This window comes from Balaenoptera musculus, chromosome 2 (assembly GCF_009873245.2).
Source record: "Balaenoptera musculus isolate JJ_BM4_2016_0621 chromosome 2, mBalMus1.pri.v3, whole genome shotgun sequence".
NCBI classification, from domain to species: Eukaryota; Metazoa; Chordata; class Mammalia; order Artiodactyla; family Balaenopteridae; genus Balaenoptera; species Balaenoptera musculus.
In genome coordinates this window covers 59,276,477-59,397,739 of record NC_045786.1, presented here as the reverse complement: position 1 = coordinate 59,397,739, position 121,263 = coordinate 59,276,477, and the positions used below count along the sequence as shown (strand labels likewise).

General features: G+C 54.1%; 1 protein-coding gene across 3 annotated transcripts; it reads left to right on the top strand.

The window, feature by feature from the left end:
- Positions 1-37,130: 37,130 nt before the first annotated feature.
- LINGO1 (leucine rich repeat and Ig domain containing 1) lies at positions 37,131-114,524 on the top strand. Of its 3 annotated transcripts, XM_036839515.1 has the most exons (3): positions 37,131-37,257; positions 50,990-51,084; positions 111,701-114,524. In XM_036839515.1, exon 3 carries the CDS (start codon positions 111,713-111,715, stop codon positions 113,555-113,557), a length of 1,845 nt encoding a protein of 614 aa, XP_036695410.1. In that variant the 5' UTR covers positions 37,131-37,257; positions 50,990-51,084; positions 111,701-111,712; the 3' UTR covers positions 113,558-114,524. The 3 variants fall into 3 exon arrangements, with proteins under 3 accessions (XP_036695410.1, XP_036695391.1, XP_036695401.1); XM_036839496.1 differs by lacking the exons at positions 37,131-37,257; positions 50,990-51,084 and adding an exon at positions 97,716-98,030; XM_036839506.1 differs by lacking the exons at positions 37,131-37,257; positions 50,990-51,084 and adding an exon at positions 106,342-106,445.
- Positions 114,525-121,263: the final 6,739 nt, after the last annotated feature.

The following is a 121,263-nucleotide window of genomic DNA, read 5'->3' as shown; positions in this document are numbered from 1 at the left end:
ATTTGTATATCTTCTTTGGAGAAATGTCTTTTCACTTTTGGATTGGATTATTTGGTTTTTGGTGTTGAGTTGTAGGAATTCTTTATATATTCTGGATATTAACCCCTTATCAGATATATGATTTGCAAATATTTTCTCCCGTTCCCTAGGTTGCCTTTTCACTTTGTTGATTGTTTCCTTTCACACGCAGAAGGTTTTAAGTTTGATGTAGCCCCATTTGTCTATTTTTGCTTTTGTTGCCTGTGCATTTGGTTTTATATCCAAGAAATCATTGCCAGGTCCAATGTCTTGAAGCTTTTCCCTTATGTTTTCCTTTAGGAGTTTTATAGTTTCAGGGCTTACATTTAGATTTTTAATCCATTTTGAGTTAATTTTTGTATATGGTGTACCATAAGGGTCCAACTTCATTTTTTTTTTTGCATGCGGATGTCCAGAAACTGAACATAGGCTGTAGCAACTGCAAGCTTCTTCTTTCTTGTGCAGTATCTATATACCCGGGTCCATCAGGCCCACATCCTTTCCACCTGGGGAATGACTGTTGCCCTGGCCATGAGTCCTTCCTCCTCCCCTCTTTAGGCACTGCTGTACCCAGGCCTGGTTAGGCAGGACAGGGGCCTACGGCCCCACTAGGGTGGTGTGGACCACTACAGGGATGCAGGCTTCTTCCCCGCCCATCTCCAGGGCCGCTGGGGCCTCTGGGTGGATTCAGGGGCTCTGTGACGGGACAGATACCGGTGCCCAGTGACAGTGCACTCAGGAGGACTTGGGCAGGACCAAGGGCCCAAAGAGTCAACACTGGACGTTGGTCTGTGGGAAGAAGGTCCCCAGTGGGGCAACTTAGGGCTCTGGCCTCATTCTGCCCCAATCTTCTGGTGACTTAGATGAAGGCACAGAGTCCCACGTTTGCCAGTGAGAGGTGGTTCTCACCTTGGGTCCTCAGCTGATGGAAGCTCTGGGCTAAAACCCACCAAACCAAATGGAATCTTAGAGGTAGAAAAATGAAGTTCTGCACTTGGGTACAAAAAGTCAGTGGCCAGGGGATGGGTGCAGGAAGGGGACAGGGCCACTTTCACACACACTGCAGCAGTGCTGTGCTGGAGCCAGCTTGCACACCTCCTCCTCGAGGTGTGTCCATTGGCACATGTTCAGGAATCTTGCGAGCCAGTGGTTCAGCACAGGTGTCCCAGGTGTCCTGACTTCCCCAGGCCTGGCAGATGCAGGCTCCACCTCTGACAAGGCTGCCCGTGGAGCCAGGGGGTTAAACAGTCTTCCACTAGCTTTCTGTGTGACGCAGGCAGGCCTTTTCCCCTCCCTGGGCCTCAGTTTCTTCATCTGTAAAATGACCACTGTTTCCTTCCCATAGGGGAATTTTGAGGGTTCAACAAGATGATGGCTGTAAGTCTGTCTGTGGGGAGTCAGCTGTGCTAAGAGTGGGCTGTGAGCCCGAAGGTTCCCGGGGACCACGAGTCCACTCCCTGCGCTGTATGGGTGGGGGAACGGATACCCTCAGGCTCATATGGCTGATCCAGGACTCAGACTCCAGTCCCTGAATCCCCCATCCAGGGCTCTTTGTCCTATTCAGGTCCTGGCACAGGAAATCAGCTAAGCTCAATTAGACCTGCCTCTGGACTGGGTGCACACAAACCAGCTTGTGATACCCAGGCGGGAGCCCCACCACCTGGAGGGAAGTGGTCATGAGGGTAAATCCTTCTACCCTGATCCTCCACCATAGCCTATGTGACCGGTGGGAGGACGGAGAGGAGGCCAGGGCTCCATCTCAGGCTCTCCCAGGGTAGGTAGTAACAGGGTCCACCTGCCATCTGGGAAGCACTTACTGTGGGCTGGGTGTGAGCTTTGTGGAGACCTGCCAGGGTGGGGGTGTTGGGTGGAAATGGACCAGCCCCTGGCCATGAGGCTGGAGCCTGGCCCAGTGGGGGCTCTGGCCATGGGAGGCTGTGGGGTACTTCCGGCCCTTGGGAGCTCGTGGCCCTCTTCCTCATTATGGAATGGTGGCTTCGTGTGCCTCACTCCATTTGCTCCTCACAGTAGCCCACAAAGTGGGTGCCAACCTTATCCCCACTTTACTGATGACGAAACTGAGCTCAGAGAGGTGAGCTCGAAGCTGGAAAGCGGCTCTGCCACTGATGGCTTGTGACCTTCAGCTCTCAGCTGCCGCATCTGAGCAATGAAGACTCAGACAGATGCCTTTGGGGGAATGTGTTTGACTTCAGATATATATTCTGCTAAGGATGCTGAAGTGTCAGAGTATCCACAGCTTTGAAGATTTGACAAGTCCAAGGAAGGGCCCTGATCGCAGTCTGTAGACCAGCGAACCCGAGGCAGACAGAATTAGAGTTAGGTCTTTGGAAGTCACCCCCTTTCCCGCCTCATCCCATCCACCCACCCCAGCCCCGGGTAGGGCTTGCCGGCTACTCCGAGCCCTCTCCAGCGCCCCCTGAGGCTCAGGTCCGAGCCAGCAGTCACTGGAGATGTGGGTCTGGCTGTGTGTGTGTACGTGTGCACACGCCTGTGCTGGGGTGAGGGACGTGCCTGGAGGGAGCCAGGGAAGCCGAGCAGACTCTGTGGCTACTGGGCAAGAGGAGGCCCCCCACCCCTCCCCACTCCTGCTCCAGGGGGCAGTGAGTGGGAGATGCCCTGGGTGAGGGTTTGTGCCCACTATATATAGCTTCTCAGACACACACACCCAGCTATTTCTGTGTTCTTCCTCCTACTGAGGCAGGGGGGAGGGGAGAGAAAGTAGTCCATCTAAAAATATAACCCGGGGAAAATATCACAGCGCCAGAGCCGGAGCCTGAGAGATCTGTCTCATTCTCTCGCCTCCCACCCCCGCGCCCCGACTTACCTCACAGCCGCCTCGGCTCCCTTTGGAACCTTCGAGATGTGGCCTCCTCCCCAACCTGTGCTGCTTTCCCCTCTTGCCCGCTAGGTGGGGCTGGGGTCTCCCTGCTCCCATTTCACAGATGAAGAAACTGAGGCCTGGAGAGGGCTGGCTTCAGTGGGGCCGCAGGCTCCCAGACACAGCATTTTCTGCTGATGGCCCCTTGGGATGCCCAGGTGTCCCCAGCGTCTCCCCACCCTGTTGAGCCTTGGACTTGGGTGGCAGGGTTCAGGCGTGACTCTGCACTCTCTTGCTGCAACATCTCCCCCGGAGCCTCGGTTTCCTCAGCTACAGGGGGGATGATGGTACCGTGTACCTGGTAGGTGGTGGTGAGGATAGAACAAGAGGTGCAGGTGAAGGCTGTGACCCGGTGCCAGTAAGTCAGGCCCCATCATCGTTGTTCCTATTACTACTATCATCCTTGCCTTTTTCCTGGCCCGGAGTCCCTCTTTTCCTGAGGCCTGGAGTCCTCTCAGCCCCATTTCCTGAGGCTTTGCTGGGTACAGAGTAGTTTAAAAAATGACTTTATTCCTGGGAGCTTCCTGAGGGCAGGATGGCTCTTATCAGGTCTGCATCCCTGTGTCCAATGGGAAGCAGGCCTGCCCACCCCAGCCTTCAGTAGCTGAAGATGGTTGTATTTAAATTTGCTGAGGAAGGCGGGGCCAGTAGAAGGGTGATTAAGGGTGATTAAGCACCTGCCTCAGGCTAGGCTCCTGCTACCGGGGCAGGTCAGATGGGTCAAGTGGGGTGAGGTGTTGCCACCCCCATTATAATGATAGGAACCTGGAGCTCAGAGAGGGAAAGCCATAGTCCCTGGGTCACACAGCTGGGACAGCGGACCTGAAACAGAGGCTGCCTGACTCCCCTGGGATCCCAAGTCTCTGGGTTATAGGGGCCCCTCACTTGCCTGTCTCCCCTTCTGTGGACTGCAGGAGCCTCTTGGGGTACCTCTATGAAGGTTTAGCCCCCCACCCCATGCTCCTTCCTGGTGCTTTATGTTGTCTTGCTGCCACCTGTCTCTGAATCTTGCTGTGCAAGGGGTCCAAGGCTTCTGCGGCTGGGAGAGTGCACCCCTGGATTTAATGAACACCTGGTGGATGCCTGTGTGATGGTTCGGTGTGAAAATGTCAACCTATCCGAAAGTGGAGAGACTAGTCTACTGAACTCCACGTTCTCATCAGCGAGCATCAACTCATGACCAGACTGGTTTCCTCTATACCCACCTACTACCCACTGGGTTATTTTGACATCGTATAATTTTATCCATAAATGTTTCAGTGTATATCTTTAAAAGGTAAGGACCCTTTAAGAAACATAACCATAATGCCATTACCACACCTTAAAAATTGAATGTTATCTCGCACTTGGTATTTGTTACCTGATTCACTCTTCAAAAAAGCCCTGAGGTAGGAGTTAGCACTGCCATTTTATAGATGAGGAAACTTGGAGCTCAGAGAGGTTTGGTAACCGGATTTAGGTCACACAGCTGGTAAGTGGCCAAGAAGGGATTTGAACCTGGGCCACCTGACTATAAAGCCAGTGCTCATTCCTCTTTCCTCTACCAGGCAGGGCCCAACTCTGCTCCTAGCCATTCCTAAAGGGTTGCCAAATCTTGTGACCCCAGCAGGGATCTGGGCATATTTTTGTCGGGGAGTGTCTAGTTCCTGGGCTTCCTGGCCATGCCAGAGTCCAGTGCAAGACTCAGCACTGGTGTGTGCTCAGAGCGCAGGCTGCAAGGGAGTCCAGGCCACACCAGGACCAGGAGTGAGCTGTCTCCTCTGGCCAGTGCTGAGCTTCACAGGAGCACTAACAAGCCATTTAAAAAGAGCTGACAATACACTTTGTGGCTCCTATTTAAGATGTACTAAAAAATAAGCACCTTTTCAGGGAGGAAACTGAAGCATGTTGGGGTAAAATACGCCCCTGGTGTCACCTATGCACGTGTCACCCTGTAGGTGTTGTTTCGGGAGCAGCAAGCTCTCAGTTTCACCCTCCCTGTGTGGCCACAGAGGGTGGCACGTACCCGGTGAGCAGGTGCATTTGTCAGCATCGCCAGCTCTGTGGGGGAGAAGGAGGGAGGTCTGAAGCTTTGGGGGTGTTAGATGTCAGGGTGGGGTGGAGTGGGAGTCATGGGTGGAGGGCAGAGGATGTTCCCTGCTCCAGACCACCCATTTCACAGATGGAGAAGCTAAGGCTCAGATGGGCTGAAAAGTCCCAGGTCACACATCCTAAGAGGTGCTCCCAGCAGTTCTCAGACCCTCCAAGCCCAAGGGGGACACTATATCCACAGTGGGTGGTCCTGTATCTCTCTCTTCCCTCCTCATCCCACCTCAAAGCAGACATTCTCAGAGCCTCAGACAGGCGCAGACTCTTGCACTGGTTCACTGTAACCTTGGGCGTATCCTGCTTCTCTACACCTTAGTGTCCATATCTGTAAAATGGGGAGAGCAATGACGCCCAGATGGGACGAGGGGAATGGAGAGTTTCACAGTTTGTTGGGGTGACCCCTTACCTCCTTGAAATGCCCTCAGCTGACACGGGGGCTCCCTCCCCTTCCCTCCTCCCTCTCTTCCTTCTTTCCTTCCGCGAATATTTCTTAAGTACCTACCACAAGCCAAGCACTGTGATGGACACTGGGGACACAACAGTGAACAAACAAAAATACAATCAAAGCAAAATAATAAAGGGTCTGGCTGCTTCATGAAGTTTATAGTTGAACAGAGGAGACTAAAGCTAAATAAAGAATCACAGCACTGTTGGAAAGCCACTGTGTACACGCTAGCAAGGGGCGGATATGCGGTGCTGTGAGAGGATTTAAGAGGGGATGGACCAGGTCCAGGAGGTCAAGGAGGGCTTCCCTGAGGAGGTGACACATGAGCTGAGCACTGCAGCCTGAATGTGTGAGCTGAGAGGGTGGCAGGTGGTGGCTGGAGGGATGAGGGCAGGAGGTAGAGGGAATAGCACGTGAGCTGAGAAGGATGAGGAAAGGCCAGTGTGGCTGGAGTGGAGAAAGCCAGGGAAGGAGTAGTGGGAAATGGGGCTGAAGGGGGCTGGGCCAGGCCTCCATGAGGGCCGAGGAGGGTTATACACTTACATTTGTGGTATGAACAGATTTCTGGCTGTTATGTGGGGAAATGGCCTGAATTTGAGTCAAGAGTGGATTGGAGAGGTAGTTAGGGGGTGAAGGTGAACATCCAGGTGAGAAGGGCTGGTGGCTTGGACCAGGGTGATGGTCTGGGGTGCCCACTGGCTGTCCTCCCCAGTTATTCCTTCTGTGCCTGCTGACCCAGGAAAGTCCCTGCAGGTGTCCGGGAGGGACAGTGCTCTAGGACTTGTCATCCAGCAGGGGGTGAGGTGGGTGCCTTTGGAGATGGGTCTCCTTCCTTCCCTAGGAGGTGGGGAGGCCCTTCTGAGGTCAGGCATGAGAGGGGGTCATGGTGCAGGGCCCACTGGCCCGGGGGGCACACCCTCTCTGAAATGCAGCTCAAGAGGCAGCCGGGGTGTGAGAGCATGAGTGCGTTGAAGGTGTGACATCTGCCTTGTCTCCACTTTGAGATCTAACCTAGGGAGGAGCGGGTGCCCGAGAGGGGAAGGGAGCAGGAGAAGAAAAAAGTGGCTCGCTTTACTTAATTATGACTGATTGTGACAGCTTGCATCTTTAGTCTGAAAAGTATCTATGGGGTAAGGACTGCTTTTCTCAATTGGGATAATTATGTTAATTAAAATGCTTTCTTTATAGCAGTTCTGATTAATAAAAACAGTTTCACTGCTCTCTTTAACACTCTAACCTTCTGTTGCACGGGGAAGGAGGCCCTTTCTCAGCAATTTATGGTTCTTCACGCAGATTCCAAGAGGCGACCTGCTGCTGGGTGGCCTGGTGGCAGGCACTTTGCTCACGTACACATGGGGATGGATGCAGGGAGAGAGCAGACCTGGCAGGCGGCTGGACTGGCCATTGGGGCAGGGATGGGCTGGGCACCGTGATGCTGAGTCTGCTGGAGAATAAAAATACCATTTATTTCTCTAATTGCTGTTTATTTCCTCTGGAAAACACAGGGATAATTAGAGAGCTCCCAGTTAAGAAAAATTACATATGGGGGAAAGAGGTGCCCGGGCCAGGAGTGGTTCTAGAATTGAGGGGTGAGCCTGGGGGATGACCCCATCCTGGCCTTGGTGGGTGGGAGTGGGGAGAGTGGGGGGAGGAGGGTTAGCTGGGGGTTAAGGAGCAGGGAGAGTTCCCTAATAAAGTGGGATGGTAGTTGATGTGCAGGGATGAGAGATGGAGTGAGGGAGGGACAGAGGGAGGGCAGGAAGAGGGGGAGGTGGGGATGACACCTGTTTCCCACTCCCAGTGAAGCTGAGCTGGAAGGGGATGAGAGCGGGGGCCTTGATGGCAGAAATCTGAGTTCTGGGCCTGGGTCTCCAGCGACGTGCTGTGTGACTCTGAGCCTGGCCTCACTGTCTCTCAGCCTCGATTCTTCACCTCTGCCTAGGCCAGGATCACAGATGCCGCTCAGGCAGAATCTGCTCCATAGGCGTGTGCGTGTGTGCTTGTGTGTATGTGTGGATTGAGCTGGGAGCCGGCCCACTCAGGATGCTAGTGAGTATCCTCTTGGGTGCCCATTTCTAGGTGGGCCTTGCACCCCACTGGCAGCTCTCCAGCCCGCTAGCCCTTGTATGGAGAGAGCAGGGGCTGTATAACCTGCCCCGTGACTCCACTGCCCAGATGTACCGAGGGCAGAGCAGGGACCCTCCTCGTCCACTCCCCCTGAGGCCCAGCCGTGGCTGGGGTTGGGCTGGTCCCCACATAGCCCAACCAAAGCCCGGCTGTGCAGTAGGGTCTGAGCACCACTGAGGAGGGCCTGGGACTAGGTGCCTGTCTGCCGGGGCTCCCTTCCCACAGAGCAGCCTGGGCCCTGGCACAGAAGAAGCTGCGCTTGCCCTAGGCTCCCAGGGCTGCCTCTTCCTCTTCCCCCCAGCACGCTGGCTAAGGTGGGGTCAGCTCAGCCCTCCCAGTCTGTCTGCCTCCCCTCCCTTCTCCTCCCATTATCTGACAGGCCCCGGGGCTGTCCCTCTACCAAGAGGGAATGTGTTTTCAAAGATAGGACAATTCCGACCCCTAAGACGCCGGTGTGCTGATGGAGGGGTTTCAGGCACTGTGAGCAATGCCGCTGGTGCGCCCCTTCTGGGCAGGACCGCCCCCTCGCCTCAGCCGACACAGCTGGCTCCTGCATGCGTGTGGCGGCCCCTGCATGCGTGTGGTGGCCCCTCCATGTGTGTGGCGGCCCCCGCATGTGTGTGGCGGCCCCTGCATGCGTGTGGCGGCCCCTGCATGCGTGTGGCGGCCCCACAGGCCTGCTGGGACCTGGGCCTGCCACCCCTACCTCAGCCTGCCTAGGAGGCTGCCCGCCTCTCACCTCCACTGTATTTACGTGTCTATTTTATGATTTCAATTTTTAATGCCTCTGCTCTTTGAAGACGCTTAATGCTTTTGAGTGGAACATTTCCTTCCAGGACCTGAGCGCAGAGTGAGGACAGAGCAATAAATCAACTAATAACTGGAACCTCATTTTCTGCTCCACAGCAGAGAGTTAACCCCCGCCTCGCTGTATTCCTCTCGGAGGCGGGCAGCTTCGGGCGGGCGAGGGGGGCTCGTGATCTGAGCCGGGCTCCCTGCAGCTCACTGCTCAGACTTTCCCGCTGCTCTCCTCCTCTCCTCTCTTCTCCCAAGTCTCTCTCCTTCTTGCCTCTGTTTCCCCTCTTTCTCTTCTTGTCTTCTCTTCATCTCTGTCCTTTATTTCTGTCCTGCTCAAAGCAAGCAGGAATAGAGGAGATGTCTGGAATTGGAGATTGTGGAGGGGACCCTGGGATGGTGTGAGAAAGCATTTGTTGAGAGCTTCCTAGGTCTGGGCACTGGCCCAGTTTTGTCCTGACTTGCTATGTGACCTAACAGGAGCCTCTCTGAGCTTCCAGGCCACCAGCTATATAATAAATGGATCTCACCACACGGGCAGACGAGGATTTGATTTTTAACATCTAGGATAGACTTGACAGCAGAGGTGGGCAGTGCCTGAGATTCCCCCTGTTACTCCCCTGCCCATGGTGGCTTGGGGAGAGGAGAGGTGAGAGCCTCTCGGGCAGAGGTACTGGTGGTGATGGCTCTTCACTCCTTTTCTGTGCGTGAGTCTGCATGTTCACTAATGCCTGTATCTGTATATATGTCTGTGTGTGAGTGTTTATGCATGTGTCTTGGCCTCCAGGGTCATGAAGCACCACCACTGTTCACCTAAGATGAATTCTGACCCTCTGCAGGACTTGTGAAAGAGCTCACACGGGAACCACATCTGCATTGAGAGGCTGAATGGTGCAGGTCGAGGTTAGGAGCACAGACTCTGGAGGTCACACCGCCTGGGTGCAATTCTGGCTTTGCCATTTACTGCTGTGTGACCTTGGATAAATCACTTAACCTCTCTGAGCCTCAGTTACCCCATCTGTAAAATAGAGATAAAATAGTGCTTCCCTCATAATTTTGTTGTACTCATTAATGAGTTAGTTGCCTGTAAAGTGCCTGGTACATAGTAAGTGCAATGTAAATGTTTACTGTCATTATTGTTTAAGACACACACACACAAAGCATGCTCCCCTCCCCCAACACACTGACCATGAGACACCAGAGATGCAGTAGGCACATGTGCCCAGACCCACCAGCCTCCAACACCTGGTATGCAACACAGCTTGCAAGTGAGGAGGAGCTCAGCATCTATCAGAGCAGCCTGGGGAGGCTTCTTGGAGGAGGTGGTGCCAGTACTAGGGTTCAGGTAGATAGGAGGGTGGACCTGCAAGGGCAGGAAGAATATTTGGAGAGTCCCAAGGCCCAGATGGTTGTGCTTACATTGATTCAGAGGGAAGCAGGGAGGGGAAGGACAAACATTTAGTAGGCACCTACTACATGCAGACATCTTGTATATGTTACCTCTCTGTGGAGATGAGGAAACTGCATCTGAGCACTGAGTTGTGACTTGCCCAGGGTCACCCAAGCTGTCTGTAGCAAAGGTGGGATTTGAATGCGTGTCTGTTTGACCCTGAAGCTCTACTCCACTCGTGGCTCAAGTCCCGGTGCTGCAAGGCTGGAGAAGGGCAGCCAGTCCAAACCCTTCCCCTACAATGTCCTGCTCTGCTGGACACCTCTGGTGACAGGAGTTCACTACCTTTCAGGACAGTTCATGTCATTTTCACATGGTTGCACTCTAACCGTGATATTCAGGCTCAGCCAAAATCCAGTTGCTATAGCTCATCCCTCATACACCGTACACCTCCTCAGCCATGCCCTGCCCGATGCGCCCATGCTGAGTGGGCCCCACTGATGTGTGAAAGGAATGGAAAGTGCCCCATATTGAGTGCCTGCAGCGTGCCGGATGTGATGCATGGCACTGCCGCATTCCACCTGTGACCACGGTCACCCTGTAGAATAGGCTGGTGCCCAGTCCTGGGCGTTCAGTGTTCCACACAACCAGGTCCACCATTGGCATCCAGGGCAATCCGGAATAGTGCTCAGCCCCGAGTATTTGGTTTCCAGAGTATTTAAACAGATGATTCTACTAGGTTATAATTTTAGCACATTACAGCTGATGTCTTCTTGGGGCCATAAAACAGCAAACTTTTACTGCTAGAAGCAGCTCCCAGCAAGACGTGGGGAAATTATCATGTCATCGAGTCATCTGGGTAACAGTTACTGTTTTGGGGAGAGTGGAATGTGTGGATATTTATAGACACGTGCACCCTCCCCCATGTGCAGACGAGCCTGCCTCCTCAGGGGAGAGAGGGTGCTGCTGGGGGAGGAGACCAGGGAGCTCTTGTCCATTCACTCAACAAGCACTACTGAGCACCTACTATGCACCAGGCACTGACGTGCAAACTCCCTCTGGCTGGTGGGTAAGGAAGACACAAACAAAATAAAGGCAAACAGGAGATTCGAAATTGCTAATGGTGCAGTGATGGGATGAATGGGGTCACCTGTGAGATGAGGCCCGGCTCCCTCTCAGGTGAGGGAGCACCTGCGGGAGGGCCCTGAGTGGGGAAGGGGAGACTGTGTGGTGGGAGGGAGGTGGCCTCACATGAGGGCATTTGCATGGCACTCTGGGGCTGTGGGGAGGAGCTGAGATGTTTTCCAAGGGGCAACGTCCAGCTAGCTCTTGATGGGTTAAGCCGGGGAGTGACTGATCTGATTTATGATTTAAAAAGAGTTCTCTGGCTGCTGTAGGAGGGATCAAGAGGGGAAACAGGGTAAGGCAGAAGTGATGGAAGCTTGGGCCAAAATGGTAGCCATGGAGATGGAGAGAGGCAGATGATTCCAGACCCATTGTGGAGGCAGAACTGGGAGTTGGGGGAAAGACATGAAGGAAGCAAGGAGGACCCCTTGATTTCTGACTTCAGCCATTGTGGCCATTTTCTGAGATGGAGAGGACCAGATGAGGTTTGAGATTGGGAGTCAGATAGGAGTTTGGTTCTGACCACCTCCTGGAGCAGAAATGTCCACTGATGGTTGGGTTCATAAGGCTGGAGCTCAGGGAGAAGGTTGAGCAGGGGTTGGAGATGTGGGAACCAGAAGCTGTAGGTGGTGTTTATAGACATAGGCACTGTTCACCCAGGAAGAGATGTGGATGGTGGAGACAGAGGACCCAGGCCTGGGCCCTGGGCTCACCAACGTGGAGAGTTGTTGGAAGTGAAAGAGCCGGCACAGGAGCCTGATGGTGCATATCCAGGGAGAGCGAGGAAAGATCCACACCAGGATGGTGTGGCAACTCAGAAGCCAAGAGAGGGTTCCAAACAGAAGGGCAAAGTCAGCCATGGTCGAGGATGCTGCGAGGGTGGGTACGATGGAGACATAGACGCCGCCCTTGCCTTTGACAACAAGGAGGCCATGGCAGGCTTGGATGAGAGAAGTGTTGTGAAGGGATGAACGAATCCAGCTTCAAGTGGGCTGAGGATAATGGGTGGAGAGAGAAGGGAGAAAGGGTGTAGTTGACTCTTCCTATTGTGAAGAGGGGAAGAGAAGTGGATGGAGTTGGGGCTGGAAGGGGGAGGGTCACAGGAAAATCCAAAGAGTATGTAAGTCCCGGACACTCTCTACCTAGCTGCCCTCAGCGGTGATGTTCTGTATAACTGTAATACACATCAAATATCAAACCAGGTCACTGACATTGATACAAGCCACAGACCTTATTCAGATTTCCCAGTTGTGTGTGTGCATGTGTGCATGTGCGTGTGTGTGCGTATGCGTCAGTACTGTGTAATTGTATTGCATGCGTAGCTTTGTAACCACCACCACCAGTCAAGACACAGCCTGTTCCATCACCACGAGGCTCCCTGTGCTACCACATACCCCTCCCCTCCCCCACCGTCCCTCCCCCGCAGCTACCACTACTTTATCCTCCATCTCTGTAGTTTTGTGATTTTGTGAGTATTATATAAATGGAATCATATAGTATAGAATCTTCTGAGATTGAGTTTTTTTTAAACTCAGCATAATTAAGGAAGGAGTTTTTAAAGGACGAGAGATACCAGAACATGATTGCTGCTGCGGGGGGGATGATGGACCCAGTAGAGGGCAAGATGGGTGATGTCAAGAGACAGCACAGTGGTGGGAGCCAAATTCTTGGGACCAGAGGTGATCGGTTCAGAGTCCAAGTGGAGCAACTAACCTTCGACAGGCAGCGTGACCCCTCCTCAGGCAGGAAGAGGGGATATAGGCAGAAGCAGGTGGGCTTCTGGAATCTGTAGTAGGCAGATGAGGGAGTGCACATCTGCCAGCTTCTGCTTCCTCAGGGAGACTGAAGGGAGGGCTCAATTGAGAGTGACGGGTCAGACAGAGATGGGAGGTATGAGGTAAGTGGGGTAGGGGAGACATTGCCATCTTGGAGAGCAGGAAAGCGAGCCAGCCCGTGACACAAGCTGGGACTGCTGGGCAGTGCTGGGACCACGCAAATTCTGAGATTTTGAGCTCACGGAGGGCACAGCCTGCATGGTGGGCTCATTTTTTCCAATCACATTTGACTTTCCAGCTGTACGTGTCAAGAGGGTGCTAATTGGGTTCCTCCAGACATGGGTTTCCTGAAAGTGTTGCCAAGGGAGAGAGGGGGGCAATGTGCTTGAAGGATTTATTATACTGATGGACCGTGGAACCCAAGCTAGGCAAAGAGAGTGAGGATGGAAGAGCAGTGGGGGAGAGAGGGAGGTGTGAAGGTCTCAGTGGTGGCAGAGGGCTAAGGAGAGGCACAGGTGGGCTGGGCTGGGAGGCTTGATCAGAAGCTGTGGTGGAGACAAGAGCCAGGCTACAGCCTGGGATGGAAGCTGGAGGGCATGGAAGCCAAAAGTCACTGGAGGCAGGAGGTCAGGGAACGGAGAGCCCCAGTGTTGGTCTTCCCTAGCGTGGTGAAGTCACCAAGAGGATGACAAGGGCTGAGACTCGGAGGGAGATGGGAGCCTTCGGAGGGTGAGGAGGAGTGGCCAGGAAGTTGGAAGGAAGAGATGGGCGAGGCACAGCCCAATGGGGTAGTCATCCAAAGGGCAGGAAAATTCTAGTGGGAGAGGTTTGGAGCTGAGGTCTGGAAGGGACTCAGAGGAGCAGGGAGCATGTCAGCCTTCCCTGGCCTAGCAGAAACCATCTACAGAGTGTCACTGTGCACCCACCCCTCAGATGGGAAAATAGAGGCCCAGAGAGGTTAAACAAACTTCAGAAATGATAGGCTCTGTGGAAGCTTAGCCAGGGCCCACTTGAAAGTCAGTGGAGTGGTGAGGAAGGTAGGTTCAGGAGCTAGCATGTTGCTGGGTTTGAGTCCTGCTTCCAGCCACCTATAAGCTGTTTTCTAAACCTTTCTGGGCCTTTCTTCATTTGTGAAATGGAGCTAGTATTTGTTTACTTGTACAGTGTCTACTCCAGAGGTGGGCACGAGGATTGAGTGAGTTAATACACACATTCTGTGAGTCCTGGAGCCAACCCTATTTACATATAGGGAAACTGAGGCTCAGAGAGAGGCATTGACTTGTCCAGGCCCCAGTGGTTCCCACCTTCCCTGCCAGAGCCCACCGCCCTGCTCCAGGGGTACCCCACCCACTGCACTGCCCCACTTCCTCCAAACACATGCTTCTGTCAGGGTCATCCTGGATACTCCAGCAGCCCCAGGAAGCAAGCAGGATGAGGGTCTCGTTCCCATTTGGCAGATGGGGAAGCTGAGGGCAGGATGGTGTCTTTTCTCCCTATGTATCCCAGAGTGCCAAGGGAGGGTAGAATATTGTCAGCCAGTCTTTACTGTGGGGGACACAGAGTTGACACAGACACTGTTCCTGTCCCTGTGCCACAGTCTCACAGGGGAGACAGGACAAAATAATGAGGCAAGGTAGTAGCATTAAACAATGGAATACAAGGCAAGGAACAGTTGTGCAAGGTGACAGGGATATGGGGCTGGGAGATCTCAGAGGGGGAAAGAGTCTGGTGACTGTGGTGGCGAAGGAGGAGCAAGGGTGTAGCTGGGTTTTTTGAATGTCGTGTGAGTTTAGAGAGAGGGGCATTTGGGGGTGGGGGGCGAGGAGAGGGGAGCTGTACTAGCAAAGACCCAGAGCGGGGGTGGGGAGGAGGCTTCCACTAGAGCAGAAGAGGTGGGAGGGCGAGGCCTTGCAGGCTGGCTCCTGTGATGTCTCAATCTTCTCCAAGACTGGTGAACCAGATGTCCCTAAGGCTTGTGAACAGATGCCAACAGTGGGAAATTGGCCAGTGGATTCTCTATGGCCCAGCACGCCTGAAGCCTCCAAGAGCTGAAGCAGAGGGGCCTGCAGGCTTGAGGGGGGCTATTGGCCCCAGGGTGCACTGGGCCAGCAAGCTCTGCAAAATGGGGCTACCCCAGCCGCCCCTTGCCTCTCCCAGGTGGGCTGGGTGAGGTGTCACAGCCCTGTGAAATCTTCTTCAGCGAAACAAAAGCTGGCACCGGGAGTGATGGGATGGAGGTGAAGGCTTTTAGACACCCAGCAGAAACCCAAGGCACGTCAGAAAGCAGAGTTTCGGGAGAACCTTTGATTTAGAGAACAAGGTTTTGTCATCAAACTGCTATCAGAGAACAGAGGCAGCCGGCCACGCCATGAAACTGAGCACTGTAAACCTCATTAATCTGATGCCTCCGTGTTCAAAGAGGTACCTAATTAGAAAGAGCCGAGACTCTCCACTGGCTGGGTGGCCCATTGTTCCCGCTGGACAATTCACATCAGATGACTTCAAAGCCCACTCCTCCCGTCCCTCGGCTGTGCGGCGCCAACTAACCAGCATTAGGAGCAGGCTGCCCTGGCTGGTGAGCTTGGCTGCGCTCACACTCCGTTTGGTGCCAGAGCTGGGGGCCTCCACGCTGTTCTCTAGCTCCTGGGGTAGATGGAGCCAAGTGCCAGGTGCAGGTTGGGGTGCGGTGCAGCCCACCGGGGCTCAGAGCGTGGAAGGAGCTGGAGAAGGCCATAGTGTCACCTCCCATCCTTCAACTTCCAGGTCCAGCTCCTCCTCCGGAGGCCCCAGGAGAGGACCTAGGATGTCCAGCCAGAGGTCACACTTGGTCTGGGACACCCTATTGGGGTCTTGCTGGTGTGGTCTGTCTGCATGGACTCTGGGGTCCCCAAGGGAGATTGCAGTAAACGCCTGTCCCTGGTTTCACCCCTACCCCACACTGTGCCAAGGGCTTTGCACAGACAGAGTACGTGCTCAGTAAGGGTCCCAGCACCTCCCTCTCTTAGCTGAATGCTGTGTGAGAGGCTGGTGACTGCACCTGGCTGCAATGGCCAACAGTGCTGCTTAGAAGTTTCTGTTTAGAGTTGGGCAAGGCTTTCAGCAGTGATGTCACTTTCAGTCTGGAACATCTGGGTTCAGGGAGACTGTGGATCTTTCTCTGCCTTTCACGATGTTGAACTACAGTTGAGTCTAGAGACAGGGGAGGCACAGAAGGAAGACTCAGGGTCATGAGCCTGAAAAAGGCCAGGACTGGCATTCAGGATTCCAGGATTTCAGGCCTGTGGTTGGCACTGACTGGCTACCTTGTGCTCTTGAACAGGTTATTTGCCTTCTCTGGGCCTCAGTTTCCAAATCTGTGGGATGGGAATGATAACTCTTTCCTGTCCAGTTCTCTGGACTGCATACAGTAAGGTCAGATGGGGGACTAAGTGTGAACCTGCCCTGGCATCTGTTCAGAGTACGGGGTTGGGAGGAATGGGGACACTCCCAGATTTGCTTGCACACCTCCAGAGGTGAGGTGCTCACCACTTTTGAGGCTGCCTTTTTAATTGCTGGATAGTTGCAGTTGTTAGAATGGTCATTGTATTAATTTCCTAGGGCTGCCATAACAAATTACCACACACCTAGTAGATTAAAACAACAGAAACTTATCTTCTCAGTTCTAGAGGCTAGAAGTCTGAAATCAAGGTGTTGCCAGGGCTATACTCTCTCTGAAGGTTCTGGGATGCAAATTTCTTGCCTCTTCCAGATTTTGGTGGTCTTTTGGCATTGCTTGGCATCATTCAAATCTCTACCTCCCTCTTCACGGGGCATTGTTTCGTTTGTGTGTCTATGTCCAAATTTCCCTCTTCTTATAAAGACACCAGTCATTGGATCAGAACTCACCCTAATCCAGTATGACCTCATCTTAACTAATTACGTCTGCAATTGCTAATTACCCTGCTTCCAAATAAAGTCACATTCTGAGGTTCCAGGTGGACATGAATTTTGGGGACACAATTCAACCAGTACATTCATTTTCCTTCTCCTGACCCCACCTCTGTGACCCCACCCCCAGAAATTATCCCCTGCCCAGCCCCAGCTCTGTCAGCCTCCCATGCCCTTGTCTGCTCTTCTGGGACACCTTTTGGCGTTGCAGCAACATTTCTGGCAGAGTGTCCGTCTTACCTCCCAGGTTTTGGCATCCCTCCTGCTCTTCTCGCCTTTATTTATTTATTTAATTTTTTAACACCTTTATTGCAGTATAATTGCTTTACAATGGTGGGTTAGTTTCTGCTTTATAACAAAGTGAATCAGCTATACATATACATATATCCCCATATCTCCTGCCTCTTGCATCTCCCTCCCACCCTCCCTATCCCACCTCTCTAGGTGGTCACAAAGCACGGAGCTGATCTCCCTATGCTATACAGCTTCTTCCCACTAGCTATCTATTTTACATTTGGTAGTGTATATATGTCCATGCCACTCTCTCACTTCGTCCCAGCTTACCCTTCCCCCGCCCCATGTCCTCAAGTCCATTCTCTACATCTGCATCTTTATTCCTGTCCTGCCCCTAGGTTCTTTTTTTTTTTTTAATTAATTAATTAATTAATTTGTTTTTTGGCTGCATTGGGTCTTCGTTGCTGCGCACGGGCTTTCTCTAGTTGCATTGAGCGGGGGCTACTCTTTGTTGCGGTGCGCTGGCTTCTCATTGCAGTGGCTTCTCTTGTTGTGGAGCATGGGCTCTAGGCGCGCAGGCTTCAGTAGTTGTGGCACGTGGGCTCAGTAGTTATGGCTCGTGGACTCTAGAGCGCAGGCTCAGTAGTTGTGGCACACGGGCTTAGTTGCTCCGCGGCATGTGGGATCTTCCCGGACCAGGGCTCGAACCCATGTCTCCTGCATTGGCAGGCGGATTCTTAACCACTGCGCCACCAGGGAAGTCCCTGCCCCTAGGTTCTTCATCTTCTCGCCTTTAGACATGGAACTCCCATTGCTCCACTCCAGGACTCAGCCCAGGTCCCACCAATTACCAGCTGCCTTGATGTGTAATACTTTAAGCCCCTTCACCTCATTATAGGAAATTTCTTTTGAATGGCCTTTAAAAACCATCTCATTACACAGGAAGAACTGTAATTATCTTGCACAAGAAGGAGGTTCTGGATGAGCTGCTGCCTGCCCAGCACTGTCCAAACCTCCAGACAGGGTTTACCACTTGCTGGTTTGGCCACTAGGGGTGAGCTCCTCCTCTCCCCCGTTTAATCCTCTCCAGTCCCTTTTCTTCTGGGATCTGGGCACCCTTGTCACTGTTGGTGGCCTCAGGAGGTCAGAGCCTCCCGTAGAGAGAGCAGAGCTGCAGATTGGCCAGGGCTGGGGGTGGCGGCCTTGGATGGGGGCCTATGCTCCGACGGTCAGAGCCTCCCACAGCCATTTTCAGGGGCTGCCCAGCTCTTCCCGATCCCACCCTCCAGGAGGTATGTGCAGCTTGCCCGGTGGTCGAAGAAAATCACGGTGGGGCGGGACCCTGGAGGTCAATAGGTCCAGTCCCTGCCCTCAGCCTCTTACCCAGTCCTCCCCAGCAGCCTTCTGAGAAGGGACTCCAGCCTTCCTGGAATCATCTTCCTGGGATCAAGTTTTTTCCAACCTTTCGGAGGATTTCTTTCGTGTCTGGCTAAAACCCCTCACTGCCCCAGTGCTGACATGATTTTAAGCCCCTCTCTTCCTGGCTGTGTGACCATGGGCAAGTCATGTGATCTTTCTGAGCTGAACTTCCTCACCTGCAGAATGGTCAGGATCGTTTCTGCTTCGAGGGTGTAGTGGGATGGGCTATGGCTGCCCATGTGGAACACCTGGTGTTGGTGCATAGTGGGAAGTGAATCCACACTGCTTCCTTTCCCAGAAGAGACTGGCCGTGGGGCCTTCTTTCCCTCTCCTCTCTGCTTAATGCTGGACCGAGTGGCCACTCTGGTGACTTGAAGAATGGCTCCCCAGCGTCCTTCAGTGGTCCTGGGGGGGTGTGGCTCTCCTCCCTCATACACTGTCCCCCCTCCCCAGCCCAGGGGTGTGTGTGTGTGTTTGGGAGTGGTTGCAGGGATGATTACTTCCCTTTTCTTGGTTCCCCTCCCAGTCGTGCCCAGGCCAGAGCTGTGGGCACAGCCCGGGCCACTCCTTAAGCCTCACCCTCCCCTGAGGTCACCAGCATATTGGGGGAGTTGCAGTGGGAGGGAAGAGAGGGCATCAGGGTGCCCCTCACTGGAGATACCCCCACCCCGCCCCGCCATGGAGCCTTTTTGCCATCCCGAACTTTTCAATTCTCGGCTTTCTTACAGGCTCCAGGGACTGCCTTAGTCCCCACTGACTAGTTAGATGGGCCACAGCCAGGAGATGGCGGCATGTGGAAATGCCAGTGACGTCCATGGAGCCTGGCAAAGTGGCTGTCTTGGGAGGGGGGCTGCTGTATCAGTGTTAGGACAGCTACGAGGAGACACCAAGTTCCCTCCCCCCACAGGCCTGGTGGTCAGGAGCTGGGGGTGGAGTCTGGGTGACGAGGCACCTGAGTGGGAGCACCGGGCTCCTGGGGTTTAGTGCCAGGTGCCCGAGACCCTCCCTGCCACCACCCCTCTCCCCTAGCCTCTGTCCCACTCTGCATCTCAGCACAGACACCCTTCCTCCAGGACATCTGTCTCCAGGATCCCTGAGCCCTCCCAGTCTGGTCTAGGTGGCCCTACTGGGAGCCCTCTCAGCACCCTGGAGTGCCACCGCAAAGCTCTCCCTCCACTCACCTGTGCACCGCCCAGGACCTGGGAGGCCCTGAGCAGGCAAGCTTGCAGGAATGTTATCTGTGTGGTCCTCTCTCCCATAGTCACGCAGGGAACCGTGCCGGGCTTATTCACTCTGGTACCCCCAGTGCCCAAGCGGCGCCAGGTGCCTGGTACAGATTTGCTCAATGATTGGATGATAGGAGGGTTGGCCCTCGTGGCTAGGTCTCCTTCATCAGGCCAGCGAATCTTAGGGGCAGGGATCCCGCCTGGCTCTAAGACTGAGGCTCATCTGAGGGTGGAGGGTGTCTCCCCCCAAGCTCCACCCTCCTTTCAGAAGAACACGACTAGCAAAGGAGCAGGAGGTGCTGGACGCTCACCACACACACGGCCTTGGTTTGCTGCCAGCACTCCACCTATACTCACCAGGTCTCCATCCCATCTCCCAGGTGTGCTGACCTCCACCTGCAGAAACAATGGTGGGAACAGAGTACTGCTCCCTGGGAGCTCCCTGGGGCTGGGGAGTCCAAGAATGCTTCCTGCAGGAGGTGGGACTTGATCAGGACGAAATCTGGATAGAGGGATGAGGAAGGGCTTTCCAGGCAGAGGAAGATGCAAAGGTGTGACTGGACGTCCATGGCCTGCTGGCAGGAAGACGGGAATCTGAATTTTTGGGAGGATCAGTGTGGGAGAATGTTGAAGGGATCAGCTTGGGAGATGCCTGGACCCCAGATGCCAGGGGACAGATGCTGTTTGGTTCCCTGCCCTGCCAACACCTCTAGCAGTTCGGTTCCATGATTTGAGTTCCAGGAACCCCGTGTGTGAGACCCAGTCATACCCGGCCACTCCCCTCCCCACCCCACCCCCCCCCGCCTCCACAACCCAGGTCAAGTTGTCCTGAGCCTGGGTGCAGCAGGGGTCAGCCACAAAGGGCTGACCTGGCCGAGGCTGCTGTGGGTAGGGCCAGGCTCAGGGGCTTGCCAGAGCCCAGTACTGAGAAGGCACAATCAGAGGGGCGAGCTTGGATCTTTTTTTTGTCTCTCTCTCTCTCTCTCTTTTCTGGAGCATCAGGAGATGTGGGCACATCTTATTCCTCCCCACATGCCTGCCCACTGCCTGCCTCCTGCTGAGATGGTTTGCTGTGAGAATGCCCAGCCCCTGGCACGGTCTCAGCAGCTGCAGGTCCATGCCCTGCTCTGTCTCTCGCTGCACTGTTCCCTACAGGGGATCTGCATGGTACCTTGGCATAGCTGAGGCCATGGGCACCAGCCAGGGAGGCAGCATCATGCCTTTCTGGGTGTCTGTGCTTGCCAAAGCCTCCTCTGAGACTCCAGATATGGCTTTTGGAACTGGCTGTGGAAGCAGGGAGGGTGGACTCTCTGATCGGCTCCTGAGTGATGAACCTCAGGGGGCATTCCTATTTACTGAGCCTCTACAATGTCCAGGCACTGGGGATCCAGGGCTGAACAGGGCAGCTCTGGCCCCTTCCCTTGTGAAGCTCACAGCTTTTGTTAGGGTGGGGGTGGGGACAGACAATAAACAAGTAAACAAACAAATAGATGTATCATTGCAAATTGTGACAAGTGGTACAAGGGAATAATAGAGAATGTGGAGGTGGGGAAGGCTCCAGGCCCGCTGAGACAGGGCAGTCTGGGAGGGCTTCTTTAGGAGGTGTCTCATCCCATAATCAGATGGATGAGGCGGCGGGAGCTGTGTGCAAGGAGTGGAAGGGAAGAGCATTCCATGCCTGGGGGAACCTTGGTGTGTTGAGGAGCTGGAAGGAAACTTGTGGGGTGAGGGGAACAAAGCCGGTGGGGTGGGTCAGGCAGAGTCTGTGGAGCATGGTGAGGAGGGTGGGTGGGTTTTGCTCTAAGAGAAGGAGGAAGTTGCCGGAGGGTTTTAAGGAGGGAAGGGACCTAATCTAATTCAGGGTTCACTGATACTGCCCTGGCGGCCATGTGAGAAACAGAGTGGAGAGGCATAAGGACAAAGGGTGGCGGTCCAGCAGGCAGTGGTAGGCTTGGCCTGGACGGAGGTGCAGAGAGGGGTCTGGATTGGAGACACTTTTAGGACTGTGCTGGGTGGGATGGGGGAGGGAGTGCGGGAGGAGTCACGAGGAGTTACAAGGGCTCCCACGTTTCTGGCCTGCACAGCTGGGTTGATGGTGGAGACATTCACAGAGGCAGGAGCACAGGAGGAGGAGGAGGCTTGGAGGAAGGTGGGGGATGAGGGGTTTGTGGGACATCCTGGGGGAGAGGGCAAGGATGTCAGGATCTTAGTGGCAACAGTCAGGTGACTGACATATTATTGTTCCCCTAATCCCACAGTTTATGTGGGATCTGAAGCTCAGAAAGGCACACAGCTGGTAGTACTGAGAGCCAGGATATGAACCCAGAGCCGTCACCTCTAGGGGTGACTCCCCACCCTTGCCTAGTCTTGTGTTTGAGAAGGGCAGTGCTTTACCCAAAAGGATGAGTCACCAGTGGTGGGATTTCAGGCCTGGGTGGGCAGGTCATCTCCCTGTGCCACCACCTTGGTCTTCACCCAGGGCCCTGTCTGGATTCAGATGCACACTCTCCCCCTAGTATCACGCTGTAGTGCTGTTGGCCGGGAGGCCTCAGCTGCCCTGGGAAGTGGGGGCGGCGCAGCTCGTCCCTGCGGCCCCATAACGCCAGGGAGGATCTGGAAAATCTCTTCAGTTGTTCAGCCTGAGAAGATGTCCAAAATTAGCCTGGAGTTGGGGCTTTCCGAGGACAGAGGAGCCCAGGACAGGGTGGTTCCCTGAGGCTCTGCCACCTCCTGCTGCCTTCCTGGACGTGGGAGGGGGCTTGGGGTTTGCCTGACTCCCATCTGCAGGGGCCCCTCCTCTGTTGGCTGGGTTGGGGGGGGCACTGAGAGAAAGGAAGCCCTTTGGCAGCCAGAGGGCTGGGTAAAAAAAAAAGTGCTGAACCAGGATGGGAGTCCTGAGGCTGCCATTTACCCCCAGTGGCCTCAGTGTCCCCATCTGGACAGTGAGCCCAGTGAATGGGTGAGGCCGGGGGCCCCTTCCCACAGGCATCCCAGGATCTCCACCTTCTGAGGTCAGAGTGGCAAAACATACCAAGAGCTTGGGTCGTGGGGTTGTGATCAGGGGACAAAACTCGTCAGGGGGCCAGGGTGATGGAAGCAGGGCTGGGGTGTGTGTGGGGGGCATCTTCAGACAAAAGCCAGTGGCATAGGGGAAAGGTGTGGGGAGGGTGTGAACAGAGGGGCAAAAGGCCGGGAGCACACACTGAGCCCACAGGCTCCCGCCTCCTCCCCACCAGGGATGACCAGTTCATTTGATGGGAGATTACTCAGCAGCTTTTCTACAAGAAGATGGGAGCCCGACAGCCCTCCTTAGGGCCGACTATGACATTGGTCTCTGGTGGGGACTGACCGCAGTGGCTGGTGACTTGTTCAAGGCTCAGTGTGACCGGGGTTGGGATCCGGTGTGTGTCCAGGGTCAGGGCTCAGACTGGTTCTCTAGGTAGAACCCCGCTGGGGCACGTTTGGTACCCACCTCATCCACACTTCCTCTGAGCTCTCAGCACTCATCTCCCCCATGGGCCCTGTTATTTATGTGCCCAAGGCTGATGTCACCCACTCTGGGGCTTGATATGAAAAAACCAAAGTCCTGGCCAGGAATCTGGTCATAATGTCTACGGCTCCTCCAGAACTTGCCACTACTGGACACTGTGTGGTGTGATTATTTCCCCCATTTTATAGATTAGGAAACTGGAACTCAAAGAAGAAAAGCAAGTTTCTGAGGTCAGCCAGCTAGTTGAGTGATGGAGCCAGGATAAAACTCTCTGTCCCTTTCCCCCTTTCCCTCAGCATCCCTCCCTGGGGCAGAGAGGGGCCTTCAGCAGAGCTCTTCTTGCCCAGGTCCCCCCATGGAATCTTATTCCCTTTTCCATCTAGATTGGGGGTGTAAGTTCAGTCTTCCTCAGGCTGAAGTTCCCTGGGTGAGTCAGCTGGGCCTGAGGATGGACTAGGAGATATAGTAAGTAAGTCTGCTGGGTCCCGTAAGGACCAGGGGTTTGGCTTTGCCCTATTAGAGGACAAAGGAGCATGGCAATCCCAGTGGAGGCCTTTGGGCATCATGGTTCTGGATTTGAGAGCTTTAGAGGGTCCTTCGCAACACCTCTGACATCACCCTTACAGGCATTTTCCTCCTCTGCTTCTAGGAAGTGGTGCAAAGAGGGCCACTCCACCTCCTGTAGGCCTGGACAGCTCATGTGGCAGGCCAGAGAAGAGAAGACACTTGTACTAAGAAACAGTATGTTAGTAGAGAAGAGGGACCAGAACCCCAGCACCCTACCTGCACCGTCAATATTCCTAGGTGTTCCCTCCTTCAGGCTCAAGATGATTGTGGAAACTGAACACTCATGAGCCCACAAAGGAATCAGTTCTAATAGTGGGACTCCGAGCACTGTACCAGCTATTCTCTTGGGCTTTCCTGACCCCTCTACGAGCCTCAGACATTTCTCAGTGATAAGAATCTGCCCATTTGTGAGTCATTTAGAATATTTCATGGGGAGAAGCGGTCCAGAATTTGAACGAGGTCCCGGGAGGGTACTGAGGTGGGGTCAGCAGGCAGCCCCACTGACATGGGAGGCAGCAGCCCCTGGCATGGCTTATCTGCACTCTGTTGTGTAAAGCCCAGCAGGCTTGTGAGATGGGCAGGATCAGCTTGTTTCCCAGCTGGGGAATCTGAAACTCAGTGAATGAAGTGAAGTGATGGGCCTAGAGTTTTCCAGCCAATTCTCACCCACATCTGATTTAAAGCCAGTGGAGTCCCCTCTGTGTGCCCAGACTGTGGCATAGAGAGGAAGATGGTTCCCTGCCCTCAAGGAGCTGCTGAGAGAATGAGATTTAAGTCAGAGACATAAAAGGGAGCAAGAGCTACTGAGCTAGGTCTCAGTGCTGTGAGCACAGATCCTAGCCATGTCAGGAGCCCAGGAGAGATCAGTGCAGCTAAAGCAGTTAGGGGAAGGTGGGTGAAGTTTGTATAGGAAGGGGGAATTGGGAAAAGCAGGCATAGCTAAGGGTGTGTGTGTGGTGGAGGTGACCAGGTGGTGGTCAGGAAGGCAGCAGCCAAGAACTGTCCGGGGTGCTGAACAAAACAGCACTCACAGGACTTGTCCTCAGCTCTTCCTGTCTTCCTGGAGCCTTGGAGTGTCCTTTCTCATGTCTGAGCCTCAGTTTGCTCACCTTCACAACTGGAGTACCGATACCTACGTCACAGCCTTGTTGAGAGGGTAAAGGAAGGTCACAGAGGATCATGCTGAGCACGTAGCCTGCATACAGTTGATACAGGCATTGGGAGGGGTGGCTTGTCTGGGGCATCTCCACTCCCCTTCCGTGTCCCCCAGCCTTTAGGCCTGGACACCTCATGTTGCAGATGGGGCAACTGGGGACCAGAGTGGGGAAGACACTTGTGCCAAGAAACACAGTGTGAAAGTAGAGGAGGACCAGAACCTCAGGGCCCTACCTCCCACTGCCAGTATTCTTAGATGGTGCCTCTCCCTGGCTCAAAGCTTATGGAAACTAAACACTTCTGGGGACTCAAATAGTGGGAGTCCAGGCAATGGACACCTGTTCTCTTGGGCCTTTCTGACTGCCTCCCCACTGCCCACCTAGCCTCAGCCCCCTTATCCTAGCTCTGGGCTGAATTTCATCTCTCTTTAACCACACCCTCACCCGCCCTGGCCTCATACGAAGGTGCTTCTCAAGCCCTGTTGGCAACTTCAGGCCTCCAGGGTGCCCCATCTCACCAGGGAGACGAATGCTTTGAGCAGGGGTAGAATGAGGCAGAGGGCTGCTGGCAGCCACAGGAGAGATATCCCTCCCCCTCCCCTGCCTGTTACCTCCTCATCTCCTCAAACTGCCTGACCCCCTGAGTCCTGGGCATGGGACAACTTGAAGCCACTGGGCGGGGAGCCAGGAAGACTTCACCCCCAAAGACCTCTCTCAGGCCTACTGATTATGCTTGAGATACCCTCCAACTTCAGCCCCATGAGCCTGTTCAGCCTTTGGCATCTCCTTGTTCATTAGAAACAGTCCTAGGTGTGAGTACCAGCCTGACCATTCCCATCTGTGACCTTGGGCAAGTATAATATAATCCCCCGGAACCTGTTTCCACATCAAGTGGGAAAAATAACATCTACTGCCTAACATTGTTGTGCAGTTTCACCACCGTGCCTCTTTAGAGCCCGAGATCTTCTGGAACCTGGCATGTGGGTGAGGTGGGTCCGGTGGGAGATAGGCGGGGGGAGCTGCAGGTATAGGCCATACTCAGCACCAGCGTTTTAAACACTGGGGTGGCCAAACTGAGCTGCCACCATAGCCACTGTGTAACCTCTGACCTTGCTACCTCTGACCTGACTCTGGAAGGTTCCCTCCCCCAACCCCTATCCCCACCCCACTCACCCAGGCTCAGGAGTGGTCACTTGGAGTTATGCTGAAAACATGGGGCAACTCACAGACCTTGGCCACTGGTGACACCCACCTCACCTACCACCCTGCCTGCAGCTGGCCCAAGGCTCAGACCTCAGTCAACCCTCCACCAGCTGGTCCAGCCGAAGAGCGTCTAGGAGAGGGGCGGGCTTGCCCTCAGCTCCACCTCAGTCTCTCTGGGCACAAAGTGCTCACACAAAGCCTAGCACAGAGTAAGCGCTCCAAATTCTTAAGCTATTATTATTATTATTGTTATTATTATTATTAGTAGTAGTAGTAGTAGTAAGAGGAGGAGGAGGAGGAAGAGGAGTAGTGGGAGGAGGAGTACTTAGTAGTACTTAGTAGTATAGCAGTCCCATTTCACAGAAAAGCAAGGTGAGGCCCAGAGTAGTTGAAAAGTCACCACCTCTGTAAAACCTTCCAGGTTCTGCCCCATCTCCCAGAAGTGGCTCTTCCTTCCTCCTGACTTGTTTCAGTTTCTCTCCAATGTTCTTGGTTGGGTAGGGCCTGGCACACAGTGGGGTAGATTCTGAGGTGGGCAGGGTGAGTTGGGGGAGCAGCTCACAAGGCTATGGGTGCTATGAGGAGGCCTGGGCCCAGGAGGCCTATCTGCCCAGAGACCCTCCACCTGGGTGAACCCCATTCCCCAGCCCTCACTCCCCTCCTCGGGCTCCCCTGCCGGCCTGCTAAATGATTAAGGAGTGCTAATATGTGTGCTGAGAGCGGGGCCTCTGCTGCCCCAGCAACCTTGGCCTCTGCTTCATCCTCATGTCTGCTCCCTGGGGCATCTGCCATGTCCCTCTGTGATGTCCTCCTTCCTCTCAGCCCCTTCCCCACTGGGTCCAGTGGGCAGAATTCTGACCTCCCTACATTGCTACCAGCCGGTTGGCAGTTGAAGTCAGTTCAGTTAAGAGTGAATTGAGCAAAAATGTGTGTGAGACACTGGGGATGCTGTGAGGACTAGAGGAGACTCCACCACCAGGGACGGGAAGGGGACAGCCATCCATGTGCACCTACTGTGTGTGCATTCGGGCACGGGGCAGCGCTTTCCTGGCCTGACCACTGAGAGGTGGGGTCGGCCTCAGTTTACTGATGAGGCGAGTAGGGTCCAGGGGAGTGAGGAGCCCGCCGGCGAATGCTCAGTGTGCTGGGCTGGCCTTGAGGAACCAAAAGGGAACAGCTGCTCCTGAGCTGACCCAGGTGGCTCCCACCAGCGGCAGGGAGAGTCTGGAGGCACTTGGGCTGCTCTGGGCTGTGGCTGGGCCCTCGGGAGCCCACACTCTGAGGAGGTTCTTCGTGCCCCAGGAGCACAGGGCAGCCTGAGGCTACAGTATGGGGCACCCGCTAGGGCAGTCATGGGCCCTGCTCCTCCCTGCTGGGCTTCCCTGCCCTCTGCCTTCCCCTAGCTCAGACAGCTTAGGGGGCTCAGCCCAGCTCTGGGTCCTCCTGATGTGCCCACTCTGACCCCTCTCACCCTCTGGCCCTGCCTGTGTGCCCCTTCGTCTCCTCAGGTGGGGCTGTTGACCTTGTCATTCCTCACGTGTGCCTCTTGCGCCCTTCCAGCCTCTTGCCCACGGAGGAGAACTCCATCGTAAACTTGCCTCCTTCCCCTCACACTTTCTCTCTGGCTTCCCACCCCTGCCTTAGAGGAAGAGGAGCTTTCACTCCAGGCTGAGGCTCCTCCCTGCCCCCCCACCCCGTGATCCCCCCCTCACCCCCATCAGGCTTCCCCTTTCCACAGCTCCTGTCTGGCTTTTGCCCCCGCTCGTTCCCCAACTCTGGAGGATTATCTGGATCCCCCAGCCCGTGGTCAATCCCGATCACTCCTGCAGACTCTTGGGCTGTAGCAGAAGCCCTATAGCACCTGTCACTAATGGAGACTGACAGCAGCCCTGGACTTCTGCCCACCCCATGTGGCCATGGAACTTCCTGGGCAGCACTTGTGGGGCTCAGTTTCCCCTCTGTTGAGTGAGCCAGAACAATGCCTGGAACAGAGTAGGCACTCAAGAAGTTCTTGTTGAATTAATGAACTAAGTAACTAATCCCTGAGGGCTGTGCAGATCAAAGTAACTAATGGATTTAAAAGGGCTTTGCAGAGTTGGACAGTGTTGTTTGCACATGAGCATCCGTGACAGTCAGCGGGATGTTGCTGCTCCCCACCCAGCTAGAGCCATTTGACCTTTGCCTCTCCCCCCACTGCTCAGCCCTGCCCCTCTTGACCCCTGAGACCCTTACTGGCCTGAGCACCTCCAGCGCCTCAGTACTGTGCCAGGAACCCAGCACTGAGTCCCACCTCTATGCTGCTCTAACCTGGCCCCAGCCCTGCCTTGTGCCCTGGCCAGCCTGCAGATGGTCCGCCCGCCACCCTGCTCTTGCAGACTCATGGCCTGGAATTTCTGGCTTCCTGGCCCGGCATCCCTGGTGCTGAATGTGTTACCATGAGTGATGCCCTTCAGTGAACCCAGGCCATGCCTGATTCTGGTTTCCTCCAGCCCTCGCCTACTAGCCTGCAAATCTGAGCAGAGTCCTGAGTGCCAGTCCCGCGTGTGAGAGGGCTTGGGGAGGATGGGAAGGAGGAAATGTTGTCCCGTTCAGAGGGAGCCCCTAAGGCTGAAGGGCCCACATGTAAACAACCACCGGAGACTGGCAGAGCCCAGAAGGTGGGGTTCTGGCTGTAGGAGATACCCAGGGGTGGGGGTCAGGGAGGGTTTCCTGGCAGAGGTGGTGGTGCCCTATGGGGGCCAGTGAGGACGAGGAGGAGGGGATGAGGAGGAGGTCTTCACCCGTGGGCAGAACAGCGTGAGCAAAATTGTCCTGGGTGCCCACTTTGTGCTGGTTCTGTGCCAGCTTCCTACCCCCACCGCACAGCCTTCGGGTGCGTATCGTCAGCTCCGTCTAACAGGCAGGGACACAGAGGTTCAAAGGGGCGCAGGAACTCGCCCTGGGTCACCCGCTATCACTGAGGCGTTGTCAGGCCTCCACTCCACGTCTAGCATCTTTTCAGACTCCTTAGTGGAGGGAGAGTCTGGGGAGGAGGGGGCGGGATGCTGGCACCCGCCGCAAGCCTCACACAGCTGGTGACTGTGACTTTCCAGGGAGGGGGTGTGGGATGGGGGGGTGGCTTTCCTAGTTGGTCCTGTTCTTCCCTCCCCCCACCCCCGTGGAAGAGCCCTCACGATGAGAGGTTCCCACCGTGCCCCCTTTCTGGAGAGGCCGGCAGTTTGTCTTTTCAGAGGATAATTCCCCATTATACAGAGATATTTAGCCTAATAGAAGCTGACAGATCATTCAGGGCAGTAATGCACTCCGGCTTCAAGCATTTAGTTTCCTCAGCCTGAACTCCCAGATTAAAGGCTCCTTGCCTGCGCCTGCCCCATAAGGATGCCTGTGACCTTTGACTTGCAGTGAGGAGGTAGGTATGTTTCTCCCACCCTCCTTCCCTCCCCCTCCTTTGCTGGATTCCTCCTCCCTCCCTTTCTCTCTTTCTTAAAAAAAACAAAAGGTATTTCTCTTCTTAAATATTCAGTTGAGAGGCTGTGCCTTAAACCCTGCATGCTCTGGGGAACAGGCCAATTACGCTCGGCTGCCAGTGGGGCACGGGAACACTGGCGAGCCCGGAAACACTCCCACAGCCACGTGGGGCCAGCGGGTATGCTGTAACCTGGTGGGCGGTCTGGGCAGGCTGGACCCTCCAGCCTGGCCTGGCAGACAGAGGCCGGGCAGATGGCCTTGCCCCAGGGAATTAAAATGGCCCCCTACTTTTCTCCGCCCACCTCCCTGGCCCAGGGATCTGCCTGACACCCTCGCTGACTGGGGCGTCCTAGGACAGGAGGTTCTTCTGCTCCTTGGACCTGGGCATCCCGGGAAGGACCTAGGGAAGACCAGTAGCTAAACTGGAGGAGCAGATGGCCGCAGAGGTGGCACTGGAGGGCCTTTCATTGATCAATAGGGTGGTTTCTGCAATTGCCTCCCTCTGGCCCCTGCAGGGTCCACTTGTCAATTCGTCTGTCCCTGCTGCTCTCTGTCTTGTCTTTGTCTTGCCTTCTGTCTCCGTCTCTCTGCCGCCCCTGCCCCTCTTTCATCTGCTCACCAGGCTGCCTTTTGAGTTTCCTTGCACTTCTGTGGAGGCGGCAGGGAGCATGGAAAGCACAGGGTATTTCGAATCAGCCAGTCCTGGGTTCAAATCCTGGCTCTAGAACTTACCGGCTGTTTCTGTTCGGTTTAATATTTTGAGTTTGGGCACGTTCTTAATCTCTCTGAGCCTTCATTCCATCATCTGTAAAGTGAGATGCTGCTACTTGGCTCACAAGAATATCCTGGGGTTCAGTGTGTGATGTGACATGGAGTGGTGCTAAGGGGTGGGAGCTTTCCTGCCTCGGTGGTCCCAGTCTCCCCACCTCCTGACACTCCCACCTCTCCTGCCCAGATGCCTCTCTCTGACCCTCCGCTAGGGAAAGGGAAGGTGTTCAGGAGGGATACCTGGCAAGGTGGGCCCTGGTTCCCCCTGGACCACAAGCGGGCTGTATAGGGGTGAGGCAAAGAATAAGGCTGAGTGGGAGGGACCCTTCTCCCTGAGTTCGTTTCCTGGGCAAAGCCTAGTGTCTGGTCCTGGGTCTGGTTTGAAGGATCCAACCTAAGGGGCTGTGGCAGTACTACCAGGGGAATGAGAGGAAAGGGTGGGAGAGCAGGGCCTCTGTAACCTGGAGGAGAAGCCTTCTGGGCTGGGACTCACCTCCCAGGTGTTCAGTGGGGCGGTGTGCAAAGAGAGGCTCTAACCTTCAGGGATGGGGAGTTGTGGCAGCTGGACAGGAGCCCAGGGTGGAGGGGAGATTCCTGTTCGCTCCTTCTGAGGCAGTGGTGGCAGGATGACCATTGGAGTGCAGGAGGGGAAGGCCCCTAGGTCTGGGGCTGACATGCTGGTCGGACCTTGGGCTGGTCCCATTCCTTTTCTGGGCCTCAATTTCCACATCTGCTAAATGGGGTTAATCATCCTGCCCTATGTTCCTCATGGGTTGGGCAGAAGATCCAGTTAGAGAATAGATGGAAATGTGTGGTGATCTATAATGTAGTAATAATAATAATAACTATTATTCTGGCCATTATCTTGCCTTCCTTTCACTCTCTGTAAAACCCCCTTTGATCCACACAATCTAGCCCTGATTCATATGTGAATAGAATTAAAGAAACTCATGGCTGAAAGGAACCCCCCAATTTAGTGCAAATCCCTCTACCCAAAATATATGTTCTCTAGACCTCTGCTTGCATGCCCCCAGGGACAGGGAGCTCACTACTCCTCATGCTGAAGAGAGATCTCTCTTCCTGGAATCTTTTCTCACTGGGCCTAGCTCTGCTCTCTAGGCCCATAAATGCCAAGTGTCTTTATCAGGGAATCTGAAGTCCTGACCAGGCCCCGAGGCTTCCCCAGGGAACATGGGGTCCAGGCCCACCTCTTCCTGTCAAGCCCTGTGAACAGACCCCACTGTATCAAAAAATCTCTAGACAGATACCTTGATTGACTTGACAGGGCGAGCTTGGAAGTGACTGACGGCTCACCCAGCCCCCACGTCTCCTGCCACCATGCTCCACAGAGGCCACGTACTCCCTGGCCACTCACGGAGCTACTCACAGAACTCAGCCAGAGCCTAGTAACTCTCTCTTGTCCACTTTGGCCCTTTTCCTAGGGCAAGTGGTGGGCGTTTGAACAGGGGATCCCTGCCTTCCTAATTGACCCTCCCAGGCTGTGACCTACGTTCGAAGCTCCATCCTAGTCCCGCTGCCAAAAAAGGTCGTTCCAGGCAGGGCCAAGGACCAGCTCTGCTGATTGCGCCGGTGAGATGTCTACCCCAGGGACCAGTCCGACCCACCTCTCCCACATTCTTGGACATGGTTACTTAGCTAACCACTGAGAAGCCCAGCCCATATTTTTCTGTCTCATCCATCAGGGATGTCACGGGGCCTCGCTAGTGGCTGGTTGAGTGGCATGTCAATCATTTTGAGCAGCCAAGAGAGGACATGCAGTTATCCCGCAGGACTCTGTGGTAGTGAACTTCTCAAACTTACTATTGTCTTTCCTGGCATTCTGGGCAGCACTTCTAGAATCTCTATTGGAATAGATGTAAGGTTCGCAGTCTAAGCTTAAATTGGCTTTTTTAGCCCCCTTTTTAATAAAAAGGGGAGAGATGCTAATATTTATAAATGCCAGTTCTTGACATGTATCATTTCAGCGAGTCTTCATCACAGCTCTCCGTGAGAGGATTGTGGTTGCCACTTGGAAGATGAGGGATCTGAGCCTTGGGAAGTGAAGTAGCTTACCCAGGGTCCCACAGCGAGCAAGGGGTGGAGCAAAGACTCAAACCCAGGATTGTCTTAGCTTCAAACTCCTGCTTTTCCCAGATTCTGGGCCCTACCGCCCCAGTCCCCACACCCCTTGGTATAACTTTACAGGTTCAGCCAGCATGTTCTTTTTTTTTTTTTAATCTGACAAATAGTGGTTTGTTTATTTATTTATTTATTTATTTATTTATGGCTGTGTTGGGTCCTCGTTTCTGTGCGAGGGCTTTCTCTAGTTGTGGCAAGTGGGGGCCACTCTTCATCGCGGTGCGCGGGCCTCTCACCATCGCGGCCTCTCTTGTTGCGGAGCACAGGCTCCAGTCGCGCAGGCTCAGTAATTGTGGCTCACGGGCCTAGTTGCTCCGCGGCATGTGGGATCTTCCCAGACCAGGGATCGAACCCGTGTCCCCTGCGTTGGCAGGCAGATTCAAAACCACCGCGCCACCAGGGAAGCCCCTCAGCCAGCATGTTCTTTACAAGCATGGGCTGGGGGCCTGCTCTGGGCCAGCCCCTCTGCAACCTCCCTTGTCCTGCCCTGTCCTGTCTTTTTGGACATCTTGTCTCCTGTCAGCCCTGAGGGTGGGCCCAATCTCTGCCCCTCTCCCTGTGTGCCACATATAGGATCAGAAGAACAGAGCAGGGGCTTGGGAAGAAAAGATGCACCGGGGTGTGGAGACTCAAGCGTGTTGTGGGGTGGCAGTCTTCCTGGTGGCTCTTCTGCGTTCTGTTTAGTGTTAATAGTTATTTAAATAAAGTTTTTGTCGGGGGTCTGGTAGTAAAAAAGTACGTACGTGTTGTGGTAGAAGTATGTCTAGTGTCATCTTGATTCCTTTTTTTACCTCAACCTCCTCACAGTCTCCAACTCATCAACCAACTGCCGACGAGTTGGTTTTGCTATAACATATATCTGCATTGTCTGCCTCCCGCCCTAACCCCCAGCCCCGAGCCCATCTTCTTGTCTTGGGTGACGGCGACAGTCAGCCCAACTGGTCCCTGCTCCCTTCAAGTCCAGACCGTCCACTAAGCAGCCCAAAGGAACTTTTCACAATGAATAAAACAGCCCAGCACTTCCCAGGTGACTCTTCATTGCACTAGGGATGAAGTCCAAAAACTTTACCTTGGCCTTCAGCGCTCACCCTCCTTCTGTGGCCTCCTTTCCTGCTGTCGCCCCCACCTCTGCCTCATCTCATTCACACGTGCTGACCTGCTGTTGCTCCTCAAAAACACCAGGCTCCTTCCCAGCTCTGCTTTTTTTTTTTTTTTTTTTAATATTTTATTTTTGGCTGCGTTGGGTCTTCATTGCTGCGCGCGGGCTTTTCTCTAGTTGCGGTGAGTGGGGGCTACTCTTCATTGCGGTGCGCGGGCTTCTCATTGCGGTGGCTTCTCTTGTTGCGGAGCATGGGCTCTAGGTGCGTGGGCTTCAGCAGTTGTGGCGCACGGGCTTAGTTGCTCCGCGGCATGTGGGATCTTCCCGGACCAGGGATCGAACCTGTGTCCCCTGCATTGGCAGGCGGATTCTCAACCACTGCGCCACCAGGGAAACCCCCCACTCTGCTCTTTGCCCTGCTCCTGCTGCTCTAGGAGTGACTGAGTTCTAATTGTCCAGGTATAAATTCAGATGTGACCTCTGCAGAAAGGCCTCCTCTGATCCTCCAGCTAGAGTGACCCCTTAGCCCCATCCCAGGTACTCTCTCTCACATTACCAGGCTCGATTTTCTTAATTGCACTTGTCACTCTCTGGAATTATCCTGTTTCTTTATTTGTTATTTATTTGCTTATCATCTGTACCCCCCATCCCCATGAGGGGTACTCCACTGAATCTCCAGCACCTATAATATACTTAATATATAGTAAGTGCCCAATAAGTATTTGGTGACAGAATGAAAAATAACAGAGAAAAATGTAAAGGAGAAATAGAAATCCAATTGTGGATATGGTAGCAGTTAATAATGTAATAATTGTTGTGTGTGTGTGTGTGTGTGTGTATAAGCTGGGGATCACCTGCCCTTTTAATTATAGGCTTGAGGGTGCCTGGGCCTGAAGCATTGCACATACGGGAGACACACATGTGCACATGTGGGTTGTATGCGTGCACATGCATGTGCACACACTCGTTTCCCTGTTCAGTAGCAGCGTGACCTCTGACGAGGTCTTTTACCTTTTGGGCCTCAGTTGCTTCACTTGTAGAATGGGGCTGCCTGGGGCTGGAGGCAGAGGCCTGGATATCTTGGCCTCTTGAGGTCAGCCCTGGCCAGCGACAGCAGCACTGCAGGCCGCTGGGGCTCTGAGGCCTGTCTGCTGGCCTGCTGCGCTGTGCCAAGGGGTGCCAGGAAGTGTTTATTGAAGTCCACCTCCATACAGGGCTGCTCCCCGCTGCCCTGTGAGGTGAGGATCTCACCCAGGCAGGAGGGAGTAGTCCGAGGTCAGGAAATTGGCAGGAAAGCCTGGAGACATGAGCTTTGCTGCCAGGAGGTGGATGACGTTCACAGTCGAGGTCTCTTGGATGCATCAGTAGCTTCAGTTTGAATGTTTTCATTTTTGTGTATGTGTTTTTGTTTTACATTTTTTTGATACCATATTTTACTTCTGGAATTTTTTTTCTTTCAATTGCTACAGAAAGAATTTCCATGCAATTAAAAAGGGAACACACACACACATCTGTATTTCTACTGTTCCAAGTCAACAGCTGTTCCCTCCCTGCCCCCTTGCCCTTTTCCTGTGAAGACAATACTGGAACCTTGCAGAACATGTGGGAAGTAGACGTGGCCCTTGACCTCTGTGCCTCAGTTTCCTGATCCAAAAAATAAGAGTATAAATTGCTCCTCGTACAGTTGTTGTACAGACCACATGGGCCAACATTTGTAAAGCACTTAGAATGTGTTTTTGTTAAATAGGATGAGTTAATTAATAGAAAAGAAAGGGCACCGTTAATGCCACCATCATGGCACAAAGAGGCAGCAGTGGAAGTCTGTCCTTAGAGTCAGAAATCAAGAGTTTGAGCCCCGACTCTGCCCTCACTCCCCATGTAACCAGGCGTATGTGTGTGGCTTCTCGAAGCCTCAGCTCCTCCATCTGTAGAATGGTTATGAAATCTGGAGGTCGTGATGCTGCAGTGCGGGCTGGGGGTAATAGATATAAGTGGGCTCTGTGAGCGCAGAGACCTGCACACCGCTGCAACCCAGCCCCACCCTCATCCCTTTTCTGTTTTCTTGCTCAATATTGTTAGGTAAACATTGCTCTGTGCTGCTACCAGTCTCTGTGTTTATCATTTTTAATGGCTGTGTAATATTCCATCCAACAGAGGTGTCATGATGCACTTTGTCATCTCTAGTGTGGGATGTTTAGGCAGCTTCCAGCATTTTGGTGTTATTAATAACCCTGCAGTGAACAGCTCTGTGCCCAGAGCACTTTCTCTCTGATGGATGATTTCCCCAGCCAACCTCAGGGATAGTCACTGAGGCTGCTTTGCTGGGGGGCTGGGGGATGGGCCAGCAGCAGTGGCTGGGAGAGTTAGGTCCCTTCAAAAGCGGCCTGATACCCTGCCCCAGGAGCAGCAGCATGGGTAGTGGGGCAGCAAGACACTCCGTGACAGTGCTGAGCAAGATGGGAGAACATAAGGCCACCATGGGAAGGGAGTGGTTGCTGTGGAGTGTCGGGGCTAGGAGTCTGAAGACCTAAGTTCTGGGTTTTGCCTTTGCCACTCTCCATGTGACCTTGGGCAAATCCCTTCTCTCTGGACCTCAGTTTTCTCTGGGTACTGTGGCCAGGGACTGGGCAAGTGTTGGTCCGGGGCTGTACTATTCAATGCGGTAGCCACTAGCCACATGTGGCTATTTTGATTTAAATATAAATGAATATAATAAAAGAAAAAAAATCAGATTCTTAGTGTCACTATCCACATTCCAATATCCGCGTGTGGCTAGTGGCTACCGTATCGGGCAGCACAGGTACTGAACACATTCAACATTGCAGAAAGCGCTATTCGAGACATTTCTAGAGATCCAATCAGCCCAGTGTTCTGTGATTCAAGATCTCTGTCATCATGCCTTTTTCTGGAGCCAGGAAGAAAGCCAGCATCCCTTAGATCAGAGGATTCATTAAGGGCCTAAAGAGGCTTAGTGACTTTCCAAAGCCCAGGACCTCTGGCAGTGTCCTGAGTCTGAAATATCCTCACCCTCTTTCTCTCCCCAAAGGTCCCAGCTTGGTCTCAGAGAGAAGCTGGGGAAGAGTGTGGGCCCCTCGAGGGGTGGCCCCCCAGCCAGGGGCAGTGCCCAAGGGAGGCTGGTGTGAAGCCAGAGTAGTTGGTTTCCTGGTTCCTCAAACAGGAAGGCACTTGGAGGGCCTACACTGCTCTCTGCCTATGCCTGGAACACCACCATTCATGCCCTTGGGTTAAGCATTGTCCTCTCTAGGATTCTTTTAGAAGTCCAGACCAGATATCAAAGGAGGCGGCTACCTCAGTCAGCTTTGTCCTATCCTGGCTGCCTCAGGCCCTAGGCCTAGTTCTGGGCACGCACTGGGAGAGGAACTGTGGGAAATGAGTCCACAGTACTCGGGGGGAAGCTCCCCCGCCCCCTCCCCTCACACCAGGCACACACACTCCGGCAATAGCACATGGATTCCAGCCATGCCTGCCCCCCAGCCCTCCCTTCTCTTCAGAGGGAAGGCCTTCTACAGATGCTCTCCTACAGCCTGGAGGTACTTCAGGGGGAGGGGGCAGTAAATGGGGGAAATGAGATACAAGATGTGAGGAAGTGAAGATAAACTTGGCTGACTTTGGTCTCACCTTTGTCAAGGTGTGGCCACCATCTGCCTTACGCCCTGTGCCCCTCTGTCTCCCATGTGAACTGTACTGCTCACTCTTGCTTCTCCTTTTTCTAGGGACCCCGCAGCCATGTCCTGGCTGCCTTGAGTCTGCCTCCTGCCAGCGTTCCAGGGCTCTGGCCCTGTCCAGCCCCTGCACCCGCTCCCACGCCTATTCCTCACCTCAGCCTGCGCCGAAGGGACTCCTCAAGCTTCAGGACTCAGCAGGCACAATAGCAGTCACGGTAGGTGGCATGCCCACCCTGCCTACTCCCTAGCTCCTGGGGATGCCTGAGCCTTCTTGGTCTCTGGAACAGGAAGGATACATTTCTGAGCACTGTATCTGTCAGGATCCCTTTGGTTGCAAGTAGCAAAAATCTTATTTCAATAAAATGAAATTATCAGCTCATGTAACTGAAGTGTCCAGGGGTAGGTTGGGCTTCAGGCAGGGCTTGATCCAGTGGTTTCAACAATGTGAACAGGATCTGTTTTCTGTCTGTATTTCTCTGCTTCTCTTTTTTTGGTGATGGCTCCACTCCTAGTGGCTTTTCACATGATGTGATCATAAGACATCTGCCAGCAGTTTCTGGGGCAACATGCTACCAGGTTGAAATCTGGGGTCTGGGCTAGAGACAAAATCTGGTTTCCTGATAGAACAAATAAAAGTCCTGGAGTTGATCTCTTGGGCCCTATTGTTAGGATTAAGATCATCCTGCTCCTTTAATTGGGTCCGCAGGGCTTGGAAACATGGATGGGCTGGGGATAAGGGTCTGTCCTTCCCCAACCATGTGACCAGGAATGAGGGGGAGAGTGTTTCCCAAAGGAAGCGCAGAGTCCTGCTGGCAGGAAGAGATGCCTCCAACTGGGGGAGGCAAATAACAAGTGATTATTATAGATGAGTCTGCCCTATCCTTTTTTTTTAAGGCCCAGTTTAGGTCTCTCCTTCTCTAGGAAACCTTTGCTGACTGCTCCAGCCAATGGTTATTTCCTTTAGTTCATCCGCCAGCTCCACCCTTTTTACAGATGGAAAGCCTGAGGCTCAGTGTGCATTTCCTTATGAATACTCTGTTGGTTACTGCATTAGTGCCAAAGTGTGTTGCTCTCTTTGCCTTGGCTGCTAGGAAGCTCATAGCTGGTTTGTGGCCCATTTCTGATAAGTGCTGAGGATGCTGTGGCATGCAGTTGCTCAGTAGTCTTGCCAAAGGCTTCATCTTCTTCTCTCTCATATTTTTCCCTTGTTCTGATTTCTTCTCTTATGTTTCAGTTTGTGCTGTTCTTAGCAGCCTCAAACTCTTTTAGAAGGAGGTGGGGTATAAATAACCAAGAGTGGCCATAAATGAAGCATTCAGCGCTGACTGCAGCCAAATGCTAGGCCTTTTCCTTTCTAGAGGCAGCTGTGGTGGGGGTCTCCCCAGGCCCAAGGCCAAGCCTGTCCTCAGGGAGGCACCAAAGCCTGACCATGGTAGCCCCAGTACAATGCCCACCTTGCCCTCCTTGGGTTAAAAATGGCATTGTTCTGTTTCCCACCCTCTTCCCTTCCCATTCCTCATCTTATCAGAAGCTAATGAAAGAGACTGGGAAACCCAATCCTCTGGTAATTAAATTTACTTAACGGGTATTCAAGTGGAGTAATGAGAAGTTTAATGCAGTGATTAGATTTTTCTTTAATTAATTAAAATTAGAACCATGTGTCTTTCCAGCAAACCAACTTGACCCTCTGCTTGAGAGTAGCAGGCAGAGTAGTAGTGGAGGGTTTGGCTGGGTGAGTGGGGCTGCTGAGGGGTGGGCGCTGCCCAGCTCCGATGCCCACTCAGGCCAGTCTCTGATTCAGCTCCCATTTCTGAGCCCTGTGAGTGCCAGACCTGGGCTAGACCTGAGCCACCCAGGGCTGAGGGATCCAGCAGTCCCCGCACCCAGCTGAAAACTGATTCAGGACGGAGGTTTCAGAGGAGGGTCAGCAAGAGTTACTTAAAGCAAGGAGCACAAAGGAGGGATTTCAGGCACTGTGATAGGAGGAGGTATTTGGGTGGCATATCTCACTGCCATGTACCAGCTAACACCTTCGCCTTCCTGTTCAGCCAGACCTGGGTTTACCTCTGTTGGCACTGGATCATCTGGGCTAATGGAATGGGGACAGTGGGGTGGATAATAGAAAAATCTGAGCTAACTCACAAACCGCTTCTCCTTGGCTTAGGAATGCATTCATGCCAGAAGGCTGACTGTCCTTGCTGTGTTTCTGAAGGCCAGTTAAGGGTGCAAGGAAGCACTTCCTGCCTTGAGCCCCTTCTGTAGGAGTCAGGTGGTGGCTGGGGCATAGTGAGTATGGGAATCCCAGCATAGCTGCCTGGAGTGGAGCAGAGGACAGGCCTTGCTTGAGTAGAGGGCGGGCATAGTGGAGACTCAGAAGACAGGCCCCAGCACCCCAGGGATAGGATATGTTGTTTTCAAAGCAGTGGGTAAGGCTGGGAGAAGTCCTGAGCCCTTCATGGTAAGGGGCAGAAAACTTCCTTCATTGAACCCTGACCCCAGTCCCACACTGATCCTTGATCCTGGACAGACTGAACTTTGATCCCAGCCCCACACTGAGCCCTGATCTTGAACAGACTGAATCTTGATCCTGGTCCCACGCTAAGCTCTGACCCCAGCCCCACACTGAGCCCAGCATTGTCATGGATACTCAGTAGAGCAACAGGTGCCGGGTGGGAGGGGTGAATGGTCGTGTTTGTTCATTCCCACTGCTAGCTCTGCTGCCTGTGGGCAGGACTCCTGTGCCAGACCCCACACTCTGCAATGGATGAGATGAATCAGATGTGGTTCCTGCCCACAGGGCTGGTGGGGGAGGTAACAAGCAAGCAGTCAATGACAGCCCAGTGATCAGAGTCGAAGTGGGCCTCACTTGGAGCGTTCCTCTGGCAGCAGGTGGGAGGGGGAGGTGCTGGAGATGGGCCAGTGGGGAAGCAGCTAAGATAGGGTCCCTGTGAGGGATGAGGAGGATGGCACCCATGGGGGTCTTGGGTCTTGGGGGTGCCTAGGGTGAGTGATTCTCCCCGCCTCCAAGAGCTGGCTGTGACTCCCCCAGGGCATGCTCAGCTCCTGGTGAACCAAAGGACTCACCTCTGGGGCAGGTTGGTGGTGTGCTGGGCACTGGGCTGGTAATATTACTTACAAGGAAAGCATTTTTATCCATTTCACAGAAGAGGAAATGGAGACGTGCAGGGACTTGCCTAATGACACTCAGCCTGAAGTAGCCCAGTGGGGCATGGTCCCAGGTCTTACTTGTCTCCGGGCCTGCACACCACTGTTCCCACGAGTGAACTTGCCCTGGGAGGCAGGGGCTCCTCTTCTTCCAACTTCTCCACCCCGAACTGAGTGAATACGACCGGGCACTGGTGAGGGCTGGTGGGCCTCGGAGTAGGGGGTGTGAGGAGGGCCTTGGCTGGGTAGGGGACTAGCCCCAGGAAGGAGAGTCTTCTTCTTCCTCCATCCCCACTCCTCCCCTCTCTGAATCCCACCCCTCTGGATTTCTGCATCTCCCCCCACCCCCCCCCCACCCGGTTCCCTCCTTCCATGGCTCAACACCTTCTGAATAACCAGGCCTGGAGAAACCACCCAACCAGTCACCCAACACTCGCATGGGGAAACTGAGGCCTTGGGAGGGGCAGGGACTTGCTCAAGATCGTGGGGCTCTGCCTCTCATGTCTCTTTAAGGTGCAGAGTGTGAAATGACATTACCTGGAGTTTATACTTTAAACACAAGGATAGTATTTGAATACTTTTTGCTGGGCTGGGAGGCCTTGTGGGTCATCTGCCCCCACAAGTTCACATCACACGGGCAGATGCCCCGTGAGCCACCTCGGCCTCCTCGGGCACGGTGCCCCCACCAGACGCGGCCATCCCCCCTCCCTGGGTCCCAGGTGCTGCAAATCACTGTCTCATTGAATTCTCTCAGCAGTCTAGGAAGGTGCATGACTTTCTACAGATGAGGGCACCGAGGTGGGGAGCTAGGCCACTCTCCTGCAGCTAACTGCAAAGGTGGATTTGCCCGCCAGGTTCCGATCGTAGGCAATCCACCCGCTCCAGAGTGCCCCCTCCTCGCCTGCGGGCAGCTGCCCCCTCCAAGGGCCCCCGGCACCCCTACCCCCTCATCCACTGCTGCTTCCCTACTTGTCCTGTGCTCCAGCCAAAACCAGTGACTCTTCCCCAATGCTCCGCACACTTGCCTACCCCCAGGCCCTTGTTCCAGCTGTTCCAGCCCCCCTGAGTTCCCTTCCCCAACTCCATCTGCCCAGATCCCCTTCATCTTTTTAGGCTGGGCCCAGATGCCACTTCCTTCATGGAGACCCCCTGTCTGCTTCATCCCAGTCAGAAGCCAGGGCCCCGCTCCTGTGAGCACCATCCGACAGCTCTTGGCCTGTCCCTCTCTTAGGCTCCTGGCCTCCATGTGTCTGACTTTACAGCACGTGGAGGGCGGAGTAGTCTCCTGGCCCTCAGCTTCCCTGGCCTGTTACCCCCAGGGCCTGACACACAGTAGGTGTGCAGGGAGTAGCTTGGGTCCCCACCTCGGGTGGGGCTGCAGCTCCACAAACCGTCCCTTTCCTCAGCAGTCCTGGGTCAGCTGACCCCCAACTGCGCTGGTCCCAGCCCCCATCCTCACCGCCGCCACAGCTCACTGAGGAGACCAGCTGCTTCCTTTAGCCCTGGCTGGGTGGCGTTGGGGGCTGGCTTCTGGGCCCAGCAGACCTCACTGTGCACGCTTGACCTGCCCAGGTTCTGGGGGCAGGATCAAGACAAACCCCAACCTTGAGACTCCCAGGCAAGTCTTGAAGCCTGGCCGGTATAGATACTTTGTGCTGAGCGCTGGTGGGGGGCTGCACGGGTGCCCTGCCTGGCACCACTCGCTGGCTCTGCTGATTGTTGGCTGTGTGACTTTGAGCAAGTTGGGTAACCCCTCTCTGCCTCAGTTTCCTCATCTGTTAAATGAGGTGATGACAAACCTTCCTAGGGTTGCTATGAGGATTGAGGGAATCAATACAATGTAAAGCATACAGCACAGCCCCGACACAGACACATGTGTGCTCCCTGGTTGTTGGCTGTCACCGTTGCTGGGAGGGAGAGAGAAGGCAGAGTGTGGAGGAGTGTTCAGGGAGAGTTTCCAGAAGGTGGCGACACACGAGGAACGACTTGAAAGATAAGGCACAGAAGGCAGGAAAGTACATTGCGGGAAGATAGAACCGCAGGGACAGAGGCCCAGAGGCAGTCTGGGGGACTAAAAGGGAGCTGAGCTTGTCTATCTAGACTTAGGCAAAGAATGGGACAAGGGGAGACCTCAGGCTGGTGGCACACAAGGGCTGTGTCCTGAGGGACCTTAGGGGCCACCCCGAGGAGTTTGGACTTTGTCTTACAGCCAGTGAGGGGCCATGGATGGGGTATTTTTCTTCTTTTTTCCTTTCCTTTTTTTTTTTTTTTACCACAAAAGCAATGTTTGCTCATGTAAAAAGTGGAACAATGTAGAAGTGTGTCCTATTAAGTAGGGAAGTTCCCTCTTTGCCCTTAAATCTCATTTTGCCGAGGTCCCACTATTGTTGGTCTGGTATGCCTCCTCCCAGAAGTTTTTCTGTGCTTTTATAAACATATTTATTGTATATTATCTAAAAAAAGAAATGGAATTGTATTATGCACATTACTCTACAACTTCCATTTTTCATTTACCAGTGTGTTGTGGGCATCTGTCAGTGTCACCGCATACAGATCTCCCATGTTCTTTTTAATTGTTGCCTAATACTCCATTGTTTGGACATAACGTAATTTATGTAACTAGTCCTGGGTTGATGGATATTTAGGTGGTCTTCAATTTTTCACTCTTGCAAATAATGCTTCAGTGAACATCCTTGTATATATACCTTGGCTGACACGTGTAAGCCTTTCTATAGGATAGACTCCTAGATGTGGAATTGCCAGGGCAAAGGGTATGCTTATTAAATTTTGATAGCTACTGTCACATTGCTCTTCCAAAAGGTTGGGCCACCCTTGGTATCTGCAGGTAGCCATTTCCCCAGCCATCCTCGCACTGAACATTATCAAGGTTTTTAATTTTTGCCAGTCCAGGAGAACATCTCACTGTGGTTTCAACACTCACTTCCCTTCTCCCCAGTGAGGATGAGCATCTTTTCATGTGGTTATTGGCCATTTGCATTTTCTTCTCGGTGAATTGACTATTCACATCCTTTTCTTATTTTTCTTTTCTTTTTGCCTTTTTCTTATTGGTAAAAAGGAGCTTTTAGTATATTAGGAATTTTAAAATGTTCGTATGTTATATGTGTTGGAAATATTTCCCTTAGTCTGCTGTTTGTCTTTTTAACTTTGTTTATGGTATCTTTGGCCATATAGAAGCTTTATATCTTTATTCTGTCAAATCTGTCAGACTTCTCCTTAGGGCTTCTGAGTTTCACGTCTTGCTTGGCCAGGCTTCCTGGAATGCTTTTAAGCGGAGCGGGGGTGAGGTCAAATTTGTGACTGGGAAAGGTCATTCTGGTTGCCACTGTGTGGAGGGTGGGTGGAGGGAGGACTGCAAGCCAGCTGGGGTGGGGGTGAGGGAGAACCGGGAGAAGATGAGTTTGAGAAATAGTCAGGATTTGGCTGACTATGGTGAGAGGATGTGAGGGTGAGAGAGGGAAAGAAAGGACTCGAGAGTGATGTCTGGGTGTTTGGCTGGGGACTGCACGGCTGATGCCTCCACCAGCCTGAGTTAGGGACAGGACCAGGGAGGGAAATGCATGCCTGTGCGTGTGAGTGCCCACCCAGGCAGGGACATGTGGATATATGAGTACATACATGCATATTCATGTCCATGCCCATGTCCATGCTTGGAAGTTCTGGAGACTGGCACATCTGTGCTGTGGCTCCATGGCAGGGAGGAGGGGTGTCTACTTTTTGTGGAATTCCTGTTCTCTACCAAGTACTGTACAAGGCAACACACACACACACACACACATGCACACACACTCACACATGCTCTGTAATCTTTACTACCATATAAAGTATGTTTTACAGATAAGGAAGCAGACTCTGTAAGTAACTTGCTCAAGGTCACAGAGCTAGTGACTGGCAGAAAGGGGAGTTTTTGGACGACTTAGATCTGACCATCCACAGACAGAATTCCTGCCAATAGCATTGAGGGGTGGGGCTTTCATTCATTTCTAACCTGACCAACCCAGTTTCATCAGGGACTCTTAGGATGAGTGCTGGAGCCTGACTGCCTGGGTTTGAAACTCAGCCTCATTCTTTATAAGGCAAGTTACTCCCCTTCTCTGTGCCTCGGTTTCCCCATCCTGAAAATGCAGACAGTGACAGTACCACCTCCTAGGGTGCTGGTGGGCATTGAACGTGTTCGTGCATGGGAAGTGCTTAGCTCAGTGAGGGCAGAGCTCTCGGGATGCTGTCTATGGTGACTGCGACGAGATGGTGATGTCTGTGCCCCTTTACCCTCTCCCATCCCTCTCCATCCTCCCTCCACCTGCCACCTCTCTCCTGTGCCAGCTCTTCCTCAATTCCCCACAGGAACTTCTTTCAATATTTGCCTTTGAAACTTCATCCTCTGTTTTCATCCCCCAAACCCTTAGCAGACAGTGAATTAAAGCCCAGTCAGTCAGCAAAAACCATTCAGGGGAAAACGATTCATGTCGTGCTCACGGAATCCTCCCGCAAGCAGTCAGGCATTCTCCGTGAGCCAATGCGTTCATCCCAACATTGCCCAGGCCTCTGGATACCAGACCATAAGGTCCAAATCTAAAACCCCTTCCTCCCTGAGTGGGGATCCTCAAGTTTACTTTCGAGCCAGGGGTCTGAGCTGACCCCAGCCCAGCCAAATCTCCACTCTAGCCACAAGCCATCGCTGGATCCTTGACCCCAGGATGAGTAATTCTCAGCATCATTTGTCAGGAAACTTGCCCGTAGGAAACAAAAGCAGAAAGCACAGCAAATTCTGGGCACAGTTCCTTACCACTAGCATATCTAAGCAAATCCTGTGGTCATGAGGGTGGGTGCAAGGTGTCCAAACTGGGTTAAAATCTCAGGTCTGCACCCAATTTAGATTTTCTCCTATGCCAAAAAATTCACTGAAATCACCAAACTTATCATTATGGATTTCTCATCATCGAAATAAACCCCCAAGTAAATAAATCCCTAAATAGGGACTTCCCTGGTGGCACAGTGGTTAAGAATCCGCCTGCCAATGCAGGGGACACTGGTCCGGGAAGATTCCCACATGCCGCGGAGCAACTAAGCCCGCGTGCCACAACTACTGAAGCCCACGCGCCTAGAGCCTGTGCTCCGCAACAAGAGAAGCCACTGCAATGAGAAGCCCGCGCACCACAACAAAGAGTAGCTCCCACTCGCCGCAACTAGAGAGAAAAGCCCACGTGCAGCAGTGAAGACCCAATGCAGCCAAATAAATAAATAAATAAATAAATAAAATTAAAAAAAAAAAAAAACCCCAAGTAAATAAACCCTCGTGGTAAAGAATGGAGCAGTTATTGCCTGTTTCTTTGGGGGATTTTGTTTTCAGTTGAACTGTATCAGTCACATCCTTTTATTCTTAGCCAAAAGGATGGCAAAACTCACTTCAGTCCTTCCCAGGGCCACACCCAGCTGCAGGCCCCCCACCCCCAAAGCCTCTGAGAGAGGATTCCTTATGACTGCTCTTTTAGAAGCCCCTGTCCCCAGGTCCCTGGGTTCCACCAAGTCCACCTTTGCCCCAGGGGCTTCTACACTTTAAACAACCCCACCCCTGCCTCTGATCCAAGTCCCCACCCCAGCACACCACAGTACCCCTGCAGGGTGCCACGCAAGGCCACAGTTTCCAGCTACCCTGGCCCCATTTCAAAACCACAGGCCTTTGGATGCACGTAGACAAGTATTGACACCGGCATCCAGAGCTCATTCTCAAGAAGTCTTTTTAATGGCCTTGAAGAAGTTGTATTGTACCAGTTTGGAGGGGGTGTGTGGCAGGAGACAGTGTATTTTACTGTAGCCAAATCTTACTTCTTGGAAAAGGCAAGAAGTCACAGGGGCTTTATATAAACTAAGGGCTTTCCCCTCAGCTCGTCTACCAGCGCCCCGCTATTATCTTGAGGGGAGGCCTCTTCTCCCTATTCCCTGTGTTGTCCCACAGGAGCACACAACATTCAAGGTGATAATTGCTTTCAAAATGTAAACCTACAATTAAGCTTGCAGTGCATTATCATTTGCGGCTCCAAGGCCCTTTTGGAGTTTCCTTCCCACTCCCCGACCCCAAACTGTCCATCCAGGACAGACCAGTTTGGGGTCCAAGCGCCTTTCTGAGAGCTGGTCCCAAACCTGAGTTAGGTATAAAGCTTTAAAGACACTCCAGCCTTTGTTCTAAAGTCAAGTTCAAGCCCTTGAATGTAGGCCAAGGCCCCAGCTGTCATGGAGACGCTCCCAGCTGCCTCGGCTCACACCTCCCTTCCCCAGATGGGGATTGTCCTGCTAGTGGATCCTGCCGAAGGGCCTGGAACTGCCCCCTTTCCCTTGCGAATGGGGAACCTTTCAACTTGGTGATTGAGATATTCCATCCCCCACTGAAATCCTAGTCATTTAGGGGCTCCCAAATGGAGCTTAATTCTGTCACCCAGAAAGTCATCCAAACATGTTCTCAAACCATATGCCCCCATGTGGCCAGTGGGGATGTAGGTAGCATAGTGATGTGCTGCACGAACAAGCTCTCTCTGAACTCTCGGTGATTTAATGCGACAAGGCTCTTTCTTCTTTCTTCCTTTACCATATGAATTCACATTACATGTTCGATGTGGGAAGTGGGGAGGGTGGCAGCCTCTGGTCCATTTAGTCACACAGGGACCCAGGCTGACAGAAGCTCCACCATGTGGTAGCTGCCCCATCTGGAACTTGTGGCCTCCTTCAGCCACTGTGGCAAAGAAGAGAAAATGGTAGAGGCACACACTGGCTCCTAAATGCATTGGCCCAGCAATGACACACATCACTTTTGTTCACAGCCCACTGGTCAGAACTTCTCATATGGCCTCAACTACCTGTAAAGGAGCTGAGGAAGTGTGGGGACATTCTGTGGGGGGGAGGGCATGGAGGAAATGTGCCCAGACATTCAGTGAGCAGTAAAGTTATCTGTAGCAGGGGTTTTATGGGGTGCTCTCAGAGCAAGGGTTTCAGAATTGCCAAGGCCATGACTTCCTGTTCATTCTCTCCACCTGGGGAGGCCCAGGGTTTGTGGGAGGGACTGATGGGAAAAGCTTTGAGGAAGAGTCCCTGTGAATGAATAAGCCCCATGGCAGGCCCAGGCCCTCTACCATCAGGCTCCAGGTTTGACTCAGCCTCACCCCTCTTATCCCCATTGGACACCTGCCATACCAACATAAGATGAATTTTTTAGGAGGAGAAGCAGGATTGAGAGTGAGAATGAGTTCACCTTTGGAGGGAGAAAATCCAAGGGGCGGCGTCTAGAAGCCACTCTGTCTTAGTCTGTTCAGGCTACTATAACAAAATACCAGAGACTGAGTGGCTTATAAACAACAGTAGTTTAATTCTTACAGTCTAGAGGCTGGAAATCCAAGATCAAGGCGCTGGCAGATTCAGTGTCTGGTGAGGGCCTGCTTCCTGGTTCATAGATGTCATCTTCTCGCTGTGACCTCACATGGCACAAGGGGCGACAGGGCTCTCCGGGGTCTCTTTTATAAGGGCACTAATCCCGTTCACGAGGGCTGAACTCTCATGACCTAATCACCTCCCCAAAGCTGCACCTCCGAATACCATCACATTGGAGATCAGGTTTCAACATATGAATTTTGGGGGGACACAAACATTCAGTCCATGGCACGCTGGATTGAAGTTGTTGCCTTTCTTCCACGTTTTCATTCCTTTAGCAAATGTGGCTGCTATGGGCCAGGTAATGTATTGATTATGACTCCAGACTCTGACTCCAGAACACCTGGGATTGAAGCTGGGCTCAGTCCCTTATTAGCTACGGGTTAATTACTTCTCTCTGCCTTTGTTTTCTCCTCTTTATAAAGGGGATAGCATCTGTCTCTGTTAGGGTGGTTGTGAGGATTAAATGAGTTAATATTTGTAAAGCACTCAAAACAGTGCTGGGCACATGATAAGGACTCTATAAATGCTCGATATCATCATCACCACCATCACCATCATCTTCATCACCATCATCATCATCATTATCCAGTACCAGATACTCTTCTTGATATTGGGGGAGTAGATGCCAAGGTCCCTGCTCTCACATATGATGGGAGAAATGGAAAATAAACGGAAATAATTAAATCAAGATGGTACTTTCAAATAGTGATGGTACTAAAATAATAAATCAGGCACATAAAAAAATCACTCATCATCGTTAGTCATTAGGGAAGTGCAAATTAAAACCCCCAGTATCTCTTACAATGACTCTTGCAAAATTGACAACAGTAAGTGCTGGTGAGGATACAGAGCAACTGAAACTCTTATATGTTGCTGGTGGGAATGGAAAATGGTGCAGCCACTTTGGAAAACTGTCTGGCAGTTCCTTATAAAGTTAAAAATATGCTTACCATATAACCCAGCAATCCTACTGCTAGGTATTTACCCAAGAGAAATATAAACTTATGTTCATGCAAAAACCTGTATGCAAATATTTATAGTGGCTTTATTCATAATCACCAAAAACTGGAAAAAAAATCCCAATGTCCTTCAGCTGGTGAATGGATAAACAATCGAATACTACTCAGCAATAAAAAAAAAAAAAAAAAAATGAAATTCTGGTACAAGAAACAACACAGGTAAATCTCAAATGCATTATTTGATAAATGAACAAAGCTAGACTCAAAAGGCTACATATAGATGATTCCATTTGTATGACATTCTGGAAAAGACAAAACTATAGAGGCAGAAAACAGATCAGTGGTTGTGAGAGGTAGGGAGTGGGGGGAGTTGACTACAAAGGGACAGCTCATGGAGATTTTTGGATCTGGGGTTAATAGAATTGTTCTGTATCTTAATTGCAGTAGTGGTTACACGCTGTATGCAGCTATCAAAGCTTAGAACGGTGCACTAAAAAGGGTAAAGTTTGATCCAGTTTTATTGAGAAATAATTGACATACATCACTGTATATATTTAAGGGTACAGCATGATGGCTTGATTTACATATATTGTGAAATGATTACCACCTAATATCCATCATCTCATATAGATACAATAGAAAGAAAAGGAGGAAGAAAAGAGATAAAAAAGTTTTTTCTCCTTGTAATAAGAACTCTTAGGATCTACTCTCTTAATAACTTTCCTATATAACAGACAGCGGTGTTAACTATAGTCATCATGTTGTACTCTATGTCCCTAGAACTTAGTTATCTTGTAACTAGAAGTTTTGATCACCTTCCTCCAATTCCTCCTCCCCCAACCCTCTGCCTCTGGTAACCATAAGTCTGATCTCTTTTCCTATGTGTTTGTTTTTTTATTTTACTTTTCTTAGATTCCACATACAGTATTTGTCTTTGTCTGACTTATTTCACTTAGCATAATGCCTTCAGGGTCCATCCATGTTGTCACGAGTGGTAGGATTTCCTTATTTTTTATGGCTGAATAATATTTTGTTATATCTCACATCGTCTTTATCCATTCATCCATTGATGGACACTTTGGTTGTTTCCATGTCTTGGCTATTGTAAATAATGCTTCAGTGAACATAGGAGTGCATATATCTTTTTGAGTTAGTGTTTTCATTTCCTTTGGATATATACCCAGAAGTGGAATTGCTGAATTATATGGTAGTTCTATTTTTAATTTTTTGAGGACCCTCCATACTGTTTTCCATAGTGGCTGCACCAATTTACATTCCCACCAACAGTGCACAAGGATTCCCTTTTCTTCACATCCTCACTAGTATTTGTTATCTGAAAAGGGTAAATTTTACTGCAAGTAAATTATACCTCAATTAACCTGACTGGAAATAAAGCTCACCGTGGGATTGTTGCGACAGGGAAAACGAAATGAGAAATCAGTCAATCAGGGTAGTGTGACACGGGTAAGGAGGGGCTCCTGCACATGGTGGTCAGGGAAGGCTTTCTGAGGAGGTGTCTTGAGCTGAACCTGGATGAGGAGGAGCCAGGCCTGTGTGGATCTGGAGGGAGGCAGAGGGAACAGCGGGGCGGCCCTTGTGGCTGGAGCTGAGGGAGGAGAGGGGAGGGTGGGAGACAGGTCAGGGGCCTCCACTCTCCTCTGGGCATGATGGGAGCTACTGGGGGGCATAGACAGAGGGTGATTGAAACACTGGTGTGAGTGAGATGGCCCGGGGAGGATGGAAACAGCAGCTCGTGACCATGGGTAAGGAGGAGTGATGGAGGGGTGCGATGAAAGTGAGGAGAGTACGTGTCAGGAGCCTCTACAGGAGGGAGTGGTCAGCCAGCCAGAGACCCAGCAGGCTGGGGCAGGAGGACGGGCACGGGCAGGTGGGGGTCCTTGCTGAGGGTATTGTGGGCAGTGGTGGGACAGAAGCCAGACATCCTGGGTTGAGGGTGCTGGAGGTGAGGACATGTGAGTGAAGCTTCCAGGAGGCAGGGGACAGACTTCGTGGGTAGCAAAGGGAACCTCAGAGAGAACGAGGTAGAGCTGCCTCTGGTGTGTGTGGTGTGTGTGGTGTGTGTGTGTGTGTTTTGAACAAGACTTGCCGAGATGGGCCTGACCCATTGAAGACAGTGTGAGATGGTGAGAAGGGAGGGGTTCGAACAGGCCCTTGGACACCAGGCCTGGGAGGGCAGTCCAGGGGGCTGGGAGACGGTAGGGAGGCCGGTGCCCCAAGGCCCATCCCTGAGGTGGGAGGCGGCGCTGAGCCCGCTGGGCTAGGGGGTCAGGATCTGCCTTGGGGGACCCATGCTGAGGCGGGCCCACCCCGGGTAGCAGAGGCCCCATCTTTGTCCGCACTAACCCTCCTGCTCTTCCCACAGTGCATGCTGGGACCGAGACGGACAGGCCGCTCCTCCTGCCGCTCCCCGGGCCCCCAGAGGACCATCTGTTTGCCTCCCGGTGCCGTCTAACCCAGGTAGGGGGAGATCAAGGGGGGCTCTCCCTGCCTCATGCCCCTGCACTGGGTGGGAGGGCTGTAAGTGTAAGGACCCCCGCCCCGGCTGAATGGGCCCGTGTCAGGGCAATGGGGAGGGAGGGGCACAGCATGGGGTTTGAAGTCCCCAGTCACTGCAGGGCCTCCTGGGGAGGAGTTCCCAGACCTCCAAGAAGTGGGCCACTCCAGCAGCAAGCCATCCTCACCAGGCCGCGTCCCTGGGACACTGAGAGGCCCCCCGTTTGGCTCTCACACGTTCGCTGTCAGCGGTTTGTTAAGGATCCTTCATGGTACACACCTGCCAATTTCTTTGGCAGTGGGAGGTTTTGCATCTGAGGTTTCTCATCCATTGCTGTCACTGGCTTTTCCCTGCCAGAGTCGCTGTACTCACTCCCCTGATGTTTGTGATTCCGTGAGTGGTGCCTCTTACTTACGCTCTCTACAGGACACCCTCAGGGCAGAGGTGCTCTTTCCGGCACCAAGAACAGCCCTGCCTACTTTTAATCCCCTTGGTCTTGGGCCTGAGAGAGGACATTTCTCTGCCTCTCCTGGGAGCCCCAGGTGGAGGGAGGCTTTCTGCTTGGGGCCAAGTTCCCCAAGGGCTGGGATGCAGTGGGAGCTAGGCTTGCCAGGAAAAATATAAGGTGTCCAGTTAAATCTGAACTTCAGAAAGACAACAAATCATTTTTTTAGCGTAAGTGTGTCCCCAATATTTCATGGGACATACAATTCTATTTATTAAATCTGGCAACCCTAGTGGGAGCTGAAACCCCAGGCTCCCTCTTCCTGTGTTCGGTTCTCCCTGCTGGGCTCACCTTGGTCCCCTCGGATCACCTGCATCCAGTGCCTGTGGAGGGTGCCCTGGAGCCAAGGGCGGCCGAGCCTACTCAGGCCACAATCAATGGGTATTTCCTAATCGCCCAGGTCCTGCAGACTGTCCGTGGGGCAGAGACCTGGGGTTCCTGCTGGACGCTGGGGCAGCAGTCCTGGCTGTTAAGAGTGCTCTTGGGGTCCTTGTCTTCCCCTCTGGCTCTCTGACAGCAGAATTCAGGCTGAGGCGGTCACTGGGCGGGGTTGGTCAGGGCCTTGTGCCCGTGATCAGAGCTGTGAGACAGGTGTGGAGCTGTGAGAGGATCTAGGAATAGAAAATGGTTTCTTGAGCTTGGAACCCAGCATGCTGGGGGGGTTGGGGTGGAGGTGGTGGGGTATCAGGGATGAGGCAGGGCCAGATCATGAGGGAGCAGCTACTACCACGAAAGCCCACCTCGGCAGTGACGGCAAAGCGATACAAAGGAAGTGTCTTCTCCTTAGGCGGAGTCATTTTTCCAACTGTTAAGGTAACATGTTCTCTATGTGTTTATCTATCTGTCTGTCTGTCTATCTATCTATTTATCTATCTATCTATCTATCTATCTAACAGTGTAGAAGTATTTAAAGCATGGAGTTCAACCTCTTCCCATAATCTCTTCCTCGCCAGGGCTAACCACTGCTAACTAGTTCCATATATCATATCCTTCCAGACTTTTTTCTGTGTACTTACAAACATATTTTAAAAGGAAAAACATGAGATCACACTAGATATACTGCCCCGTCACTTGATTTTTCACTTAATATATTGTGTAGATCATTTTAACCTTCTTCTCTATCCTTTTACGCCCATTGTATGGATGGTCTTTAAATTATTTTATCAATTATTAATCCTGTTGGTGGCCATTTAGATTGTTTCCGATGTTTGGCTATTTATAAGCCTCACTCAGAGAACCTCCCAGTTCGTACCTCTGTGTGCACTTGTGTTATGGGTCCTTTGGGAGTGTTTCTGGAAGTGGACTGTCTGGGTCAGAGGTTACGCACATTTCAAGGTTTGATCCATAGGCCAGATCAGCCTCCAGAAACTTGTGCCCACTTATCGTGTACAAGAGGCCTCCTCCCTTCACCCTTGCCAACCATGACATTATCAATCACTTAAATCCCCACCAATCTGATAGGTAAAACTGATTTCTTTTACATTTCTTTGATCACTAATGAAGTTGAGCATATTTGTGTACGTTTTTTGGCCATTTCAACTTATTTGTGAATTGCCTATGTATGTCACGCCCTCAGCTCATTTTTCTATTCATCTGTCCCTTTATTCAGTAAGCATTGATTGAGCACCTACTACGTGTTAGGTACTGTTTTGGTTAGGGACCTAACAGTGAACAAAATTGACCAAAAAAAACCCCCCTCTGCTCCATGGAACGAGCTCTAGTGAAGGAGAGACAGCCAAGGGAAAATAAACAAGTGAAATATACTGTGTGTAGTATGAGTGTTAGGTGCTAAGGAGAAAAAAATAAAGCAGGTGAGGGGATGGGAGGTGTTGGGTGACTTGAATATGGTAGTCAGGAAGGCCTTACTGGGAGGTGGCAGTAAAGAAAAGACCTGTAGGAAGCGAGAGAATGAGTCACACAAATGTCTGGGACCCTGAGTCAGGAGCAGGCCTGGCCTGTTCAGGGCTCAGTGAGAAGGCCAGTGTGGCTGGAACAGGGTGAGGGAGGGAGAGAGTGGGATGTGCAACCAGAGAGGGATCAAGAGCCAGATCACGCAAGGCCTTGTGGGCCACCCTAAAGCCTTGGCTTTTACTCAGAATGAAGCAGGGAAAGCAGGGAGACATGGAAGTTTCTGAATAGTGATATGACATGATCTGAATTTCATTTTAACCAGATCATTCCAGCTACTGTGAAGGGGGCCAGAACGGAAGCAGGGAGATCAGTCAGAAGACTGTTGCGATGATCCAGGGAAGAGATGGTGGGGGCTTGGACCAGGGGGTCTTGATGGAGGTGGGGAGAAGTGGACAGATTCTGGGTGCTTGTTAATGATAGAGCCAATAGGATTTCCTGGCAGATTGGATGAGGTGGTGTGTGTGTTTGAGAGAGAGAGGGAGCCAAAGATTACTGTCTTAGTCATTTTAAGCTGCCATAACCAAATACCATAGGCTGGGTGGCTTAAACAACACACATTTATTTCTCATACTTCTTTAGGCTGGGAAGTCCAAGATCAAGGTGCTGGCAGACTCAGTTCTTGGCGAGGACCCCCTGCTTGGCTAGCAGATGACTACCATCTCGTTATGTGCTTACGTGACTACTTTGTGTGCATACGGAGAGACCAAGCTCTGGTGTCTCTTCTTCTTCTTACAAGGTCACTAATACCATCATGAGGGCCCCACCTTCATGACCTCATCTAACCCAAATTACCTCCCAAAAGTCCCACCTCCAAATACTATCACATTGGGAGTTGGGCTTCAACATATGAATTTTGGGAGACACAAACATTCAGTCCATAACAATGACTCCAACGGTTTTGGCCCAAGTAGGGAAAAGGATGGAGCTGCCATCAACAGAGACGGGGCAGAGAAGTGGGTTTGGTGTAAGGGAGGAGAAGAGCTCAGCTGTGGATAGGACTGGCTACATAATGTGTGGGGACCAGAGCTAAATGAAAGTGGGTAGCCCTTTGTTTAAAAAATAATATTAAGAATTTCAAAGTGGTGACAGTAGAGCATTAAACTAAGCCTGGGACCTTTCTGAGTGTAGGGCCCAGTACGACTGCCCAGGTGGCATACCTGTGAGCAGGCCCTGGCTGTGGACATGTAAAGTGTGAGATGCTAGTAGACATCTGAGTAGAAATGGATACGTGAGGATGGAGTTCAGGGGCTAGGTCTGAGCTGGAGATACAAATATGGGGTCATCAGCATAAAGATAGCATTTAAAGCTATGAGATTGGATAAGAGCATCAAGGGAGTTGAGTATAGGTAGAAAAGAGAAAGACCAAAGACCTAGTCCTGGAGCCTCCTTTGGTCCGAAGTTAGGGAGCTGAGGAGGCACCGAAAAGGTGACTGAGAAGGTGTAATGAATGAGGTGGAAGAGAGCCAGGTATGCTATCCTGGAAGCCAAGGGCAAGACATGTTTCAAGCATAAGGTCGAGTAAGATGCAGACTGAGCATTGATCATGCATTAGCAGTGGGGAGGTCACAGGGGACCTTGGTTCAGTGATGGTGGGAGGGTGTGTGAAATGCATCTTATTGACTTGCAAGAGCAAACTGATTTGTAAGAGGGTAAGAGATTTAACCCTTTTGCCTGTCATATGTTGCAAATATTTTTTTCACAGTTTTGTGGGGGGCTTTTTGTCACTTAAATTTATGGAGTTTTTTTTTCAAACCCCTTAAAAGTTTTAAATTGTCCCGTGGTCAAATCTGTCACTATTTTCCTTTAGAGTTTCTGGCCTTACCCACTGAAGAGTTTTGAAAAGATGTCTTATGTTGTTTTCTAGTTTTTATGATATTTAAAAATATTTAAATACCTAGTTCATTCGGAATGTTCTTATGTGTGTGGTTTGAGGATAGGGATCTACATGGTTTTTCCCCAAATGACTAGCCAGTTGTTTGGACACTGTTTATTGAGTGAGCTGTCCTTTCTCCCTGCTCTAAAGCTCCATTTCTATCATGTGCCAAATGTCCTCACGCTCTCATGTCTGTCCAGGCCTTGCTGTTTGATTCCATTGATCTTTGCCTGGGGAAAGATTTAAGAAGTCCAGAGAATAGGTAGACTTGGAGATTGATTAGAGCTAGAGTGTGAGGAGGTGGGAGGAGTGGAAGGAAGAAACAAGGGGAAGTTAGGGATGATGGGAGCTCTACAGTGCTGAGGGCCTCCTATGTGCTGTCACAATTCCACAAGGTTGGTATTCTATATACACGTCTGCAGGTGAGGAAACTGAGGTTCAGAGAGACTTCATCACGTGTCCAGTGGCGTCAACTCTTAGCAGGTGGAGTCAGCCTGGGAGGCCGCTCTCTCGGCTCCCATGCTTGTGTTCTATCCATCCCAGTGACAGGGGAGGTGAGAGGGGTTGGGTTTCAGGAAGGCTGGAAGGGTTCCAGACACAAAATATCACCCCCCCACCCCCCCCACCCCCGCTCAGCATCCCCGTCTGCCATTTGGCTGGATCTTGAAGGTTTTCCCATTTCAAAGAGCAACCTGTTAAAACCAAAATACTCCTGGCAGAGAATCACACGTTAAGTTTACAGCTAACATCTTAATTATCAGTTAACACCTCTGCAGGGATTAGCTGACAGCCAGTTGAGGACACTGAAGGGGGCCCTATTCCATGTGTATCTGGGTTGGGGAAGGCCAGGAGAGGGGAGGGGTGAAAGCGGAGGGGACAGGTACCTGGCAATTCACAGCTTTTTCCTGGAAAAGAGGGAGGTGGAGCTGGATCCTTGCGGGAGGGGAAGGGGGAGAGGAGAAAGGGAGCAAGCGCTGCAGAGCTGGGGGAGGGGAAGGGAGGGGTATGGCAGCCTCTCCACGGAAGCCTGGGGCTGGGGCTCCTAGAGGACCTGGTGTCTGCTAGACACGTGCTGTGTCCTGGACACAGAGGAGATGGTCACCTGCTCAGTCTTGGTCTTGAGAAAGTCGGGAAATCAGCCACCACGATCCACCTCGGGCACCAGCTGCCAACAGTCGCTCAGAGCTGGGATCTATCTCAGGCACCCAAACACTGGATCTGTCACCCAGGCCTGAGGAATTGGGGCAGGTGAGAGGCTGATGCCTCTGGAACCTCCTCTCTATCTTTGAGAGCCAGTCTGCTCTGCGGGTCAGGGCTCCGTGCGTGACCTTGGTCGCAGCTCTGTGTGTGAGGAGGGTCCAAGCTCCCTGTGTGACTAAGGACAAAGCTCTGTGTGTGACTAGAGTTGAGGCTCCTTGTGTGATGGGGGTTGGAGCTCCATGTGTCAGGAAGGTCGGGGATCCCTGTGTCACCAGAGTCGGGGCTTCGTGTGTGACCAGGTCCAGGCTCCAGTGTGAAGAGGTTGGCGCTCCGATTGTGAGGTGGGTCTGGACTCTGTGTGTGCAGAGGCTCTGGGATCAGCATGTGATGAGGGTCAGGGCTCCGTGTGTGACCAGGGTCAGGACTCTCCATTTGAGGAAGGTCGAGCCTCAGTGTGTGTCCACGCTCGGGGCTTGCTGTGTGACCAGAGTCTCGGCTCCCTGTGTGATCAGGGTTGGGGGTCCCGTGTGACTAGGGTCAGGGCTCAGCGTGTGACCAGGGCTGCAGCTCCTTGTGTGAGGGGGGGTTGGGACTCGGTGTGAGCAGGCTTTGGGCTCGGTGTGTGAGGAGGGTCTCAACTTGTTGTGTGGGACCAGGGTCTGGTGTGTGGGAAGAAGGTCAGGGCTCCTTGTGTGAACAGGATTGGCACTCAGTGTGTGACCAGGCTCAAGGGTCAATGTATGAACAGGCTTAGGAGGGGCTTCCTTCCCCCTTTACTTCACTCTGAACAGTGGGGGAATGATCTGTGTCTTTGGGGGATATTTGTGTCCACATGTAACTGGCTGCCCAGCTGCTTCATCACCGTGTTGGACTCTGACTTAGCCTTCCTGGGGCTCTGGGGCTAAGAGCAGCTCCCTCATCTTCCCTATTCCTCCCTATCTTGTCCCTCCTCTCCCCTTTTCTCCCTTCCCCTCCCCTCCTCTCCTCTGCCAGCCGACGCTGGCCTTGCACGCAGTTGCTGGCAGACAGACCCGGAGACACCCAGATGCCCTTCCAGCTCGAGGCTGGCCCGAGTCCTGGGTAACCTGCAGTCAGGCACACCTCCAGCTCTTCCCTCCTTCTCACCTGCACACCCTCCCTAAGGTGCTCAAGGGCTCAGCTGGGGAGGGAGCCTCATGGGAGGGGGAAGGTAGTGATGAAGTCAGACTTCCAGGAGGGGAGGAACTGAGTTTGATGCCTAGGAACAGGCTGAGAGAGGCTCCAGAAGGGGGACCTATGGGAGAAAAGGCTGGGGCTCTCTGGAGGTGCTGGAGGTGGGGCCTGTCAGTGAGTTGGGGGGCGGCTGGGAGGTGTGAGGGGTCAGATGGAGGAGGCCTCCATGGCCACCTGAAGACCTCTTTAGCAGTTCAAACCTGCAGTAGGGATGCCTAGAGTGGGAAATAGACCCAATCGTTCATTCAGCAAATGGGCACCTAGTTGTCTAGACTAGGCACATCTGGGAACCAAACAAAAAGTAGTTTCCTGCCCTGCAAGACCTGCCAGTCTACAGGGAGGCCATGACTGAAGGAGGAGTAAAGGGCCTCACCCTGCCCCCCTCCTCCCGTCCACCCAGTGGCCCCCAGGGCATCTCCACAAACACAGGGGCTCACGGGGCTAGTGCTGGAAACCTGCTGTCCTTGAGGGACCTGAAGGGGAAGCTGAAAGAGAGGATTCCTTTCTGCTGATGGATGGTTCTGGGAGGGAGGATGGCTGAGACAAGGAGAAGGTGAGAACGAGAGGAAGGGGAGAAAGGCCTCTGAGGAAAGGCGCCCCCTCCCTCTGTGGCTCCTACCAGGGCAGAGAAAGGGGATGGGCCCTCTCGGGCATCGTGGCCGACTGTCCCATTTTGCCCAGGACTGTCCCAGTTTTAACACTTCTCAGTCCTGGGATGGTTGGTCACCCTACGAGAAAGCCATTCTGCCCCGGAGGCTTGGCCTCTGCCGCCGGCAACCCACAGTGTCCAGGCAAGCCGTGCTGGGCCTCTTAGGACCTGGATGTCTAGGTCATGGTGCCAGCTGTGCCTAGGAATTGTGGGAAGCAACTCTGGGCTCCCTGGGGGGCGGGGGTGCTGAGGAAGGAGCGAGGGGCAGGGGTCTCACCGCAGTGGCTGAGATGCCTTTAGGGCCCCAGGGGACTGAGGCCAGATCCAGTAGGTGCACTTGATTCTGAGGCCTGGGGAATCTGGGGGGCCTTGAGGCAGGAAGCAGCTGCAGAGCTGTCCATGCTTTTGTGTCCACCTTCCTCTGCCCACCAGAGTCTGGCTACCAGCTGCCCTGGTCATCCTGTACTGGGTTGGGAGGCCTGGCTTCTCTGTTCTGCCCCCGACTTGCCATGTGACCTTAGTTCAGTCAATCCTGAACCTGGGCCTCTGTGGCCTTACCTGAGGCACGTCTGTAACTCTGGACCAGAGCTGTCTGAGGGAGGGACTCTGGACCAAAGCACAAAATGTGGCCTGGGTCAACATGCTGCTGTGGTCACTGTTGTGGCTCAAGTGCCTGCCCTTGGGGCGCCAGCTCTGGGGACCACCGAGGAGCCTCAGGTAGGGCCGAATCCCCATTCTTGTGGGGGGAGACAGATGTATGAACTAGAGGTTGAAAATTGGAGGCCCCAGCCAGGGATGTGGCTTATGGATAGGTTTTGTTCCATTTTAAACAATTTGTTTTTTCTCACTGAGATATAATTCACGTACCATAAAACTTACCATTTTAAAGTGTACAATTCAGTCTTTTTTAGTATATTCACAAGATTATGCAACCATCATCAGTATCTAATTCCAGAGCATTTTCCTCACCTCAAAAGGAAACCCTGTACTCTCATTAGCAGTTACTCCCCCTCTTTCCATCCCCCAGGCCCTGACAACCACTAATCTGCTTTCTGTCTCTATGGATTTGCCTATTCTGGACATTTCATATAAATAGAATCATACAAGAGATGGCTTTCTGTGACTCGCTTCTTTCACATAACAATGTTTTCAAAGTTCATCCATGCTGTAGCATGTGTCAGTATTTCATTCCTTTTTATGACCTGATAATATTCCATTCTCCGGATATTCCATATTTTCTTTATCCATTCATTCATGGACATTTAGATATTTCCACTTTTTGGCAATTATGAATACTGCCACTATGAACATTTGTGTAACGGTCTTTGTGGGAACCTGTTTTCCATTCTCTTGGGTTTATCCCAGGAGTGGAATCACTGGGCCATAAAGTGGCTTGGTGTTGATGCCTTAGGCAGGGCGTGTGCTCTCTACTTCTCAAGTCCTGCCCATCTCCCGATTGCATTACCTACACTGTCATTCCCTCTCTGGTCCCTGTAGGCATCTAAGTTTTCAGCCCTTGATTACAGAACAGTGATGGAGAGAAACACAAGGGGCTGTAGGAGCCACAGAAAGCTCCTGACCTGGGGAGGGGTCCGGGAGGGCTTTCTGGAGGAGTTATCACCTGAGCTTAATTTAGGCTGAGTGGACATTTCTAAGGGCAAAAGGAGTGAGGGAGAGTGCTCCAGAGGGAAGCAGAAGCAAAGAGGTGTGAAACCGCTTCCTCTTTCTCTTCCCTGAGGGGTGAGCCCTGGGGGGGTGGGGGTGGGGTTCTCCAGGGGCCAGCCGAGCTACTCTCTCCCTTCCTCTAGCGCTTACCTCCTGTCTGTCTTCTCTCTTTCTCAGTCTTCTCTGTTTCTCTGTTTTCTTTTTTTTTCTCTGTCCTTTCTGTCGTTTGTTTGGGGAACTGCAAACAGTTCAACGGGCTGGAGAGGAGAAGAGGGAAGATGAGGGAGTGAGATAAGCCAGTGGTCTTAAGCCCCTGCAGAGAGAACAGGGTGGGGTGAGGGGCAAAAGGATGGGGGACTGCGGCCCTTCCTTAGCTAGGGGCAGAGTCCGAGAACCTAGCACAGAGGTGACCCTGAGCCAGAACACTCCATGTCCCAAATGGCATCCAATTTTCCCTCCCTCAGGGGCAGGTGAGAGGTGGGATGGGCCCCGCCAGGCTGGACCAGGCCTGCAGGCAGAGGCAGAGCGAGGGGCCCAGACTCGGAGCTGCGCACACATCTTCCCAGGTTTCTGCTCCACTACCTAATGGGTAATTATACCCTGACATGCACGGAGGCAAAGAAGGGATTTTCTGTGAAGCAAAATCTCCCGTGAAATATTCAGGCCATGCTGGGCTTCGCTTCCCAGGCACCTAACCACTGCTGCTTGGCTTGGCCACAGTTTGAGAGGCCACATGTGCCTAGAAGGCCGCATGGGGCTTTTTATTTCCTTCTCGATAGGGAGAGTTTTTCATGGACTAGGAAGAACCTTGGCTTTGGGCCTAAGACGCTGCGTACATACATGTGTGTGGTGTGTGTTTGCCTGTGTCGCCTCTGCACATTCATTTATGAACTTGGCCGTGCGTGTGTATTCTGAGGGTGCGTGCTTACACATGCCTGTGATGCACCCTGGCATGGACAGTGCATTTCACATGGCTCTCTGGGTTGTCTCTGAAGGTGCTTCTCCACTGTTCCGTGTTCTCTGATTCTGGGGAGGCTGCCTATGAGACCCTCTTGGTGGGTGAAAGTCCACCCTGTGTGTGAGTTCTGCCTGTGACCGGCATGGCACTCAGGGTTGTGGGTTTGCACCAAAAGCCTTGAAGTCCTCACGAGTTCAGGGGCTCAGAGGTGTCAGCTGGTTTGCTGCACATTTGAGTCAAGCTTTGCCTCTCTTCTCTCTGGCTTATGGTTTGTTTGGTTTCCACCAAGTTTTGAGTGCTTGATGGAGGCTTGGGGGAGCATGTTTCCTTCTGAGAGTTCATTGAACTGGGACATGTCTGTCTCTTTGTCAGTGCCCCCGAGCCCCTAACCCTAACCCCACTTGTCTCCTCTGGCCCTTAAAGCCCCTGTATTTGCACTGAAGATCACCCTTCTCAACCCTTGCTTTTGTACTTAATTTACTCCTCCACATTGCACAAGATAGGCAGGACTAGAATTATTGTACCTATTTGGCAGATGAGGAAACTGAGGTCCAGAGAGGCAAAAGACATGCCTGAAGTCACGTGGTGAACCAGGGCTTTAAGCAAGATCACTAGCGTCTTCTCCCTGTGTATGAACCCTTTGCCTGCAGCTGCAGCCCTGGCCCTTGGTAGAGGGGACCCTGCCCAGAGGAAACAGTCCCCAGTTTCATGAATGAATCGAGCTGGAGGGTGCTGCCTTCTCTACATGGAGCTCTCCTCTCCTCTGTCATCATTCAACATTGTCCTGGGGAGACAGCCACAGGGCTCTTTTCATCTCCAAATCAACAGGCAGGGACGCAAGAGGCAGTAATATTGACGTCCATCATTGATATTTCCTTATTGTGGCTGTAATTAGCAATTCTTCCATGGCTGAGGCTCGATCTGGCAGACAAGTGGAGGAGCTCCAGCTTGTTAATGTCAGCCTGTTAATGTCACACTGACATGGCTGATGGGGGGGCGGTGGCCTTAGGTAGGGAGAAGGAGAAGCGAGAGGCTGAGCAGAAGGTCGACAGCTCTTCCCTCCTCCCCAGGCACTTGTTCTCCTTGAGCACAGCCTGCTAGAGCACCCTTTGTCCCGTGTACCCCAAGAGAGTTCACTTCCCAGGTTGCCTCCTTCACCCCATGCCCTCTCGCCCCTCCCTGTTCTGCCAGGACAGCTTGGATTAAACAGAGGCATCCATACCCCTGGGAAAGTCCACAGGCATCAGCCTGAGGTCCCCCACATCTCAGGAAGCCTCCCCAGAGGTGGGAAAGCAGCTCCTCAGCCCTCTGTCTTTCTCCTCCAGCTGGGAGAATGCCCCCCAACCCCATGCCCAGTCCTGCCACATCAGATCTGCATCCCCCTGCTGGCGCTGGCCTCCACGGCAAGGCAACCACAGCCCCTTCCAGCAGGTCCTAGCACACCTTCTCTCATCTGTGTACATTCTGAGCAAAAGGGCTAAGATTAGCACTCCCAGACCCTTGGGAAACTACTTGTCCATTCAGTGAAGGCTTCCCCTCTTTCCTCCTCTCAGGGTCCCTCCACCCAGATCTCTTTAGATCCGTTGGTTCCTTGAGCAGAAAGAGCCAAACCAAACATCCTCTGGTGAGGTTGATTTACTCAGCCCTAGACATCTCCCCACCTCCTTTGCCGCCAGCCTGCCTGTTCTCTGCACGCCTAGTCTAGGGCTGCTTCTAACTAATGATAAAACAAATAATAGTGGCCGTTCTTGTTCCTTGGGTGCTTATTCTGTGCCAGGCACTGTTAAAAGCATCTTATAAGCATTTGATCCTCATAACAACCCTATGGGATAAATACACGTATCATCCCCATTTTACAGATGAAGAAAACAGATGCAAGGAAATTAAGCTAGCTGCCCAAGATCACAGGGCCGCTAAGAGGTGGGCAGCATGAACCAGGATGTGTGGCTCTGTGGCTCCCAAGCCACCCTCCTCTGCCTCTAGCTTTAGCCCATCAAGTCGTTTCTTCCACCTGCATGTCTACTTCATGAGCTCCCAGGGCAGGCAGGGACCACATCTTCCTTGGTCCCGCAGCAGGTGCTCATAGTCGGCAAATGAGGTAGTGGTGGCAACAACACATTCTTCGGAGCTCTGCGTCATGCAGATGGTTCCCCTCCCAGGGCTCTCTGGTGCTCCCAGGAGCACGGTGCACTCCCTGAGGACGGAGGCTTCATACACTGTATGCCTCGCTGGTGGTGTCTGCTGAATGAGGGACCAGCATCTGACTGTAAGACTCCCTAAGGCACATCTGTCCCCTTGAAAGAGAACTTCAAAGCTGTGTCTCAGCTTATGCTGGGACTTGGCAAGGATGTCCACACGTTCGCATCGTTCATTCATTCATTCATTCAATAAATATTTGCTGGATGCTGGGTACTCAGTGCCAGGCCCTAAGGAGAGCCTTAAGCATGCTGAGATGAAGGTCCTGGCCATGCCCTGGGGGAGCCCACAGCCAGTCAGGACAAGAACATAGCCAGACCTGACCAGTGCCGGGTTAAGACTTGCCCCGTGGAGACAGTACCAGAGCATCATGTGGGTATGAGCACAATGGGGGAGGAAGGCTGCACAGAGGAGGAAACATTTGAATAGATTCATTAAGGAGAGGGAAGCATTTTCAGACTGATGGAGAGGGAAGGTCATCACAGCAAAGGAACAGCCTGTGCAAAGGCTCTGAGTCTGAGAGAGCCAGGCAGACTCAGGAAAAGGCAAGGAGTTCAATTACAGAATACCCAAGGGGGCCTGGCTGTGGAGCCAGGGTAGGGGTGGCTGAGGGAGCTGTCGGGAGGACGGGTGCACCTCCTCTCTCCTGCAGATGCTGGAAAGATGCACCGCAGGGCGTGTGAGGACAGAGGCCAGGGCTTCTGCAGATGGCCACAGGCCCAGCACACATGTCGGGGAAGCTCAGCGTTGCTCCTTTCCTGCCTGGTGTCAGGTGAGGCGTGGACAGGTCAGCGTCCATGGGTGGTGACTGAGCCCGCTGTGAGGGGGTGTGTGAGGACTAAGGGTATCCTGACCATGCTGGGAGGCTGCCTCGGGCTCAGGAACTAGGTGCTCTGGGCTGCAGCTGGCCTGGAGGGCACCCATGGCTGTGGCCGCATCCACCTGTGCCACACCTCCAGTCCTCACAGTGACCCCTCCGGAGGGGTCAGCCTTATCGGGCAGAAGGGAGACTGAGGCCCCACAGGGGCAGGGCCATGCCCAGGGTCTCACACGAGCGGTGCATGAGCATAGGGTTCCTCCCGCCCTTCAGCAGGATGTTGGGGTCCTCACAAGGACAAACCCCCCCAGCTCTCTGGGTTCAGGAGGGGACCAGGGTGGCCGCCGTGCAGGGCGCAGAGAAGGCCTGGCTGGAGAGGAGCTGGTGCCGGGCCTGCCGAGGGCAGAGGTCTGGCAAGGAGCCTGGAATGTGGCAGAGGAGGACACCTCCCTCTGGAGTCTTACCACAGGAAGGTTTTCAAGGATTTACCTTGAGCCCCTAGTAGTCTCTGGGGAAAGTTTCTCTCACATGCCTCACGGGGCCCAGAAGAGCCCACGAGGGAACCAACCATTGTCCATTGTGTGCCCGTGAGTGTACCAGCTCATACCTGAGTGTACAGCCCTGCTTCTGTTTGCACATGCAGGTCTCTGTGTATGTCACGTGTGTGTGTCTGATGGAGTGTGACCCTGTGGGTACAGTTCTGCATCTGTATGTGTACACCAGAGCCCCCAGCCATGACCAGCAGCCCTACTGGACAAACCCTTTTCCTTCCACTGGAGCCAGAAAGCTACTGAACCTCCCGCTGCCAGGCCTGGGCCCAGCTCTGCCCTCCCCTCACAAAGCCCTTCCCTGAGTGCTAAGGTCTAATCCCTTGGGGACAGGCATTGTGGGTAGACCTGGCATCAAGGGGACAGCTCACGCTGGGAGGGGCCATCCAGCTCTTTTTTGTGCTCGCCCCCTCCCTAGCCATCCCTAAGTACCTGCCATGGGATCTTGAGAGGTAGGTACCCTCCCCCTGCCACTTGTACAGCCCCCATGATGGGGAGCTCATTGCCTTACAGGGCAGCATCAGTGTGACCTGTGGGACACTGCCCAGGAAGGAGAGGTCAGGAAGGCCAGAGGGTGGGGTTAAGGCTCAGCCCTGACCACTCAGGGCCTGGGGCTCTCCCCCAACAGCCAGGCCTGGGGCTCCAGCTCCTGGTGGCAAGGTCAGGCCCGAGTATTCGGGGCCTTTCACCTTGTTGTCAAGAGCATATTTTAGCTATTAGTGATAGAGCAAGGGATTTGGGGAGGATTTCTCTCTCATTTCCCAGAGCTTTCAGCAAGCTTCCTCCCTTCCCACCACCCCTCTGCCTGCCAGAACTGAGAATAACACACACACACACACACACGCATGCACACACGCACGCACACACACTCATACCCGGTGTTCCTATGTGGCTGAGAGAGAGGGAGAGAAATCTGGGTCAGTCTCCCAGGGAAAGCTCCGTGGCATCTTCCCACCTTCCCCAGCAGATGCTCAGTGTTGCAAACTCAGACTGTGGTCTGAAGGCCAAGGCCTGTCTCAGTCCTGCCTCAGATGCCCTGTGGTGGGACCCCAGACTCACCCCTCCTCGCCCCTCCCTGGGCCTCTCTGTCCAGGTGACCTCATGTTCTGGCCTCAGTGTTTCCCCAGCCACGCCCCGGGACTCACAGTTCATTTTTGCCACTCTCTGCTGATTGCATGGAGGGTGGCGGAAGCTCTCCCTTCCCCCACTGGACCCTCCAGCTTCAGCCCCTGGGTTCTGGGGATGAGGGGAGGAGTGGCTGGGGAGGCCTGGCTGGAGCTGGGGCCTGTGTAATAGCACTCCCGTGGAGAGAATGCCTGACACAGAGGAGGGACCCCTAGTGGTGGAGTTTCAGGCAATAGGCAGGGTCTGAGGTCTGGGTAGGATGCCTCAGGGGTGGGAAGGGGTTTCCAAGAGAAGGTGGACAGATAACGGCTAAAGACATTACTGCCATTTCAGGATGGACTCAACTAAGTTAAATCAATGTCTGAGACAGGACCTAAGTCCAGAGTGGGAGCCTCGCCACTCCCAGTGAGCTCAGGGAGACATTCACTGGACTGGGGGCAGAGCGGAGAGGGGTATTTCCTCTTCAGCTGGGAAAACGGGATCACGGGGAATTGCTGTGGTTTAAGTCACCCAGGGACACTGGACGCCTTCCCCTACCTCCACCCCTGGGAGACACCAAAGCCACTTCCTTCTTACTGCCCCTGGCACACAGTTCTCAGGTGACCCAGCAAATCTCACCTTCCTTCTACCAGGGCATGACTATGGGGTACTCAGTGCCTGCCCAAGAATGTCTGTTTAGTGAAAGGATAGAGCATCGATTTGATTTAAGCTAGACATAGGAAGGATTTCCTAATGCCACTGGGGTAGCCTTAGCCTCAGGGTGTGATGCAGGTGGAGGTGAGACAGATCCTCGAGAGGCCTGTCGTGTGGAAGGGGGGACCCCAGCCACCCCCAGCTTCCGTAGAGGCCAGTTCCTGCCTGCCAGGTGTGGGGAGTGGCAGCTGCCTGCCTGCAGGGGCTTCAGCTTGTCCCAGAACCTCCAGGCCCAGAGCCCGCTGGGATGCTCGTCTCTTTTCAGAGTGCATGTGTCCCATGGGGGGCGTGGCTGTTGAGATGCCGGTGTCACGTGTGTGGATGTGTTGGCACACGTCTGCGCTGTGTGTGTATGTGCATAGGATGGCTCAGGAGTCGCTTCATGGACTTAAAAACTCTTTTGAAATATGGACGCAGAGACCATGCATCTTTCGAAGGGGCTACAGGGATTGTTTCTGAGGCCATGGAAGGGGTGGCTGGCCTCCCTTGACTCACCAGACACTTACGGAGTGAAGACTCCCAGGCTGGAGCATTCAGGGAAACACTGGTCTGGCTGTGAGAGGAGTTAACTAGGGTCAGGGAAGAGAGGGTGGAGAGGGTGGAGGTTTGAGAGGTGAGGGCGGGGTCATGCATGGCCTCTTGAGATGGGGCCCCAGAGCAGGACTGGGGTTTTTTTTCTCACACTGGGGTCCCTGTGGCATTATTTAGGCTCCTGGACAGCCTGGCCCCTCCTTGAGAACCTGTGGAAAAGAGTTTCCTGCCCCCTCATTCCCAAGGGCCCCAGCCAGGCCCACCCCTCTTCCCTTCTCACTACGCCCGGGCCCTTCCCTCTCTCCCATTCCCCTACGGCCCTGGCCAGGCTGAGCTGCAAGCACAGGCTCGGGGCCCCTCGGGCAGGAGCCAGACAGCTGGGGCAGCCGGGGCGAGCTCAGTTCCCACCGGGAGGGCCCGAGCTGCCAGCACGCCATCCCCTGATAAGCTGACCGGCTCAGCGCGAGCACTGGAGCCCCCAGAACCCCGCGGGCCAGGGGCACACACATGCTCACACGCGTGAGTCCTCCCGGATCAATAGGGTAAGGAAGTGGAAAAGGTATAATTCAGTCGGTCAGCCCGGTTACTAGTTATTGTGCTGGAGGTGGGCCCTGCTCCTCCTCTGCCTTCTCCTCTCGCCTCCATTCAGAGGGCCAGGCAGGATCCTGGCTGGAAGGAGAGCTGGGCCGCATGCAGTGTCCCGGGTAGGAATGACCCGTGGAGACTGAGGCAGAATCTGGGACAGCCTCTCCCTGCCCAGAGCCATCGGCCCTTGGAGGGTCTGCGAGAACATCTGAGTCAGCACAGCCGTCGTGCAGACAGGGAAACTGAGGCCCAGCGAAGGTAGAGGGCTGACGCGTGCCTTTAGGACACCAGACTCCTTCAGTTTGTTCCTTGTGCTGGCCGAGAATTTCTTCTGCAAGTCTGACCACAGTCCCTCGTGCTTTAACTTCACCCTGCCACTCCTGTGGGATCTTGTTAATCCAAAGGCCCCACTACCTCTCCTCGGTTCCTCTGCCTTCTTCGAAGATTCCAGGTGGGTATGGGGGCGTGCACACTGGCCCCTGCAGCCTGGCTAGCCCGTGAGGGCAAGGGGCGAAGCTGACCTACCCCAGCCTTCCCAGCCAGGCCTGGTTGAGAATCAGCTCACCTTTGCCCGGCGTTGCCATTCTCATCACAGCTTCTGCCCATCTCATTTCTGTTAAACTCATTTGTCATCTGAAGGGCTTCATTTTCCACTCTGTTTGCCCATAATCACCCCCCAACCCGTCCCCATCTCCCCAGCCTCCCCCCGCAGTGCCCAGAGCAGTGGTGGGCAGGCAGCCAGGCTTGGGCACAGCTCAGTGCCTCCCCTCTACCCCCAGCCTTCCCTCCTGCCTGTCTTGGGAAGAGGCCTGTGTTCCAGGCAGGCATCTCCCGCCTACCTCTGTGGATTTCCCTGCTCCCAGACCAGACGCCTGGTTTGGTTGAGGACTAGGGGCAGACTTAAGCCCTTGAAGGCTTTTCACCCTTCACTCTCTACCTTCTCCACCCACCCAGGCTAGGAAGACCTGGGCAACATCACCCTGAAATACAATGCTCAGAGGCCCAGGTCTTTCTTATTATGCGCCCCCCGCACGACAAGCTCCAAATTTACCCTCATCCCAAGAGAAGCTGACCTTAGATGGTTGAGCAGGAAAGCAAGAAGGTTTTTTAAACTAATTCATACTAAGGTGTGAGTGATTGGTAGCAACTTATCCTGCCTATGGTATTTGGATTTGAACAGAAGAGCATTATAGTAATAGTGTTAATAATAATAGCAATAATAATCACTAACACTCAGTTTTTACTGTGGGTCAGGCACTGTTGTTAACACTGTACAAGTATTAAAAAGCTGTATTAAGCCATTTAATTAATCTAATAACCCAAATTAATTTCTAGTTGGAGGAAGGTAAGGGAAGAGTGTTGAGGGGCAGGAGGAGAATGGGGGGGCAGGAAGCAAACCCCTGCCTCCTCCAAACCTCTACCCCAGTTGTACAGAGAAGTACCAGTACATCCCCATTGTACAGGGATTACCTCCCACTTGGCACAGAGAAGAGAGTCCAGTTGTTTGCACTGCAAACTATGTCGGGCGTTCACTTGAGGTCACCTTGCAAGGGCAAGAGAGTCTCTGCTCCTCCCTGGGGGCTCACGGTTCTCCCAGGAGACGCCTGGGAGGCTGGTGCTCCAGGGTTGGCAGCCTTCCTGCAGGAACCTCAGATCATCCCTTAGAAAGTCCCTTGGTGCTGAGGGTCATCTCACAGGCCCCCTGAGAAGTCAAAGGCAACGTCCTCCATGGTCTCTGAACCCCTCCAAGTCTCCTGTGGCCGAGCAGCTGCCCGGCCCTCTGGCCACACCCTTGACTCTACAGTAGGCTGGACGTGACCCAGAGCCCGTCTATAAGCTTGACTTAACGTGAGCTTCAAACAAACCCTATAGGGTGAGTGGAGCTGGGATGAGGATCCCCATTCTGCAGATGGGGAGACGGAGACTCAGAGAAGAGAAATAACTGTGCTGAATCCTCCTATCCAGAAGGATGCCCTGATGAACTCTGTCGTGCGGGGCGAGGAGGGCTTATTGCATTCTGACAGGATCCTCACCACTTTAAACAGACAAGTGTGAGTTAATGGTGGCATTTCAGTCCCCACCCCTTTCCCTCTCCACCAGGCAGTCTCCTGTTTCCCCTGGGGACCCCCGTTGGAGGAGGCTGAGCACTTGCTCCTAGGCTACCCCCTCACCTCACCCCAGCCTCTCCTGCCTGCCAGCTTGCAAGGTCAGGTTGCCTGGTAATTCAGTAATTGTTCTGGGAGACTTCCATTATAAATCTCCCAGACGTGGCCAGCTTTTCCCATACAGCCAGCCGCCCTATCCTGCAGCCCATTCCGTCCAGCTTTCCCTGGTAATGACCGCTCATCTATTCCTTGTTTTCCCCATCCCCACAGCCCTGTGGGCAGGGCCCCAGGGACTCTGAATTCAGAAAGAAGTGACATGGTTCTGAACTGACCTCAACCACCAAATGCTGTATGGTCTCAAGCAAGCCACTTCCCCTCTCTGAGCCTCCGTGTCCACACCTGGGACGTGGATCTGGTCAGATGGCTTTGGGGATCTAGTGTGACAATGTGTGGGAGCTGGCAGGGGTGGCCACTGTGATGAGGGTTCCCTTGGGACCCATGCTTGAGGGGCCTCAGGGTGGAGGAGCCCAGAGTAGGGCATGATTGCACCTGCCTCTCTCAGCAAGTCAGGAAGACTTCTCAGAGGAGGTGGCATTTGGGCTGGGCCCTGAAGGATGACCAGACTCTCCTACATCTGGGGGTGGGGACAGTGATGTATGGTATTCTAGGGCCCTACATGGAAGCATGACCAGCCTGGGGCCTTAGGATTTCTTACTTGCAAATCTGACCACATCAAGCCCCTACTTTTATACCCTTCAGTGGCTCCCTGATGCCCTTGGGCTAAAGTCCCCATTCCCTTGGGAAGCTTCGGAGGCCTGGCAAGATCTAGTCTCTGCCAGCTTCACATACCCGAGCCACTGTCTCCAGCCTTGATGAATTTTTTAAAAATTCTCTACAGGCTATAACCTTTGCACCAGATGCTCCCTAATTTGACTCTGTGACCGCGATAAAATTTGACTCTGTGAACAAATAAAACCCCCATTCCCTTCCAGGGCCCACAAGGCCCTATGTATCTGCCTACTCCCTCCCCCTAGAGTGCACCCCCTCTCTCTCAGCGTCCCAGACCCTCACACTGAATCCCCATGTTTGCGACTCAGCTTATGTATGCCCAGCTTAAAGTAGCCACCAGGTGACCCGTCATCCTGGTCCACCTGGGACCGAGGTATTTCCAGGGTGCAGAAGTTTTAAAGCTAAAACCAGGACAGTCCCAGAGACATCAGGATGATTGGTCACCCTAATTCCCCTCCAGCCCTGCTGCCAGGCCCACCTGTTTTCTTGTCTTCACCACCCTTCTGCTGGAAGACATTCATTCATTGAATGAATGAATGAGGGGCATGGACTTGGACCTGGGCAAGTCTCTCCTCCTCTCTGGCCTCGGTTTCCCATCTATACCATGATGGTGGGCTCCCAGCCCCAGTGCATCCAAATGCAGCAAACTGGAGAGGAGGGGCAGTGCCCAGCTCAGTGAGGGGCTGCGCATGAGCTGGACTGCAGGGTGGGCAGAGCTGGCAGTGGCCTGGCAGCAGGGTGGGGCAGCACGGCTCGGGGAGAGCAAGTGTCTAAGCGCTCACCTTCTTAGACATCCCGCCGTTACCTGAGGGCCATTTCTGGGCCAGGACATTGGTCCAGACCTAGGATTGGGGGTATCCAGAGTGATGACACCAACTGCCAAGCCTCACTCCCCTCCCACCCCCGGGGAACAGATGGCCCAAGCTTGGGCGGGCGGCAGAGATGGGGACTGGCATTTGTGTATGTGTGTGGTTTTTTAAAAATCTGACACATTTTTGTCACATCTTGGTGCATCAGAACAGTAAAGGAGGCGGGAGTGTGAAGAATGTTTTAACTCGCAACTTTGTAACAGTTCCAGTTTCTCCAGGCCTCCTCCCCCTCCCCCAAGCCCCTGCGGAGGAGCCTCAAAGCCCATCTGTTCCTGAATCCCTGCTCCCGGCTCCCCCCGCCCCCATCCATCCATCCATCCAGTAGTCTGGGACTACTTGACACCAGACTTGCTGTGTGAGCTTGTACAGTTTCTGACCTTCTCTGGGCCCCAACGATGTGCTCCTAAGGGCTCAGGCCCATCCCCTTTGGGGTTCCCTGACTCTGACACTCATAGAAATGTCTGGGGAGAGGGGATTAGAAATGGGAGAATACAGGAGGGATCAAGACAGGGAAGTTTTGGGTTTAGAGCATCCAAGGAGAATGGCCCCAAGGTGGTGAAGGGAGCCACATTCATGAAGCCAGACTAAGTGGGTCCCAAGACTAAATCACTCCCCTCAGGTTTGGGGCTTGGTCCCCCCATTAACTCCCACTACACCTAACCCACCCAAGGTGGTTCTTTGCAGGTGATCTGAGTTCTGGGCAGCTGCTCCAGGGTCAGGTGGAGGGATCCAGGCAGTACTAGGGACCTAGACGTCCCTCCACTGCACCGCTGTGCTTGTCTGTCCTGCGGGGCCCTGGGAAAGGAAGCAGAGTGGGTGCCAGGCCCTGGAAGATTTGTTTCTCAGCCGCCTGCCCTGCTTTTCCCAAGCCTGCCTGGCACTAGCTTCCATTTCATTAGTCATGGAAATGCCAGCTGGCCTGGAAAACCATGAGTCCACATAGTAGGCTGGTAGGAGCTGCCCTGGGCATGGAGAGCAGTTAGAGGCATGAACGGGCAGTGCCCTGGGGCAGCTCAGCCATGGCAAGGGCCCAAGCCTTGCTTCCTCATTCCACAGCTCAGAGATCAGAGCTGCTGGGTACCCGTGCTGTGGCTTGGGATGGGGGCAAGTAGCTGGTGCACGATTGCCAGGAGCAAAGAAACAAGCCCCAGTTCCATACTGTTTCCTGTATCCATCCACACCTAACATGGAAATCCTAAAGTCCAGGAGACATACCGGGGAGCAAAGGCAGAGGGAAGGAGGAGGCAAGGGAGCTCCCTCCTACCCTGTTAGGCCAGCCCACTCTGCTCTGCCTTTAAGGGTGAGAAACAAAGTCTGCATCAGGTCAGAAAAGCCCCCTCCTCAGGGCTGAGGCAGCTCCTGAATATTGCCCCCACCTCCCTGCACCCTGGGTGGGACTAAGCACCCCCAAAGAGTCCCTGCAGGAGGTGGTCTTGTTTGCTCAGGAGGGTAGGTTCTGGCCAAGGCAGCCGAATAAACCAACATTAGCCCTGTTGAGGCCTAGGCCTGGGACCCCAGGGCCCAGCTGAGTCAATGCCATGTGAATCTTACCATATGGGCGCAGGGCGGCTGCGGCAGGGAGGAGCTGGGGTTGCCATGAGAACCCGCATGCTGGCATTTCCTCTTTGGGGGAGGCTGAACCATACTTCGCAGGCGGTGTAGGCTTCTGAATCCCATTTCTCTGTGTTTTTTAGGAAGGGAAAAAGGGCAGGGGAAGGGGGTGGGAAAGGCAGGGAGAGAGAGACGGAGTAAGACAGAGGGAGCAGTAGGAGGGCGGGAGCTCTGTGGGGCTGTTGAGGGTTGATTGGGGTCCTGTGTTCCCCAGAGCTCAGCCCAGGGCCAAAACAGGCCTGGTGTCCCCTGTGACCCCCTGTCCAGGCCTTGGGTAAAACTTGCCCTTAGAACATGCAGCCCTGTGCCCTGCCTGAGGGTTCATGTCAACTCCGCGGCCCTTTCTGGCTTCGTCACCCTATCCCTGTCCCCTGACCCTGTGGACAGTGACACCGGGGCAGAGACAGCAGAAGACTCGGGCGCTTCTCCTGGTCAGGGGCAGGCATCAAAATCTAACCCGAGTACATCACAGACTCATTGGGTGGCAGTGGAACTCCACATGGCCGGGGCAGACGCGGAAGGCTGCCTGGAGAACAGGGAACCGTGCAGAGGTGGGAGGTGGGAGGGGAGGCTCGGGAGGATTCGGGGAGCTGAAAGGAGAGGACTGTTCCCACCCATCCATCTGGCCAGGGATTGAGGGGGTAGGTATGCTAAGAGTACAGGCTTTGGGGACATGGCTGTGAGTCCAGCTCCCTCTTTTCATACCTGTGGTACCTCTGGTAAATGAGCCTCCTTGAGCCTCAGTTTCCTCATTCTGTAAAATGGGGCTGATAGCCCCTACCTTGAAGGGCTCCTGTGGTGTGCACACAGCACGGGGGCTAGAGTAGATCTCATTAAATGGTAGCTGCCACTGGTGTGGTCATTCAGGGCATGATCTCTGGCATTTGCTGGGGACATAGGGATGAGTTTATGTGGTCCTGAGCCTGGAGGAGGACCTGCCCTGAGCAGAGGCGTGGTGGTGGGACCTAGTGTGGCCATGTTCCAGGTAAGCAGCAGTGTAGAGAGGGGCTATCCGGATCTAGAAGAGTGAGCTGGCAGGAAAAAGCCTGGGGTGGCAACTAGGGATCTTGGGTCTGGGGGAAGAATCAGGCCATGTGGGCAGCTCTAAAGCAGGACCGTCACCTCCATTGAATCTCCAGCTCTCCCCTAGCTCCTCTTCCTGGAAGCCCTCCCTGGCATGTCTGGGGCGGCCAGCCTTCCTTCTTGGGAAGTCCCCTCCAGACCCTTGGAAAATGGGGCTACTGAGCAACACTATGACACCAGCTCCACCAGAACCTCCTGATGTGTGATGCTGGGAAAGCCTCTCCTCTCTGACTATAAATGGGTTTACAGAGAGCTATCCTTCCCTCCTCCAGGGGCTGATAGGGCCCTGTGAGATGATGGGGCAAGCTTCCTTTAGGATGTGTCTAGAGAAAACAGGGCAGGGAAGTCTGGCTTTATTCCGGTTGAGGAGGTGGGGAGGGCAGGGGTGGAGAGTGGGGTGGCCTCAGCTCTGGGTGTTGCCTCCAGTGATAACAGAGACCAAGTATCAGGTCCTACTATGTGCCAAGATCTTTGCATCTCATTTCATTCTTACAATAACTAGGGAAGTAGCATTATTCCCATTTGACACCTGAGAAGACTGAGGCTCAGAGAAGGACAGTAACTTGCCCAAGGTCACCCAGCTAGGGTAGCGGAGCTAGGACTAGAACCCAGGTCTGCCTAACTCGTAACCCTATCCATGACCTCTCCAAGCCTCTCTCCTCTGACCTCCACCAGCCCTCACAGACTGAAAGGCCCCAGTCCGGCCCCTCCAATGGGCCACTGGGAGGGGTTACAGGGACACTACGCTCAGCAGAGTGGAAAATGAGGAGAAATGGATGCTGAGCAGCGGGCCCCAATCCCCAGTGGCTGGACTCTGACCACACCCAGCCAGCATGGGGCAGACACAGGACCCCAGCTTAGGAAGAGCATGGTCTTGGCATCAGGTATATTGAGACTGACCGAAATTTGCTGCTTACTCACTCTGGTTCCCCAACAAGGTACTGAACCTCTCTATGCCTCGGTTTTCTCATCTAGAAAACGGGAACAGAGCGGCACTGTATCAGTCAGACTAGATAGGTTTTGCTGCGATAACAAACAACCTTAAAAATCTCAGAGACTTAAAACAGCTTAGGTGCATTTCTTGCATGACTGCGACAGGGGGAGGGAGGGTCTGTTCTTAACTGTCACTCAGGACCTTAGGCTGAAGGAGCTGCCCCCATTTCAACATGTGCGCCCATGATACCATAGCAACAGGAAGAGGCATGGCCAAACTGGCAGTGGCTCTAAAGCTCCCTCTTGTAAGCGACACAGGTAATTGCCACTAACAGTTCATTGGCCAAAGCAAGTCATGTGGCCATGCCCAGCTTCAAAGGCAATAGGGAAGTACATTTCCTTACCACATGCCTGAAAGAAGAAAACTGAGATCTTAGCAAACATTGCTTACTGATGACCACCGGCACTGCCCCACAGGGATGCCATGAGCATACAATGTGCTAATACAATGGAGACCCTGGCACACAGAATGTGCCTAATAAATGTTAGCTCTCTTCCCCTGCACTTCCACCTCGTAGGGAATCCAACCCCCTTTCCTTTCCTGGCTGTCTCCCCTGATGTCATCAGGGCTGACCGACAGTCCCCACCTTGCGGATGAAGACTTTTGCTTCTGGGACAGAGCAGAGCGGTGTCTTCCCCTGGGGCACATGGCATGGTGGCAGCAGAGCCAGGACAAGCAGAAAGCAGACAGATGTCCTCACTCCCAGCTGAGCACCCCTCCCCCTCGCCAGTGCCTCTTTTAACAAATGAAAAAAAGCAGGAGATACCAGTAATACCTTGACTTTATTAAGGGCTTCATAAGACCCAGATCAAATTACACCTCCTGCAATTGAACAGTAAATTCAATTCTGTTCAACAAATGTTGCATTTGACATGGAGAAGGCCTGGGGTGGTCTGCGTGACCCACCAGGCTGAGGACCCCTCCTCTCACTCAGCACCTTCCCTCCTCACTCAGGAAGGTGCCATCCCCCCTGGCTGGAGGCCACACATCTGCCTTAGAGTCCAAGATGAGTAACCAAGAGCTGGGGCAGGGACGGGACAGGGGGCAGGGACAGTGACTTAGGACTTGGGCTTGAGTCCACGGCCACATAAGGCTGTGTGACCTTGGTCATGTCCCTTTCTCATTTTGGCCCTCAGTCTCCTCCAATGAAGGGATTGACCTAGGTCCCCACCCCCACCTCTGACATCAGGGTTCTGAGAACTTCTTTACCAACCAGCATTTCCCCCTCCCCAAAGTAAGGTGGCTTTCCCTTACCCTACCCCTCACCCTATATTCACTGGGCCAGTCAGACCCTGCCCTCCCCTGCAGTAGCTCACAGTCAGAGGAAGAGATAGGCAGGTAACCAGGCAGAGACCAGGTGGTGTGACAGAGACACACTCCCTCCAGGGAGGCTCACTCCTTACCAGCCATGGCACAAACCAGACAGGCTATAGGTTGAGCCCAATTTCCTGCCTTCTCTTCCGTGGTCCTGCTATTGACCACTACTGGGCTGGAGAAATCCAGGAGGACTCCCTGGTGAAGGAGGAATTGGATCTGGACCCTGAACCACTTAGCTGGACAAGGAGGGGGAGCAGGTTCTAGGTGGAGAACAGCAGGAGCAATAGCTTGGAGGTGGGGTGCATCTGGACTGGGTGTGAGTGACAGATGTCACCTGGAGGATATATTTACATGGAGAAAGGTGATTTCCATGTTCTAGCAACACACACACACATACACACACACACACTTTCCCCAGCTGCAGCCACAGGCAAGGGATGTTGGGATTGTCCAGGAAGACAGAAGAGCTGTCAGCCAAGATTTCATAGTGCAGAGCAGAGATGCTGCTGGAAGGCCCAGACAGGCTTCTGAATCCCTGGGGACTGTAGGAAGGGACCCCCTTCTACTCAGTGAATCAATAACAGCAACAAGAATAGTAGTAATTCTTTCTGGCACTTTACCGTTAATGAAGTACTCGAGTATTCATCGTCTTATTCAATCCTCACAGTGGCTCTTTGAGGGATGCTCTGTCCCATTGATTCCCTGATTCACAGAGAAGGCAAAAGTTTTGCCCAAAGCCGGTGGGTCCATGACGTGTGCTCACGCCCTTTGACTCCATGGTGTATTCTGCCTGCTTTTCAGAAGCCACGTGGGCCCTCATGAGGGGGAAGCTCCTCAGGTGAGTAGAGGGAACAGGGTTCTGGCATGAATGGGAAATGGATTCTAGATTCACTGCTCTGTGGCTTTCCTTGACTTCTCGAGTTTGAGAGGTCTCCCAAGGCTACCCTTGCTCGGCCTTCAGCTGAGAGTCCCCGAGGGCTTGACCAAACCCAGAGATCCAAAGACCCCAGGCCCCAAATTACTTCAAAGCCTCTTTCCCTTGAAGCAAGACTGTGGCAAAAGTAGCCAGTTCATTGGGTGAAGGGGTCAGCCACGACCCTGCCCCAGAATCTATATTTCCACTAGCCGGAGTTACTTACCTATCAAGAACTTTTGAGTTTGTGTGTGTTTGTTCTTCATTTGAAGCTGTTTGGAAAGTGTGACTTCCATGACTTCAAGCTGTGAGGCGAGCACGAGCTTCAGAATCATGGCTTATTAAGTTAGAGCATGACCTAAAGAAATCTAAACACGTGGGTACCATGTGGTACTTTCTTGGTAGGAATGGGCTGTTATCAGTCACTACTTGATATAAATTTGGGCTTTTATCATTTGACCTGAAGAAGGAACTATGACCACTTTTTCCAAATCTGTGTTGCCAGACGCTCTGGGTGTGCCCTGGGCCACGTGACATTCAGAGTCCTGTGGTCTCCTGGGCCAGCAACCTCCTCATTTGTATTTTTAGGTTGGCTTGGCTTCTTTTGCTGCTTAGCTTTCAATACCAGCCTGCAAATGATCAGAGACAAGGTGTCAACTGCCTCCTTAGAGCTTCCATGTAGCTTTCTGAACACCATACATTCAGTCCTTTGTCATTCATTCATCTGTTCAAAAAAGTATTTCTTGAAGTCAGGCACTAAGGATACACAATAAAAGAGGTAGTGAACTCCCAGCTACTTTCCACAAACGTAGGACTCTCTCTTCCCCCCAGTTCAGTTTTCCATTGAAAGTGGCCTCTGTGCGTGCCCAGATGCATGAATCTGCCATAGCTACTTCTTTCCAATCAGGATTTTTCTTATCCACATTTCTCTCCTGCCTGACCCCTGCCTTTGAAGCCCAACCCTGAGGCCAAGTTCACTCTAGACCCAGCCTCTAAAATGACTACTTGCCCTCCATTAACACAGGCTCAGGGGTGGCTTGGGGGAGCCACTAGCTTCCACTCCAGCACCTGGACCCTCCAACACTTACTCCATCTCCCAATCCTTATTCCATCATCTGTATTAGCCATGCATGGCCTCTCCCCTCTGTGACCACCATGTGGGACTCCCTTGCTGCCTCTGGCAACCCTTCAGCGCCCCCATCTCATCCCCTCCCCATCCTGAGACTTCTCTACCTTCAGACTCAGCTCCCAGTCTCAACCTGGCCTGGCCCCACCACTAGGCAGCTCCTGTTTGTCCATCGTGGTGGCCTCCAGAAGAGAAGGAACTGGTGACCTCCAGGACAAGGGTACAGTACTGGACCCAGCCCCACCTTCTAGGATCTGCTGGGCTGACTTACCCTGTTCAGCCCAGAGAAACCTGCAGAGTCCAGGCTGCCCCCTGCCGGATGCCCAGAGTTGCTATGGCGACCCTCTGCCTGTCTTCCCTGCGTGGAGACAATCGAAAAATAAAAGCAAAGACTGTTTTATTCTGTGTCCCACCTGGGAGCCATTTAAGCCTCCCCACTCCTTTTGACACGTAATAATTTTTTTTTTTTTTGCTTTTAAGATTATCCTGAAATCTCACTTCCTTCTCTTCCCCCTCACTTCAAACCTCTGTGGCAGTCTCCGAGAGCCTCAGGTCTTAAAAACATATACACACATGTGTGTACATGCTGTGCACATGCTTACACACCACGTAGACATCAAATTGGCCTCCCTGGTGCTTATCAATCAACAGCAAAGCCCCAGGGACCAGGACTCCTCCAACCTCACATTGCACATCACTTTACAGCTTTCAAAGCCCTTTCACATCCTATCTCATGTGGGAACCACACAGGAGGTATTAACACACCCTCCATTTTTCATGTGAGAAGATTGAGGCTTGGGAACTTAGGTGCATTGACCAGTATTATCTGGTGGCTGACTAGGGCTGGAACTAAGGCTTCATGACACTCTTGTTTTATTTTTCTGTCGTTGACCCCCTGGGATGCTAGAGTTGGGGGTGCTGGTGGAAGGATCCCCACCCTTTCATCCTCCCCGCTCTCCCCTTGGTAGGGCCTCACTTGCCCAGTCATGAGCAGTGGAGCCCAGCCTGGGTCCAGCTGGGCACACGGGATTCCTGGTCCCCTAATTGCACTTTGGGTTCCCTTGGCTTCTGTTTCCCAGCTAGAGACCTTCCCCAGCCACGTCTGGACCCCAGCTGAGCAGGTTCTCCACCTTGACCCAGGAGCCAGAGTCCAATACCTGCAGCTTCTTTCTGCACCCTCCTCCCCGCTCAGAATCCTCCTCTCCTTTCCACATCGTGCCCCTGGGTCTTTGCTCTCCCCGTGCCACCCTTTCTCATCGTGATTTCCATCTCTGATAGTCAGCCCCATATTGCAGATTCACATGGATATTTGCCTCAAGCTTGCATCTGTAGTGAACACATGCGTTACCATTGACCCCACATGTGCATCCCCATCGACCAAACATATTTTTCATGAAGTCCTCTGTCTTAGCAAAGACTGGACATTTACATTGAACACAGCATCACCACCTATCATGTTCACTTTGAATTCATGAACATTTACACCAGCCACAATTAGCCTAGAACATTCCCATTGACATGAACATGTGTGTTGCTATTTAAACACATTTACGTTGGACAGCCAAGCAGGGCTCTGGGTTTGCAGATAACACAGACTGCTATCCTATATTACTCCCAGGTCTGATCCAAACAACCTTTCTTAGCTTGCAGGACTGATAGTCATTCCTTGGATGTGTTTTAAAAGCACTTTCCCTAAGTTTGGACTTGAGAGTACACAGATCAAGACCCACAATAACACATGCATAGCTGAGGGCCTCCTGGCCTTACTGGGGTGCTCCAGGGTGTGTGTGCAAGACTCCTGGGAGCCATGGGCTGTGTAACAGCAGGTTTGAGGCCCAGGCCAGGGTTCCTGTTGTCCCCTCCTTGTGTCTTCTGGCCACAGGGAGCAGCAGACTGGGATCCCAGAGGAGCAGGGCCCTGCCTGTGGTCTCCAGCCCTGGAGAACAGAGTGAGCAAAAGGTAACCCTTGGGAAGGAGGCATGGGTTGCTCAGCATGGTCCTGGGGGGCCTTGGCCCCAGTTCATGTGTTGCTATCCAGGGCCCAGCCTGTCCAGTCTCCCCCTTTCTTAGCAGGGTCTCTGAGGCCCAGACAGAGCAGGTCATGAGGATGAGCCAGGCTTAGCCGGAAGCTCTGTACCCCTTGGCCTGAGGAATCAGGTGTGGGTTAGAATCAGGCCAGGTCATCCTGTGATTAGAACTGCTGTTTAATGTTCTCTTGGCAACAGCAATCAACATGGAGTAGAGCCCAGCTTTGGAATGAGAATGTAGACAAGTGTGGGTTCAAATCTTGATTCTCCCATTAGCAGCCAGCTGGAGGGCAGGGGAAGGTTGCAGCTCGCAGAGTGAACATGGGCATGGTTGTATGGGGGGACATTCCAGCTCTACGGGCCCAGCTGTGTGGCCTTGGGCTAGTGACTTCCCTTCTTTGAGCCTCAGTTTCCCCCTCTGTAAAACAGGGTCGGTAATGTATCTGCCTCATAGGTTCATTGCATGTGAAATGTCTAGCACAGTGCCTGGCATGCAGCAAGTGCTCCTTAAGTGCAGACTCTATGGTTAGTGTTAGTATTGTAATTATTGTTGTATCTGGGTGATCTTGAGGCTCAGTCTCCTCATCTGTAAAATGGGCTTAATGATGCTACTGAGGGCCCCAGCTGCCCACCTGATGCCAAAGTCATCCCCATTTACTACCCTTCTCCCCCAGCTGCTGTATGACTGCCCGGTCTTTCCTAGATTCCCACAGAACAGAGCCCAGAGAGGGGGAGGAATGAAGGAGACAAGGAAATAGATATCTTACCATCCATCCATCAGTTAGCAATGGTGGCGTCAGTTTTCATGAGAAGGGGAATCTGCAAAGTAGTCAAAAAAAATATTTTCTCTTTGACTCCAGCAGCCCAGCTGTTCTCTTTCAGGAAAAGTGCTGAGGGCTGAAAATAAAATAAGGAACAATGGTAGAAAGACACAAGGGAAGAAGGAAGGGAGGGTAGGGAGGGTGGGAAGGGAGGGGTGGGCAAAGCAGACAGGGAAGAGAGGGCATGGGGCACAGCAGCAGAGAGGGGAGCAAGGTTTTGCCAGGGCCTTTCTCAGGCTGCCTGGAATAGCATTCAGCAAGGCTGCCATTGACCCAGCATGCGCTCTAGTGAAAGAAGCCATCTGTGATCTTTAACACTGGGATTGTTTTTGTGAGTCTTCCTGCTCAATTTCAGGGAGCTTCTCGGATCCCTTGGCTTTTTAGAAAAGGTTGCATCTCAGCAATGAGTTAAAACACTGCCCTCAGTGCTGGGGAGGGAGACCTTGGAGAGGAATTCCCAGGCTTCCACTCAGCCTCTGACTGTATTCTCACTCTGACCCCATGCTGGGCAGTTGTGGCCACTCCGTGGGCCTTGTACAGACCCCACTCTGTCCAGTCTTCATACCTTTATACCTACTGTTCTTTCCTCCTAGAATGTCTGTGCCCCTCTCTGAAGGTCAGGATCCTACCAATCCTGAAAGACTGCCTCCTCCAGGGAAGCCGCTCTGATTTCCTCCCTTCCCTGGGGTTCATCTTTCCTCCTTTCCTGCTCTGGTCACTACCCATCTTGTGTCAGACCCTCCTGTGAGCTGGGCCTACCTATCCCCTGGCTTGTGCTCTGGCAAACGGACTGGGACCCTTTCATCTCTGGCTTCCTAGTGCCTTCTGTCAGGGGCAGGACAGCATGGGGGCCATAGCAGGGCCTGGTCTGGGAGCCTCCAGGGGCCTTGATTCTCAGCAGGGCACTGGCCCATCCCTAGACTCTCACCAGGGAAGCTACAAGAGAAACTGTCCTCCCAGCTTCAACATTAGTACCTATAAAATAGGCAATTAGACAAATGAATTCTAGGTCCCCTACCACACACTCAACCAGCTTAGAGCCTTCCCCGACCTCCACACTCTACAGCTGGAATGTACCCAGGGGGCCACTTACTTCTCTATGGCCTTGGGTAAGTTACTGTGCTTCTCTGTGCCTGTGTTTCCTCACCTGTAAAATGGGGACGCTCATAGCACCATCCTCATAGAGTTGTTGAGAGTATGAAATAAGTTAATGCCTAGATTACCGGAGGGCCCTGGTACCTGGCACAGAGTAAATGCTCCGGAAGTGTCAGGCATTTCTATTTTTTCCTACCATCTGTGGTGGGGCCTGCCTCTCTTCTGGGCCTAGTTTAGAGGAGCACACCCTACCTGGCTGTCAGCTAATCCCAGCCCAGTCATTTGTGCCTGTCAAAGTCCCCGCCCTTCCTGGGGTACTCCTGAGGACAGAGACACCTCAGAGGCCCCAAGGAAGTCATCGCCCATGCTGGAACCTCAGGCAGTGGGGATGGAGATGGGAGAAGAATCACAGCAGACTCAGCAGGGGGAGCTGTCTGGGCCAGGGGTTGGCCCTCAAACCTCGCCGTGAATGTGGGTTTTTACTCTGCCACATCTGTTCCCAGGAGAGAGGGCCGGCCGGCCTCTGCTCTGGTCTACTTAGGGGTGGGGGAAGCTCCAGGTTCCTGCCTGGGCTCTACCTGCTCAGAGATTTGTGACCTATATAGGGGACACAAAGAGGAGGGAAGGGGCACAAAGAGGAGGGAAGGGGCACTTGGCCCTCTCAAGTGAATTGTGAGCCACAGCCCAGTCCCCTCAGCCCACTCCTCTTTCCCCATCCCTGCCCTGACTCAGCTCTCTTGGTTGCCATGATAGCAGGGCTCTGGGAAGCGGGACTCCGTATGGGGACAGAACCAGAGTTTGCCAGCATATGTGCCCGGAGCGAGGAGCTTCATGTACATGCCCGGGTCCTCCCACACACTGGGGTGTGGTGGGGTGGCGGAGGGGGCCATGTGTTTGGGTGGGGTCCCTTCAGGTCTGCAGGCCTGATTCACACACACACTTCCCTGACATGTAGCTAAAGCACAAGCAGGAACAATCCATCCCTTTACTGACTATGGGGGCCATAGATGTGTCTTTCCCCTCAGTGGCTGGGTGTCTGCCCCCATCACACCCCCACCAGGCTCGTGCAGAAGGCCCTTCTCATGTCTCTGGCCCCTTCATGAGGCAGGCAGGATAGATAGTGCAGTCCCAATTTGTAGATGGGAAAACTGAAGTCTCGTCATGCACTCGCTCATTCCCTGGACTCACCCTGGTCTACCAGCCAAGCTGAGGCTCTTCTGGGGCATCCTATGACCCTGGGCTGTCTCCTCATCCACTGGGAAGGCAGACTAATGTCCACCACAAGGGGAGAATTATCAGCAAGTTGTTTAAGTTTGCTTCTCTTTATTCTTCAGTTCCCAGAGCTAACTGATGTCTTAAGGAAAGCCCGCTAGCCTTTCTAATGGGGGTCTGGAGCCCGCTCTCTAGGGGGACCAGTAAGCTGTGCAGGAGTGCAGGTGTGTAACAAAGTGAGCGAGGGTCTGAGGCAGCCGCCCTGCCTGCATTAGGGGACAACCTGCCTGGGGACGGGAGGGCACACACTGTGGGCCTGAATTTGTTCATGACGCTTCCTAAACTTCAGGCATTAGCTGGCATTTATCTTTAGCCATGAGATGTGCAGGTACCCCCTCCGCCCCAACACACACCTCCTGCGTGTTAACTAAATGTGAAGCTGTCCCTGCCAAGTTCAAGAGTGGAGAGAGAGCTGGGCACTGGTGGAATGAGTGGTGATGAGTTCCACCTCTCCACTTCTGCTTGGGCTGCCTCTGGCGAGAGAGACAGTGAGAAGGAGTGGGCCTCGGGGTCAGCCCTCCGCTCCACCCCATTCTCCCCACCCCATTGTGTGCCCTGGGACCCTCCCTGGCCCCTGCTTCCTAGGCTGGGATGTATGGAGTCTTTGCAAGCTGGCTGGCCAGGGCTCCCCCCTCCCAGACCCCTCAGCCCCCTGAGTTGGGGAGTGGATGGGTGGTCTTCTCTACCCCGCTCTCTTTGGGGGAGGAAGGAGGCACCCAGACAAGCCAGTTTCGGGGGTGTGCATATGGGAGGAGTGTCTGGGTGTGCAGAGGCGGGGGGTCCACAAGTCTGTGAGTCACTGAAATTTCCTGAGGGCACACCAGACCTCTCTTCCCACTTGCCTGATGAGCCACCACGACAATGCAGGTATTTATGGCTGGTTTTCGCACCCCAGCAGGTGGTGTGAGCACACTGCATCTGAGTGTATGAGCCCATGTTTTGGTTCAGGGTGGGGGGCCCCCATTGTTTGGGGCCTTCCAGATCTCTCCACCTCAGGCTGCCAGCCTGAGCCACATCATTTGCCCCACGGAGAAGTTTCCATTTGGGGTTCCTCCTTCCACCCCCAAACCTCTGTGACTATCACCAGGGCCAGACCTGGCTGTTAGTCCTGGCTCCACTGACTAGGACAAGTCACCTCACTTTTCTGAGCCTCAGTTTTCTCATCTGTGAAACGGGCACAGTGACACCCTCTGCATGTGTTGCTTGAAGGGAGTGAGGGAACCAGCCCAACACTGTGTCCATCAGCTTCAGGAGTGACCAGTGAGAAGTCAGCCAGGGCTCAGCCTGCCCCTGGCTCAACCCTGCTTTGGGACCCATTTCCTGTCATCTCAGGGGCACATGTGCTAGGTTCTTTCTTGCCCTCCTGGTATCACTCATACTTCTATCAGTGCCAACCTCATTTCCCAGGTTATAGAAATGCCACAAGTAGGTGGTAGGCCCAGAAGGAGCAGGTAGATACTCAGGTCTGCCCTTGGGACTCCTGGAACCAGGGTACCTCCCTCACCCACCTGCCCTCCAGGCTCTGGTCAGCCAGTTGTGGGAGGTGGGCTTCTGGGACAAGATGGGCAGAGAAGGGATAGAGAGGGCAGGCATGGTCCGGGTATAGACCACAATTGCTGCTCCTCTCCACACAGCTGGAAGCCCTGAATGAGGGCTTGGGTTTTCTGTCTGTGGACTGATGGAGCTAAGAGAATGGGGGAGATGCAGAAAAGTCCTGCTCAGGACACCTAACCCTGACACACACAACAGCGATGACATATCACGTTTAACAGTGATACACACAGAACAGATCTGCAATACAACACCATTATCATAAAAAAACCATAACACAAAAAACTGGATACACACACAAAGCAGACATCCCTGCACCAACTAGACTCATGATCACAACAGTGCACCCTCTTGAGGGCTGACCATGTGCTGGGCCCTGTTCCCGGGGACCTGAATAGATTATGTCATTTAATCCTCACGACACTTTGGAGCAGGTTAAGGGACTTGCCTAAGTGCTCTGCCCAGAGGGTTCCATGTTCCAGAACGTTCTCCCACTCATTACACCCACCCATTTCCCTGTTTGCAGATATATCATCCCCCTGCCCAGTCCCATACTAGAGGGAGAAGAGATAGGAGGGCAAAAATCCCAGGCGTCCTGCCTGGGGGTGGCACCAGACTCTCAGGAAGGATGCCCTGGTTTCCCACATCCCTACCTGAGATTTTCCTCTGGCTTGCTGCCTCTGGGCCAGAGCTGTGGCTCCTCTCAAGGTAGAAACCCTAAACCATTGAGCTTGACGTGGGCCCTCCTGGGATGGGCCCTCTCTGACACCGGTGCTATGCCTGGCGGGGAGGCACACCCAAGAATGGCAGGAAGGGAGGTGCAGGCCCACAGAGCCAGGAGAGGCCCTGAGGAAGTGCCACAGACCTGAGGCTCCTGGGCTTTCCTCCCTGTGTGCCCACCCTCCACATTCCCCCATGAGCCTCTCTTTCCCTCTGTGTAGCCTGACTATTGCTGATGGTCCGCAGTCCTTATCAAGGTCTGACCTAGCTAAGGGAGGAGAGAAGGTCCTTCTCGCCTTTGAGGGTTGCCTCAGCCCCCAGTCCTACCAGGGCCCTGTGTTTCCCCTGACCCCCTGGACAGCCCTGTTTTCCCACCTGGTCCAGCCCAGGCAGCCTTCCTGCTCTCCACTCCTCAGCTCCCAGCACCATCCAGGGGGCCTGGTCAGATCCACTTGTCACTGGCCCAGGGGTCTGGCCTGCCTTTCTTTCCCCTGACCCTTTGAGAGAAGGAGGGTAAGCCAGAGAGATGGAGGGAGGGACAGACCCTCAAGGGGTCAAGGAGGGGCTGATGCTGATCTCGGGGCCATGAGGGTCTGTGAGCTGACCTGAGCAGCCCACAGTACACACCAGCCAGTGACAATACCGCTGCACCGTCTACATGCTCCCCCCGTTTAGTTTGGTGCAGACTTTGCAACCAGGCAGATACGTTCCAGCTCCCCCCACATCTGACTTATGATCTTGGGCAAAAGATGTCCCCTCTCAGGTCGGAGGTGGGGGGAGATGTCCTTAGGTCCCAGGTGAGCACCCAGCCCCAAGAGCCGTCCCTCCAAAATGCCTCCATCCCTCTCTGACCAGGCCACCTGGCTGTCACTGCAGGCACCTACCCCAGCTGCCCCCACCCCGCTGGGCAGGTGACAGATAGGCAGGTGCTGAGGGCTGGGAGTCCTTAGGCAGGAAGGGCGCTCCTGGGAATGCCACACCACAGTGGCTGTCAGAGTGCGCTCATCCCAACAGTCACAGCACAATGCCCAGCGCCCAGCGTGACAGTGTGAGTCTCCCACTTCCTCCCAGGGCTGAGTCCAACAGGCGTGGGGAGAGGCAGGAGACCCCAGCTTCAGGCGTCAGCACCGACTTGCTGTGTGACCTGGGGCAGCGATGATGCCTCTCTGTGCATCTGCAAAACAGGCTGCAGTGGGACAGACCAAGCCTGTACAAGATAAGATAAGGGGTGCAGAGAGGACCCCTGGAGGAGAGGCCCAGCCCGAAGCATAGCTGATAAAAACCCTCAGGATTCCCTTCTTTCCTCAGGAAGAAGGAAACCACTGACAGAACAAACACTCTCCTGGGGGTATTTCAGGACTGGGGAGAGGAACCCATCTGTTGCCGGAAGCCAAGCCCAGATGTTGCCCCGCTCTGCCCCCTGTGTGGCCTCAGGCAGGTTATGGAGGGTGATCTGGCTGCCTCTCCAGGGCACCTTCCCTAGTCCCCTCCTCTTGTCTTGCGTGGCCCTTGGCAGCTGAGCACACCATGGGCACCAAGTACCCCAGTCAGGCTGCCTGGCTGCACCTCCTGGAAGAAAGCATCTTAGAGACTACAGACCGCCAGCCTGAGAGACAGCGAGGTTCAAGTTCTTCATCATCAAGGAGCCAAAATGCTAGCATTCCCCACCATCACTCCTACACCTCCCCACTCCCCCGAGGCCTCTCTCTGTTGGCAGCTCTAGCTCTAGAGCACCCCCTCCATCTTCTTCCTCTGTTCCCTGGGGTGAGGGTGCCCTGTGTGAGGTGGAGCCTGGGGTGGGCCAAGACCTGGCAGCTGGACACCTTCCCCCTCCTCGGCTGCCTCCCCCTTCCTCCTAATGTCCCAGACTCAGGCTTAAATGAAGCGTAAACAGAGCCTGGCAGAGGGAAGCCTCATTAGGCCTGATCTAATTAGAAGCCCCCTGCGAGATTGGGGGTGTATGTGGGAGGTAGAGGAGCGTCCTATGCACAAGGGCTTATGTGCACCCAGAGTGTCACATACGTATGGTCCTAGGACCCCCTCCACAATCCTCCATGATAGGCATGGCTATACCCAGGTAGCATGAATGGAAAGTGGCTCAGAGGGTGGGTGACTTACCCAAGGTCACACAGCTGGCAGGTGGCTTTCCTGTGATGTGCACCCTGTGTGTCTAGGCTCAGCATCCGGTTTTTCCCAGCACCCAGTTGGCCTAAGCACATCATACTGGGCAGGCCTCAGAGTTTTTCCAGCTCCTCTGTCCTCTGTGACAGGTTTGTCCAGGCTCTGCTCGCACGCTGCAGTGATGGGGAGCTCATGGCCCGTTTTGGGCTCTTTATGTCTGTGGACCTCCTCTCTCTCCCAGCACCACCGGACTCCACAGTGAGTCAGGATGTTGGAGGGGGGCAGGGAGGGGGGCAGCCAGTCTCTCTGCCTCTCTCCACACCCACCCTCATGCATCTCCCTCTGCAATCAGGGAGGGTGTGGGGGGACCCCACGCAACACCAAGCAGCAGTCTGCCCCTTCGTTAGTCTTAGCTAACAAGCTGTTTATGGGTGCCACATGACACCTGCTTTCTTCTTTATAACGTCAATAATTTACGGGCATATTAGTGGCCAGGCGGCTGCCCTGGGTCCCAGCCAGACTGGACGGGGAGATGCAGCCGGGTGCCTCTGCCGATATTTACTCTCTCCCACCATCAATTAGTACGGAGCGCTCCTTCATTTTTGCACATAATTACATACGCCGTTATGTTTCGAACTCCCCTGCTCTTAAGCCCTCTGGAGAGGGGCCCTGCCTGCCCAACAGGGCTGAGCTGGCGTGGGAACACAGCTGGTTAGAGAACCCAGCAGGCAGACACTCTCCCTACTTGGGAGAGAGATGGTGGCAGCCTCAGCCCCACACCCGCTTCTCAGCTGAGTTGGAACCATCTTGGTCATTGCTGGCCTTCCTTGGGGTCTGCTGTCTCTCCCCACCGTCCCAGGGCCTTTGCACCTGCTGTTCTCTTTGCTTGGAGTACCATCCCCCACCTTCCGTCTTCTGGTTGACTCCTACTCACCCTTTGGATTTCAGCTCAGCCATCACCAGCTCCTGGTTGTCTATCCTGCCTGCCCAGTGCTTGCTCTGTGTGTGCATGAGCCCCCATGCTTCCCTTGCCTCAGCCTAGCTCACGCTGCGCTGAGTCTTGTGCATGAGACCATGGGCTCTTTGGGGCACACAGAAAGCTGTAGCGAATGTTTGTTGAGGGTATGAATGGGAGAAGGGATGGATGAATGCCTCCACCTGCTTCACCATTAATGAGCCCACTGAAGCACCTCCCCCTCCCCCTCCTCCAGGAAGCCTGACCTGATTGCTCCAGCCACACACATCTTTCTGTCCTCCCAACTCCTCCAGACCTTCCTGGTCTGGGCTGGGATCCCCAGAGGGCAACAAGGCTTGGACCCTCCATCTCTGCCCCTAGCACAAAACAGAGGGCAAGTCAGGGTGGAGGTAGGACAAATCCTGACAATCTCAGCTCTGCTGTGCCACCTGGGGAAGTTGCTCACCCTCCCTGATTTTGTTTCCTCATTGGTTATGTGGGGATAATAACAGTTCCTACTTACTGGGTTGTGGTTGAGGCTTACATGAGATAATTTAGAAAAAGCACCTAATACAGGGCGCAGCATGTTGTAGGTGCTCAAGCAATATTCCTTCACCTTAACTATTGTCTGTGAACTGAGTCAATGCAAAATTGAACTGAACTGCATTGTGTTGAATTGAACCATCTTATTCACACCTTCTCTTGTCCACACCTCCTTGATTTTAGTCTCCCCTACTATGTAGCTGGCCCCAGGCTTGGCTTATGGGGGGCCTCTGCAAATATTCCAGATTGATTAATCAAGACTTTCCCAGCATCTCAGTTCATACCTAGGAAGGGGGAAGGGGAAAGGGGGAAGGGGGACAAGTCTCTCCCATGCTACAGAAGAATAGACCGAGGCCAGGGAGGTAATGTGGCCTCCCCCAAGTTAGCAATAAAGTGAGGAACCAAGCCCTGGCCTCCCACTGCACTCCAGGAAAATCTCCCTGGAGATCCTGTGCCTCAGTTTCCCCCTCTGTAAGAAGAGAGAATAATAGAATGGACCCCATGGGGTTGTTGAAAGGATTAAATGAGTGACTTAAAACCACTGTGCATGCTCATGGTAAACACTCTGGAGTATGGGGTTCAGGACAAGCCCAACTCTACCACCTTCCCTTCCTCTGTCCCCAGAGGTAACACTCCCCTGGAATCGGAGTTGATCATTCTCATGCATGTTTGTATGCTTTTCTTATATATGTAGATGTCCATACATAATTTATAGGGTTTGGGGCTTATTTTTAAACCTTATATAAATGGTACCATCTTTGGTTTTTTTCCTCAACTTTGTGTTTGTGAGAGAACCCACACTGACATGTGTGGCTCCAGCTTGTCCATTTTCATTGCTGCATAGTATTCCACTGCCTGGTTATACCACATTCTGTTCATGCCTTCTCCCCATGATGGGCATTTAGGGCATTTCCAATTTTTCACTAATACAAACACTACCCCTGGGAACATTCCTGTGCTTGTCTTCTGTGGACATGTTTCTCCAGAGTGTATACCCAGGAGGGTATTGTTGGGTCATAGAGTATGCACCTCCTCAACTTTACTAGATAACCACCTAGTTGCTGTGTCATTCCTCACCCTGACAGGCAGCAGGCACTTTTCCTGCATTATCTCAATGCCCCCAGCCATGTTGGGAGAAAGGAATTTTTATGCCCATTTTACAGATGAAGCCTGTATTAGTTATCAATTGCTGCATAACAAATCATCCCAAAACATAGTGGCTTAAAACAACAAATATTTATTATCTCACAGTTTATGTAGGTCAGGAATCCAGGTGAGCCTTAGTTGGGTGCCTCTGGCTCAAGGTGTCTCACAAGGATACAATCAAGACGTCCCCCAGAGCATCAGTCATCTCACGGCTGGACTTGGGGAGGGTCTACTTTCATGCTTGCTTGTGTGGCTATCGGCAGGTCTCAGGCCCTCGTGGAGTGTTGGTTAGAGACATCAGTTCCTTTCCATTCAGGCTTCTCAACAGGACAGCTAATAACATGGCAGCTGGCCTCTGTCATAGTGAATAAGCAAGTGATGGAGAGAGGGTGCCCAAGATGGAAGCCTCAGTCTTTTTGTAACCTAATCTCAGAAGTGATATCCCATCACTTCTGCCATATTCTGTTCACTAGAATTGGGTCAATTAGTCCAGCCCACAATCAAGGGGAGGAGATTACACAAGGTGGGGGGTAAATACCAGAAGGCAGGGACCATTTGTGGCCATCTTAGGGGCTGCCTATCACAGGGCAGCTGAGGCTCAGAGAGGTGAAGTGGCTTGCCCAGTGTCACGCAGTGGTTAGAGACAAAGCCAGGACTGGAACTCAAGACTGCTTGGCTCTAGGGCTGGACATCTTCCAAGCTGCCTTGCTGCCTTTGGCTCAAGTTAATAACAGGTTCCAACTTAATAAACAAGTCTCCTGAACAACAGAACTCAAGACAAGTGCTTAATAAATGGATTTGTTAATAGTGCTGTCTGTTTACACACATTAGCTCAAGTTCCCCCTGACATGATCCGTGGGGACAGCCGAGCCCAAACTCTTGGGAGAAGTCGCTCTGCCAAGCCTGGAGTCTAGATTCCCAAGGAGCCAGGGAGTGTCCCTTTATACAAACTACTTTTTACATTTGCTTTTTTGTTTTTGCTCTCAATTTAATCATTTGGATATTGTGTGTGTGTGTGTGTGTGTGTGCACGTGTGCGTGTTTAATGGCGTGCACGCTTCCCTGTGTTCTTAAGGAGAGCTAACTTCAAGGTCAGGAACATCAGTTATTCCCCTGGAGGGACTTCAGGGTGGGCAGGGCAGATGAGCCCCTTCTCTGACTGGCCCCAGACAAATTTCCTGCTTCTCAGCCATTATGGATGAAGCAACCAGGCGCCAAGCTCAGCAGACTGAGTAGGAGCCAGCCCCAGGACCTCATCTCTCTGCGGGCTTCTGCCTTGGGTCCCCCAGGAGCCTTTTTGCCTCCCCCAATTCTCAGTGCAATTCCAAGTAGTGGAGGCTGCTACCTACACTGTTTCTAGATAAGTGAACATCACTGATGCTGGAACATTTCCAGTGGAGGCGTGGGTGATCGAGGCCCCCAAGATGAGGGGAGGTGAGAGCTGGGGATTCAAGAGTATCCCTGCCCCTGCCCCCCATGCCCTGGTTCCCTTCTCCAGAGGAGCCCATTGGTCCTTTCTGATGAATGGATTTCAGTTGAGTTTAATTTGCACACATCAGACTCTCTGGAATCTGGGCTTCGGGCTCTCTGAGGAAACTGGAGGAGACACAAGAACAATCCCTGCCTTCAGGGTGTTCCTGATTCTTAGAGAATGAAGAACTTGGTCCAGGCTTCTCCTGATGGGAATGCTGAAAGGGAGCTTAGGGTAGACCCCTGTCTTTACGGAGGAGGGGCTGCAGGGTCAGAGGGCAGAGAGCAACCATAACAGTAAGTATAATAACCATAAAAATACCTACATTTATCAAGCACCTACTGTGTGCCAGGCCCAGCATCAAGTAGTAGATATACATTTTGGTCCTTCGTATCCAGTTTCCACATCCACAGATTCAGAGGGCCGACTTTAAGGGACTTGAGCATCTGTGGATTTTGGTATCTGTGGGGGGTCCTGGAGGGATGACTGTACATTGTCATGAGATCCTCACACCAGCCCCATGAAATGCGTTCTACTGATATTCCCATCTTACAGAGAAGGAAACTGAGGCTTAGAGAGGTGCCCAAGGATGCACAGGCCAGCTCAGAGCAGGAGACTGAGGTGCTTCGAGCAGGCTTCTGGAGGGAGGGGGCCACATAGTGCCCTGCATTGGAAGGGGAGTGGGTGAAAGGATTCAAGGAAGTGGTCTAGGGTCTTAAAGCTGTTAATGATAAATAAGACATGGCTGCAGTGGGGGCTGCCAGGGAAGAGGATGCCCCAAGGAAGTGAGGGTGGGCTCTTCACACCCCTGCCCTTAGAGTCTTGGCCTCAGCCTGTACCCACAGTGGGTGTCCCTCCATGTCAACCAGCACATCTCCACATCCAGCTGGGCCAGCCACTGTGCAAATAGGTCCCCTTCAGCTGACCCCCAGTGCCCCTCCCTGTGCCAGTTGCCCCATGCAGGATGTGGCAGACCAAGAGCTAGGGTGCACCTGGACAAATGACCTTGAGTAAGTCCTTTCCCTTTTAGGTACCTAAGCCAGACCCTCTGTAACATGCCTAGGTGGGACCCTGGAGTCCCTGAGTCCCTTCTGGCTCTTAGGGAAGGACTTCAGAGGGAGCAGGAAGGCCTGAAGCCTGGCCACAGCTCCAGGCCTGCCTCCTACAGGGGACTTTCCTGCCGGCCCCCTCAGGTGTCCCCCCATCCCTTGCCCCCTCCATAGCTGCACCAGCACGGGGCTCTGACGTATGGATTTTCTGCCACTTCCTGATCCACTTCACTCCAGCCTGAGTCTTTAGGACTTCATTATACCGGCAGCCTCAGCAACCCCAACATGGAGGGCTGTGAGAGCTATGCAGGGCTTCTTCAGTGGCTCCCGGAGGCTATAGGACCCCCAGCTTCTGGGCTTCGGCCTCCTAGGGACTCAGGGTCTTTCAAGGAGCCCCCTCTTGCGGCTTCATCCTATTCTCCCCATAGAACCCTGAACTTAGAGACCCCCAGGCCAACCCCTTATTGTGTATCTGGGGAAACTTTCACCCAGGGAGGGGCAGTGACTCCCCCCAAGGTGACACAGCAAATTAATGAGTGCTCAGAATTAAATGTGTGGCATAAAGTGGGACATGGGTTCCACCTGCCCCACAGAGACCTCCAGCTGGATGCCAGCTCCAACCCACTTCCCCAACCCTGCTCCATGCCCAGCACCACTTGCCCAGCCCCCACCTGCCTCCCTGGCTCCTGGTCTCCGTTTTTCTTGCTAATTAGAGGTCTCAGCAATGACTCCACTGTCCCAGCCATTTTAGAGCTGTCATTAATTTCAAGTGCCTTCAGAAATAATCATCACTGTAAAACCCTGAGAGCTGCTGGGATGCAAGCGGGCAGGACCAGCGCAAAGCAGGCACGCGTGCAGGCCTGTGTGTGCCACCCATTCCTTACTGTGCCACAGGGGACTAGGCCCTGCCTCCTCAGTCTCCCACAGTAGGGGAGAGCAGGGCTTGTGCTCTGATACCAGACACACACAGAGCTTCAAAGCCCAGCTCTACCTCTTTCACAGAGTAAACGTGGGCAAGTCACCAGCCCTCCCAGAGCCTCAGTTTTTTCATCTGTACAATGGGGATAGCAATCTCAATCTTGAAGTGGGATGAAGTATGTAAAGTATAGCTTAGATCCTGGCTTACAGTAGGAGCCAAATAAATGTTGGAGGGTCCTGCCCCTCCTCCACAGTCCCCAGACAAACCCATTCCCAGCTTCTCTGCTTTGCTGTGAGCACTCAGGCTGTAGCAGACTGACTCCTTGCAGCCATCAATTCCTGCTTTACTGGGACTTGCTGAGTTTTCACCCTGAAGCCAGGAACATGCTGTCTCAGGCCTGCTCTTGGGAGCTCCTAGTCTGAGGACAGAGAGGGAGGAGACTGGGCCCTTGCCTCTAAGGGCATTTCAGCCTGAGGAGGAGAGACAGGAATAGATGCAAATGGTCTTAGTTTGGTCTTGAAGCACAGGTGGGAACCAGGGAGAGGACAGGCCGAGCAGGTGGACCAGTAAGGATAAAGGCTTGGAGGTGTGGGTGAACCTTCTTCAGCTGAAGCTCCAGGGTTATGATCTCCAGGTTGTGCCAGTGAAATCTTGGACTGGGCCATTCTGATGTTCCACATTCTTCATGGCCCTGGGATCCCTGAGAGGGCTGTGTTGGGGACTGCCCCACCAGACAGTAGTGGAAAGATACCTGTCCCCAGTGACACCCCCCCCCTTTCATGGGGTCTCTGGTGACAAGGCCAGGGACCTGCACTCTCACCAGGCCCAGGCTGGACCCTCAAAAAGGCCTTTTCTCCAAATTCTTCCCCCCCCCACCCCCGAAGCCTTCCCTTCCCCATTGTTTCCATTGGTGAAATAAGACAGGGAATGCTGGGAGGGGTCATTTCTTTTAGAGAAACGGAAGGGGAAATGGCTTGGATACTGTTCACATGGAGAACTAAGACTCTGGGGCAATTCCTCCCAGACACACAGCTCTTTGGTCATCCCTGCTGCCTCCAAGGTGCAGAGGGACAATTGTGGGCCCCAGAAGACCTCACCCCAGGACGCCAACTTCCTCAGCCAGCATCTGGGGGTTGGGGGTGGGAGCAGTGGGCTCTCCCCCATTTCTCCGTCGAGATCACTGAGGCAGGGAGCAGGTGAGTCGGGGGCGGAGATACGCCGTGGCCGTGCAGTGTCTGCGTCAGCCGCCGCACCAGGAATAGCCCCCGCCCCCGCCGCCGCCCCGCAGCGGGTCTGCTCGCCCGCCGGGTGCCTGGAGGAGCCTTTACGCAGGAGCGAGAGAGCGTCTATTCCTGTCTGGCTGGTGGGAGGAGGCGGCGCGGGAGGGCGGGAGCTCACGGGTAACTCACAAACAGCCGGGGTGGGGGAGCTGGGGAGCCTGGGATGGGGGTCCAGGCGGCACAGGGTTGAGGGGCCGGGGAACCGCCTGCGCTGGACTATTGAAGCGAAGGGGACTCCTGTGTCGCCTTCTCTCTTCCCCTCCCAGCTTTTGTAAGTCCCTCTGCCAAGCCTGCCCCCTGCTGGAATTGGCCCTGGAAGGCGATTCAAATTCCCTTTCCAGGCTTTACTAGCTGTTTGACCACAGGGAAATCACAGAACCTCTCTGAGCCTGGGGTTCCTTCTCTCTGTCACAGGGGGAACAACAGTGCCTTCTCCCAGGGTCGCACAGAGTGCACAGCACAGCATCCTCACTTACTAGGAGGGGGCTCCAGCTAGGCCTAGGATGAGGATGGACATAGGAGACAGGAGATGGTTCTCCAGGCGTGACTGTTCAGAGCTGTGGTGTGGCTGTGAGACTGAGAAGTACCCAAACTCTGTCGAGCTAGAACAGAAGGTCTGTGCAACTCTTTGGGCTGTGTGTGAGGCTGAACAGTGGAGAAGATGGTGCTGTGGGGGAGGGAGGGCGGGGGGGGGGGAGGACTGGCAGCCCCACCATGCTAGCCAGGTAACTGCAGTGAATGTCAGACAGGCTCCATGGGGGTCAGGGCACTGGGAGCAGGATTCCCCGTTTCTGCCCCAGAGACTGAAAGGCTTTGGGCCAGTCTCCTCCCCCACATCTGTGCCCCCCAGCCTCAGCTTCCTTTTCTGCCTGCCGGGACCCCTACCCCTAATGTGCTCATGTGATGCACTCTCAACAGTGGAGAAGGGGCGAGCATGTGGGATGGTGTCAGCATTGATGGTTATTCTAATCAAACTAGCTTAGTGTTAAAGGGCATCTGGCTTCAAGGAGATGGAAGGGGGTGTACAGTGGAAGGAGGTGAGGTCCCGAGGGTCGTAGCCCACTCTGCAGGCTTTGCCAAGACACCTCCACCAGCCGAATCTCTGTATCTGCAGGTCAAGGAGGATCTGGATCTGAGGAGAGGTCCCATTCCTTGGGCCTATCTGAGTACGTGCCTCAACTCAGGATCCCCTGGACCCTTGGGGAGCGGGGTGAGGGACAGTCAAGCCCAGACTGAGGCTCTGCGTTGCCCTCTACTGGTCTCTGGGTGCAGTGCCCGCGGCCAGAGCTGGCCAGAGCGGCCTGCTGCCCTCTGCTGGACAGGAAGCCAGGCTGGGCGGGGACCCAGGCTGCAAAAGAGGGCGCAAGACCACGCTTGGGGTAGAGCCGCGGGGCTGGCGCGCCTTCTTCGGCGTCCCCGGAGCTTCCCTCTCTACCTGCTCCAAGGCCGCCAGGATGTGGGCCCTCCAGGGATTCGCAGACAATTCCGAGGAGAGGGGACAAGGCGTTTGACCGCGGCTCCAGGCCTCACCCTTCCCACGCCGTCCTCCAAACAACCCTGGTCGGTGGGGAGCCTTGCCGGTTCACGTGCGTGTGTCGGTCCACATGGCAGTGTGCAATGACCCCAGTTAACACGTGTGAACACACGCGCTCACATGTACACGCAAGTGGCCACACGCGAGGGTGGGCACAAACCCCCAGGGAGGACCGCAGACCGGACTCCCCGCGGCCGCGCTGGCCTGGGACTCGGAGGAGCACGGTCGTGTGCGGGGCTGGAGCTCGGAGGCTCTGGCCCCCGCGCAAGGCTGGCACGCCCCTAGCCCGCGCCCCTTTGTCAGTTTCGCTGCCCCATCCGTGCAGGGCGGTGGTTGGGGTGCTCCTCCCTCTTCGCCCCCTTCGCTGAAAGGAGCCGAGTCCTCCACCTTACCTCCTCCCCCCCACCCTCGGTTTTGCGGCCGCGCCTTCTCCTCCCCCGCCCGGCTCCCGCCGCTAGCTCGCTCGCTCGCTCCCTCCCTCCCTCCTCCTTCCCTGGCTCGCTCCTCGCGCTCCCTCCCCGCGCCGCGGCAGAGCTCGGAGCCCGGGCGGGAGCCGGCGCGGGAGCCGGAGCGGGCGGCCGGCGACAGCACAGGCGGCGGCGGCGGCGGCGGGTCCAGGTCCCGGCCCCGGTCCCGGAGCGCGCGGAGTCCCCACCCGCGCCGCTCCGGCTCCTCTCCCGACGCGGGGCTCCGAGCAGCATGCGCGGCCGCTGCCCGCCGGCCTCAGCCCTGGCCCCGGCCCCGCTGCGGAGCGCGCCCGGCCTCGACCCCGGCCCCAGTGGCAGAGGCGGCGGCGGCGGCGGCTCCAGGCTGGCCCGGGGCGCAGAACGAGGCTCGTAGAGCCCGCGTCGCTAGTCCTGAGCGCACCCGCCCCTCCGCCCGCCGGGGCCTCGGCCTCCCGCCTCCCCATTCCCCGGCCCTTGCCCCGGCCCCGGCTCCGGCTTGGCTCCCGCCCGCGTGGGGCAGACAGACGGACGGCTAGCCCCGCGAGGGCGCGCGGACTGCCGGGCGGAGGTGTCGGACAAGGAGGAGGAGACGAAGGAGGGGGCTGGGCAGGGGCTGGGGCCCTGGCGGGGGAGACATGCGATTGGTGACCGAGCGGAGCGGACGGACAGCGCGCCCGAAATGCAGGTGAGCCCGGCGGCCGCGGCCCAGCCCCGAGTGGGCAGCCCCACGGCGAGCGCCCCTGGGGGCCGCCGTCGGCCCGGGCTGTGCCCATCTTGGGGCTGTGGGGCACCCCAGCGTCACCCAGACCCGCTTTGGGGGTCACAGATCTGATCGCCCCCCCGAAGCCTCAGAAATGAAGGTTTTTTCTTTCCCGTCCCTCCCACCCAACAAATTTCAGGTTGTCTAGCTGGGCCCCCCGGAGCTGGGGAGGGGTCCCAGTCCTGCTCGTCCTCTGTCCCACCTCCCATTCTGAGCATTGGTCACCCTGAAGGGTAAGCCGCCTGCTCAGCACTGGGTGGTTGCCTCTCTCCATAGACCCCAGACACCCCCAGGCAGCCCTAGCCTGCACCAGGCACCCCCAAGCCGGTGCATGCAGGTCAGGGACCAGGTTTCTCCACAGGCACGGGGCTGGGCGCCACCTGACTCCCCTAACAAGGGGCAGCCCCTTTCCAGCTCCTGCCCAGTGAGAGGGAGGAAAGGGGAAATAGGGGCTAGGAGAGTGGAGGAGAGGGAGTTGGGGTGGAGGAGGACCCAGGAACCATTGGGGGGCCTCCCCTTTGTCTTCAGCCCTGGCTTCTCACTTCCCCCTGCCCCACTTTTCATTCCGAAGCAGAGCTGGTGGGAGGTAGGAACCGGCTGAGAAGAAGGGGTCTCCTTCTCGGCCCCCCACCTCTGCAAGATGGGCTGTGGGCTTCCTGCTTCCCCAGGCACCTCCAGGTGGACCCCACTTTGAGGAGGGGTGGGGCCAGGCCCAGTGGGCAGTCCCCTCCTGTCTCTTGCCCTGGTCCCAGCCCAGCTCCATCCAGCCCTGGCTGTGCCAGCATCGGCACCTCCTCTTTGTTCTCAGAGGTCCTGGGGTCGGGGTGGGGGAGTTGGGGCATCTGGGAGGATGGCAACAGCTCTGCCCTGGTGGGGTGGGAGTGCAGGAAGCCCTGAGGTGGGGGCAGTACCATCTGGGCAAGCCCCTTTCCTGCCAGCCCAGCCCTCCCTCCGTCCTCCTCTGCTCGGCTTGGGCAGCTGGAGGGTGTGCAGCCCAACCTGGCCCGCGGCTCCGGCTCTGGCTCAGCCCTGCTGGTCGTTACGCCAATGGCTCCAGCACCGGTGCCTCCCATGCCCAGGGAGCAATGAGCCGGGGCATTGAGGCGGCAGAGAGCCTGGGGCTTCCACACATCCAGCAAGGAGTGCTGTGAGGGAAGGGAGGGTCAGCAGCTCCCAGACCCTTTGTCCTTGTGTAGGCCAGGAGGGGCTCAGAATCCTCACACCTTTGGGAAGATGCCAGCACCTGGTCTGCTGGGACAGCTTGCCTGCCCGTCCTGCTTTCTCCCCATGGCCTGAGGCAGGAGACAGGGGATTAGGTGACAGAAGGGAGAGGCCAAGAACTCCTCGGAACCCAGATAGGGGCTCCTGGCAGCACCCAGCTGCCCCTCCTGGAGGGAGGCTTAGCAAAGGCGAGGGCGGGTATTCTTGTTGGTATTCTTGTTGTCTCTGCCCCTTCTCCCACTCCCTGCCAGTTTATGTGTGAGACGGGCCTTGGGTAGGGCTTGGTCAGGGCTGCAGTGCTCCCCAGTGCCTGGAGTTAGAATGGGTCCCGAATCCAATGGGCCAGGTTTGGGAGGATGGGTGGGTGCTCAAGGCTAAGTTGTCATGGCTTGTGGGCTGAGGGCATTGTAGAGACCACTCTACCCCTTGCAGTAGTCTTCTTCCTAGAGATCAGTTCCCCTATCCCCTGCCCCGGAGCACCCATTTTTCCTATACTAGATATTATTTTCTAAAACCCAGAATTCCAGGGGGATATCAAAAAGAAAAGAAAAAAAAAAGTCTTCTGAGGGTTGGTCAGCATAAAGCCAGACAGGATCCCTGGTACCAGCGATGGCTCATCTGTTACTGCTCTCCACGTGCCACCAAAGCAAATGGTGAGAGTATCATGATTGGGTCTGGAAGGTAGGAGAAATGCATTCCTGCTGAGAGATGAAGCAGTGCAGTGGTTTGCACAGGGTCCCATGGAGGCATGAGGCAGTGTGTCAGGTGGAGGGTTGAGGAAGTGGGTCCTGTGGGACTAGGGAAGGGCCAGGGAGGGGAGGCTGTAGGTGGTGGTGGTTTCAGAGTGAGAGCCTCGGTTTTGCTGGCTGGGGTCTCTTGGTCTAGCTGTGAGAAGACCTACCCAGAAGGTCTTCTCTTCTCCTGGCCCCTCCTCTAGGAAGCCTCCCTGACTGCTCCACGTCACTGACCCTCCTCCTCCACGCACCTACGGTGCCTGGTTTGCACCTAATATTGTACCAGCCAATTCATTCATGCATTTATTCTACACATCCTGGCTGAGCTGCCTGCTCTGCTCTGGGCTAGGCCCTCGCATGGCCCCCATGGATTGCCTTGAACACCCGGGGCAATCCTGGACCCATCCCCTGGGCTCCCCTGCCTGGCCTTGGGGATAAGAAAGATGCTGGGAGGCACCAGGGAGCAGCTGATTCTGGTAGCAAAAACTACCTGGAAGGAACACAGTGTCTTCAGCCTGTAATGGATGGACAGAGGTAGGTGGTGTCAAGGATGCCCCAGGCAGGGGTTGGGGAGAGCCAAGGCAGGGTATTCAGTAGCACACACTAGTACTCAGAGAAGGTTGGGATTTGCTCCTGGGGGCTGCGGCAGTCAGGGGTCCTCCAGGAAGAGAGAGAGACTGGGTATCTCTTGAGGCAGTAAAAGACTTGGCAGAGACACAGAAAGCAGGATTCCAGAATCAGGGACAGTTGTTTTGTAGAAAGACAGTGGGAAGGCAAGTTCATTTCCAAATGCATTTGAGGGATGCTGACCTTCATTTATGTGTTGAATGAATGAATGAATATTCTTGGGCTCTGTGGACCCAGTAGAGCTGTTCTGACAACAGTCCCCTCCTCCTGTGTTCAGTTCCTTTTGTGTCATTTTATAGTGAGGTTGTTGAGTGTGGTACCTGGAGCCAGATGCCTGGGTTCAAATCTCAGCTCCACACTGCCTAGCTCTGTGACTGTGGGCAAGTAACTTAATCTTTTGGACCTCAGTCTCCTTATCCGTAAAGTGAGGATAACAGAGGGCCATTATGAAGACTAAGTGTGTTCATGTATGCAAGGCAGTTAGAACAGTGCCTGGTACACAGTAAACTCTCCAGAACTGCTAGCTACTCATAGTTTGTATCAGTGATGTGCTCTCAATCTTAGCCTTGTAGGTGGTACAGAGATTTGATTTTATAGCTGAGAAAACTGAGAGCCAGAGAGGTAGAACAACTTGCCCAAAGACCCCAGCTTACAAGCATGGGGCTCAGTCTAGAATGCCTTCTTCCTGAGCTCTGGTCTGCGACTCTTGCTCACCGGTCCAGGCATGGCCTGTTAATTAATTAATGTAGTTAGTATTACTACTACTACGACTACTAATATAATGAACACCATGACCCTACTCCCCAACCTGAACACTAGCACTTTAATAACGATATGCATCTTCCCATGTGTTTCTTCTCACCCCATCCCTTGGCAGCCACTACCCTAAATTATCTATTTAGTATTCCCTTGCCTTTTAAAAATCACATTTTAATATAGAGAAATTGTTCAGTTTTAGTTAGTTTTGAACTTTGTAAAAGGAACATGAAACTGTGCAGTCCTCTGGAATTTGCCTTTTTTCTTCAACACCATATGCCTAAGTTTCATCTATATTGTTACAAATAATGATAAATGTAGTTCATTCATTTTCACTGATGCATAATGTTCTGTTGTTTGAACATAAACAGTGTATTTATTCTTCTATTAATGGGCATGTGAGTTGTTTCCCTTTTTACTCTTACAAACAGTGCTGCGGTGAACTTTCTTGTCTCTTCCCCTGAGACAACAGGCAGAGCATCTCTGGGGCACACAGCTAGGAGCGGAATTGCCGTAGGTCATATTCATATTCAGCTTTACTAGGAAATGTGCCACAGTGTTTTCCAAATTGGTTGGACCGTTTATGCTTCCCCCAGCAGGAGATGAGTATCCCCATTATTCCCCACCCGCACCCACACTCGGTATGTTCAGACATCTTGACTTTTACTGATTGAATGAGTGTAAAATGATCTTATATTACGGCCTTGATTTGCATATCCGAAATTCACAGTTTCTGGTGTATGAAATGGGGGTTGAGATAGGCAGCAGCAGCCAGTGTGTAATGGGTGCTCACTAAGCAATCATTCCCTTTGCACCTCAGTTTCCCCAGGTGTTGAGGTGCTGTCTGTATAAACCCTGGGCAAGCGGGTCAGGGATGGGCAAGAGCAGTCAGGCAGTTCTCCCCAGTGAAGTGGGAATGAAGGAGGAGCAAGGAGAGCTTAAGTCCCTGCACACTTAGAGCCAAAGGAATCCTAGTGGCTCTGTGTTCACCCACAGGATGGGCAGGGGTGGTCCTAGCTTGGGAGGTAGAAGGAGACTTTGCTTCATTATTTTAATAATGCACAGCCCCCGATAAACCCCTGGCACCTGGTGTGGGGCTTGGCCTTGGTGAGTGCTAAGAGTTTGGTGACCTGGGGAATGAACAATGATGAACATATGTATGTTCGCTCCTCCTTCTTTCCCACCTCCTTGGGGAGTCCTCCCTGATTTCCCTTGCCCACTGAGTAAGTGAGGGATGGCTGAGCAAGGTGGCTCCTGGGCATTTGCAAGGCCCTCAAGCCCCTGCCTACCCTCAGGGGCTGAGAAACCTGGTGCTGGCAAGCTAATCTGGAGCGGCTCCCTCTGCCAGCCTGGTGCACCAACAATTGCTTCTACACCGCTTTCCCCGCCCGGGCCTGGGCCCCTGGAGCTGGTTAGAGATGAGCGACGGGGCTGGAGGAATAATTAGGCCTATTTCATGTGACACCCAAATTGATTGCCACCAGGGTGACATTACCAGGGCATTGTTCCTTGTCTCCAACCTCTTATTACATGTTATTAGGGTGTGTGGTGTGTGTGTGTTTTTCTTTTTTTTTCCCATTTCAGGGAATTAATCTCTCTCTGCCACCTCCTCTGCTTCCCTCTGCAGAGAACCGGCTCATGGCTCCAAGAGGGGGTGGGGGCCTGGCCAGCATGCTTCCTCTGTCTGGCCCAGCACAGGGTTGCAGATGCAGTTGGGGGGCTGGCCATGTCAACTCCCTTTACTGGGGTGCAAGATGGGGGTATCTCAGAGCTAAGAGGGGCCGCTGAGGTGTGGACCCAGCAGAGGAGTCTTCCTGCAGTGTCCCTGATCCACGGTCTCTGCTTGCATATCTCTCATGACAGCCTGCTCACTCATTATCTACCAAGGTACATCTTCTATCCTGAGCCGTCTGATCTTCCATTTGATTCCTCGTACTGAGCTGAATAGGCCTCCTCTATGACTCCACACGTGGGTCTTTGGTTCTACCCTGTGGTCGTGCACTGGACCCTTTATACCCTCTGCCTTGGGACACACCTTAGAGATTTGCAGAGATGCCAGGGCCGTCCCAAGTTTGGGCTTCTCATGAATGCACAGTCAGGTGATGGCATCAGTTGTGCCTGTTGAGTTCATATCATGCTAGCTTTGTGACCTTGAGCAAGTTACAGAACCTCTTTGTGACCTTGAGCAAATTACAGAACCTCCTTGTGCTTCTGTCTTTTCCATCTGCACAGTGGGAACAACAACAGGACCTACCTCAACAGGTTGTGGTGAGGTTAAATTAATTTTTATATGTAAAGTACTTAGAATAATGCCGGCACACCAAAAGTCCTCTGTTAGGGTTTTTCCAATCATCATCATCATCATCATTATATTTATTAGGTCTCTGGCCTTCAAATCCCACATTAGATCCACCACTCCCCTCAGCTCCCCCGTATCCACCTTGGGTTTCTGAGGCTGTGACCTCGCCCCTCTCCCAAGCCCAAGGCTTGTGACCCTCCCAGGTGGGGATTGGCTGGTTTTCAGGCCTCCAAAGTCTGAAATGGGCCAGCCTGAGCTGTTCCCAAGGTAGAGGAGCCTGAGGGCTGGACCAACTGGGAGAGGGCCCTGGGTGCCCCAGAAAGAGGGGGGCTGAGGGGAGATGAAGCAGGCATGTCTGCTAGGCACCTCCCAAGGGGCCCCTGGCCTGGGCGGTGGATGGGGTCAGAGTCCTTCGGGGGCATCTTCCTGTCCCCGAGGGCCTGGGTTGGCATCTCAGACCTGGAGAGAGATGGGAAGGGAGGTATGGGGGTGCAGGACCATCACTTTCCTTGAGACCCGTCAGGTCACCACATGGGTGCTTGTGTACCCCTCCTCAATTCTGGGACAGCACCAATCCAACTAGGAGTGCTGTCTGCTCAGGCAGGCCCACAGCAGACAACAAGGAAGCTTCCCAGAGCCAGTGGCTCCCTCCTGCCTCCCCCACGCCGGCTCCTAGCTTCCCCACTGGCCTCTCACCTCAGAACAACCGTGTGGAAGGGCAGCAGGGTCCAGAGTGGTCCAGGACTCACCCAAGGTCACACAGCAGGGCAGGGTGCCCTGGCCAGAGCCCAGTGCCCTTTGCCCACTCAGAAGTAGCCTTCTCTAGGCCTTGCCCCACCCTTGCTCCTCCGCAGCGAGCCAGCAGCTCCTAGAGGGCGAAGCCTATACATAGAAGCCTTTAAACACTAAGATGCTTTGCCAATTAAAATTCATAATTTATCCCACAAATGGCCTGGGGCTGCGAACTGGCTGGAAAGCTGTCAGCTCCTGAGATCAGCTGTGCTCAGTGGGGTAGGCGGTGGGGTGGGCAGGGGCGCCCCTCCCTTAGGTGCAGGGGGCACGGGTGCTTGCCCAGGGCCACACAGCGGCAGCCGCCCTAGCAAACAGGCAGGCACACTGCACCCAGCCAGCGCCCTCCAGCCCGGCCATGGCTGAGAGGCCAGGGGAGCACCTTTGGGAGAGGACTGAGCTTCCAAGTGCACCTAAGAGATGGGGCTGATGGCAGTGGCCGGGGGTGAGGGTGGGTGCAGGGAGTGGCAGTGGCAGGAGGAGGGACAGCAGGCACACACACCCACATAGGCCACACATGGCTGCCTGCTCACAAACGTCACACACACACACCCCGGGGGCCCGGCAACTCTTTGCTAGAACCAAGAGCAAGAGGAAAATAAAGAATTATACACGACAAAGGACATGACCTCAATTTTCTTTCAGGTTGATTTTTCTCTCCCCGTTGGGGGCGGATGAAGGAGGAGGAGAAGGGAGAAGGAGAGGGCAGGCAAAGGCAGGCAGACCTGCCCAGGAGGAGACAGACGGACGGACGCGGCCCAGCTGCCTGCCTGCGGGCCACAGTCGGTCTGGATTTATCCTGCCAGAGCTCAACCTGGTGCTAACCCCTCCTCCCAGGGTTTCCTTTGCCCCCATACCCCCTCCCCGTGTGCCAGGGGGCAGCCCCTGCCCTTCCCCAGGCTCTCAGCGTAGCCCTGCTGGATCAGACTGACCAGGGAAGACCAAGTTTCCCCCATTAGCAGCTCACACCTTAAGCCATTATCAGCCATTCACACCTCAGCAGGGATTAGCCCGGGAAAGCCAGAATGGAGGATCTTTAAAAGGAGTCCAGGGACCCGGGTCAGGATTTGGGGTAGGAGAGAAGCAATTAGGAGCCCCTGGATGCTCTCAAATGTTCCCGGACGCGAGTCACCTCCACCCTGCACACCTTTGCCCGCACTGTTCTCTTGGTTGAAATGCTGCCCCTCCCGCCCCTGACTTGGCCGGTGGAAATGTATCTGTAGTTCAGCCTGAGCCCACATGACACCTCCTCCTCCTCCTTGAAGCCTCTGTAAAGAGCTTAGACCAGGAGTCAAGAGCTGTTCTGGGGCGCTGTCCCAGCAGCTGTGTGTCGGGGCTCTCTGCCCCTTGAAGCTGGGCCTGGCGGTGCTGAACTATAGCAGCCCCAGCCCTGTACTTGGGGCTCTCAATCTGGGGGCCACAGAAGGGGAGGCAGCAGAGGCTCTAACAGAGGGAGGAAGGGAGAGAGGTAAACACACCAGCAGTGCTTGGCGGAGGGACACCCAAGATCCAGAGGGACCCCCAGGAGGTGATCCCTTCTTCCTGGGGACTTGCAAAGAGCGGCTTGGGGTAGAAGACCCTTGAGCTGGATTCTGAAGGCTGAGTGGGAGATCTCCAGGCATGGGTCGACCATCGCTGTGGGAGAAAGGCCCCGGGATGGAGCGACCATCGGGGCTTTCTAGACAGGCCTCACTCCACCCCCCCATTACCCTACTTTCAGCCACGTGGCCACAGCTGCCTCTGAACAGGTACTCTTATCACGAACGTGCTTTATCATTTCATGAAATGGATCCAGCTGCTCTGTGCCCTGGAGCTGAAAGCAGAGAAGGGACTTCAGACAGGCAGGAACTTGGGGACAGGGCAAGTCATGAAGAATCTAGACCTTGCCTTGCTTGCAATCTTTGGTGACACAGCGTAAGTCCCTTCACCTTTCCGAGTAATCAACCCACCTCAAGGGGTGGTGGCGGGAACAGGATGTGCTAACAGGCCCAGGGCTTTCGACAATCAGTAGGAAAGGGTAGTAGAGCTGGGCGGGGCCCGAGGCAGACTCTGTGAAGCCCTCAGTCCCCCATCCCAAGTCTGCCCTCCCTCCTCCTTCCTTCCTGTTGCAGACCCGGTCTTAGGAATGTAGGGTGTCAGGACAAGATGAGATCTTGCATAACAGCCTCATTTCCCAGTGAAGAAGCAGCCTGTCACAGTTGCCCCAGGTCACACAGCCAGGCTGGGAACCCAGGGGGCCACGGGCCCGGGGATGGCAGTGGGCGCCTCCATGCCAGGGATCTCATGCCTGTGTGTACTGGGGATCCCTGCGGTCCCTGAGGAACACTGAGTGGGAACACCATGAAATATTGATACTGTAAACCAAAAGTAACTGAACCGTCCATCCTGTGCTGCAGCCGACCCCAAATTAGGTGAGATTCTAGCATAGACAGTGGCAGCAGGCAAAGGAGAATGGTATGGTGGGAAAACACTGAAAAAATTCAGTGTGTTCAACATACAGTTTTCTGACAGTTGGGGAAAAGCTTTTGTCATTTAGGGGGCAAGTTACCTACATGCAGCTACCTAAGGACTAGTGCCTTCCCTTAGCCCTGGGGGCCTTACCCTAGCGCTGCCGCGACACGCCTGCCCCTCCTCTGGCTCTGAACTGGCCTGTGTGTCTGAAAGAAGTCCTGCTCCACTTGTGGTAGCTCTTGGGGCAGGCAGCCTGACCAGGAGGAACGGAGCTCTGCTGTTTCCTAGCTTTGTAGCCTAGGCCTAAAGGCAAAGGAATTTCCTTTTGGAAACCTCAGCTTTTCTCATCTGTAAAATGGGTAGGAAATATCTCTGAATGCTGGGTGAGGGTTTCTAAGACTGTGTGTATAAAGCCTAAAACCTGGCCTGCAGCAAGTGGTCTGAAGATGCTAGTCCCAACCCTTCCCTCAGTGCAGGCGTCTGACCAGTTTGTACGGGCCAGGCTGGGTGCGTGGTAGAGGCATGCCCCTTCCCCCAGGGGCCTCCAGATGCTGCCTTAGGAGAGAGAATGACCCCTGACCTCCCTTAGGGTTCTCCAAGTCCATCCATGGATGATCCCATGCCCCTTCTGTCTCCACCAGTTATACTCTTTAACCCTGAACCCCGAGGGACAGCCCCAATGTAAGGCCCCAGCTGGGGATGCCAACCTCAGATCCTTACAGTCCCAGTAAAACTACAGTTTGGGGCCTGAGCCCTTACTCGCCTTCATCCCTTAAGCAGGTTTGAGGATGTTGACTTTCTAGCTGGGGAAGATCCAGTTTCTGTGTGGGTTCCCTCAGGGACCCTGGAATCAGCCCCTCCCTGCACAGCGGGGGAAAGGGCAGGGAGGGCAGGCGTCCTTGAGGGGCACACAGTGGAGTGGCTGGTGTGGGGAGCAAGTGAGCCAGGCTGTATCTGCCCCACTACGTGAGTGAGGGTGTGATGGTGGCAGGTGGCCGTCTGCAGTGCAGGTCTGATGGCTCGGCTGCTCCCACCGCTCTGGGGTTGGGAGGACGCAGGCTGCTGTCGGCTCTGTATGCTGTGGCCCGGGCACGGCTCTCCTCTGCCTGCCCACCTGCCAGCCTTCGATGTTCATTTCCTTTGTATTTATTGGTCCAATTTTTAAACTCTTGCCCTTGTGGGAAGCCCTTCAGCGGGCAAGGATCCAAAATAAAACACTGATTAAAATGCATAGAACACTTCTCCTTGGCCATTGCAGGGGTAACCAGCGGGATTAATGGTGCCAGGAGGGCGGGAGCAGCACGTTGCTCACTCAGCAGTTTTGGTGACCCCGTCAGACACAACCCTACCAGTATCCCTAGATGACAGGGACCCTATGGGGGTGTTAGACCTGGAGACCAGGCCCAGTGTGCTGTACCAGCTTGGGAAGCCATGTTAGCCCCTCTAGGCCTCAGTTTCCCCATCTTTCAGGACAGTCACATGTAAAAGGCAATTCAGAGGATGTGCCCTTCTGGAGCTATCCTGGTCCCGTGGAGTATGGCCCATTGCTCTGGGGGTCTAACTGCCAGGCCTGCCACACAGGGCAATGCCGACCAGCATTTCTATCAACATATTTGAATCCCCCAGGTCTCTCTTTGCTCAGTGGGCCTGCTCCAGAGCCAGCTTCATCAGAGTGACTTCAGCCCCTGCAAAAACTCCCTCATGCACACACACTTCCTTTCAAAGAACATTCAGTTGAGTCTTTTCTGTGCCACACCTTGGTCTGAGGCTGCAGACACATCATCTGCCCTCAGGCACCTCACTCTCTAGCAGGTGAGAGAAATGTACCCATGGGAGTTTGACCCAGGATTAAACATACTACGACACAGGCGAGGCGCCAAATGCTGAGGCTTTGGAGCACATTTCCCTCTTTGCTCAGGTCACTAGGAAGCTCTCACCTTTAATCATTATATAGGATTTTGTGACCTTCTTTCTTGAGTGGCTTGCCTTCTTTAGCTTTATCTTCTTATCATCTTGTAACATAATTTTTCTGGTCATTGGCTCAAATCATTTTTAGAATGAGATGTGCTATACATCAGTTACATAATGTCATTACTAATAAATCTAAGGTACTTCAGAGTTGTGGGCAAGAGATGATTTCTGACTGAGTAGATCAGGGGTGGCCTCATGGAGGAGATGGCCTTTGGGATGGATGGTCACAAAGGCTGCTGGGGCAGTGAGGCTGGAAGAGATCTCCAAAAGGAGATGGTTTAGAGCCAGGAATGTGCAGGACAAGGCTGGGATACCTGGGTGTTTTCCCTGGGGGGAATGGTGGGAGAGGAGGTAGATGGGTAGGTTGAGACAAGGGGGTGGAGTCTTCATATGCCAGATTCTTGTCTGTATGAGGGTCTTACTGACATCTCAAGGTAGCCTGTGCACTCGCTATCCCCTCTCTCATTCCTTAGCACCCTCTCCATCAGCCTACCCCACGCCTCAGTGCAGTGGTGAGCTGGGTACTAAAAGTCCTATTTACCTCTCCCGGTCCCCAAGCTCACACCCACGCCAGCCCCAGCTGCCATCCCAATTACTTATTGATTGCCTGTCAGGATGTTTGCTTTTCTGGTGGGTCACTGGAGCGTGTGTGACTTGTGGAAAATGGCCTGATGAGGGTGGGGTGGGGGAGGCCAAACCACAGAAAACTCTGGAGAGAGGATGAGAGGGGCTGAGGGGAAGGGGGGGTGGTGGTGGACAGAGCCCTTGGGAATAACAAAACCTTGCAGATTCTATAACATGTCAGTGACACCAGGAGCCCTCTCTAGTTAATCAGTCACTTAGTCGATCAACAACCAGGGAGTGCCTGTCAGTCCTGGGAGACCGCTGGAGCATTGTCATTGAAGTCCGACAGACCAGAGCCTTGGTCCCAAATCCACCTCCTCAACTGGCTGGGTGTCCTTGGGCAGCCACAAGCTCTCTGAGCCCCAGTTGCCATAAGGGTTGAAGTGCAGATGATAAGACCTGTAGCTTTGGAAGTGGAGGCTGTGTGCAGGTGTGGGGAGGAGCTTGAAGGGGTGGGAGAAGGGCCTGAGCTGAGGCAGAGAGATGGGACCTTCCCAGCTTGGGCATCCCCTTCCTACAGTGAGGCCCCCTCAGGGCCATGAGTGTGGGCTATGTGGATGGCAGCAGAGCCCCAAGGGTGCCAGGCTGGGTGGGATGGATCTTCAACCCCACTAGCAGTAGAAGGGCTTCAGCTCGGCCCCCAGAGACCGTCTGGTCCAGCCTCTGGAGTTTGAAGGAGTCCAGACGAGTCCTCCCAGCCCCCTAAGTACCCTGCTGGGCCAGTTTCCCATAGGGTGGAACAGAGATAGAGGAGGGAAGAGCAGTCTAGCAGAAGTGGGAGCAAGTGGCCTCTGAATGCGGGCTAGGAGAGAGTAATCAGGGGGTGAGCTCCCGCACACCCCTTGCTCACACCACCTGCAGCCTGTACTCAGGTTGGACCCCTATCCCGGCACCGTCTCCCTTGTCATCACCACCCAAATCCTGCACGTGCCTCAGGGCCCAGCTGTAACAAGCCTCACGTCCCCAGTGCCCCAGTGTGGACCGGCACCTCCAGGGCTGCCTGCGCCGTCCTGGGCTGTGGGGGTCTGACTGCTCCCCCATCGGACCAGCAGCTGCACAGAACCCTGGTACTAGGAGGAGGGTGATTGGAAGCCGGAGAGACAGACGGATGAAGCCTGGGGGGAGTCTTTGAAGGGGAGTACACTTCCAACTGGGGATCAGAAAAAGCTTCTCAGAGCAATGGCCTTGAAGATGGGGTTTCAACACACCGGGGGAAGGGACATTCCAGGAGGAAAGAATAGCAGGAGCCTGAGCTCAGGAGCCTGGGTGGGTCACCATGGGGACCCAGAGGAAGGGTAGAGTTGGAAAAATTCCCCAGGGAGGCACTACGGCTGGGTCCTGGCTTTCTGGAAGGGGGTACCCTCCACTGATCCAGAAACCCCACTGGGGAGCAGTTTCACAAACACTGGCTGGAACCACTGGGTATGCTGGTTGCCCAAGATTCTTGGGCTTCGAGCTCAGCACAGTGTTGATGGGGAGGGAGCCGTGGTGTCTGTGCCTGGGGATGCTCAGGCTGAAGTTCGGAGAGGGTGGGCCCCAGCAGCCTCAGAAGCCCTTGCCTGGCAAGCTGGGGCCCAGACGTGCTCCTCTGCTGGCTATTCCTAGAGGCCTCAGCCTTTGAGCCCCTTTGATTCCCTCTGTGAGCCCTGAGGGCAGCTCAACAGGTCTCGCTTTATCCCTGATGAACACCAGGGGAAGCTGAGGCTCAGGGTGCCAGGTGGGGTGTGAAGTGCATGCCTGGAGTTGCATTGTCTGTAAAATGGAAAGGAGGTGGATGCAGCCTAGGGTGCCAACACCAGGCTCATCTGAAGTGACCCTAGCCCTTCCATGAACCCCCTGGATCCCAGGGATGCCGGAGGGTCCTTCAGGAGGGCTCTGGGTAGGGTAAGGGGCAAGGAGGAAGCAGCGTGGGGTGGCAGGAGGCCCTCTGGCCTGGGCATCTGGACCTCACTGTGGGGTCCCAGGCAGGTGTCATATGCCACTCTGGACCCCTGCCTCTCTCTCTGTGTCAGGGACATCCTGACAGGGCAGGAGGGCAGAGGGCACAGAGGGCTCTGGGCGGGGGTCCAGCAGACACTGCCCTCTAACCGCCCCCTCTGTCCTGTGCTTGCTCCTGGCCACAGGTGAGCGAGAGGATGCTGGCGGGGGGCGTGAGGAGCATGCCCAGCCCCCTCCTGGCCTGCTGGCAGCCCATCCTCCTGCTGGTGCTGGGCTCGGTGCTGTCAGGCTCAGCCACAGGCTGCCCGCCCCGCTGCGAGTGCTCCGCCCAGGACCGTGCAGTGCTCTGCCACCGCAAGCGCTTTGTGGCGGTGCCTGAGGGCATCCCCACTGAGACCCGCCTGCTGGACCTGGGCAAGAACCGCATCAAAACGCTCAACCAGGACGAGTTTGCCAGCTTCCCGCACCTGGAGGAGCTGGAGCTCAATGAGAACATCGTGAGCGCCGTGGAGCCTGGCGCCTTCAACAACCTCTTCAACCTCCGGACGCTGGGGCTCCGCAGCAACCGCCTGAAGCTCATCCCCCTGGGCGTCTTCACCGGCCTCAGTAACCTGACCAAGCTGGACATCAGCGAGAACAAGATCGTCATCCTGCTGGACTACATGTTCCAGGACCTGTACAACCTCAAGTCACTGGAAGTCGGCGACAACGACCTCGTCTACATCTCCCACCGAGCCTTCAGCGGCCTCAACAGCCTGGAGCAGCTGACGCTGGAGAAATGCAACCTGACCTCCATCCCCACCGAGGCGCTGTCCCACCTGCACGGTCTCATCGTCCTGCGGCTCCGGCACCTCAACATCAATGCCATCCGGGACTATTCCTTCAAGAGGTTGTACCGGCTCAAGGTCTTGGAGATCTCTCACTGGCCCTACTTGGACACCATGACTGCCAACTGTCTCTACGGCCTCAACCTGACGTCCCTGTCGATCACGCACTGCAACCTGACCGCTGTGCCCTACCTGGCGGTGCGCCACCTGGTCTATCTCCGCTTCCTCAACCTCTCCTACAACCCCATCAGCACCATTGAGGGCTCCATGTTGCATGAGCTGCTAAGGCTGCAGGAGATCCAGCTGGTGGGTGGGCAGCTGGCCGTGGTGGAGCCCTACGCCTTCCGCGGCCTCAACTACCTGCGCGTGCTCAATGTCTCCGGCAACCAGCTGACCACACTGGAGGAGTCGGCCTTCCACTCGGTGGGCAACCTGGAGACGCTCATCCTGGACTCCAACCCGCTGGCCTGCGACTGCCGGCTCCTGTGGGTGTTCCGGCGCCGCTGGCGGCTCAACTTCAACCGGCAGCAGCCCACGTGTGCCACGCCCGAGTTCGTCCAGGGCAAGGAGTTCAAGGACTTCCCTGATGTGCTCCTGCCCAACTACTTCACCTGCCGCCGTGCCCGCATCCGGGACCGCAAGGCCCAGCAGGTGTTTGTGGATGAGGGCCACACAGTGCAGTTCGTGTGCCGGGCGGATGGCGACCCGCCGCCCGCCATCCTCTGGCTCTCGCCCCGCAAGCACCTGGTCTCGGCCAAGAGCAACGGGCGGCTCACGGTCTTCCCCGATGGCACGCTGGAGGTGCGCTACGCCCAGGTACAGGACAACGGCACTTACCTGTGCATCGCGGCCAACGCGGGCGGCAACGATTCCATGCCTGCCCACCTGCACGTGCGCAGCTACTCGCCCGACTGGCCCCATCAGCCCAACAAGACCTTCGCCTTCATCTCCAACCAGCCGGGCGAGGGAGAGGCCAACAGCACCCGCGCCACCGTGCCTTTCCCCTTCGACATCAAGACCCTCATCATCGCCACCACCATGGGCTTCATCTCTTTCTTGGGCGTCGTCCTCTTCTGTCTGGTGCTGCTGTTTCTTTGGAGCCGGGGCAAGGGCAACACCAAGCACAACATCGAGATTGAGTATGTGCCCCGCAAGTCGGACGCAGGCATCAGCTCTGCTGATGCACCTCGCAAGTTCAATATGAAGATGATATGAGGCCGGGGCGGGGGGCGGGGACCCTGGGGCGTGCTGGGCAGGGGAAGGGACCTGGCCGCCGTCCGCTCGCTCTCCAGTCCTTCCCACCTCCTCCCAGCCCCTCCACACACACTCTTTTCTCCCTCCCACGCCGTCCCCTGCTGCCCCCGCTGGCCCTCACCGCCTGCCCTCTTTCTACCAGGACCTCAGAAGTCCAGGCCTGGGGACCCCACCTGCACAGGGGCACACGTTGACAGACTGGAGTCGGAAGCTGACACGGCACAGTCAATAATTCAATAAAAAAGTTACGAACTTCCTCTGTAACTTGGGTTTCAGTAATTATGGATTTTTATGAAAACTTGAAATAATAAAAAGAGAAAAAAAAACTATTTCCTATAGCTAGTCGGAATGCAAACTTTTGACGTCCTGATTGCTCCAGGGCCCTCTTCCAACTCAGTTTCTTGTTTTTCCCTTCCTCCTCTTCCTCCTTTCTCTTCTCTTCCCCTGTGGGGAGGGATCACTCAGGAAAACAGGGGAGGAGGTTCCAGCCCCACTTGCCTGCCCACCCGGCCAGGGCAGTCGCCAGGAGAAGGTTGGGTGGGGGGTCTGGGCCCAGCTCTGGGCTGGCTGTTGGCGGAGAGCGGGTGGAGGGGACAGGGCTGCCCAGTGGGGGTGAGGGCCTGTCTGCTGAGCTGCCAGGCAGCACTACTGCCAGGGGGGGCGGGCCTGGCTTGAGTGTGGCTGAGACTCTGGACAGGGGCTGGGGTCCTCCTGAAGGACAGCACAGTCAGTGGAGAGAGCCAGGGGCCGAGGCCTAACTCTGGTCCCAGCTTTGCTGCTGACTTGCTGTGTGGCCTCAAACAGGTCATTGACCCCCTCTGGGCCTCAGTCTCCACATCTGTATAAACGGAAACGCTACTCCCCGCCCTGCCTACCTCACAGGGCTGTTGTGAGGAATTGATGAGATGATGTATGTGAAACACTTTGTAACCTGTAAAGCGCTGTGCACATGTGTGGGTGACTGTTCTCATTATGGTCATTATTATCTCACTGCGGGTGGTGGGGCTCCTAAGGTATCTCCATGGCGTCAGGGTTGGGGGCATGCCAGGGGAGGGCCGCCTCCAGGGACTTCCAGAGGCTTCTCCCAGGACAGCTGCCTGGCGGTGACCACAAGCATTGCCTGGATGGCCAGGGCTCTAGACCCCCCGAGGAGTCCCGAGGCCCATGAGTATCATCGCTTCCATCACCTCTGGTGTGGGGTCCCCCCAGGCAGAAGCCCCTTGCAGCTTTGACCTGGACCTACCCAGGGATTGGGAACACCAGATCTCTCCAAACCTTCTTTCCATAAGCATTTATCAAGTGCCTACTGTATGCCACTTCCCATGTAGAGCCCCCAGTCTTTGGGGCTAGGAAGGCAGTTCTGGGGCTGCCCTTAGGACTGCCCAGACCCAGGACACCAACCCAGTCATGCCCCGTCTTCCACCAGGCTTTACTCTGAGCCTTCCCTGGGCTTTGAAGGGCTCTGGGTTTGGGATTGGGAGCCAGCTGCGTGTGAGCTGACCAGGAGGGTCAGAAGTGGCCCTGTTCATTCTCACCAAACCTAGACGCTCCAAACTCAACCCTGGAAAGGGATGCTCTGAGTGATAGAAGTGTGAAGAGCCAGACAGGTCAGCTTGTAACTTTTCCGGAATCCATGGGCTCTAGAATCTGGGGCGGTAGCTCAGCCAGCAGACCATGTGCTCACCCCCCATCTCTGTCGGACAGGGAGGGGCACCAGGTTCAGGAAAGCTTGGCTTCACCCCTCCAAGTTTCCTCTTTCTACTCGGGGACTCCTTGGATTCAGCCCCACAGTGGGCCCAGGGTGACCCTGCTGCCCATTAACCCTCAGGCTAGGGGAGAATCCAGCGATGCAGGAACCCATGGGTACAGACTTAGCTGAACTTGGGGGTGGAGGGATGCAATAGGGAAGTCAGCCCTCAGCGGCGAGAAACTTCCAGAATGCAGCTCCTCCAATCAGGGCTCCTCCTGGGGCTCACACACCCCCACCCAAGCTGGCATGAACTGGGTAGCTGCATGCCTAGCAACTTCTAAACCAAGCCTCTGGTGGGATGGCAGGGTGAGCAGAGTCTGGCATGGAGTTGGCACTCATTCATTCATTCATTCATTCATTCATTCAGTTTACAGATGTACCCAAGAGCCTGCTCTGCTCCAGGCAGTCTGTGTACACTTGCCCACATCTCCCAGCCACCACCCAGACTGTCCCTGGTTCTGGGGAAGCCTCAAGCCCTCTGAACTGTGATTTTATCCTGGGAAAAAACAGGATCCTCTCCCCACAGGATCCTAGAATTTTGATGTGGAAAAGGTTGCTAGTCCCGGGGTCGGGGGGCAGCCTAGACTAGTGATGATAAGACCCTGAGGTTTGAAGTCAGGTCTGAGTTTGAGGTCCTGTTCTAGCACTTACTAGCTGTTTGGGGCTGTTTCTTAACCCCTCTGAGCCTCGGTCTTCTCATCTGTAACATGAAGATGATCTTACGACTTTTGGCCATTAGGAGGTTAAATGAGGGAGCATAGGTATATTTGTTGATTGATGTAGTGCCTGGCACTCAGTAAACCCTCTACCAGTGGTGCTGGTGATGATTACTGTTGGGTCCAACTGTGATGCAGAGCCAGGAGCAGAGAGGGTGGTAGCTTAGCCAAAGTCACGCAGCTTCTAAGTGACAGGACCAGGGCCTGGAAATTCCAGAGCCGCAGACTTCTAAGCCTGGCTCAGGGCTTCTCAAGACCAGGCCTGGGGACCCCCATCTGGCAGGAGACAACTTTGGGGACCTCAAGGGCAGGGAGAGGAGTCCTTGGACATGGGGGTGGCTTGTATGCAACAAGAGGCCAGTGGTATCACATGAGGCTTCAAGAACTCGACAGGCCTGCCCACCTCCAGAGAGAGACCAGAGCATAGGCTCTCCATCGCCACAGCCCTGGATGCCCTGGTGGGCACCGACCTCACGCAGAAGGCAGCCCATGGGATTGTTACTTAACCCATCTGGGATGCTGGGATCCCTCGGGCTTCACGAGGTTCTAGTAAGAGCAGGGCCAATATCTTCCTGGCTACTGGGAGGGAACAGCATCCCTGAGGAAATTCAGTACAGAAGAAAATTGTGAGGTTGTTTTCAGATGGGGGAGAGAGTCAGTTCACGGGGATGTGGGCACCCCGGGTCAGGGGGCTGGGTTGGCCCAAGCCAAAGAGCCTGGGCCCCAGGAAAAGCCCAAGCTGGGAGCTAGGCAGCTTGGGTTTTAATGCTGCCCCTTCCTAACTGTGGGACCTTCATCTATAGAAGAGGGTAATGAACTCAACTGCTAAGAATCCTGGCAGATTTAAGGGGGAATAGCGTGGAAAGTCAGACTGGAGAGGTTACTTTCTCCATGGCCTGACAGCCTCCGACGGAGAAAGAGAAGGCACAGATACCACTCACCACATGACCCCAGTCTGCCTCAGACCCAATGGGGTTGTGGAGTCAGGGTGTCCTGCCACGTCAAGCCCTATAGGGAGCTGGCTTCTCTGCTCACTGTTCAGCCTGGGTCCAAGCTACTGGGGAAAAGGCAAGATACTGAATCCTGAGAGTTTAGCCTGCTTTCCGGAAGACCAAGACCAGAGGCAGCCTCCAGGCCTGTTCCTTCAGGATACAGCATACCTTAAAGAGAAAGGGTGGTAAGACTGGGAGCCTACCCTTGGACAAGCAAGTGGACTGGGCCAAGGATAGCATCCAGCAGGGTAAGTATTAGAGGGAGCAGAAAACACCATGACCCCCCCGGCTTACCCGTCAGAAGTGTGAATCTGAAGCTCAGAGAGGGGAAGTAACCTGCCTAGAGTCACACAGCAGAGTGGTGGATGGGGCATGGACTTTGGAGTTAGGCAGACCTTGGTTCAAACACCGTCTCAGGTGTGGCACCTGTTTGGTGTACAACAGTGACCACTGTTATTATCGTGACATCATTATGGACAAGCAGAGAAGTGGTGGTTGAACTCAGGAACTGCGTGGGGAACATAATGGGGAATCCCAAAGAGCTGGAACTCCAGTGGGGTTGGGGTAGAAACCAAACCTGGTCACACCCTCTGGTTTGCCACTAAAAGCCTTGGGGCTGTGTGGGTTGGATGGCAGCAGACTCTAGGCTATCACGCCTGACTGCCCGGGTTGGAAAAAGAGTGGCCATGCCCTGGGGCCCTGGAGGACAAGGCCACAACCTGTGTGTGTTTTGGGGGATGGAGGTCACAGGGAGCAAAGGAGAGGGGTCAGAGGAGCAGTGTAGACCCCTGGCAAGTATTAGGAGTCCTGGGGGACCTTGAGGCTTTCAGGGCCTGAAGTCAGGGTTCGTGAGGTATAAGGAGCAAAGTCAGAGCAGACCAACTGGAGTTAAGTGATTTATTTGGGCCCTCACAGAACCTGGTTCCATGGTCTATCAGCTTTCCTGCTCCTCTCCCCAGTTTGGTGTCCTTTGATGACAGGACAGCCTGCATAGGGCTGAAAGTCGTCCTCAGCTCCCATTCCCAAACCCCAGCTTCAGCTGCCTTCATATTCTGGCTTGCTAGGATCTCTGATCTTTTCATTCATAGTCTCCAGAGGAAAAAAAAAATCTGATTGGCCACCTGTCAGCCAATGGATGTGCTGCCTCCAAGTCAGGTGCTCATCTCCTGTCCAATCAACTGATGCCAAGGAGCTCCACCCATCCAGGCCAAGTCTGGGTAAAGATGGTACAGAAAGGGCTAAAGGATTGTATCAGTTATCTGTTGCTGCATGACAACCACCCCAAAACTTAGTGGTTTAAGACAACAGCAACCATTTATTGTTTGTTCATAATCTGGGCAGGCTTGATAAGGACTGCTCATCTCTGCTCTGCCTGGTGTTAGCTGGGGAGAACTGATTGGGGCTGAAAGATCCGGGGCCGCTTCTGGCTATGTCTGTCACCTGAGCTGGGGAGTCTGGAAGGGCTGGAGGACAGCAGGCTTCTCTCTTTCCACATGGTCTCTCCAGTAGGCTAGCTGGACTTCTTTATGGGAGCTCAGCGCTCCAAGAAGGGCGAAACGGAAGATGCCAGGTCTCTTGAGGCCTAGGCCAGGAAGTCCCACAGCTTTACGTTTGCTGCATTCTATTGGTCAAGGCAAGTCACAGCCCCACCTAGATTCAGGGGAGGGAGGTCAGACCCAGCTCTGGGTGGGAGGAGCTGCAAAGTCACATGGTGAAAGGACAGGCAGGATGCGAGGGTCGATACAGCCACTGTTGGAAGTCACCCTCCATAGGAACCTCCACAGGGCCTTTTTTCTTTCAGGAACCATTCATTTGTGAACAGGCCTCTACAGTTTACCCAGGAGTAGGGGACTTAGAGAGTGATGGTGTCAGGGCTACAGATGATCTACAGGTGGTAAGTAAGAGCCAGGACTTGAGCCCAATTTTGCTGCCCCTGGTGCAGTGTCCTTTCAAGCAGAAGCAGGAGGCAGGTGGCACCAGGGTTAATATAGCAATAATAGTAACAGCTGTTGTTTATCAAGGGCTGTGCCAGGCACCAGGCCAGACACTTTACCCACATTCTCTTATTTAGTTCTATCACAAGGATATTCTCATGTGCTTCCTTTTGGATGAGGACACTGAGGCTCAGGGAGGAGAAGTGGTTGCCTGGGGCTCACCGCCAGGTAGGTGACGAAGCCAGGATTCATACTCAGGGCACCAGTACTTCATGGCAAAAAAAAGCACCAGACTGGTCTCTACTTTGAGCCACTCTAGGCTCAGGCTTCTCAGCTGTGGAGTGGGCATGGTCCCATCACCTCCTGCGGCCTCCTTCCTTTGTGGGATGGGAATGAGTCAGTGATGGAGAGTGTGCTTTGGCACAGGTGGGTGAGTGCATGGGTGGGGGTCACAATCAAAGCTTCTGCTAATCAATTCTCCCCTCCTGGCTCCCAGTCTACCTGGCGTCTCTGTGGGGCCCTGAGATCAGAGCATGATATACACAAGGCCCAGCAGCCTGTTCTAAGGACCTGGCAATTTGGCCCTGGTACCTGCCAGGCAACTGGGCACTATGGGGCAGGGTCTGAGAACAGTGGCCATGTAACTAAGTCCTGGCTCTGACAGCCTGAGGGAACTGATTGCTTAGCCTGTGAAGAGATTTACAGCCTCCTCATAAACCTATTATGGCTCATCCTATACCCCAGCCCAGGCCAGGTGATTTCTGTTGTCTGGGAAGGCTAGGCTGGGGACTTGGGGGCCGTGGAGACTGAGGGATGCCCCAGTGTCTGGATGGGTCTCAGCCCCAAACCCCTCCTCTCCCAGTTCCTTCACACCCCAACCCCCATGCCAATACATGCCCTGGATGTGACCCCAGCAGGAACCAGAGCATGGCTGTCCCCGTACCCCCCACCAGCTCCACCCTGTCCCGCACCCCCTCACTCCCAGCCTGGGCTGAGGCACACCGCCATGGAGACAGCCAATCCTGGGGATGGAGCAACAGGGTGTTCTGGAGGAACAGAGGAGGAGGAGGAAGCTGGAGGTAAAGCTGGAGGTGGAGGAAAGAGAAAGCCAGGCAGGTGAGAGGACTGCGGACCCTCCCAATGGTCCACCATTCCCAGGTCCCAGTGTCCAAAGCTGAGCCCAAAGCAGTAATCAGCATGACTGTCTCCCTGTTTTGATGATGAGAAACATGAGTTTCAGAGAGGCTGAGCCATTGTGCGAAGTTGCACAGCTAAGGCGTGGCACCTCAGAACACACACAATGCCCAGTGTGTGCTCCCGTTTTGCAGATGAGGAAACTGAGATTCAGAGAGGGGGAGTGACATGTCCAAGGTCACAAAATGAGTCAGTAGTAGCACCAGCTCTGACTCAGCTGAACTGGGACGTGGCGACAGGGAGGCAACCACTGTAGCATCCAGAAAGCTTTCCCATAGGAAACACGAGGTCAGGCTGGCCCCAGGGGACACCCAGCCCCAGAGGAGGGGGGCAGGTGGGGGCCCTGACTTTGCTCTCCGACTAGCAGACATTTACATAGCTTGTTAAAAAATATAGTGTCGTAAAGAGGAGAGACACAGGCACAGTAAACTCTGTCCCTTCCATTTCCTGTCAGCATCAGAGCCTCTTTCAGGACACGCCAAGGGCACAGGGAGCAGCCCTGGGTGGGAAGGGGAGTTCGTCTGCCCCCCAGTAGCACAGAGCTGGGTCAGAGTGAGGCTCTCCGTGTGCCTGTCTCCTGGGCTCTGTCCAGCGCCCAGCACTGGGAGGGGAAGACACTTCTCTGTGTGACCTTGCACCGGTCCCTGAGCGTTTCTGGGCCGACCCTCCCAGGTGCCTGAGGGAGGACTATACCAACTGGGTCTCCCTACTCCCCTCCAGCTTCAGGGTTCACCCCAGAACTCAGTGGTGTCCCCGTCTCACTTCCCTGCCCCCACACTGCTGCTGAAGCAAAGTAGAGTTACAGCCTCTCTAGCACAACGACATTTACTGCCCAGCCCTGCGTCTGGGCCCATAAATCCCCCTCGCCATGCTTGATACCAACTGCTCAGTCACCTGGCACAGAGGCCCCAGGGGCCTTCTGGCCCATCCGCCTGCCCCGGCCCTGGCCGCCTCAGGCCACCTCAACCTTCCTCAGATGCTTCTCAGTCTGGAGCCGGGACAGCCAAAGCCCCCAGAGGCCCAGTCACCAGAGCAGCCCCCTCCCCACACATACCCTGGAGGTCACCTTTCTGGAGTCTTC